This window comes from Indicator indicator, chromosome 26, assembly GCF_027791375.1.
Source record: "Indicator indicator isolate 239-I01 chromosome 26, UM_Iind_1.1, whole genome shotgun sequence".
NCBI classification, from domain to species: Eukaryota; Metazoa; Chordata; class Aves; order Piciformes; family Indicatoridae; genus Indicator; species Indicator indicator.
The window spans coordinates 1,808,704-1,947,922 of NC_072035.1; the positions used below are offsets into that span (position 1 = coordinate 1,808,704).

The window sequence follows — 139,219 nt, forward strand, 5'->3', positions numbered from 1 at the left end:
CACAACTGTGCACTGTGCTTAGAACCCAACTGGCCAGAGCTCAGTGTTTTGTGTGACCACCACAATAGATGACTCCAGTTTTGTTCTGCTATGGCTAGGAACAACATGAGATGAAGGAATCAGCAAGTAAACTGCTAGGGAGCCTTTGGAAGATGTTGAAGACCTTGGTCACTGCAGATGTGTGTTGTCCTGCTGCACACACACTCTCTCCCTTTCCAGAGGCTTTAGCTCGAGTTGTTACAAGCCAGCAAGCAGCAGGATGGCAGGATGTGTGACACTTCATAAACACAGCTCCCTCCTCTGCCAAGAGCATGACAGCAGCAAGTGTCACTGTCCTCTGCAAGAATGGCTTTGGTAAGAGGTACACTAATGAGACACACTCCACTGAGGAGTTATTTCTGGCCCAGACAGAGCTGGAAGGAAGTCAGCATTACACACAGACACTCTTTGGCCTGGGAAGGTCTGAGAACCCTTTAAATACTTGGCTCAGAAGTGGCTCTTTTCCTTTTATCTGGGAGATTTTTGCTTTCCTGTTAAGTTAATTAAACTTCTGTTTTGTCTTCCTCATGCCCTTTTGCCAGCATCTAGCCTTTTCATGAAGACACTAGTTCAACAACCAGTATTATAGTGTCAAGCTTAGGTTACTGCTGTTTGTTTGCCAAGTGCAGCTGCAACCATCTGCCCAATTTCATGTGTTGCTGAGAGCCAGAGATACAGTCTGCACTACACAGATGTGCTGCTGAGGCTTCAGTGTCGCTTCCACGAGCTGTCCTTGAAGGATGGCACACTTTTTCATCTTCCAGCTTCTCTGGAAAGAGGGCCTGTTTACACTGGAATCTGTAGCTCAGGTGAACCATCACTTCTTGTTGTCAGCTTGTATGGATACCCTCGCTTTGGCAGAAGAGTGTGTTACTCAGAGAAATTCTAAAGCAGAGCAAATCAGTTTGAAGAAAAGTTTCCAGGCTGGGTGTCCACATAAGACCCTGGGGATAAACTCCCCAAATGCCTGAAATTTTGAGGGGCTGTGTCCTGCGTATGCACCAACTCAGTGGACAAATTCAACTGAAGGCTTGAAGTCCCCTTCCTGTTTGTGAGCACAAAGTTGTTCTCCCACATCATGTTGCAGCAGTGATCTCACAGACAGTGTGCCTTTTTTCTTCTCTGCCACCCCAGTCACACTGCAACCCTAGTTCTGGTCCATGGAAACCATGAGTTGAATAGCAATGGTGAGAAGCTAAAGGGGAAGAATTTTACCATGGAGAATGTTCTCTTTTTGGGCCAGTCCATGCCATCTACTGCAGGTCCTTTTTTGGCAGTGCCTCTGTGTAGAGACCTAACAGGCTTTCTGTAATAAGGTAGGAAGGGTCTCATCTTCTGTGAGAGACAAGCTCTGTTGCGATTTCTTGGTTCACAGCTTGAATGCCCTCCCAGCAATGCAAGATGTTGACTGTCAGTGGATGTTATTTCTTTTGTGCTGCCAAGTGTGAAACGAAAGATTAATGCAGCCCTTTATTGACTGATGTGTGCAGGCTTTGACCTGCCTGAGGAATATTCAGTGCCTATCCTCAAAGTTACCCACTGGACATTCAGTTTAGTGAGCTGGCTGTAGAAACAAACCTCTTCAACCTCCTCTTTGAGTAACACCAAACCCAACCCACACAACTGTGAGCCAGAGTGCCACACTGAATCATTTAATACTAAGTGGCCAAGCTGCTAGCCAAAGCTGTCTCATCTAGAAAATAATAGGGTCTGAGCCATCTAATAAGCTTGCTTCAAACAATTACAGCTTTTTAAACTCATTTTTTCAGTGTCTTTTTTTTCTTTTTCCTCCTTGTAGACAATGTAAGGCTTCTGTACCCTGCATTTGGTTTTAACTTGGATGGCTCTGACTTAGCTATTGGAGGTTACTTTACAGTCACATCCTTGATAGAGGGCTAAATGACTGAAAATTGCTCTTTTCACACTTTCAAATAAATTCTCATTCCTTTCCATATGTCCTCCCTATGAACTCTATAAACACTCTTCCTAAGGGCATAGAATTCACATAGAGCTTTCTTTCAGAGAGGAACAACTCAAGGTTTTAGGATACCATGTGATAAATTCAATACTATCTTTCTTGAACACAGATTATTCAATCCCAAATTAGACATCTGCTGATTCCGTTCTTTAACAATATTCTGTCAGAAAGCTGGCACTACAGAAACATCATGTCCCAGACCTTGCCTCATCTCCAGCTATTGCACTTTGAAATAGCTAATTTCTGCAAGGATGGAAACGAAAGATCTCTCTCCTACTACAAGAGGAAGGGCATCTTCCTCTTCTCATCTTATACCTAAAAATCATTCATTTTGGTGTAGACTACTACTGGCTTTGATGAAGAATGAGAACATTCTATTTATGGTAGGTGCTTCAAGACTGGGCTTCCTGAGCCTGTGGAAAACAAAGGTGCCAGATTTTATTCTTTTGTTCTTTTAATAAACTGTCCGTGAGATTCTTCCCCTCCCCTCCTTTCCTGCTGCTTTACTTGCATTCTCGTATGTTCAGTGTTTTTTTCTCTTCTGTCTTTGTTCCAGTTTATCAGCAATTTACACACAGTTGTTTCCCAGACTCCCTGATTTCAACAGCAAAAATAACAGTGACCTTTTGAGGCCAGGAGCAATCGCGGCAGCGGTAATTTAGCAGAAAGTTACAGTAATGAGCAAGAACGTTGCTCTTAAATGTGACATCACTCAATGTGTTTGATTAGTCTTTAGTACTTTAATGCACTTCCTGTGCACCATCAGATAGCCATATTCCAGGGAAGAATGAAGTTTTTAATTGGCAAAAGTGGTCAATTTGTGAAGCTCTTCTGGTTTTGAGATACATTTTCAGGTGTGATTTAGTCAAAGCTAGCCAAGAGAATATTGCCAGCTAGAAAGGTAACAGCATGAATAACAGAAGGGCTCTTCCAAATGTACCTGAACTCTTTGAAAACTGAAAGCTGGGCTTTTCCTATGGGAGGAAGGGGAAGGTGTCTGAAAACCTACATTTCGCTCCCCACACTTGGGACTGAGGAGGGACTGCTTTGGTCCCAGGCATGGCTGAGAACAGACAAAATGCATTGTCAACAATAAACTTCCTCAGTTTTCAGCCACTGCCCCTCACCCAATCTTCAGAACAGCAGGAAGCCAAGAGTAGGTGACACAAAGCCAGCCACACAAGGTTTATAGTTTGGATCTCCTGCTCTATAGGTGATTGTACCTGTTGCTTTCACAGAGTCCATGGAAAAGGCAGGGAATCTAAATACAGATCAGAATTTCCCATCCATATCAAAATCCTCAACCTCACTTTGGCTTAACTTTATGTACAGATCCATTTCTGAAACTTGTAAGAATACCTAGAAAGATTTCAGCAGAATTAGGAACAAAGATCTTTGTCTGTAGCGGGTAAAAACAACTCCAAAATTTCAAACCCCAAGAACCCCACCAAAGTTAACGTTATATCAAGAGGTCATGGTAGAAAGGAGTGACTTCAAACCAGAGAAAGTTTGGTTTCCTGCATCACAGCTCCCTTAAAGGTTGTTTGTCTCTATGTATAAAGCAAAGCAGGGCAGAAAGGAAGTTTACCAGCTGTCTTCCTTCTTTTAGCTGTGTGTTAAGTAGCATGAAGCTAGTGTTGTATCTTCTCCTTATGCTTTAGACCTGATTCTTCCCTTCCAACCTTTATTATGCTAATTACCCTTCACTGCCTGTCTCTTACACTTGAAATGTTTTGAGTCAGGTGTGCTCCAAGAGAATTGTTTTTTAAGTCCCTGCGAAGCAAAGGAATCTGTATTTGGAGAGAAACAATGACAGAATCACACAATGTTAGGGGTTGGAAGGGACCTCCAGAGATCATCCAGTCCAACCCGCTGCCAGAGGAGGATCACCCAGGGCAGGTCACATAGGAACACATCCAGATGGGTTTAGAAAGTCTCCAGAAAAGGGGACTCTATAATCTCTTTGGGTAGCCTGCTCCAGTCCTCTGCTACCCTTACAGCAAGGAAGTGCCTCCCCATGTTGAGCTGCAACCTCCTTTGTTCTAGCTTGTACCCGTTGCCCCTTGCCCTATCACTGGACAGCACCAAAAGAGCCTGTCACCTTCATCTTGAGACTCCCCCTGCAGATACTTATAGAGGTTGATAGGATCTATTCTTCAGTACAATTCAGTATTCTTATTTTGTGGCCACTGGAAAAGGACAGTGTAGAAGGTCATTTTAAAGAGTGTTGCAGAATCTAGAAAGCAAGTTGAGTCAGAGCATAAACATATTATGTGGCCTTGCAGGACACACGTGTGTCCACGTCCACCTAAATCCCTTGATGGGTGTTAGTAAGAAGAGTGTGACCCTGCAGGTCATGTGAGACAGTTATTGCATTAAGAACACTAAGTTATTAACTTAGCTGCTCTGCAGAACTCTGTGTGACCTGTTTAAGGGGTAGCAGAAGAAGAAAGCATCTGGAAACACGATTTTCATGATAGCAGCAGAGTTTGTGAGCAGCTAGGTGTTTCAGAGAGCGTAGGTACACGCTACTAACTCAGAGAGGAAAGACAGAAATGCTGCCTGCAGCCCTGCCAGCCAGCTCTGATACGTGATGCTGTTTAGCCTCTGCTCCTATCTTGGGTTACAGTGGAAAGACTTTGTTTGTTTGTTTAAATCTTTTCTTGGGTTTTTCCCAATGTAAGCCTGAACTCTAAATACTTGGCTCTTAAATCCATTCTCCAGGCTGCTTCTGACTAATGCTAGGGTGCTATTGTGGGGTTTTACAGGAACTCTTGGGACCACTCTTACAGCAACGTGTGGGGACTGGTATTATCAAACCCTGTGTTTAGCTCTGAGATAGCAGCTGTGGAGCACAGGGCTTCAGCACAGAAGCACACAAGACCTGATTTCTGTGCAGATTACTGTGTGGTCCTGACTTCTATATCTGACTTTTTGGACCACCATGACTGAGAGCAGTAGAGATGAAAAACATGCACACTTCAGAACTGTTTTGCAGGAATTTTCCCTTCTTTTCAAGAACCGTTGTTCCTTAAAATACTGACTTTCCTCTATGCCAATTACTACAGTCTGGGTTCATATTGAAAGGTTCAGCTCTTGCCAAAAATTTAGTCCAGGTGATGCAAAACTTGGAAGAACTTTAAATACAGAGGTCTGGCAAAGTCAAAACCAGAACCAGGATCTGAATTCAAGCATCGTACTTAACAGATAATTGCAATGACTACGATGGAACATTCAGACTTAAAGCCAAGCTCTCTAATATGCTTTGTCTGGGATATGGAAGGCATCTTCCTTTATTAGGTTACTTTCCTGCTCAGCATTAACATTTCGTGCTTTGAAGGCTTATTGTGCTGGCTGGAGTTATACCTTTAGGTACGTGCAGTCCCTATGGAATAGCCCCATCTCCTTTCATCATTATTAGTAATTCTGGGCTTGTCATTTCCTATTCAAGCAGCCTGGCCCTCCCTGCCTTGTTGCAGGATGGTTGATATGGTGCACAGGAAAGGTACTGTTTTTTTCCAGGTCTTGACTCCTTGTGAGTATTCTTTTCAGGGGCTTTGTTTTTATTGCCGTGAAGTCCATTTCCTACATGTAGTATAATTTACTAAATTACAAATAAACAAGGCACCAACAGAGAAGTCAGTGAAAGTTCACACTAAGAATAGAAGCTTGAAGAGAAAAGTTCAGTTATGTGACCTTCTTCAGGAGCTGGATGTGAAATAGACCTGCTGGTTTTCCCTTTAAGTTGCAGTCCAGGCAGAAAAGAACTTGAGCAGTTCCCAGAGAAACCCAGGCCCTTCTGTTTGTGTCCAGGAATCCTCCAGAAGTGCTTTATCTGTTGACACCCTGGGCACGCTGATAGGGAAATGAGCTTACTTGGTCTCTTGATTTCCCTCCTCTATTGTCAGCTGATTTTTTGCATTGATCTCCTGTTCTGCAGTGTTCAAAAATCTGCCAGCTGTGAATGCAACAAAATGTTACAGAGGGACCTTGACAGGCTGGAGAGGTGGGCACAAGCCAACCTCAGGAGGTTCAACAAGACCAAGGGCAGGGTCCTGCATCTGGGTCGAGGCAATCCCAAGCACAAATAGAGGCTGGGCAGTGAGTGGCTGGAGAGCAGCCCTGAGGAGAGGGACATGGGGGTGCTGGTGGACAAGAAGCTCAACATGAGCTGTCAATGTGCACTTGCAACCCAGAAAGCCAACCAGAGCCTGGGCTGCATCAAGAGAAGTGTGGCCAGCGGGTTGAGGGAGGTGATTCTCCCCCTCTACTCAGCTCTGGTGAGACCCCACCTGGAGTACTGTGTCCAGTTCTGGAGCCCCTATTACAGGAGGGATCTGGACGTGCTGGAACGTGTCCGGAGAGGGGCCACCAGGATGATCAGAGGGCTGGAGCACCTCTCCTGTGAGGAGAGACTGAAAGAGTTGGGGCTGTTCAGTCTGGAGAAGAGAAGGCTCCAAGGTGACCTTATTGTGGCCTTCCAGTATCTGCAGGGGGCCTACAAGAAAGCTGGGGAGGGACTTTTTAGGCTATCAGGTAGTGATAGGACTGGGGGGAACGGAATGAAGCTGGAAGTGGGGAGATTGAGGCTGGATGTGAGGAAGAAGTTCTTCATCATGAGAGTGTTGAGAGCTTGGTATGGGTTGTCCAGGGAGGTGGTTGAGGCCCCATCCCTGGAGGTGTTTAAGGCCAGGCTGGATGAGGCTCTGGCCAGCCTGATGTAGTGTGAGGTGTCCCTGCCCATGGCAGGGGGGTTGGAACGGGATGATCCTTGTGGTCCCTTCCAACCCTGACTGATTCTATGATTCTATGATGCCTACCTTCAGAATTGGCCACTAAAGCAAATTAGGTTCATCAGATGAAAAATACCTGTCACTGCTTTTACAGAAGAAGGGAGGGGAGGCGGAGGGGAAGGGAGGGAACGGGAGGGGAGAGGAAGGGAGGGGAGGGACTGCTAAGAACAGGCTTTCAGGCTCTTGGTCATGAACAGGGAGCTGTTTCACTGCTAAGTACAGAGTAAATACTTACACAGTGTACCAGCAATTCAGACTTCTTACAAGTTCCTTCCTTTAAATGGAGGGGTTTTCTTCTTCTCCTTCGTATTCACCTTTATTTTGCTTTATAAATAATCTTATCATCTCTACTTTTTAGTTTATCTTGAAAATTCTCCCAAAGATTTGAGGGCTTTCCTCATTGCTGTCTAAAGGAGCTAGTTTGCTCTTTAGGAGCTACTCTGAAGAGTTCCTGCCCCTAACAGAGCATGGTGCATGTCGTGTACAGAGCACTGCCGCAGCCCTTTGGGTAAAAAAGCATGGATTAGAGCAAAAGAGTCACATATCTCAAAATGCCTTGATGAAACCAAACCATCTCTGGACACTTTCCATTTGAAGTTAAATATTAGACACTCTGACATCCATTTTTTATTTTAAAATTTAGCCTAAAAGGCTTAATATTTAACTCAAAATACCTAACAACTGTGAACACTGAGCGCTGAATGTTGTTATATCGTCCAGGAGATAGATAAATCAATGCTTAAAGTCAAGTGTGATATATTTAGAGATGTGTGGCCCTTCCTGGACTTGGTGCTTCCTTTAGATGAGAAAAAGTGACTGGGTTGTGAATTCCAGTTGCACTTTGAAGCAGAGTGGGAATAACAGTGGCAAATAACTGATTTCAGCAGGTGTCCTTTGGTACCTGCAGATATAGAAATAGCACTTTTTTTTTTTTTGGTCCCAGATCAAGGTCTTGATTTGTGTGATCCTTTGTCTGACATTAACTTTGGCTGTGGGATTGCTTTCCAGTTATTTCGGGTCTCAAATCCATGTTGAAGACAAAATAATTGTTTATTGTTTGCTCCTGTTCAGAGACTTACTGCAAGGAAAAGGAACACACACGTTGCTGTGAAACTTATTGCCATTTTGTGACCTGTTTGTAAGCCCTTTGTTGAATGTTATCATTATAAAGAGCTCCTAAAGATGCTGCGCTTTGAATGAGTGGTTTCTGAGGCTGAAGAGTCGGTGCAGAACCGTAAGTAGCCTGGAATGACCACATCCACGCCTCTCTACCTCTTTGGGCCATCTCCGGGTTAGACACCACTGTTCGGGGTGCACAACCCAAGCAGCGCCGCGGCAACCGAAAGGAACCTGCCGCGCCCCGCGGCACTGAGTCTCCGTGGGCGTGGCCCAGATCGTTCGCGGCCCCTCGCCGAGACCTGGACTGCGGCTGATCCGCGCCCGCCGAAACCGCTCTCAGGCGAAAGGGGCGGGACGCGCGCGAGGTAAAGGTGGCGGGGGCGCGCGCCGGGCCGCCTGCGCGCCGCTGCTGGGCTCGTGCTGCGGCGGCTGCGTCATGGCGGCAGCCCTGGAGTCGCTGGAGTCGTGCCTGGAGCGGCACATCCCGCCCGAGGAGCTCGCCGAGGTCAAGCGGATCCTCTACGGGGGTGACGCAAGGTGCGCTGCCAGGGCAGCCTCGTTCCCTTCTTTTCCCCGTGGGACGGATGGAGGGGTACTGTGACCTGCCCCATTCCATCTCCCTTCTCGGCTTCGTGCCCGGGAGCGAGGTCGAAGGAGTCCGTTTGAGGACGGGTGCACGGGACTCGGGGCTGGGCTGAAAGGAAATTAAGGGTAGGTCCTGTGGTGCTTGTGGTACTGTGGTGAGGTTGAGCTGTGGTGAGATAACTGGGTTAGTTTGTAGTGAATCTAGGTCTGGGGAGCAGGATGCTAGAGAGGTCCAGTAGGAAGGTGTCTGACTGGAATGAAAGACTTGAGTTGGGATAGTTTTGAGGGAGGAAGTGGGAGTTCATGGCTTTGGGATGAGTGAGCTAGAAAAGTGAGGATCCAACATGACGAAAAATACAGTAGAGGGAAAGTGTTTATAATGTGGGGTAGCAGATGGAAGTTTGCATGTCTGTGCACCTTGGTTTCCTTAAGAAGTTGACAGTGTCTGGAAATCACACTTGGAGAGGAGGACACTGGGAGTCTGCAGCCATGGAGAGGAGCAGTGAGGTTTGCCCATGACCTGCCTGCTGTCTGGCTGCACCCTTGTCTCATGGTTGTGTATGGGGATGTGGGCACTTGGGTGGCAGGCAGTATTTGTGATCCCTTTGGTCCACTGCATTCACAGCAGAGAAGAACAACATCTCATCTTGACATTTGTGTTTTCCTGTTCAATCCAGAAAACTTAATTTGCCACCTGCAGCTCAATCAGCAGCTCAGGAAAGAGGTTTTGAGCTACAGGGCTACGGATTTGATGCTGCTCCTGAGCAACTGAGAAGGCCACGTGTTGTTCGAGTGGGACTGATACAAAACAGAATTCCGCTTCCCACAGACACAGCTGTGGCAGTCCAGGTACACAAACTGGGATCTGGGCAGTTGGTGTGCAATTCCACTTCTGTTGGATTGAGAAATAACATACTCCAGCTGTGGATGTTAGACTCCATCATGAAATGTCTGCTGATTGTCAGGCAGTGTAGGATCTGTCAGTATCTGAAGACACTGTAAGGAATTCAGATAGCACATCCAATTTTACTGGTTCTCAGACCTCATGTGTTGTGTTTACCTATGAGCTGCCCAACATCTCTGTACTTTTTCCAAAGCTAAATGTTTAGTCGCTGATTTTGTGCATAGAAATCCTTTGCCTCTGAACTGAAACAGAAAAGAATGTACTCAAAATGAAGAGAGATGGCAACTCATGGAAATCTCAGGTGCAGTTCCTGTTTTAAATGAGAAATATTCCATTAAAGGAAAATCCATTAGACTAAACGCAGAGGAATAAAGCTGTGTTTATTATTCTTTGTACAGCAGTAAACCGAATCTTAGTACAAGGTGTACTTGCACACCAAGGTGTCTTGGAAACCAGAGCACTAAGGTGACATGTATAGAAGCAGCATCTTAAAAATAGCTTTAAAATAAAGAGAAATTAAAAAAAAATCACATTTATAAAATCTCCTGGAGTGGTAGTTTTGTACAGTGACAGGACAGAACATTTATGAGGTAGGTGGTTTTGAAAAGATTCCATGGCACAGATGAAAGTAGTTCAGTCGGTGGATCAAGTTGGTGGATTCATTGCAGCATGTGCTCAAAAGAGTACAAGTTATATGACTGATTTTACCTTTATAAGTAACTATTTCTATTCATCAGTATGCAGTTGAATTTGTAGGTCACTGATAACTCGTGGCCTTTATTTTTTACTGACATCTGAAAGCGTCAATGCACAGCGCTACACCTATGCTTAAGTAGAATACTTAAGGAAAAAAACTACTTTGAATCAGTGTTTTTTACTAGTTAATAAATGCTTTGGTTTTTTTTTTCCCTTGGTAATAATCTACTGAGCTCTTTGGTCAGAGGGATTTGGGAAAGAGTTCTTAGTTAATGACTTCTAGAGAGTGTCCAAGTTCCACGTGTGTGAGCAGCCCTGGGAGATAACCACGAACACAGTTCTTTTAAGATTCTGAGTACTTTGAAGTCATGCTTACTTCACATCGTTCTGTAGGTTCTTTACCATGAGAGCAAAATGATAAATTTTGCTGATTGTTAGGATTTTTAGCTATTTGCAAGTCAGTCAGCATGTATTTAAATGCTGTAACCCTGGGGTCGAGATTCATTAGATTGCCTTCTCTATTTTCAGCATCTAAATGCTTTTGAAAGTCCCTGTCTAACTCTTTCTGTTATCAATGCTCAGGAATGATAACTTGTTGAGTTGTTCCCCAGAACTAAGGGTAGGACAAGATAAATTTGATGTCAGCAGTGCTTGTAAATGCAGGCTATTAATATACAAGAACAAGCAAGTAGCTTTTCTTATAGCCTGATCCTTCTTGCAACCAGGTGGCTGCACTGCACAAACGCATTGAAGAGATTGTGGAAGTAGCTGCACTATGTGGGGTCAACATAGTTTGTTTCCAGGAGGCTTGGAGTGAGTATTTTTCCGTGGTTCCTTCTGTGTTGTCAGGGTCAAGTTCCTTCCATTTTAACAAGTGTCCTGCACTAGAAGTACCTGAAGGGGTCCTAGAAAAAAGCTGGGGAGGGACTATTGACAAAGGCATGTAGCACTAGGACAAGGGGCAGTGGCTTCAAAGTAGAGAAGATTTAGACTGGACATTAGCAAGAAGTTCTATGAGGGTGGTGGAACACTGGAACAGGTTGCCCAGGGAGGTAGGGTAGAGTAGTAGGCCCCATCAGTCAAGGTCAGGTTTGATGGGGGTCTGAGCAACCTGATCTAGTTGGGGATATCCCTTCTAACTGTGGGAGGCTGCCCTAGATGATCTCTAAAGGTCCCTTGCAACCCAGTATGGGTTTTTTTCCTCCTAAAACTTTGGGTTTTTTTTCTGGACAGACTTAAAATGTCTAATTTGACTTAAAGTTGAGTCCTTGAGGCTTAATAGAGCCAAGAACCAAAGTGAAGGCCTGTGAACTGTTTGTGAAAACAGGTTATTCACAGAAACTGTGCACCAGTGGCTGGGGTATGTTTTGTGTGACTTCACTAAGTGTATTCTTGCTGTTCTGCTTTGCTCTGGGTGGACCCCCGGGGTTTAGGGTTAGGGTCCACCTGGAGTGTTTCAAAACCCACCTGGATGCGTTCCCCTGTGGACTATCCTAGGTGATCCTGCTTTGGCAGGGAGGTTAGACCTGATGATCTCTTGAGGTCCCTTCCAACCTCTGATATACTGTGACACTGTGACCCAAAACTCCTCACCCTTGCTAAAAATGTTTTAAAATAACCTTTGCCTTTTAACAAGGAAAACGACTGAATCGTTCTGAAGTGTTTCATCTTATGTCTGTGTCCATGCAAACAGTGTGTGTTTCTTGAGTGACGTGAATATTCTTGCACATTTTGTCTTGCTCTGGTGTTTTCCAGCCATGCCCTTTGCATTTTGTACAAGAGAGAAGCTTCCTTGGACCGAATTTGCTGAGTCAGCAGAGGATGGGCCAACAACAAGATTCTGTCAAGAGGTAAAAACCCAACCAAGTGGAAAAACCCCTGATTCAGCCCTCAAGTCCAGCCCATACCAGTCACTGATTAGCATGGATCATCTTTCTGTACTGGTCTTTTACCACTGAGAAAATGGAAATAATGACTAACAGATTTTCAACTTGGTTGATAAATAATACAGTAGTGAGCAAAGTAGAAACAAGACAACAACAACCGTGCTCAATCTTTTATGTTTCTTAACTCCTTTGTGTTTGTAGACTGCCTTTTGCCATGGGAGGCGCAGGAAACTGCCCATCTAACTAGTCTTCAATTTTGCACATGAGGAACACTTCTTCATACAATTATTTTTATTTCCAATTCCAAAGGTGTTTCTTGCCTGGAACAGTTGAGCACTATACAATGCTTGCATGAAGGTGTGAGAAGAACAGCTAGTGTGTCTGAACAAGGAACACTGCACAAATCTCTTGCATCTGCCTCTGAAATGATATAAAATGTAGGGGGTCTTTATGGGCCTAGTGAGATTTGTTACTGTCTGGCTTTTGTTTTTTTCACAGACTTGATTTCGAGGGTGGCAGAGTTTAATTTTACTTTTTGAAAACTTTTTTTTTTTAATAAGGAATTTAAATTCCTTTTTTTTTTTTTTTGCAGGTCTTTGAAACAACAAAAGCCTGGTTTGTGGTCAATTTTGCCCAGATATGCATTGATTTATTATTTTGTAGGCAGAAAAATGTCTTTAGTCTGATCTTGTGCAAAGTATGTGGAGCTTTCACTAACTGGCCTGTGCATTGAGACACCTATGGTCGAGTTGGAGAGGCGCAATCCCGTAGCATTGCCGGCCAGGCCATGTGGTAGTACCCCGTCGCGTTAAACAGCAGGGTAAGATAGCTGCATCTTTCCTACTCCAGAGCATGTTATTTATTTGCTTAACACATTATTCTCCATACATAATTCCCAATCTCACACCACTAACTCTCCATCTCCTCTTCTATTAGTCTTCGTATTTAGTCTACGTATCCTAACTGCTACTTTATCAATTTTACTTCCCCCCCCCCTTTTTACGTACTTCACGTAACCTTTTTCCTTGCTACTCTGGCCCGTGTCCTTCCACTCTGAGCGTCACCCCTTGTATGGTAGACCAGGCTGGGATGACTGGGGTTGGGATCTATTCACTCTTTACACTGTGCCATACCTTGAGGTCTGCTTTGCAGCTCTTACCATAGCTGTCCGAGGATGCCCAATGTCTCTGTCAGGTCACATATGTAATCTACCAGCTGAAGGATTCAGGGCGATGAATCTCCTGTCATGTATTCCTCTACATGTCATGACAGAAATCATCCTCCAATGAATAGGTCATGCCCTGTAGGGCTGAGCCTCTAGCTCCTATCACTGCTACTCTCGACCACACCTCATACCAGATGAAAAACCTTCCTAAAGACATAAACCCCCCTTACCCCCCCCCCCCCCACCACAGACTTCAATATACTCCCTCTCAATATACCATAATCCACTGTTCCCTCCCTCCCGATGTAATGATTTCAGAAGAATTCGTGCATCCTAATTCCCCCCCCCCCCCCCCCCCCTTGGTTCTGGCTATGTTTTCCCCCCCCCCCCCCCCCCATTGTGTGTGTTTTTTTGTGTTCCATCCCCCCCCCCCCCCCCCCTTCACCACTAAACACTCCACTCCCCCGACCCCCCCCGCCGCTCACTCGCACACTCCCCACCCCACCCCCCCCCCAACCCCCCCCCCCCCCACCTGTGTGGGGGGGGCCTCTCTGGAATACTGCTGTGGTCATTTCTAATTCTGGAGCTGTCCTTGGCAAAAGCAGGAAAAATCACATTCCAAGGGTCGGAGATTTCAATGAGGTAAGACACAGTGTTTGGCCTCGCAGCTCTGCATGTGTTGTATCAGAGTCATATTGGCAGGAAATGTGATGTTTTTCTAGAAAATGTGGCTCACTGAGTGTCAAATCAGATTTTTTTCTCAGGTGAAACAGAGAGTGATGACTCTTACTGAACAAATAACACCCAATCTTTGTCGTGTACCCTTCCTTGGCCTGATGGAAGCTACAGAAGTCTTGAGGATCTTTAAAACAAAGCTCTTCCAGTCACATCTTTGTTCTGTTAGTTGTGCATGATTGGCTTTGATAGTTCCTGCATGTGTGGATGCTGAGCTGATGTGAATTTGGAGGGCAAACATTTCATGGTTCAGGTGTGCACATTATTTATGGTCTTGGTCTCTGTTTCTCTTTGAGGTTGTCTTGGGAATGACAGTTCTTTTGCTTATGTTTCTTTGAGCAGAATCCCTTAATTCATTATGCTTCTTACTGGTTTGTGGCATCTTGTGTTTACTGATCACATAAACTCCACTGAAGCCCCCAGCAGTTTTTAGGCCGTCTTCCAGAATCAGCTTCAGAAACTGCACTGGCAGTAAAGGCAACATCAGAAGAAAGCTGGTAGATCTGAAATGTGTTTATCCATCCATAGAGTTATCACAAGCAGAAAGATCAGGCTTAAAAATTAACCAAAGTCTAAAAATACATTGTCTTACCTAACCCAATCTCTCCTTGTCAGCTAAAGCGAGTCATTAACAGAGGCATTTCTTTTAAGCAGTGGTCTGCAGTTGCTTTTGTTCTTGTCCAAATGCTTCGAAGAGTCACTAACCTGAGACTTCAGAATGCAAACTGCTTTTTTGTTAATTGTAAAAAGTTAGGGGTTTTTTTCTGTTTTGAAACTTTATGTTGAGAGACCTCTGAAAGTTTTGGCCTGGGCTGCCAGACCTGATCAGACTGGTTTGTTTTTTCAGAGGAGGCTGTTAAAAGGTTTCTTCTACACAATGGATTTCTGGCACAGGCCTATCAGTCATTGTTGACTTTCATCTTTACCAATTATTTTGATATGTAGTATTAATTACTCAGAACTGTATTTTAGGTAGCAAAACAGTAATTTAACAAACCCTTATAAAACACAAGCACTAAAAAATGAATTTTGGTTGTTTTCCACACTCTTTATTTGTTCCTTGTGTAGTGAACCAGAAGAGAAATTCCTGTTACTTGTGCTAAAATATGATGTATTTCAGTTTTCCAGACTCTCTTGTGGAACATCAACAAATACTTCTTGTTTGCAGCTATGAAACTGTAAAGAGAGACATCAAAAAAAAAAAAAAAAAAGGAAAACAAAACACTTTTGCTTTTTCACATAAAGTACCAAGAATTTCATTAAGAGTTTTAAATCATTCCCAAAAGGAGTTAGTTCTTCTAATCCTAAATGCCAGAATTAGCACAAAACAATCTATTTATATTGCCTTGCAGTTAGATTGTAGAGATTTGACTTTTCTTGTTGTACCTATCTCATTAGAGAAGCAAATAATGTTTATTCATAACACTGTCTTTTTAGCTGGTTTTGTTAGCAAAGCATTAATTCCACTCTGAGCTGAGCAGTTTTGATAGAGGAAATTTAGAAACCATCCAGACTACAGGGAAAGATTATGCTCATTTCTTTTACTTTAATGTTGTTTTCTTTATCAACAAAGATAACCCCCAAGGAAGGATTGGATTTGAAATTATTTGTTGTGGATTGTCTCTGTAGAGCAGATAGGGAAAGGAGCCTTGTTTAAAATCATCCTTGTTGAATCAGAACTAAATGGAAGAGGGAAATAGACTGGTCTGTAACCTATTCAGCCTTGTGTGGGAGGGCATATAAATAAACAAAAATCAATCCTTCTTGAGACATCACTGTTTGTTGCTGTGGAGATGATTGTGACGTCTGGTGAGGAAGAAAGAAATAGGAACTGATGAATTCCCTGAAGCAACAACATTCTTTTTTTCTTCTCTTGTAATAAAGGAAAACAGAGAACAGAAGGGGGGAAAAAAAGGAAATAAATATATTCAATCAGTGGAATTGTTTTGCAAAAGGATTGTGTGAGTGCCCACCACGTGGTGTGCTCTCTACAGACATGAAAGGAGATAAAATTAGTACCCAAGGGACTAGGCAATTTCATGAGACCTGATAATAAATAAGAAACGTGAGATGTCATTTTTCCTGGGTGTACTGAACCTCTGGTCTTCCTGCAGAAGATGATCCCCTTGTATCTTATCAATGCCATTCTCCTACACTTTGGTGAGGCCTCAGCTGTAACTGTGCCTGCTTTAGGCCTGGTGTGGTTCAGCCTCCTTTAAGACCAACATCAGTGGTTGTTAGAATGGACAGTTTCAGTAAAAAGGCAGTTTTTAAACAATATGCCTTCCTTGTGCAGCGTGCCCCATTGGGTCAGCCTGGTGGATTATGCAGCTTGCTTTTCTGTCTCAGATCATTGCAGAAGGTACTATTAGGAGTAAGTCACCTCTTTTGACAGCTGTTAACAGTGCTCTGTCCTTCTCTTCACTAGTGCCTTTTACCAGTGCTTTTCTAATTGTTCAGATAATTTGATAAGGTAAAAGTTTGCAGCATACGGTTAAAGGGATCTTTTAAGCCAGCGGTTGGCTCCAGTTTCCTATATTCTTCTGGCAGTCATAAAATTACTACGTGTCATTACATAAAAGATGAATGTAAAGGAGTTCTTTGTTCTCTAATATTCATCACCTCTCTCTTTAGTGAGAATGCAAGGATTGTCAGGGCTTAGGAAACTTTTCTTACATAGTGAGAGTACTGAGAGGTGCCTAAAGTTGGGCAGTTTGTGGCTCTCTAACTTCTGTAGAAGTTTCTAGCATTAACAGAAGCATTCATGTCAAAGTCAGACAGTGCTTAGGGTGTAGTGTTTGTGAAGAGAAACAGAAAGGGGCTTAAATGGGATCTGTGCAGCCCAAGGGAGCCATTTTTTTGCTCTGTACAGTGCAGCTGTGTACTAAATTAAGTGTCTTTACTCATGGGCTCATGACTTGAAGCTGGTAATCAGATTGGGAAGTGTCAAAGCACTGTTGGAGAGATTTCTTGTCGCCTTTTTCAGAAGTCTGCATTTGTGATGTTTGGTTGGTTTGTCTGTTTGTAGTCTACTTACTATATGGAAGGCAACACAGGACACCCAGTGTTTCAGACCCAGTTTGGAACAATTGCTGTGAACATCTGTTACGGGCGCCATCACCCTCTCAACTGGCTCATGTTTAGCATGAATGGAGCAGAGATCATCTTCAACCCCTCAGCCACCATTGGAACGCTCAGGTAATGCTTTCTGGGCCAGCTCCATCTGGAGTTTTGGGCTGCCAGTCTGCTCAGAGGCACTGATTCTCTTCCAGAACTTCAGTTGTACATCTGCAGGTCTTTTGTCTCAGAGTTAAGCAGCATCCAGCTGGTTTTCTGAAATGTGATGAGAATTTATTTAGATTATCTGTGTAATATTTTTGCTTTATGACAGGCAGTAGGAATTTACATTCAGGCTTAGCTTGTCAGCTTGCATTGTCTACCTAGGAGCCAGTAAGTGTGGTATCCAATTTCAGTTTTCAGAGCCAAGCTGAGAAGCCCTTTTCTCAGACCCATGTTGGGTTATTTTAACTTGTGTCAATTTTGTGATTATCAAGGCTCTTGAACCGGACTGAACCAGTGTAAACTATTTCCCTTGAGATTAATCTTCTGCAGATTGACATTAATTGCACCCTACTGATTTGATTTCCTAACAAAAAAAAAAAAAAAAAAGAAAGAAAACCAGCTCAGTGAGCTAAAAAAGTAGCTTTTCAGCTAGCACAGTGTGATTAATTTGTGGATCAGATCTTGAATATTCATTGCCTTTATGCTGTCAGCATCAATCCCATTTTAGTATAATAAACCTTTGAATGTGGTGTGCTTCCAGAGGCTGTGTATTGCTTGGGATACTAAAAGGTTGTGCAAAATAGCTGCATTTTGGGGGGCTTGCTTTAAGTAGAAACCTTGTAGGAATGGTTTCAGTGTTTCTTTGCACCACTCTTGTGAAAATCACCACGCTTTCCTTCCATTCTCTTTGTCTTCTGTTCTCTGCAGTATTGCTCAGTACTTTCAGATTCCAGATTCAGCTATTTGTAAATTGAGGTGCGGGGTTCCAGAATCACAGAATCCTAGAGTGGCTCAAGTTGGAAGGGCTCTCAGAGAGGTCCTCTATTACAACCTCCCTGCTGTGAGCAGGAACACCCTCAACTAGGCTTGGCTGCTCAAGGCCACATCCAGCCTGGCTTTGAACATCCACAAGGAGAAGGCATCCACAACCACCCTGGGCAGCCTGTTCCAGAGTCTCACTACCCTCACACTGAAGAACTTCTTCCTAAGCTCCAGTCTAACCCTGCTCTCCCTCAGCTTCAAATCATTGCCTCTTGTCCTATTGCTAGACACCTTGGGTATACAGGACAATGGAAGAGTTAGAAATATGAGGAAGATAATTCTTACCATTTTCCATTTATTCAGGATTCTCTTTACCTCTTTCATGTAAATTTGCAAGTTTTCTGTCTCTCAAAGAAGGTCCAAAAATACTCTGTTTTTGTGGCTGAACATCTAGAAAATTCTGAAGAGATTGAGCATTCAGGGTAGAAATAGTGAAAGGCAGATCAGAGGTGTGTGATTTTCATACCCACGGGCAGTTGAGAGGCAGAGAGCCTTGTAATTACAAACCTGGAAAGTGGAACTGGAGGTGCAGTGTTTTATCATTCAAACTGCCCTTAGTAGCTTTTGGTATAAAAGATAATTTAGGTTAGACAGTGTTGGGAAATGTCCTTTGAAAAGAGATGAGTGAGTCCATGATGATTTGCGGGCATTTTTGTCACTTCTGGAAAACATTGGTGGTTTTTGGCCATTTCCAGCCCTTGAACAGGAGAGCACAGAGAGATCACCCTCTTGTCATACAGTGCTGTGTTGGTGCTCTGGGTGCTTCATGTCCTCCTCATTACTGGCTTTCACTTAATTGTTTTTAAGCATATAATTTTTATTGCAGGAAGAGGACTTTTGAGGCCCATGTGAAAACTGTCTCTGGGGTCTCTTCTTGGCAGCAGCCTTTTTTTTCCTGCCTCTCTTCTGTGAAATTGTAATTTGCTGGAGCTTTTCAATAAAATCACTTTTTCTTAGAAGAGCTGGCTGCCAGGCTTGAAGCAAATCAGAAAAGAGACAATAAACCAGGTCTTTTCAATCAGTCCAGTAATCAGCTCTGAAGATTCTGGAGTCTGACCGGGAGATTGATGAGTCAGATGCTTGTAACCTTGTCTTGGCACTGAGAATCTGGCAGGTACATGCTGTCACAGGTGTGTAGAAGTTGTATCACCTTTGTTTTGGAGCTCTCAGTACTTGCAGACCTCTTGTTAACTAGGCTGATCCCTGGGTATCAAACTATTTAATAAAAAGACAAGTGTCAGAATTGAAATCTCCTCTGGCAAAGAGGTAGAGGCTTGTAAAAGAGAAGGAATTTTGTATTCCTCACTTCTTATTTCTTCATGTTATGTAAATTTAGTGACTGGCTTAACTGCTAATTCCTGGGAAGTTATGGGAATGCTTTTGTTAACCATGGTTTTCTTTTCCATCAACCCACCATGGCGAAGTGCTATGAAAGCTGTGATTGAAATAACAGGAGGAGGAAGTTTTGGTGGAAATGGATTTTTCTTTTCCTTTCTTTTTTTTATTGTAATTTTTTTTTCCATTAACTTCTGCAAAAGCCTCTCCTGGATCATTCTGGGGAAAAAAGAAAAGAGATAACTTGTATGAATCTCTTCTTGCTGTTTGGTATGTTGAAAAGGAATGAAATGTAAAAGCGTGTGTATAAATCCTTCGCATAATTTGGCAAGTGAAACATTTTAGATTTTAATTGTTTGAAAATCTTGATGTGTTAATTTATTCTTTTTTTATCTACCATCACAAAGCTATGTTTACCAAATTATCAGACAGAATTGTTTATACCTGTGTAGATTATTTCCAGGTGACCCTGCTCTGGCGGGGGGGGTTGGACTGGATGATCTTTTGAGGTCCTGTTTATATCTGTGTGAATTGTTTATTTCTTATGTGTCCTACTCCAGGTGATCCTGTTCTGGCATTGGGGGTTGGACTGGATGATCTTTCCAGGTCCCTCCCAACTCCTGACATTCTGTCATTCTGTGATACCTATATTTGAGCAGCAAATAATCCTAGTGTTTGGCTGTATCTATGGGGAGATACTGATTGTAGGAGCAAGATCAGTCTTAGAAGCTAACCGACTTCTTTGATAGAAAATGTACGTTGTGAGACAGTCACCACCTAACAGTAGCTGTGAAGTGGACAGTAGTGACTGTCTCCCTCCTTTTGTGTACTGCAGCGAGGCACTGTGGCCAATTGAAGCCAGAAATGCTGCCATAGCCAATCACTGCTTCACCTGCCCCATCAACAGGGTGGGAACGGTAAGTGTCTGCCCTGGGCTGGGTCACTCCATAACTGCATGCTCCACCAGGATTTAAGTCAAGGGAATAGGCTGAGCTGCACCAAAGTGCACAGATTCCTCTATGCTGTAACTATTCTGCTCTGAGGATGGGCAGTGGTACAGAGGTGAAGAGCTGCCTTGTTGGCAGCCAGTCTTTTGGTTGCAGCTGCTTCCTGCTCTGGACTTGCTCCCTGTAATAAGCTGCCATTCTGATGTTCATTCTCTTGGTTTCTCTGGTGACGTCGGTATTCTCCTAGCCAAAATGACTGAAAATGAAATACATCCTCAAGTCAGTGGTACATGGTTGGTTGCTCTTGTACAGATACTACCTTTTCCTGGACACTGAAATTCTGTAATGAAAAGTAATTTTGCACAGAGCAGATGGCCCTTGCCTTCACATTAGGTCAAACACATGACATGTGTGTGCCGTTCTAAGGTGCCCTGTAAACACCCAGACCCGTTCTGGTCACTATGAGAATGCATTTGCCTTGGTTTGTGATCTGCAAAGATGTTTGGTTAAATATCTCCTCCTTTGCCTCTTCCCTTAGCCTTGTGAAACTGATAGGAGGCATGTTATCCTACGTGTGTCAACAACTGGCAGTAATACAACAAGATCTTGTTTTCTAGCTCATCCATCACAAAAACTAGGCCCCTCTGATGACTCCCTGACAGCATGCCAGAAAAAAAAAAGCTCAGTATGTTTAGATAAACTTCCCTGCTGAATGCTGGAGACTAGCAAGGGTTTCTTGAATGAAGTAGAAGGATGCTGCCACCTACAGATTCCTTTTGTTTCACAGGAATACTTCAGAAATGCCTTTACTTCTGGAGATGGTGGAAAAGGTATGTTCAGGAATCATATTCAGTGCTTGCTTATAGTTAATAACTAGAAAGTGTGAAGAAACAACAGTTCTCCTGCAAGTGTCTCCCAGGACAGCTATGGTATCAAGGAACTGCCTTGCTTAAGCCTGCTGGTTTGTAAGCTGGAGACAAGAAGCACTTCCTATGAAAGCTGGTGGTACCACCATATATGGTCCCCAAAAGTTCATACCTGAGGTTTCTGTCATACTTGCAGAGGACTAAGAGTCTGGGAGGCAATGCAGTGAAGTAGGACTGGGAGGCAGAAACCCCACAGATTAGCCCACATTGTTAATGCATCTGTGATGTTTTATTTGTGGGTTTCAGATGGTTAACAGTAACAGCCCTGGCCTAAATCCCCAGCCAAGCCGTTTTGCCCTGTCGTACAGATTTGCTGGGAGCTAAAAAAGAATGCTCAAAGAGGAGCAGGAGATTTGCTTGTGTGGACTTCACTTGTGTGTCAAAACACTGTAATTTGTCCTGTGACAACTATGACTGCCTCTGGTTTCCTCTAGAGTGGACCTGAGCGTTTTTTTAGCTGGTTTTGGAACTAAGTTTTTGTAGCAGCTGTGTGGAAAAGGAGAGTGGTATCCATTGCTTAGTAGTACAACAGATGTGGCTGACTTTTGGCACAACTCAGAGTTGTGCAATACAAAGTAAGATTTTTTTTTTCCCCATGCCTCAAAGCCCAGTGGTTGCATCTCTGACCTTGTATTGAAAATCGAATGGGTGCATCTCTGTCAGTTCTTTGGGAAGTGTGTGATTTGACAGTTAGAATTTGTTTAATTTCTAAATTAAGGAGAAACCAACGAGAGCAAAGCCTTTACTTCAGAGACTTACTCATGGGAAAGCATAATCATGCAGTGTCTAAAAGGCAGTGCAGTGAGTTCTTTCCTGTTAGTTCAGTGTATGCGGAAGCTGCATTGTGCATGATCAAAACTGCAGCTACCCTAGGATCCTGCTGGGACTCCTAAGAACGTTAGCTGTGCTTTAGCAGAATAAGCAGAATAAGCTGAGCCAGGCTTTATAGCATGCTGCATGTTAAGTTGTTTACTTATTGGTAGATGTCCTTACATGCTTTTTAAAAATCTCTTTAAGCACACCATGATTTGGGTCATTTTTATGGCTCAAGTTACGTAGCTGCACCAGATGGCAGCAGGACCCCAGGGCTCTCTCGCACTCAGGATGGACTTCTGGTGGTAGAGATGGATCTGAATCTCTGCAGGCAAGTCAGTGACAAGTGGAATTTTAAGGTAAGCCTGCTTAAAAAGAAACAAACATGCGTACAGTACTAGAACAAACAAGCTTTCAAATGATCTTACAGTCTTACAGGAGTTAAAAGGCAATTTTGATGTTTCTTTTAATAGTTCAACCATTTAAGCTCTGGACTGATTTCACAGGATGTTCAGGGGGCCAGAGGCACAACTGGAATCTGAAAAGGAGTAGCCAAATGCAGGGAAACTAGGCCAGTAGCTTTTGATGAAAAAATTCAGCCCTTGGTCCTTAAGTGTGGATTGCCAGGAGCTCTGAGCCTTGCTATGGGGAAGTGTATGCCATTGGTGTTTGTCAGTTACCTGAGCTGGGCCTTGGATCTGATCTATTGTAGTTAATTTTTTATGTTCACATAGGCTTTACTTGTCAGTTTGGGTGAAGATTTTGTGAATTTGAAAGGCTAAGTCCACCTTCCACATTCACTTTCAGCTAGCCAGGATACCCAAAGCAGCATGAAGTAATTCGTCAGCAGGCAGGGCTGTCAGTGAAGGAGAGCTGTAGAAGGAGGAAGGTGTTGAGTTTAGAGTTGTGCTTTTTAGTGTGGCACTACCCCTCTTGTGTTTCTTGGGTAGAAGTAGTACAGCTTTAGACAGCACGCTGCCAGTTCTGGATAAAAGTTTGTGCTGAGGCACTGGAGGCCTTGCATTTTGTGTGAATTGGGATGTTGCTGTTTGGGGCAGTTCAATAATGTTATCAATAAGGGTGAATAGAAATCTTGTCTACTGGAGTACTTCCAGAGCTCGCTAAAAGAACTGAAGCTTTGATTTTTTCTTTTCCAGATGACTGGTAGGTATGAGATGTATGCAGACAAGCTCACTGAAGCAGTCCAGCCTTATTTTGTACCCAATATAATCAAAGAGTAAGAGAGAGAGAGCTCATGGCAATCAAATGCTAGGTGACAGATTAAGAGGTGCTGCTGGCTGCTGGCTTCACCTTGCATTACAGGTTGTTACTCTGATGTTGTCAGTTAAATTCCCTCTGTAATCAGCTTCTAAATAAAAGGATTGAAAACTGTGTTAAGTAAAAATAGCTTTCAAAATGGCTTCTTTGATGTGGTTTTTGTCATTTGCACCGAGTCCAAACCTTTGTTCCTTACTAGAAATCTATCCAGTAGGAATATATTGATACCAAAGGGTGATGCTGCTCAATTGTGTAGGGCAGGGCACAGCTGGAGCTGAACTTGGCAAGGGATGTTGAAGAGTGACAAGAAGGATTCTACAGGTGTGGCAATGAAAAAAGGAAGGTTAGAGAAAACATCCCCCCCTGAAGAGCAAGAATGGTGAGCTAATAACAGATGAGGAGAAGGCTGAGGTTCTCAACATTTTTTTTGCTCAGCCTTCACTGACAACCTCTCTCCCAGCACCCAGTAAAAGAACACAAGGTGGGGATAAGGGTAGTGAAGTTCCTCCCACTGTATATGAAGAGCAGGTTTGTGACCACCTGAGGAACCTGAACATACACAAGTCTAAGGGACCCAATGAGATGCATCAGAGAGAGCTCAAGGAATTGGCTGATGGAGTTGCCAAGTCATTCTCCATCATGTTTTAAAAGTCCTGGCAGCCAGATGAAGGTCCTGGAGACTGGAAGAAGGGAAACATTGCACCCATTGTTAAAAAGGGTGGAAAGGAGGACCCTGGGAACTGCCAACCTGTCAGCCTCACCTTTATGCCTGGGAAGATCATGGAGCAGATTCTCCTAGAAGCTCTGATAAGGCACATGCAGGACAGGGAGGTGATCCAAGACAGCCAACATGACTTCACTAACGGCTAATCCTCCTGTCTGATGAACCTGGTGGCCTTCTATGATGGAGTGACTACAGCAGTAGACAAGGAAGAACCTACAGACATCATCTAGCTGGATTTCTGCAAGGCCTTTCACACAGTCCCCCACATTTGCCATCAAGAGCTGTTTAGTAAATGCACTTGCTGCAGCGTGTTACAGGGTTAGCTGTGACTTTAAACCTTTATTGAGAATGGCTTCATTACAAATAAAAATATATTTATGTATAAAATCCCTGCATGTAAAATACCCCTTCCTTTGCTAGTGACATCATGAAGGAAACAGTGGCAAAACTTTTTCAGAATGAGTATTTTGATGAACAGTCCTGTAATGGGAAACAAGGTCCAGGGGATGCAGATGATCAGTGCTTGTGCAGTGAGCCTTTCAAGTTGGATTTGTGTCACACTAAGTCTCTTCATTTTGCTTCTGCTTCTTGTGTTTTCATCTCTCATAGCTGTCTTCTATTTGGTGGCTACAAGAGATCCTGCTGCAGGGGTGGAGCTCTCCTTTTGTCTGTACCAGCCTAAACACGTTTCTTTCTCTTTCAGTTTTGCTAAAGTCTTTAAACCCTGGGTACCAAACATTTAACACTCAGTATTACTACACTTAATGTGCTCTGAAGTTCATGGTTTACATATAAGCAGCTCAAGATAGGCGTTTGGATACCTGGACTGTAAGAGGCTAAATGCCAATCACAAGCCTTTTGCAAGAACTGGTTTTATTGAGTTAATCTGGGTTTATTTAGTTAATCAAGTCTGCTCTAAAGTAAACCCTGGAGCAGTTTAATGGTAATGAGCTACCTACCTGAAAAATGCAGGGGCTGAGGAAGTCATCTACCAGCCTGCAGTTGTGCACCTGCACAGAGCTAATGCAATCTCTCTAAAGCAAACAGCATCAATTTGGCCTTGGACAGAAAAAATGCCCAGATCAGTACAGGAGCCTTCCTGTTACTTACCTGGAGGAGCTGGAAGGCAGCATCTGGAATAGGGGTTGTACTTTCCTCTGGGGTTCTGCTTCTAGTAATGTACTGGTTCTTCTGCTCACCATTCACATCCTATCTTTTATCCATCTGGCAAATATAGATGCCAGAATGGCTTCTCCAGCTTCACCAGTGAAAAGCAAAATTTGGTAGGCTGAAGATTTCTCACACCTGCTGTGTCCCTAACTTCTTAAAGGCTGCTGCATTTGAAGTGCCTGGTTCCAGCCCTTCTCCAAAGGAGCACTCGATGCTACTTGCTTACATTTCCAGATGCTTTTCAGTAAGCCAACAACCAAAATGTTTTCTCTTAGAAATTTTGTTTTAGCATGCTGAAAGTAGATTACTATTTATTATTTCCACCTGTGAGTAACAATGGCCTTTGACTGTTATTCCACACACTTCTAGAACCTGAACAGCTCTTTTCCTGAAAGCAGGCCAAAGGTGTGGGAACCCTCAGAAAGATGAATGGCCTGCTAACTTTTGACTTGGCAGTGGCTCAACACAGTTAACTCCAACCTGATCAGCTGTAGCATAAGAGCTAGGAAACCTCAGTCCCTGCCTTGTGACTTGTAGCAGAGGGATGTTTCTGTTCCCTCCTCATTGGTTCCAGCTCTTAGATTACTAAACTAGTAAAATAGCAGAATTTGGCTCAAATTATGATTCAGAATTTTAGTTCTAATTCAGCGTAGAATGCCAGGTATTGACTGTTTGTGTAGCACTGGTGTGGAAAAGCATTTTCTGCATTGCTTAATAAGTTTAAAGTTTATATTCAGAATGGATCCTACAGAAACTGGCACATGCAGGTGGCATAATGTTCAGAGAATTTTGCAAAGAACAATAAAGATTTCAGCCTACTAATGAAATAGCTTCACTTAAACTTTTGGGGGGATACAGAGTTCTGAGAGGGGATCCTAGAGGATTTAGCCAAGAGATTAAGTTTGCAGTGCAAGGAAACGAGACCAATAACCACAATTGCAAATTTAAAGCAGTGGCATAAATGCTACATCTCTGTGAAGTGAGAAGTTTCCTTGAGTAAAGGTTTTATTCCTACAATGCAGACAACACTGATGAGCTAAAAAGGCAATTTTTAAATAGTGGTTTATGTTTTGGGTTTTTTTTTTTCCTTCTCTGAGACCCTGCTAAATCTCAAATCCCTAGATTCAGGATGAAGCTAAACCCTTGATGCTTTGACAGAGGAACAAGTATTTTTTTCATTCTTTGTCTTCTAGTTTTGTTTACCTAAAGCTATGCATCTATCACCAGGTGTTAAAATTAATTTGGTGCTTTCTTTCTCATGTGTTTAATCTGAAAATAAGCTAAAGTGAATAGGCACTGGGCCTGTATTTTAAAACTGCTGTCAAATGTGCAACATTGAAAACGAGGGGAAAAAACCCCCAACCACCAACTGAGACACAGGGCAAAACCAGACAAGTCATCGGGGGGAAAAAAAAAAGGTAAAGACAGGATTTGCAATATAGTCCTAGCAATGTCTGTAAAGCCTCCCTTGTTTAAGATCCCACTGCAATTCAGGAGCAAAGTCTCTGCAGGGGAAGTCCTGAGACAAGCAGCCAGCTGCCCTGCAGGCTGCACAGGAAAGGACCAGAAAGCATCAGGTGTGGATGTCAGCTGTCTGTGTAGATGAACAGAATATCTTCATCAGTGCCATAACTTGTCCTGGCTTCCTCAAAGTTACTGATGCTGGTGCAGCAAGTTCCTGTTGAGGACAATTAAAATGTTAGTAAAAATGCAGGAGGATTTGCTTGTGAAAAGATCTTGTACTGGGTCTGGCAGGTTCTATAAAGAGAACTGGTACACAAAGGAGGCTGATCAGCCTCTTACCACCTCAGAGACAGTGCTCACAGAGGCAGTGCTGTAAATGGGTGACAAAAGCCATTTTGCTATACTCTGCTAATAGGAAGAGTTCAGCATCTCTCACTAACCCATTTGAAAGCCAAACAAGTGTGCTAGAATGCATAGCTCAATTCCTCAGGTAAATCACAGCCCCAAGTACAGCACTGATTCAACTAATGTGGCAAAAGGCCTGGTGACAGGTTGGTTAGTGATGCCTGAATTCCATGCATGCCACCAGGGGCAGTCCAGCTCTGGCTCTGCATGACAGACTTGTGTCACACTGCTGAGGCCACCCAACAGGAACAGGCTACTCACGGTCAGCATAGGCAGGGTTGTTGTAGTAAATACTCCCTGAGGCTTTGTTGTAGCCACATAGCACAATGAAATGGCCCTGGTAGTCAGGACTCCTGCAGAAGCACTTCTGTCCAATGGGGAGGAAGCAGCAGTATTTGACAGGACTGGAGCAAAGATCACACAACAGCAGGACTGCATTAACTAGGACAATGGCTATGTGACCTTGGGATAGGTGGGTTTGGATGTCTTGAACAGTTACTGTGCTGCAGGAAAAAAAACCAGACATGCTTACAAACAAGTTCTGGAGAGAGACTGCTATACAATCAGTGTGATGATGGACAGTTGTTTGGGACAGGCAGCTGGCATGGCTGGGTTTATGTCACAGCTCTTTGCTTATAACCCTGCAAGCTCTGCTACAAAGTTTGTAGGGCTTTTTGATCTCATTGCTGCTACAGAAATGCTCTGGATTCTGCAATAATATAAATTCAAGCTCAGAGTGTTGCAGGTGCCCCAGAGAGAAATAATAAAGGAGTGCCCAACTCATTAACTTGAGAGGCTGTTGTTGTGGGGAAATTGTACATGAAGGTTTTCTCCTGCTCTTAGAAAAGCTTCTGAAGCACCAAATCTTTATTGCCTGAGTGGTTAATGCCTTTTTAATCACTGACCAACTTCTTCAGAAATTTGCCTCTGTCACAGAGGAGTTTGTTTCTCCCAGCTGCAATTTGGGACCACATGATGCTCTTGAGGCTTTACTTCTATTGTCCTTCCTACAGAGGGTGAGTATTAACCACCCAGCCTAACCCCCTCTGTGGAAAGCCACCCACACACATTAGTAACTCGTCCCCTGGATACATGCCAAGGGCTACATGCACTGCCTGATGGAACTCAGGTGCTTTATCTTTCCTAGTATCATTTCTCCTCTTTGATGCCCCAGCCTCAGTGCTGCACAGCCAGATATGCCTTGCTCAAGGCCGCAACCTTAAGGCTGCTAAAGCAAGGTGGCCTGACTGCCCCTTCTGTCCTGTCACAGCTCCAGTTAAACAGATGGTGCCATATGGGGTCTCTGGTAAAAGGACACTTACTGATTCTGCAAGTTACACTTAACTCTCTTCTTTTCTTATTCCTAGTCATTTACCTCACTTGGACAACAGAGACCCAAACCCAGCTTCACCATAAAGCAGGATGCAAGCCACTTAGTTATGCCCCATGTAGAACATCACTGTCAGCTCTGAAACACTTCTGCAGTTTTCCCCCTTCTTTCAGAGAGGTTCCTAGTTTCATCCTCCCTAGCTGAAAAGTGCCTCTGTCTAGGAACAGAGCTCTGGGGACAATCAGTTGTGTGCCCATGTAGCCCTCCCATGCTGAGTGCTGCAGGCACTCTCTGATGGCTAACCACATTTAAAACATAAACAATAGTCAACTCCTGTCAGCATTTTCAGATCACTTATTCTATGCCATAACTATTTTTCCACAAACTTTATTATTAACTCTCCATGTCCACTTTTTTTTGTCAAGACAGACATAGCAGACTCTCTAATTCACAGACAAGGCCCAGGGCTTGATTTCAGTCTCCCACCAATTTAGCTTTCAGGTGACTCCAACAAGAACCAGGGAACCCACAGAACCTCTAAAGAGAAAGGAAAGCAACTCAACTTACCACTTCTCCACCAGCACCTTGCAGGCTTTGGCTTGTGCAAAGAGCTGATTCACTCGATTCTCTTCTGTGTCAAAGTGCTTCCTATAAAATGACTGTGGAGATAAGTTATGAACTGCAATGATGTTTACCATCCACCACTTACAATCTCTGCAAGCAAGGGCCCGCCTAAGTTGGAGATGGGCTATGGGAAAAGAGAACTCTCCCGCAGTTCATTGGAAACAGGACAAGGATTCCTGCTCTAAATTAGAAGTTTAAATTCACTTCTGGCCAGTTATTGTTGCAGTTTCCATCCAGTGGCCATGCAGCTGCCTACATGACAGGCCTGTCTGGTTTGTACTGGGCAGCTTACTTTATAAAGGCCATTGCCACTGTAGGTCCACACTGGTGCCTTTGTTGGCAGTCTTGAAGGGGCCAAGCTCTAATGAATATGGAGGCTGAGATACTCTCTCACCTCTAGGGGCGAGGTTCTTGAGGTCAGGGCTGAGGCACAGTGGTGGGGAAGTGTGGAAGCTGCTGCTGCCCTGGCTGTACCTGCTCTGTAGATAGAGGGCTACAGTCTCCAGGGCTGTCAAAGGGGCTTGAACCATTCATCAGCACTTTTTTTTTTTCTTAATTCCTATTCCTGAATCACAGCTGTGAAATAAGTGGGACTGGGTCAAGCCTTGCCTTCAGAACAGGTTTGTGCCAGTTTGGCAACAGGCAAGCCTCGCTTACAGGCACTGTGCTTAATTGTCAGGAACACAGCAGAGCTTTTACAGCTTGACACACAGGGCTTTTAAATCTGTTTGCTGTTTCCCAGCAGCTAAGGCCACTCACCTGATTTTTGTAGCCCTTGTCCACTCCAAGTGTCTGGGTGCAAAACTTATGCCTGACACCAAAGTGCCGCATTAGGTAGGCCAGGTCAATAGTCCAGATGCTCTTTGTCAGCTGGAGCTCCTGGATGGCTTTCTGAAATTCATCATTGTCCAAAAGGTTCAGGTACCTGCAGCATTAGAGGAGGGGAAGCACAGATCTGAGAAGAAGCAAAATGTGTGCTGCAGCCCAAGCCTCCACATCACAGGGCATAAAACTGAAACACTAGGCTTGGCTAAGAACAACAACAACAACCCCCAGACCCACAGAGGAGCCACAAACTGAAGGGGAGGGAAGGGAGTGGGGAATATTTAACTGGATTTATTGCTGATGTATGAGTATCTCGACTCTTTCATACTGCTGTACAATAGGCAAGCTATACTGAGCCAAGTATAGATCTCTGTCCTGAAGGGTTCACAGGCTAAATGCACAAAGCATCAGAGCAAACACAGAAAGAAATGTTAAAGACTAAAACTTGCTTCATGGCACAACAGATGGATTTCAAAAGGAGGAGCTGGAAAGGTAGTTGGTAAATAATCAAAGGAAGCTTGTATTAGGCACTGATAGCACAAAACACAAAAAAGGGGAGATGAAGTCAGGAGGAAGCTTGGGACAGGTTGCAAAGGGTTGGGGAGAGACAGTTACAGAGAGTTCTGGAAGTCTGAAAACAAATGGAAGTAAATGAAGAAGAAAAAAAAAAGACTGCAATTGAGAATGCAGGGCAAACAAAGAGCAGCAGGGTGAGAAGATTAAACTTGGAAGCTGAGTTTTGGGCAGACTCGAGTGGCAAATAGGTAAAGGGAATAAAGAGGCAGAGGTTACAGTAGTCAAGATGGGAAATTACCAGCACACGGACTAACGTCTTGGCAGAAGGGATGGAGAGAAATGAAAATCTTCTGCTTCATATCTACTAAGTGGACATCTAAATAGGTATTTCTCCTGCACCTAAGCTCATGTTCCTCTGTGGAAGGAAAGAGGAGTTCAGCAGGACAGCTACCAGTTCAAGAAAAGAAAAAAGAAAACCCAAAACAAAACCAAAAATACCCCAAAGGGCTACACAGTTCTGGAGCTTCAACACTGCAGCAAAAACACTCGTGACATGGGCTGGGGACTCAGCAGGACAGAAGCCACCTACTCAGAAACTTCCTCCTCACTTGACATCAGGGAATCAGGTGAATTGCTGGGCCCAGTATCAGTTCTGAATGGTATCAGGGAGAGGGATAACTGTTCATCAGTTTATGCATGCCAACCTCCAGAGGTCTTAGGTACTTTGCATCTGTCAGAACAGTTATGCAAAAAGGTCTGAAGTTCACCTTTCTGTTTTTCCTTGCTGTGCCAGGTCTAAGCAACAGCAAGGGCACCTGCCAATATGTGATCTCGTGACTGAGCTGACTCGCGGCTGCTCCAACACCACTCTTCTCCCGAGATGTTGCTTCCCACTATCCCTCTCCCATGGGATGTGATTTTCCACCCGTTCCCACCAGAGAGTCACTTACTGAAGCACCATCCTGGAGCAGGCTAGCCCACAGTCCCAGTGGTACAGCTGCTGAACAACTGGCACTTTCAGCTGGATGCAGTCAGCTGTAGTGGAAACACCCCGTGGTGAGTAACACAAGAAAGAGGTCACTGCACACAGCAGTGTCTTCTCCATACCTCACAGCTTGCCCTCAGTGCTACGCTGGCAGACCCTCAGCATCATTTTTTATCCCCTTGATCAGACTGACAGGAATTTTTTCCTTTCTTAAGGGGAATTTGGTATTTCTGTTCAGTTAAGCATTTGGTTCAATCTCTTACTCCTTTACTGTTCCACACCTGGGATCACTCTGTCATGATGTGTATTTTGTTACCATTTCTCCTTGGCGCTTTTGACTGTCCCCAGTTTGTTACAGCCAGGGCCTCTGCCAAGCCCCAAGGTTTAACATAAGAGGTGTGCATTTTCTACATCAAGACTTCAAACTTTAATTTTTTTGCATGTTCAGCTTCCAGTCATCCTGTTTCCAAACACATCCAAAGTTCTTCAGCGATGACTGTCAGCTGCCCCGAGATAAGACACAAGCAGCATATGCTGTGGCTGCAAGGAACACTGACAACACTTCTCCCGTTCTCTAGATCCTCGGTGCAATGAACCTACGGACGGTGCCAGTAATTCCACATTGCTGCGCAGCTCCGGGAGGGCGGAGGAGGCCTCCTGGGCCTCCAACGGGGATGGCGAGAGCTGCCAGCTCCCCGTCGCCGACAAGCCCGTACTCAAGGCTTCCTCTCCCGGCCCAAGTCGGCGCTCAGCCCGTTCCGCCAGGGCGGACCCCACCGTGGAGATCCCGCAGCCGAGCCCTCCCCCTCCCCCCCCAGACGACGGAGCCTCCCGAGAAGGGCTCTGCCCGGCAGCCCACGCTCCTCGGCGGCGACCGCAGGACGAGGGTTGTGCGAGGCGGCCGGGGCTGGCCCTGCTGCCGGACGCACTGACCTGGTGGTGGCTCCCCAGCCTCCTGGGGGCTCTTCATGGCGGTAGGGCCTGCCGTCCGCTCACTGCCGGCCCCGCCGAGCCGGCCCGTCCGGTGGCGCGGCCCAGGAGCACGGCATGCCTCGGCACGGCGCTGGCTCCTCCTGGCCCCAGGGGCGGACGCGGAGGCGGGCGCTGTAGGGGGCCGGGCCCCGGGGCGTTTGCCCCGCGCCGTCGCTGCAGTGTGGACGGCGGCGATCAGGTACGTCGGTGGGCAGGAGCATGACACGGCGGGTCAGGGCGTGACCTGGGGAGAGCACAGAAGCGCGCTGGTAGTCAGCCCTGCCCCGGGACGGGGCACCGCCGGTGGGACGGGACTGGTCCCGGCCGGCAGGACAGGGCTGCGGCGGAAGGCGGTGCCGAACCCGCACGGCCCAGCTCGGGGCGGGGCTGTGCCTCCGCTGCCCCCTTCCTGTTCCGGCGCGCAGGGCACGGCGGGAGACTGCCGGAGGCCATTAGGAGTGAGCGCGGGCCCAGGCGCAGGTGGGCGGTGGGGAACTGGCCTTGAGTGGGGTTGTGCCTGGAAGCGGTAGGGTCCTCTTTTTCTTTCAGGCTCTGTGGGAAGCATCGGAGGTGTGCTGTATCCTTCGGGGCCTGTGGACTCTTCGGGGTGCCTGGCCCTGGGAGGGTGAAGCCGTGTTGGGGCGGCGGTCAGCCTGTGCAGGCCTCAGAGGCTCTACTGGGTCTTTTGGGGTGGGCCTCTCCGCTGGCAGGGGCCCTCCTCTGCCCCTGGGGCACGGCTGGCGGCCTTCAAGTGAAGGAAGGTTGTGGTTGCGGCGTGTGGTGCGGGCTGGTTCCTTGATGGTAATGCCTGTGGGTGTGCTACACGCGGGTTTGGCTAATCTCGTAGGTGGCCAGGCTGGCTGTACCGTCATGGGATGCACCTGGGGCTATTTCTGTTTGACATGTACCTGCCTCTATGAGTGGTCGAGTATCTGGTATTTACAGCTGTATTTCCTAGGTCAGAAGAGACCTGGGAAAAATGTGCTGATTGTTTCTTCCTGTGGGGATTTTTCTAGAGAGGTTTTGTTAATGTGTTGCCAAAGCATGTGGTGCCTTTGGGCAAGAGAGAAAATCAGTGCTTTACCCTAGGAAAAACGATGGGCTGGGTAAGTGAAACATAATCTATAACTTTCTTTGTGATGATGACCTGTGTTGTTTTTTTCTTTTCCTTGGCTCAGGTGTAGCCCCACAGCACTGCAAACATGTCTATTGGAGTGCCCATTAAAGTCCTGCATGAGGCTGAAGGCCATATTGTGACATGTGAGACCAATACAGGAGAAGTTTACCGAGGCAAACTCATTGAAGCTGAAGACAACATGAATTGTCAGGTACCTCTGCTTCAGAAGGACACAGTGAAGTCTGTCTGGTCTGTGCCTGGAAAGGCTGATAGCCAGCTTGTTGGTAGTGTGATTAAAGACCATTGCAGTTAATCTCAGGATAAAGAAAGCTGCATGCTTTTACCATAGTGAAATGGATTCAGGATTACTGAGAGCTCTGAAGAGGCCAGAGCTTTTTCTTTCCAGTTTCAGAGTTGGATTGGGCATTCCTGCCTATAGTACCATGGTTCTTAAGATTCTATTCTGTGCATGTTTTTCCTGGAGTTCTTTATTTAAAGGTATGGAACATAAAAATAATTAAGCCTTGATTTAAGAAATTGAAGCTTTCTAAAATGCTTCTTACTTTATGCATTCCAAGAAGGCCTAATTTGGATTGACACTATGCCAGTCATTGTTGAAATCAAAATGTTTCCTTAACAGTAAGGACTAGGATAGCTTTATTAAAACTGATTCAATGTGAGAAAACAAAACTAACAAATCTAAAATTAATTCACAACTAGAGGAGAGAAAGCAAAAGTCCTGGGCCTACTTGAATAGCAGCAGGCTTGGGAGTGCATTCAAATGGGTCTGGCTGCCTTGTGTCGCAACTGCAGCTGAGAAAGTAGTGTGCTTGGGAAGTCTTTGTGTTTGATCCTGGAATCCTGGCTGTGTATTCTGCAGGCCAAAGGATCAGTGACACAGAAGTGGATTAGAGGGGTCTCTGGGCACTGACTGATGGTTGCCTTCCAGATGTCCAACATAACGGTGACGTACAGAGATGGCCGAGTGGCACAGCTGGAGCAGGTGTACATCAGGGGCAGCAAGATACGGTTTCTTATTTTACCAGACATGCTGAAGAATGCTCCCATGCTAAAGAGCATGAAGAATAAAAACCAGGGCTCTGGAGCTGGCCGAGGAAAAGCAGCTATTCTCAAAGCCCAAGGTGTGTACACTGTTCATGGTTGTGTGTGTCCAATTTTGCTGTAGAAGAACAGAGGTTGGAGTTGGTCTTTTGAGGTCCCTTCCAATCTCTCATCTTCCTCACTGAGAAATTTTAAGCTGTAAGAAACTGCAAGATTGCTGGTTAATATTTTGGGTTTCTGTGTGTTTCATCTCGTGGTGGGAGTTGAACTGTCCAATTACCTGAATGAGTACTATTGATGCTACAATAATTTATGTCTAGTGAGTAGTCTTGGTATGTGGAACCTTTATGTAAAACTTCATTTTCTCTTTTGCTGTGGTTGTGGCTGGTAGCTGTTTGGAAAACCTAGGGAAGGATCCAGCTGTTATTTTTTTTTTCAGCTGAAGCTGCTGGAAAGCTGTACTTGTCAGCCCCTCTGCAGTTCACTCTCACTGGTACCTTTCTCAGGGAAGCAATCTCCTTAGAACAAGATTGAGTAATCGTGGGCTGCAGAGTCCTTGGTTAGCCTTAGCAAATGCAGCAGAGTTACTTGGGGAGTAGCATCTGCTGAAACATGCTGAGTTTTGTAGAGCCTGCACTATTTAAGTCTCATGGGCTATAGAGATTTGTGTGTCAGCTCAGGAGGAGCACAGAGTAGGAGAGCATTCGCTGCATCTCTTTGAAGAGCAAGACCCTAACCATTAGGTCTTTTCTCATAGAAAGCTTCTTGCATTCGTATAATTTTCTAAACTGAATGGCGTAGCCTCATTTCCTTGCTTCTAAGCAAGAGGGCTTTGAGTGTTGTTTGTTCTGGTTGTCAGTTGTTGAGGTCAACATGCTGCTCTGTCAAACTCATCCCTGATGTTTTCTTTCTGCAGTGGCTGCAAGGGGAAGAGGCCGTGGGATGGGCCGTGGCAACATCTTCCAGAAGCGAAGATAATTTTGGTCTTGACCAAGGTGCTTTGGTTGTTTTTTTTAATTAGGGGGTATTAGCTGGACCTGTGCATTGGTATCAGTTTTGTTAAATAAATGTTTCTGTCAAAAACTTGTCTGCTCTTATGCAGGGCTCCTTTTGGCCAAACACGTGGTAGGTAGATTTCAAACTTCAAGAGCTTTTAATATAAAATAGTGGATTTTATAGCTAAATCTGGCTGCTTTGTGTGATGCATTGACTTCTAAAGCTCAGCACAGATCATGATGTTTCCTTTTGCTTGTTTCACCCTGTAGCCATTTATTCTCTAAAAGAATTAGAAGAGAACCTTGGAGGTCTAAACGGTGTGGTTTGAAGTCCTATTAGCTGTAGCTGCTTCCTGAGAAACAAAGCTCTGTGTTCTCTTGCCTTATAGGGACCTGCAACAGACAGAGGTCCATCTTCAGAGCTGTGCATTGAGCTTGTGTTCTTGCATTTCTTACTTTTCTCTTTGGTTATGAGGAGAGGTTTTTTTGTAAGGAACACACAGCTCTGATATTTAACTATGGATTTGCAGTGAGAGATTCTGAGTTTTTCCCTCTGCCTGGGCAAAGAAGATAGGCTACAAAACCGGCATTTTCAAGGGGAATGTGAAAGGTTTTGTAAAGCTGGAAGGTGGTGCAGGTGTATGGGAAAGCCTTCTGAATGGTCACCCATGAAATGCAGCTCCATACAAATGCTAATCTTCTGGACAAAGCTTAGGATCAGCTTTAGGTCTCCCATCTGTGCACAGCTGCCCTGCAAGCAGCCAGGCATAGCTGTAACTCCAAGTACAGTGCAGTGGTTCTTACCTGACTCAACTGGTTAGGCTATTGCAGTGTAACACTTGTGTACCTAATCACACCTTGCATACCATCACTTGCTGGGCTGAGCATGTCCACAGGAGCTGGTCTTTTCTGCTCTGAGGCTGTGAAGACTCCCTTGTGCAGACATGAAAGTTGAGCTCATGTATTCATTTGTTGAATTGTCTGTAAATAAAACTGTATTTGGTCTTGCATCACTAGAAGCTCCATGTTACATGTTCTTCTGGGTAGCAGTCATCCTAAATACTTGCATTAGAAACCTCCCTGAAGTGTGCTTAAGAGATTCATAAATTCAGAGGGATCATAAAAATCATCCAGTTCCAACCCTCCTGCCATGGGCAGGGCCACCTTCCACTAGCCCAGGTTGCTCAAGGTCTCATCCAACCTGGCCTTGAATACCTCTAGGGAGAGGGCATCCACAGCCCTCCTGGGCAAACACGTAACAGAAACTTGAGACTGATTAGTGCAACAGTTGACTGCCATAAATAGAGACTAGTCTAGGATGGAGTGCGTGTTGAGGGAGGGCAAGTTGTTCAGCCTGAAGGGTGTCCTGGCTATGGCTGATGTACAGTCCCCTTGCCTTCCTCAGTGACAGGAGAGCCCAGAGGTGTGCCCACAGCTGGAGCAAAGGGAAATCACTTGGCCAGAACTTTGGATCTGGCTTCTCCTGAGTCTCTGTAACCTCTCAAGGAAACCAATGGTGAGGATTGCCATAGCTTGGTTTTTTTTTTTTTTGTTTGTTTTTTTTTTTTTTTTTTTGTTGTTTTTTTTTGTGTGTGTGTGTGTTTTGTTTTTCCAGAAGTATCTGCTACTTCCAAGCCCTCAAAGCTCTTTTTTCTTTTTCTGTAAAGCCTCCAAAAAGAAAAGAAGGCTCCTTCTCCTCTGTGGAAAAGGAAGGAAGCCACAGGTGGAGGACTGACTAGACTGACTGATAGGCTGGTTTGCTGCAGGCTGCTTTGAAGGTCCATGTGCTGTGTGCATTGGTGTGAGACGTCAGAAGGTCTTTCTGCCATCGGTGTCTCACCCACTAGATGGCTCTGTCGGTAAGAGAATGGAATGCAAGAAACCAGAATGCTCTGGAAGGAAAAAGTCAGGAATGTGACTTCTGGAGAATCCATAAACCCAGTGCCATTATAAACTGCAGCATGGCAACACTCAGCCCATATCCTTCCATCTTCAGTGTTCCCAGAGTGCTGCCTTCATGTGCACTGAGGTTCTTCCAGCTGAGGCTGGCTGCTGGGTTTCCCTGGTACTGGGCTTATTGGGCATATGTAGGTCACGCAGATTCCTTGAGTTCAGCAACTTAACCGATCTGTTTCTCTGGGAGGGAGGTTCCCATGGATAGGTAACAGCTGTCTGCTTTTAACAGCTGCCCCGATTTCTCACCTTTTATTTATCTTTTTCTCCAAATAACACAGCATTTCTTTTCATCCTTTGCCATTCTGCTAGCCACATTGCTTTTGATGCAGCCCAGGATGCCATTTGCCTTCTGGGCTGCGAGTGCACACTGTTGGCTCATGTCCAGCTTCTCCACCAGCATTGCCAAGTCCTTTTTTGAAGAATTGTCTAAGGAAGTAGTAACCAAAGAATTTGTGGAAATAAATGGGAAAACTGCATCAACAGTTAAGTACCTTTATTATAGATCATCTTACCATTCAACACTCATTGTGTTCAATCTCCTAAGCTGGTGAACTGCAGTCCACTTTAGTGTTTCAGTAAAAGAAAAAGCTCTTTCAGTTTGTCTTATATAAAAAGTGGCACAGAATTAACATACTATTTAAAAAAAGGCATAGACACAAATAATCCCTGCCTGTGATTCTGGAACTCAAGCCCCATGTATTTCCAAGTCAAAATGAACACATCTCTTTGATATGATATTATGCTTGTAAAAATGCCTACCAAAAAATCAGTTTGTTCAGAAGGCAGAGTGGTTGGGAAGTATTTCCTCTTTCACCATTTAACAAACGACATCACTGCACAAAACCTACCAGGTAGCAAAATACTGCAGATGAATTTCACACATGAAAGCCAACCTGGACACCATCCAGTGTCCCAAGTGAGAGTTCAGCACAGCAACAAAATCTTCATAGTGCATCATAAAATTCAGCTACATGACATTCAGTACAATATTTAATTCAGTGCTCAGGAGATGTAAAAATCAAATACACCTAGGAATCTGCTAGTCAGACACTGGTCCTTCCCATTTGTTTGGGGTTTTTTTCCTTGCTGTTTTCAGAGTATGTTTTATATCTGTTCTAAGGGATCTGCTACTTCCCAACTTCAAAAGTTATTAGCAAATTTTTTGAGATGCGAGAAAAATCTTTTCTAAAGAAGACTTTGAAGTCTCTTATCAAGAAGACTTAAAAATTTTAATTTTTTTTTTGTTACTATCTTCTTCTGACCCTAACATTAAACTTTTACTCAAGCCAGTAAGAATAAACTTAAGCAGTGCTATTTTCCTGCAAGGACACTGATTTCTATGCCAACATGTGTATTTAGGCAGAAACTTTTAACTTCAAGCTAGCATTTGAATGCAATTTCAGTTTCTTCTGAAATTCCTATACCTTACACAGGTTTTTTTCAGTGTTATCCAAGAAATAAAACTCTGATCTGAGGAAGCAGTAAGAAAAGCTACTGAAGTAAGTCCGTCATAAGACATGCAAAATGATGTAGGGTTTTCTTCCTTTAAATTTCGCCTTTGCAGGAAGCACAAAAATGCATCACTGTTACAAAAGAGCTTTGTCTCATGTTACTTAGACTCAGGTTCTTTATCAGCATAAAGCATCTGTATGAAAGCTGAAAGGGAATTCAGTTGGTAGCAGAAACTCAATTATGCACAAACTTTTATTCCCCACAAAAGAAATCCAGGGTGGGAAATAATCCTTTAAAACAAGGCCATTAAAAAAAACCTCAATAAACTCAAACCAAAAATCACAGCATCACAGGATGTTAGGAGTTGGAAGGGACTGCCAAAGATCATCAAGTCCAACCTGCCCCTGCCAGAACAGGACCATAGAATCCAGCACAGGAATGCATCCAGATGAGTCTTGAAAGTCTCCAGAGGAGGAGACTCCACAACGTCTCTGGGGAACCTGTTCCAGTGCTCTGTCACCCTCACAGTGAAGAAGTTTATCTTCATGTTGAGGTGGAACCTCCTGTGCTGTAGTTTATATCCATTGCCCCTTGTCATGTCCCAGGGTGCAACTGAGCAGAGCCTGGACCCTCCCTCCTGACACCCAGCCCTCAGATATATTAGAACAGGAAGGCACAAGGACAGACATACATCACTGAGACAGTGACTGGGACTCTCAGGAGAGAGGGGAAGTTAGACCTCTGTCTGATTTCCACTGATTTCACTGGCTGAGATCCTGCTTTTCTGGGCTGCTTGGATCACAAGATTCTCAAAGCAGAAATAGAGCTTTTTAGTTTTTTTTTAAATTCCCCTTCCCTGCTTGTGTTTTTAAAGGCATCAGAGATATTCAGGATGCAGTACACATTTCATAAGGCTGATAAAACCAAACAATTGACCAAAATGTTGAGTTTGTCTTGTGAAAACATGGAGGTTGAAGCAATGGAATAGCTTCCATCAGAGAGGCAGCACACTACACAACTCATTTTTTGCTTGGATTCAAGTTCCACACTTATTACACATAACACAGCTAGATCCTCCAGCTGCATTTTCCCTCTGCTGGCCTAACTTCATGGAGAAAGCCTCAGCATTCATCCAAAGTTTTAACTTGGAAAAAATGTAGTTGTGAAATAGTTGCATACAGGTGAAGACAGATTTCACACTGAAGAAGTGTAGTTAATTACTTTGCAGTTTTTTGATGTTCTCTGTTGTGGAGAGAATTTCTGTATCCTTTCTAAGGTGCAAGCCTTTACCAGCACTGGCCTTAAGGAAAACACAAAACTTTTTCATAAAAGCAGAAAGACAACTAAGAAACTAAACCAAGCATATCAAAATTCCAGTTTTCCTTCACTAAGGTAGTTAACATTTTGAACGCTGATGATTTTATCATTTACTAAAGAAATATCAATCATCTGGTGACATCAAATCCTGTAATTCATAAAAATTCTATGAGATAAAGAGAGAATTAATCATGGGCTACACTCAAAAAGTTAGATGATACATGGATAAGGGTTTTTTATGGCTCCAAATGAGTGGGAAATGACACAAAGTGAAAATTAAAAAGCAAATAAAGGCTCTTAATAAAATCTAATTCACATTTCTACCTTGCTAGAAATTCCAGGAATATTTTTTTCCTGTAACTCTATGTCCAAGCAGTGATTTCTTCCTCTCCATGTGAATTTTCAGCAGACACAGTAAAACAGAAAAGGCTCAACTTTTATCTCCTCAACAAGTGGGTGTGCTTTGTAGCAAGTGAGCTGGAGGTAACAAATCCCTTGAAAAAAAAGAGAAAAAGCAGAGGGTGTGAATGAAGGATACAAGCTTGACAGCCCTAAACACTAAGGTATTCATTTAACTCATAAGATAATGTGGCACCAGCTTAAAAAACCAAGGATCTCCTCCCAGCCACTCATTGCCATTTGGGATAGGGAGTGTTGCAGTACTGACACAGCTCCCTCAGCCTCTCCAAACCAAAAGAACTTCAAGGCAGACCCCAAGTTCTCATTGTTCTCTTGTTAGGCTGGAGCAGAGTTGTAATGATTTTGTTCTGCAGAGATACTTACAGAAGAATAAAACTAATCAGAAGGCTCAGTTTCTATCTGGGAACCTCCAAACCCATTTGGAGCTTTTCTTTATTTGCAGGAATTTTTCCATACCCCTTGAGCTAAAGCAAAAGTGTGTGAACCACACACAGTTGAGTGGCTTAAAAGCAGCCACCTAGGCCAACACAGCATCTGCTTAACCCTCAGTCACTTTGGAAGTAAATGTTAAAATAAACCCCAATCTACTATGGTCTGTTTGGCCACTTAAGTGAACAAGCCAAGAAGGGGTAGAAAATAAAAAAGATGGTGACAATTTCCACAAAAGAATCTTTAAGAGCAGAGACATTTAAGTCCTGGGTTTGTTACCCCAATTTTTTGGGTCACTGTCAGTCAATATTTTCTTGCAGACATTGAGCTCTTTAGTGAGTACTGTAAAGGCAATAGCACTTAGTGACCCACACATAAAACCCACAATTTGTGGCTCAACCATTTGGCTTAAAATCATCTGAGGAAAAGGAACATGCACAGGGTATTATCATTATTGCATGACACCCTTGGTGTTTTATAGCTCCAGAGACACCAGAGAATGCTCACTCCATATGATGTTTACAGCTGGAAATCAGCATTTCTTCAGCATTTAAAATATCTGCAGGTAAACACAATTAGCAGTACATTCCGTTCCCCCTGCCCCCTCCTCAAAACAGAGGTAAAAATGTGGTTGCTTTTCTAATCAAGGACATTGAAGCTCTGTAGATCACAAATTCCTCCCTGCATGTGCCCCACAGTTACACAGCTGAGCACAGGGCTTCCAGCACCACAGCAGTTGCCAGGTGCTGGCAGCTTTTACTCACTGTACGTTAGAAGAAGTTGAAGGTGTTATGCTGTGCCTAGGGTTATGCATTTTAATGACAATAAAGTCAATAACATTTCAGAGGAAAAAAAAAAAAAGCAGTAATACTGTCCATGACTTTTTAAACGGACTTGGTTGAGAGAAGACCTCTGAGAACTGAGGCTGGACAAGAGGATGTCTGCAAATCCTCTAAAGCTGTCGGACTTTTTTATCAGTGCTTTTAATGTTGACATCCAGTGTCTCTACTTTCCTGGTCAGCCGATCCAGCACATCATCCTGCTCGTCTAGTTCTGTCTGCAGACCAAGAGCCAGGTTTTTCAGACGACTCAGTCCAGAAGACATCTCCTCTGTCAGTGAAGAGAGGGGTCATAAGGAATCAAAGCAGTATTGTTACATGGACACCATTAGGGTTCTCTCTCTTCTCCAAAACCCCAGGTTAGAAAATGATAGTTGTGATCTGCACTAGATTCTATAGTCCTGCTCTGGCAGGGAGGTTGGACTTGATGATCTCCAGGTCCCTTCCATCCCCTAACATCCTGTGATCCTGTGATTGCTCCAGCCTGAGTGTTCTTCTTCACAAATGGAAGCACTGATATTTAAACGTTTCTACTGTATTATCACAGAATGGCTCAGGTTGGAAGGGACCTCAGTGATCATCCACTGCAACCTCCCTCCCAAGGTCTCATCCAACCTGGCCTTGAACACCCCCAGGGAGGAGGCATCCACAACCTCCCTGGGCAGCCTATTCCAGAGTCTCACCACCCTCATACTGAAGAGCTTCCTAAGCAGTCTAACCCTGCCCTCCCTCAGCTTCAAACCATTACCCTTTGTCCTTCTGCTAGACACCCTCATGAAAAGTCCCTTTCCAGCCTTCCTGTCGGTATTGGAAGGCAGCTCTAAGGTCCCCCTGCAGTTTTCTCTAGGCTGTGCAACACTACTTCACTTGTTTTCCTTTAAACTTCTTTCAGGCATATTGTCAACACACTGAAGATTTAAGCAGTTAAGATACTTAACCTAGATGAAAAAAAAAATCCCATTTCCAGATTTTCTAATTTGCCTGCAAGGAAACTATTTTATTGCATGATCAACACAAAATCTATCTGTTTTTAAGGGCACAAGCATGTTGCAGAAGAGTTGAAGCATTGTTGCCAACAGTTTCTCAGGAGATTTATACTATTTCAGGTATCTCAACCACTTTATTTCTAGCTAGTTTCACCTGAAATGCATTTCTAAGATATGTTACTAATATTTGCAAATAGTTGCCCCACAGACATCCCACAGCTTGAAATGATGCATGTTTGAATCAGAAGTTTGGATTCTGCCACGTAGATAGCTTTGAAATGCAGAATCCAAGCAGTTTGGGGTTTAACGAAAGATATAATTTCAAAATTTTATTTAATTTTAAAAATACATATCAAATTTCACATATTAACTAAAAAAAAGGGTGTTTGTTGGCAATATATTACTTAGTAATTTTCTCTGCCTTATGAACCAAAAACTGAAAATGGTTTCCCATCAGACAGCTTCAGTCTTCTCACTCACCTAAGTTGTTATCAATTTTCTGGTGGTAAGCTCGCAGATGTTGGTTCTTCAGGTAGGAATCCCTCTGCACTGAGGAACCTAAATCTGCTTTGCCAAAATCATTGTCTGTTGAGAGTTTGAAATACAGAATATTATATAATAAAAGAGCTAGCAAGAAGAGGCTTTAAACTTTTAGAAGGCCTATTAAAAAATTCATCTAACCACTGCTGTCCTGTAATCACATAACCTTTTAGCAGAATTATCAAAAGCATCCCAACATCACTATCTGTAGAACACCTCTCAAGGTGAACAGCTATTAAGCTACAATTTTTCCATTTTTTGGGCTGCCTTTTGTAGTTCCACGAGGTAGCTGTGAGAAAAAAAAAAAAAAAACAGCCATGCAAGCAACAAAGCAGGCAGGTGGGTAACTTCTACCAGCAGTTGGTGTCTTCAGGTCAAGCCACCAGAAAGTTCTTTCTCTTGGACAGACTGTTTGTGTTATGTGGAGTGGAATGGAGACCAGTGCTACCAAAAAGCATTTCTTTACTTACAGAACTACAACTCTAAAGATACCCAGCTCTTACTTCACAGAAAACCAAACCCAGTCTGCTTCCTTGCAAGTAGTGAGTTCAGTAAGGCTGCCTTCACACTGCATGGATTCTTGGCTATACTCTGTGCAAACAGAAGCACTGGATGCTTTAAAGGTCTTTATGAGTATTGCATGACCCCCCACCCCCAAAACAGCTAAAATAAAGTCTGTATCTGAGCTAAAAAAAAAAAAAAAAAGTCTTCAATATGGGTATAAGAGTCTCAGGGGCAACAATCCCCTAGAATTGAAAGCCACAAAGGCACGTTTGCCCCAAGCTGATGGCAGACATTCAGTGTAAAATAAAGTTAGCAAACCTGAATTATCCAGCTTCCTTAAATTGGGATGGCTTTCCTGGTATTTTGACTCTTGTTCTTTACTAGACAGCATTGCTTCTTTTAATCTGGTAATAAAGAGAATGGAAAGAAATCATTCCTATGGACAGCAGGCCTCATTCTGAATCTGTTAAACAAGAACAGCTATCAAGTTTATACAAAAAATCCCCACAAATTTGTTAGTTCTGACCCATAACATTGGTATCTGCCTTCAGTGAAAGCAGAAGTGGTTGCTTTAGTGCTGAAAATAGCTCATGGAAACTTTGACATCAAAACCAAAACTCTATCTTCTTGGAGGCAACCTACTCCTTTCCTCTAGTGATAGATGGAGCAGGATGGGAAGGAGGAAATCAGCCCATGAAGCATTACCAGGCTTGACATGAATTTCTCAGCTGAAGAGACACAAGTACTGCAAGACACAGCAAGTTCACAGCAGTTGGTTTTATTTTACGTCTTTTAATGGAAGCTAGAGAAATACAGATAATATTTAACTGAAAGCTTGGCAATGCTACAAATAAGAATTTCCTGGTAAGACTGAAGGGAGTCTAGTAATTCAGAAGACTCTGAAGAATTACTTGTGTCATTCTGTGGAATTGTTGGAATTAATGTCCCACAAATAAAAAGTTATTGCCACACACAAAAACAAAAGTAGCATTGTTTTTCTCAGTAAAAGGGAGCCAGACATCCTGTCAGGAGTTTGCTGGACAGAATGAAGTTCTGGGGTTTTTTGGTGGCATTTCAGAGATGCTGTCAGGCAAGAAGTCCCATGGAAAATGTTTCCTTTACTTACCTGCTGTTAGCAGAATATTCAGGGCTTCCATTCTGTTCTAACTTGGTCTCTGGAGGTTTGGCTTTGAAGTAGTTTACTAAGCCCCCCCAAACACTCTTAATGCTATTTATGTGCCTCTGACTAGTCTTCAAGTCCTGCTCCATTTTATCTACCATCTGTTCTGTGCGCTTCAGTGCCTCTCCTTGACGAACCAGCTCCTAACAGATAACGACAGAAAAAGAGAGGCCAGTCAAGCCAAGATGAGCATTAACAGTGCAAGATGCAAAAACATTAATACATACAAATTATTTATTTTTCCCCTTCAGCAGCATAACCACTATTCCACAGCAATGGAAAGATGGATTCTGCCTGCAGCTAACACTGGTGCAAATCAAAGAATTTGTGCTCATATTCTCTCCAAACTCTTGGGAATTCTAGGTGAATGTTCTTCCCCTGCCCCCCTGCCTCAATAAAACAGCAAACACAGACAATTCAAGCCCTGTGTTAAGCCTAAATTCCTGGTTCCTCATTTGTGCTGTTCTGGATAAACAAATCACAAGTTCACAAGTTTGCAGAAGTGCCACCAAGAGCCATCTTCAGCATAAGCACCTGCTGCATGCAGCCTGTGGATGCCCTTGGGTTAATTTAGGTAACCACATTACTGACATTCAAGGAAACATCCTATTAGCAGGTGACACAGAGGACAAGACCTTTGTGCGCGATGCCTCTGAGTAAAGTCTGTTCTGAAAGGAGGCCAGAAGAATGAAGGAAATGATTAATGGGGATTAAGAGAGCAGATCACAAACAATCCAAAGTTGGCTCTTTATTGTTGTTGTCTAACCAAGGGAACTGCTGAAAAGCAGGCATTAACGCCATTAATAAGGCTAAGATTCGCCAAACGCAGCTGAAAAAGCAACCGATTTCTAGACTCGGTATTACACCGGTAGAGAGGATCTAACTGCGATTTTCTTCCATCGAAAGCCAAACCGTCTGCACATAGAAAATCAGGCTGCAGTATCACAGAGGGATGTTGTCCCCGACACACTGAGTAACTCTAAATCCCCGAGTTTCGGGCCACTTTCGGGGAAACAAACCAGGCAACCAACCACCCCCAAAATGCCTCCCTTCATGTTTAAGCCGGCCACTCCCCGCCTGGAGGCGGGGGCCCAGGGCAGCCCCTCGGCGCTACACGGTTCCGGTCTCTGTTCACTCCATCTCCCCCGCACCCCAGATCTGCGCTGCCCCGCGGGGCCGCCACCCACCTCCGAGGCGGCCACGCCGATCTGCTCGGACTCGTAGAGGAGCGAGAGGGAGCGGGTGGTGCTGTCGACGGTAGCGGCGGAGCGACGCAGCACCTCCTGTTGCAGGTACCGCTGCCGATCGCCGACACCCGCCTCACCGCTGCCCCTCGCCGACCACGACGACACCTCCTCCTCCTCGTCATCCTCGGCGAAGGGGTTGTAGCTCCTCGCTTGGGCCGACATCGTGCCGCCGACAGCGGGCAGTGACGGAAGCGTCCGCGGTAAGCGCCTCAGGAAAGCGGCGCCTTCAACCCCAGCTCTTCACAGAGGCCACGCAAGACCGAGTCTGGCCTCCCCCGCCGCTTGTCCCCGAATCCCTGCCAGATCCGCTCCGTTGCTTCCGCCCACAGACCGATACCGGGCGGAAGCACCGGCGCCTCCCCCGTCGCCGGGCGGGGCGAACGCGGAGCGCCCTACAGGATCGGGTGGGAGGGACCGGGGCGGTGGCTGGGCTGGGCTAGGCTAAGCAAGATCGCTCGTAGAGCATTGCGGCAGGGAGAGGGGACGGGAACCAGTAAGAGGAAGGGCGGAGATCCCGCCGGCGGCTAAGCCGCCGCGCGCGCCGCCATCTTTGCAGCGCGATTGGCGTCCCGCGATCCCGCGGGAAGTGGTGATTTCGCGAGGCGCGGAGGGGCGGGCGGGCTAGCGGCAGCCGGACGGTCTTCTCTGTTCCCGTACAACATGGCGGCTGCGGCTGTCGCGGCGGCAGCGGCTGCCGCTGCGACGGCTGCAACGGCGGCCGCGGCGGCGACCACTACCGCGGCGACTGCAGCCGCGGTTCCCTCCGCGAGCGCGGGGCGAGGGAGCGGCGCCGGCACCACCCGCGGCTTTTACTTTAACACGGTGCTGTCGTTGGCGCGGTCGCTGGCGGTGCAGAGCCCGGCCCCACTAGAGAAGGTGAGGGGCGTCCGGCACGGCTCCGAGGAGAGTGAGCGGGGTCTTCTCTCGTGGGGACTGCGTCTGGGGGGGGAGACTGTGGTAGTGTCACGCGTGGAGGGTTGTGGCTGTAAGGGCTGTTTCTGTCGGGTCTCCGAGGCCGTCACGCGTGGGAGACGCGTGTGTGGGGCACAGAGGCGTCATGCGGGGGGAGGGGAGCGGGGGACTGGTTGTGTGTACGTCACAAGAGTGGAGCCTTCGTGGAAGGGTCGGCATCATGGGTGCCGTGGCGGGGGCTGTGGGACCCTTCCTCTAGAGAGTGCTTGTAACGCTTGGATGAGGCGGGTGGTGGGTCATGGCCGTGCGTGAGGTGGAGGTGTCTGGGCCACCTCACTTAGCCCTGTTGTGCGTGGGGACCTCTGAGAAGCAAGTCAGAGCCAGTGTGAGTGCCCGCAGGTGGGTTCGTGCTTGGCCCCGCGGGGCTGTGCCCGTGGGAGGCCAGGCCTGACACACCTGCCTGTGTCCAGAGGATGCTGAACCCCTCAGCGGGGAGCCGTCCTGGGGCACTGGGAGCGGGCTCTCGCCCCAGCCGAGTGCATGGGAGCTTCTGGGCTAGCATGGCCCATCCTGACCCAAAAATGCCATCGTAACAGGGCACGTTGGCACAGTGGCCGTGGCCGGTGCCCTCGGAGCAGCCCTCCCACCGTGGGACCTCACAGCGGCTGCGCAGCCCTGAAGTTTGTGGAACGTAATCTTGTAGGCATGATTAGACTGAGCCTAATTAGAGCTAGTTGCTTTATTTCACATGTCTGGTTAAATCCAAGAGATGCGGTCAGCTCAAGGTAGAATGTGCCTAGTTGAAATGAACCTCTAAGGATGTAAAACCAGACAGGGGAGCTTCGACTGGGCAGCCCCTCTCGGGTGTCTCCTGTCTCCACTGCTGGCAGGGACCAAATGTGCTGCTGTGGGGCAGAGAGCTGGGCAGCTGGGCTGCATTGGGTTCTCGGAGCACAGAGTGATTAAACATCTCGGTTGCCTCATGAGGTAATGAAAGATGACTCAATTGTTCAAAAGCACAGCTCTGTGCTGATCAAAACTAGTGCTGCTTCTTGGCCAGCTGTTGCAGGCTTCTTTTCTTGGTTCTTGTTCTGGAAATCTACCATTGGTCTGATATCCAGTTGTGAATTATGTCTTTAAGCCTTAGTGCCTCACTAATATCCAAGGAGTTTTACTTATTTATTTGTTTGTTTGTTTTCCATTTGAGAGACTACAGTAGAGTTAAATGATATTAACAATTTGATCTAGCTACAGTTACTCACTCACATTGCTCTAAACGTGAACTTGATGTGGAGCCACATGCGCTAGAATTTATTTTCCGAAGTTCCAATTCCTCTGCTCTTTGAGTTAAGAGGATTCTTTGTGTTGTGTTTCAGTTAAGGACCAGAATCTTAAATTCCACTGAGCAATCCAGTAAAGTCTTCTAATCCTCTAGGGAAATAGTTTCATGGTTTAGAAATTTCAAGGCAGGGTGTTTATGGAGTTATCTAAATAGGAAGTAACTTGACACTGGAACATGGGTCAGTCAGACGTGGCGATGTATTATGACCCATGTTTTTAGGTAATATTTATTAACATCAAGGTGATTTATGAAAAGACAATGTGCTTGATGCATTTTCCCTTTCTTAACAGTTCCATAGGAAAACAAAGTGGGAGTTTTGAGACATTCTTTAGATGTGTTTGTTGGGTATGGACTGAAGCAGTAGTTAAGTAGTGAGGAAATAATAGTTTTGTCAACTGAATCTATGGTGTTAAAAGGATTTGAGCAAAAGTTACTCAGCTAGGTAACTGTTTATTGTTCAGTGATGTATGTGAAGAGGGCATTGGTGCAGCTGTAACTAAAGCTCTGTCCACCATAGAAAAGCTCAGGAGATGTGGCATAGATGGCTGGTCAGTGAGGTGGATTGAAAATTGGCTTCACAACAGAGTTCAGAGGGTCGTCATCAATTGCACAGGATCAACTTGGAGGCCTGTGGCAAGTGGTGTCCCTGAGGGATCAGTACGGGGTCCAGTTTTGTTCAATATCTTTATCAGCAACCTGGATGAGGGGATTGAGAGTACCCTCAGCAAGTTCTGATGATACAAAACTGGGGGGGTTGGCTGACACCCCGCCAGGCTGTGCAGCCATCCAACGTGACCTGGAGAGCTGGGCGCAGGCAAACCTCATGAAGTTTAGTAAGAACAAGCACAGGGTCCTACATCTGGGCAGGAATAACAGCATGCACCAGTACAGGTTAGGGGCTGCCCTGCTGGAAAGCAGCTCCACAGAGAAAGACCTTGGAATACGGGTGGAAGAACAATGTACTCTTGTGGCCAGGAGAGCCAATGGGATCCTGGGATGCATCAAGAAAGGTGTGTCCAGCAGGTCTAGGGAAGTTCTTCAACCTCTCTACTCTGCCCTGGAATACTGCGTCCAGTTTTGGGCTCCCCAGTTCAAGAGAGACAGAGACCTGCTGGAGAGAATCCAACGGAAAACCATGAGGATGATTAGGGGACTTGAGCATCTCCCCTATGAGCAGAGACTGAGATCCCTGGGGCTGTTTAGTCTTGAGAAGAGGAGACTGAGAGGGAATCTCATCAATACCTATAAATATGTGAGGGGTGGGTGTCAAGTGGAGGGGGCCAGGCTCTTTTTGGTGGTTCACAGTGATAAGACAAAGAACACTGGGTTCAAACTAGAACATAGAAGATTTCACCTCAACATGAGGAGAAACTTCTTTACAGTGAGGGTGACAGCACTGGAACAGGCTGCCCAGGGGGGTTGTGGAGTCTCCTCCTCTGGAGACTTTCAAAACCTATCTGGATGCGTTCCTGTGCGGACTCCCCTAAGTGATCCTGCTTTGGCAGGGGGTTGGACTCAATGATCTCTTGAGGTCCTTTCCAGCCTCTGATATACTGTGATCCATCTGTTTATTTTTGTTGCCAGGAATAGAGTAAATATGGTGTGCCTGCACACCCAAAATGCCCAATGAATTAGTTGAAGGAAGGCTTTGTGGTACCAGGGATGCAAGAATGAGCTCTGTAAATGTGGTGCACTGAAGGGTTTCAGAAATTCTCCTGAGCTGTGACAGTCACAGAATATTAGGGGGTTTGAAGGGACCTCCAGAGATCATCCAGTCCAACCCCCCTGCCAGAGCAGGATCACCTAGAGTAGGTCACACAGAAACACATCCAGGCATGTTTTCAAAGTCTCTAGAGAAGGAAACTCCACAACCTCTCTGGGCAGCCTGTTCTGGGGCTCCCAGCTGGCAGCTGTGCACCACACAGCTCCTCTTTTCCCCTGGTGTGACCGGGATGAGAATAGAAAACAAGTAAAACTCATGGGTTGTGATCAGAACAATTTAATAATTGAAATAACAGTATAATACCAGCAGTGAAAAAAAGAAGGTAGCAAAAAGAGAGTGAAATAAACCCAAAGAGAGAGAAGTGATGCACAGTGCAGTTGCTCAGCACCCGCTGACTAATGCTCAGCAAGTCCTGAGCAGCGATCTGCCCCTCCCGGCCAGCTCCCCACAGTTTGTGTGCTGGGCATGACATCACATCATGTAGAATATTCCTTTGGCCTATTGGAGTCAGCTGCCTTGGCTGTGTTCCCTCCCAACTTCTTGGGCATCCCCAACCTCCTCGCTGGCAGGGCATGAGAAGCTGAATAAAATCCTTGACTTAGTATAGACACTGCTTAGCAACAACATCAGCATGTTATCAGCCTTGTTCTCATGCTGAATCCAAACCAGAGCACTGAAACAGCTGCTAGGAAGAATATTAGCTCTATCCCAGCCAAAATCGGGACAAAACAAACAATTTGAGTGTTGAAAAAGAAATTTTTGATCGTCTTGAGATTTTTCTTTCTAGTTTGTCATTCATTACTTTTGTAGCTCTCAGATGCTCTCATTAGGGTTGATGACTGAAGGAGGGTAATGTGGTCATCTGTCTTCTAGAAGATGGAAGGACTACTGTCCACATCAAACACAGGAGCATCAGAGTGAGCCTTGAAAACCACAGCCTGTCAGCTCGTTGTTCTGCTGTGAAAATATTTGCAATGATTTTAGTGCTCCCCAGGGCTGTTGCTGGGTGTGCTGTAGGGCATGGATGTATCTGCTGGCTCTGCTCCATGAAGGGGAGCTGGGGGCTATTGGCATTGCTTGCTTCAGGTCTGCTGGTGGATTTTTTGAAGGACTTTTAACTTTGCACTGTTGTTCATAGATTCGTAGAACGGTTTGGGTTGGAAGGGCCCTTAACAATTATCTAGTTACAGCCCTTCCACTAGCCCAAGTTGCTCAAGGCCTCATCCAGCCTGGCCTTGAGCACCTCCAGGGGGAGGGGTCATCCACGCCCTTCCTGGGCAACCTGTTCCAGTGTCTCGCCACCCTCACTGGAAAGAATTTCTTTCTAATCTCCAGTCTAAATCTCCCCTCTTCCAGCTTCATTCTCTCTTGTCCTGTAACTCCAAGCCCTTGTCAGAAATGTCTCCCTAGCTCTCCTGTAGGCCCCTTTGGGTACTGGAAGGCTGCTCTAAGGTCTACCTGGAGCCTTCTCTCGGCTGACCAGCCCAAATTCCCTCAGCCTATCCCCATAGCAGAGTTTCTCCAGCCCTCTGATCATCTTTGTGGCCTCTTCTGGACCCTCTCCAGCAGTTCCACGTCTTTCTTATGCTGGAGGCACCAGAACTGGAGGCAATGCTGCTGCTGCTCACGGGAGGAGAGCAGAACAGAGGGGCAGAATCACCTCCTTGTCCTGCTGGTCACAGTTTGGATGCTGCTCAGGGGGTGGTTGGCCTTTTGTTGTTTGCTTGGATTGTTTTGACACTTCAGTCTTGCTCCATTGTTCTTTCCCTGTGCTGATTTTCAGGTACAGAAACTGCTCTGCATGTGTCCAGTGGATTTCCATGGGATCTTCCAGTTAGATGAACGTCGCAGAGATGCTGTTATTGCTTTGGGAATCTTTCTAATTGAATCTGACCTGCAGGTATTTTTCCCACTTAGACTAACTCTATTCAGTTTGGAAGATTTTGGATGAATTCAAGTTTAGTTGTTCAATGAATGGAAAATTGGTATTTACCCTTCATAGAAATACATCTAAAGATCATGGGTAGCAGATGGCTGCAGGCAGGAGAGCACAAGGAAACAAGGACAGCACTGGTGAGTGTCAGACAGTAGTCATGGAACTGCCACAGCCAAACTGCTATCCTGGTTTATGGTTGTCATAGCTTAAAGAGACAAAGGAAAGGCTGTTCAGGAGGATTTGGTCAAACTAGATGGGTTGTTGGGTGTTCTTCCCCAAATGCTTCTGAATGACAGATAGGTTCCAACCTACTCCTGAACATCAGATTTGTGCTAGGCCTTTTCATGCCTGACAGCAGTCAGGATAAAGAGACAAGCAGTGCACACAGGCTATGTTGTACAGGGATATGCCTTCTGTGTCTGCCAGCCTGTTTATGACAAGCTGGTTTTCTTCCCTTCCAGCTCTGGGTGTGGTGCTGTTGGGTGCAGAGGAAGGGAAGTCCTAGGTCCAAAGCCATTAGACCTCACTGAGACTTTCAGTGTTGCTAGATTTTGCATCAGGCCTGAATTTCATCCTGTTCAGTATCGGTTTGCTCTGACAGAGCTTCTCTGCATGTTATTAACATTGTGGGGGTTTTGCAGGATTTTATAGTAAGAAGTTTAAGGCAGCTGTGTTTGTGGGTTTCAGCATTTTCATGGTGTTTTCAAAGCCAGCAGTTAGTATTAATTAATCCAACTCTGGGTGGAAGGAAAGTGCCATCCTTTGATCTGCAGATTAGCCAGCTGAAGCCTTACACTTAAGTGGCTTGAATAAGGCCATGGGATGAATCACATGTGCTGAATTGGGACAGGCACTGATTTTTCTAGCTGCCTTTAAATTATTTTGTGATCTTGCAGTAGACTAATAAATTGTTTGGGGGTTAATTACTGTTCTGGAACATTTTTCCTGTCTAACTTTTAGAGAATGAGCTATTGCCTAGAATGCAAGAACTGGATTTTATAGCACTGTGCTGCTTTACTTTTGTTTGCTTGTGTTGAAATCAATTTTGCAATATTCATGAATCCTGTGGAATAATCATTAGAAGCAAGTTCTGTGTGTAATGTTGTCTTTCCATGTCTCTGATACGGTTCAGCTTTTCTTCTCCATGGTAAATAGTGTCTTTTCTTCTTTAGCACAAAGATAATGTGGTTCCTTACCTCCTCCGACTTCTGAAGGGCCTTCCCAAAGTCCAGTGGATAGAAGAAAGCAATGCACGGAAAAGCAGAGGTGATGTTTGGGGTTTTTTGATAATCCTCGTGCAATGCCAACCTGGAAATAGGCATCACAAAGGTTACTCAGGACATGGTACAAGGAGAGGTGATAGGTCCTGCTGGGTGCTTAATTCCTGACTCAGCAGACTGCAATATTGTATTTCTTTAGAAGTGCAGAGGAAGTTGAATAGCTCCCAGCTTTCTTGCTTGACTACTCTGTGATAAATTGCACTTTTCAAATAATTCTACACTCAATGCATTTAATTACTAAATTGGAGAAGATTGTGTAGTAGTTAAAGCAGGATTGTGTAGTAGTTGGAGCAGGAGAGTGGAACCTGAAAGCTATATGCTCTGATTTGAGCTTTGATGCTTGGTTGCTATTTAGACCACTTAATTTTTTTGCTCTCTTAATATCTCTTTAGATTAATCTAAGGATATTTTTTCACAAAGGCTGTTATAAAATACAATTTATTTTCCAATTACTTGAAAGCCTGGAATGGTTTGTTTTTTTTTTTAAGTTTTAATGATTAAAATGATTATTTGAACATTTCATGCTGAAACAAAGATGGTCAGAGTGTACTTAAGTGTTGTATGTAGTATGATATTTTCCTGTAGTCTGTTTGAGCACTGTGATGCAAGAATCATTCCTGTCTTAGGCATTATTATTACTTGCTCTTTCTAAGTTGATTCTCCCTGGCAATGCTCAGGGTTTGGTTTCTCTCTATTACTTTGCAGGCTTGCTTCCAGTTGCAGAAAACTTCAGCTTCTGCTTGGTGACGTTGTTGTCAGACGTTGCTTACAGGGATGCATCTCTCAGAGAGCAGGTAGAGTTGATCTTGTTTGTGCTCTTGTAGGCCGTAATTCTGCAATGCTGCAGTACTGACAAATGTTTAGAGAACAGGACACCACACCTGCTTCCTTCCTTGCAAAGGAATTGAGTGCTTCAGTGTGTGCTGTTGTGTTACTTTGCATGTGTTAATTATTAATCACGTATCTAGAATATATTCGTTTGTCTGCTGTTCCTTCTAGGTGTCGGAGAATGCCAGCTGCTGAGTCCCGAGTTTCAGAATTTGTGTTTTGATACTGAGATAAGGACTGCTGCAGTTTTATTCTACTAGCATGTACATCAGACTGTAGCCTTGCCAGAGGAAGCTCTGAGTCAGGACAATCCAGACTTAGTCTTGTTTACAGAGGTGTTTATGTTAGTCTTAGCAAGTTTCATCAGCTGTAGTGATCTAGGATAAGATAATGATATCTCTTTACCAAAAGATATTTTTATATGTCTCTCTTGATTACTTTAGATTTTGGATGCCATTCTACAAGTAATGCAGTTCCTGTTGGGAATGTGCCAGACCCCACAAATGCATGATAAAGGTACCATTAAAATTGTTGTTCTATTTGTAATTCCTGTCCTGTGAACTTCTGAGTTTTCTAATGATCAGGCAGACTGAGCAGCTTTTTCTTTCCACTTCCCCCAGCACACATTTGTTCTGTTTGTTGCTGACTGATAAATTTGGAAGCAGAAAGTGTATCAATTTGCAATGCCTTCATAGCTTTTCCTCTGCTTGCACAGAGAAACCTTTGTAAAGCAAGCTGGGCTGAAACAGTTCAGCAAAGTGGCAGCCAAACTGTGAAGAGGAAGTTCTGAGTTGCTGTGACACGTGTTTGTCTTTTGCAGAATATCTATGCAAGTATGCAGTGCCCTGCCTGCTGGGCATTTCTCGGGCCTTTGGTCGCTACAGCAATTCGGAGGAGGCTCTCCTCTCAAAGCTTTTCCCAAAAATCCCTCCACATTCCTTGAGAGTGCCAGAAGAGCTGGAAGGAATTCGCCGACGATCCTTTAATGATTTCAGATCAATCCTTCCCAGTTCTCTACTCACTGTTTGCCAAGAGGGAACACTAAAGAGAAAGACTAGCAGTGTATCTAGCATCTCTCAGGTTAGTGTGACTTGCTCTGGGTTCTAGCGAGTGCTTAGATCATTTCATAGTCTTGGTGGACTAGTTAAGGCAGCATTAGCCTGAATGTCCAGACAGTCTCTTAGCATGTTGTTTGACCAAATACAGAGATCCAGCTCTGAAGCCCTCAACATAGGAAGGACATGGACCTAACGGAACAGGTCCAGAGGAGGGCCATGAAAATTGTCAGGGGCTTGGAACGCCTGTGCTATGAGGACAGGCTGAGGGAGCTAGGGTTGTTCAGCCTGAAGGAAAACAGGCTCCAGGGAGACCTAACAACAACTTTCTAGAAAAGCATTGATTCCCTGTTTTGTTAGTCCATAGCCCCTCTTAGTATTGCCTAAAGTAGTTTCATTTAGAAAGTGTATGAACCATCCTTTGGAAGATGACTTTTTTTCCCAAATGTTTTATAGATAGTTTTTAAGTTATGGCTTTTATGTGATGTTTTAGGTTAGTCCTGAACGTGGAATTCCCCCTCCCAGCTCTCCTGGAGGATCAGCAATTCATTACTTCGAAGGTAAGTTATTTTGCAAAGGAACAATGTGGAATTTGAGAATTTTGTTGCTATTTATAGAAAAGTGAAAACCAAAAATCCTTTTGACCCTTTTATTTTTCTGCCCCCTTACAGTAATTCTCTGGTGTATACCTGCTAGAATTCTGAATAATTTGGGGCAGCAGAAGTTATTAACATCAGTGGTTTCCAGGCTCAGTTGTATTTGGCAAGCTTCTGAGAGATGTGATTTCTTGGCTGCTAGGCTGTGCCTAGTACTGAAGAGCTTAATTCAACTAGGCTAAAAATATTTCAGGAGATGAAGCTGAGTATTTTTGAGGAGCAAGTGTTAATATTCTGCTTCACTGGGCAGCTAAATCGCTCAGCTGGACTCTGGAGCTTTGAGACCTTTGTGGCACATTGTATCAAACTAAAACACTTGAAGTAAATGTGGTGTTAGTCCCTGGGTAAAAACTAGTAGTTTGGGGAGGGGAGGAATAAGGAAGGAGACACTGGAGTGCTCACTCCTCCCTATAGCTAAAAAGGCAGAAATACAAAACAATGCCCTGACTTAATATACAGACACTCAACCACTGGGCTTTGGTAGAGCTCTACCTGTGAGTTCTGTGTCAAAGCAGACCTGAAATTTAACCTTTCATGAACCATGTAAAGAACTAGCTCTGCATCTGTGGTGTTTTGGTGTCTTTGGTTTAGTCTGGCCCATTGAGGTTTTTAAGAGTTTGGGCATTTTCTGTTTCTGGGTCATTCTCCTCTCCAGAGCCCTGGTTTAAATTAATTTCTTCCATGTTTCCTTTACTCTGGTGTTGTGAGACCCCCTCACCTTGAATACTGTGTCCAGTTCTGGTGTCCCCAGCATAAGAAGGACACATTGCTGTTGGAGTGAGTCCAGAGGAAGCCACAAAGAATATCCAAGGGCTGGACCAGCTCTGCTATGAGGACAGGTGGAGGGAGCTGGAGGTGTGCAGCCTGGGGAGGAGAAGACTCCAGGGGGACCTTAGAGCTGCCTTCCAGTACCTGATTCATAAGGGTGTCTAGAGATAGGACAGGGGGGAATGGTTTGAAGCTGAGGGAAGAGTGTGTTTAGACTGGATCTTAGGAAGAAGTTCTTCAGTATGAGGGTGGTGAGACTCTGGAATAGGCTGCCTAGGGAGGTTTTTGATCCTTTGAAATGAATTCTTCCATCGTGATTGTAAACTTCTAATGAACGAATGTGTATTTTTGTCATAGTTCTTTGTCTTGAATTGTGCTTCTTGATACCTCGCAAGTTAACGACTACCTGTGTTGGAACAAACTCTTGAGCAGTAACTAAACATGCCCATTGCACAAAGTGTGTGTATCCTCTGTCTCCCTAAACTTTTATTTTTCTTTTGCCTTTTTTTTTTTTCTGGTCAGGTTCATATCTTCCTGATGGGAGTGCACCGGATCCCGATTATTACTTCTCTACAATCAGCTCCAGCTTTTCAGTTTCTCCTCTCTTCAATGGTATTAACAATAAAGAGTTCAACATCCCCCTGGAAATGCTCCGCCAGCTGCTGACCATGGTATGTGATGGGATCTTACACAGGCTTCAGTGAGACTGCATCCTAGAGACTCATGCTAGAAAGAGATGCGTTTTCGCTTCAAGCTTTTTGAATTGCAAATAAAAAGACTTTGTTTTGTCTCTCAAGCTTTAGGTAATATTATTTTTATGGCATTTCATGTCACACTTCAATAGTATTCCTAAAAAGTTCTCATGTAAATCATAAATAATTTGGAAAAATCAAAGTTGTTGATGTCAGCTTCTTCCAGCTTGATCCCTGCAAGCCAGTTGAGCTGAGATAACTTACATACTGCTACCTGCTGAAATACACAATTGTTTTTTGCTGTGAGAATGAGGCCCTTTTCTAGAAGGGTTTAGTTGCTGGGAACTCACACAAGTGACCCAAATTACTGTCCCTGTCTGCTTCCTGCACCAGCTACTGTAGAGCACCACATAGAGGCTCAAATATATTTATCCTTGTTGCAAGAGGAAATTCTGGTAGCCTTGATTTGATTGATCTGGCACTGTGCAGTCAAGTGCCTTGAGTTTTCTGTGCTCAGGCAGGTTGCATTGAGTTACTACCTAAAGTCAGCCACAGCAAACACCAGGATTTTATTTTTACTTCTTTTTTTTTTCCCCTCTGTAGGTCAAACAGATTGTTGGGGATTCTCTGCTGAAGACCTTAGATGCAGTTTTGGCTGAAATCACAGAGGTGTGTTTTCAAACTCCTTTTCTAATGACTTTGGATACTTTATTTTTTTGCCTTGATTAATACTGGAAAAATCAGTCTTTCACCTGTGTAAGGTGGTATGCTTGCTCTTTGGAAAACAATACTCATTCCCTCTTTTAAATGCTTGTTTACCTGTGGAGGAAAACAATTACGTAGCTGGAATAAAAAGATTTATTAATCTGTGTGATGGAAAATGCCTAATTTTGAGCAGATTTTCTTCTCTCTTTCAGATGGGTGCTAGTACAGATCTCTATTATAAAGCATTCAGTGACCCTCTTTATCTTGCTCAGTTTAAAATGCTGAGAGACACGTTATACTATATGAAAGGTATAGTATTGGGATTTATTTTCGTTATTCATTATGTTTAGGATCCAAAGTATTGCCTGCATTGTATTGAGTGCTGGAACACTGAGGTTTGCCTTTCCCAGGAACTTGGTGTATGCTCCAAAATTTGGATTTTGAAATGTTTTCCATATAGAAAGGTGCTATTGGGATAGGAAAAAAAAAACAAACTCAAAAGTTGAGCACCACTAAAAGGATTAATAGATGGCTTTTTCAGTTGTCGGCTTACTGGACTTTGCTATGAAATTTATCTTTTAGGTAGGGGATAAATTTCAGGAAATTTCTTTTATAGCAATGAATTTTATATATGTTGTCGTTCTGATACACTGACTCCCATCCTTATAGTATAATGCTATTTCCTTTGACTTCTTCAGATCTTCCCAACTCATTTGTGAAGGAAATCCACGATTTTGTGCTCGAGCAATTCAACAGCAGTCAGTCAGAACTTCAGAAAATCCTTCATGATGTGGATCGGCTGCACAACGAACTGAGTCCTCTCAAGCTGCGCTGTCAGGCTAATGCTGCCTGTGTGGATCTCATGGTGTGGGCTGTGAAAGATGAGCAAAGTAAAAAATGCTCTTTGGTGTCTGGAGTATGTTGGGGCGGGTGTAGAAATACTTAGACGTTCTCTGAGGGCAGGTGATGCTCAGAGAACTGTAAAATAAACTTCAGTGGCGTAGTCTTTGCTATTAGAATGCAAAAGTAAAACTGCTGTGAAAAAGCTGTGGGGGAGTTGGCTGGGTGATCAGAGATATCTTCACAGACATGGAAACACAAACCTTCTAGTATGAGGAGAATTAAGCTGATCTATTTTCTCTATTGTTGTAGAAATTCCTTTAAACGTTGGGTTGTGTGTAGCTTAATGAATCTGCTGAAAGTAAGTGTTTCTGTTTGGTTCTTTGTGTCAGGTGCAGAAAACTTGTGCATCAAGTTATCAGAGAAGCTGCAGTCAAAAACCTCAAGCAAAGTCATCATTGCTCACTTGCCACTGCTGATTTGCTGTTTGCAGGTCTGTCTTTACAACATTTGACGTTAATGGTCAGTGAGTGAGAGTTTGGGGAGTTGTACAGGTTGCTAGAAGAACACTTTGGTTTTTGTATTACTCTCCATCATGCGTTCTACATTGGGATTTTAGAGGTCTGATATGCAAACTAGAACTGCAGTAGAGGAGTACTTCCAAATTTGTCTTAGCTCAACTACTTCTTGAAGAGTAATCTTCAAAAGGGTTTTTTCAACTACTGTTTAGTTTCTGGAACGTTCAGTTTCTTAGTCCATTATGTAAGTAGTTCAAATACTGGGACTGGCAGATCACTGAGTTTGAGGTTTGGTTATGCTAATTTTCATCTCTTCTTATTAGGCACTTATAGCCTTAATAGATAGGGTGTTTTCTACAATGTTGGAACTTGCCCAGTACCTCTGATTTTAGAGAATGCAGCTCATTTCATGTAACTCCTGTGAAATCACCCAGGAGGAAAGTGGCAAGACTCAAATGGCATGCAGCACTCCAGGATAACATCAGAGAATAGGAGGCTTGAAATGTGTAAATCTCTTGTTAAAAACTGGATCTCTGAGTTCTGTGTGGTTTAGTTTGGGTGGGTCTGTATTGAGCTGAAATTGCAAGCCTAAGGTGTTGTTAGATTCTAAAGCTGTTCCTTTTCCTTTGTTTATCTGTGTAGGGTCTGGGTCGTTTGTGTGAGAGGTTCCCTGTTGTGGTTCATTCTGTCAATCCATCCTTGAGAGACTTCCTTGTGATACCTTCCCCAGTGCTTGTGAAACTTTACAAGTACCACAGTCAGTATCACACAGGTAAAGGAACAAAAGGCCATGTTCTAGAGGATATTCTGCTGAGCGTTTTACAACTCATGTGGCTTTACAGTGCTTTTGGGTATTTTGTGGGGATACAGCTGTAGGGGGAAGTAGAGATGCATTTGTGATTGTTTCTGGGGGAAGATGGAGAAGAGGAATGCAAATACACTTTTGGTAGAACCACAGAGTGTTAGAGGTTGAAAGGGACCTCAAAAGCTCATCCAGTCCAACCCCCCTGCCAGAGCAGTGTCACCTAGTGCAGGAACACATCCAGGCAGGTTTTGAATGTCTTTAGAGATGGAGACTCCACAACCTCTGTGGGCAACCTGCTCTAGGGCTTCAGCATGTTCACACTGAAAAAAGCTTTTTCTTCTGTTTCTGTGGCATTTCCTCTGCTCCAGCTTGCACCCATTGCCCCGTGTCCTGTCATTGGACATCCCTGAGAAGAGCCTGGATAAGAAGCGCATTTAAGGGCAAACAGTGTTTGTAGAACTGCTTTTTATCTTAGCAGCAATCCTGCTGTGGTTCTTCTGATAAAACCAAAGTAAGATCACCAGCAGCTGCAGTGTGGTACTACAGTACTGAAGGTTGTATTAGGTGCCAACATCCTGTGCTCAGTTCAGAACAGTTTTCTTAGGGCTTTGTCCACATAGGCCTTGGAAACCTCCAAGGACATGTAGTCTACAACCTGACCAATGCATCATCATTCTTAAAGTGAGGGAAGAAAAAAAGAAATCACATATACTGCTGGAACCTCCTTTGGTTCAAATCAGGGCTGTTATGTCTCATTCTTCCGCAAAGCCTTCTCCTGTGCTTTTGGTACCCTACTTTACACTTTGGAAGGCAGCCAGGTCTGTCCAAAGCTACCAGGCTGAAGGAGACTATGCTCCTCACACTTTCCATACAGGTCCTGTGCTGCAGCCCCATGACCACCTTGGTGGCATTTGGCAAGTTTTCTGTTGTTCTTAAATTGTGAAGCCAAGTTATGATTTCCAAAAGGAAAATGTTCTATTTAAATCACTTGCTAATGGAAAATCAGTATTATAATGCTAAAGCAGAGTAGGTAAAATGAGACCTGAAGGTGACACAGTTTAGCAATAATTACTTAGGAACAATTAAATGCAAGAGTATCTTGCATAGCTGTTGACAACACCTGCACTTCCAGAGCTCTTCAGTGCAACTCTCTGAGCTGTGCCCTCATCAAATACTGCTCTGCCTGTGTGCTCTCATTTTGAGGAGACAAACAGCTATTTCAAGTGGTATTGATTTCTGTACTCTTGTGTTCTTAGGTGGTAATGACATCAAGATCAGTGTAACCAACGAGCATTCAGAGTCCACCCTAAGTGTAATGCCTGGCAAGAAAAGTCAACCATCCATGTATGAGCAGCTGCGAGACATCGCTATAGACAACATCTGCAGGTGAGAGAGAGATTTGCTCCACTTCTTCTGCTTCCCTAACAGAAGTGTTGTAACCCTGTAGAAGGTGCTGCTCTGGGCCTCTGAAAAGGCTTTTTGCCTTTTTTGCTTGTGACTTCATTTTTTCTTCAGGCACCTCTTGATTTTGTTTATGTCCTAACTGTAAAAGGATAGTTCAGTGTCATTGTTTTGCTTCCCAGGTATCTAATTCATGCAGTCTCCCTTTCAGTACTCAGCAGGGGGTTGTTTTGTGCTTACATTATCATGTTGAGAGAGGATTGTGGGCAGGGTCATTGAATCAGAGAATTGTTTTGGTTGGAAAAGACCTCTAAGATCATCGACTGAACTCTACCATGGCCACTAAACCATGTCCCCAAGCACTGTGTCCAGGTGTTTCTTGAACACCTCCAGGGCTGCTGACTCTACTACTTCCCTGGACAACCTGTTCTGGTGTCCTGATGTTTCTTCCCTTCTAGAGAGCTACAGAGAGCTGGAGGAAAGACACATAGCTGATGACTAGAGACAAAGAATTGATGTTTCGAAAACAACAGGTTCTGAGTTTACCTTTGTTATTTATGGAGAAAACAGTAGAACCTCTGCTCATTTCTCAAAACACATCTGCAGCCTTCCTAGGCAGTCAATTCTTATACCTCAGTATAAACTTTTTTCCCCTCATACCTGTTGTGTATTTTTTTGCCCTCTGGCTGTTATAGCAAGTTTTCTATTTGTTGTTTTTCCAGGTGCTTGAAAGCTGGCTTGACTATAGATTCTGTGATCGTGGAGGCTTTTCTTGCCAGTTTGTCTAACCGGCTGTACATCTCTCAGGAGAGTGATAAGTAAGTTGTTAGCCATCAAACCAAGTTTTTCTTCACTCAGTGAACCCAAAGCTTGTATCTTGCAATAAGTACAGGCAGCATTGTTTTAGAATTAAGCATCTATCCATGAGCTTCTGTGTGGGGTCAAGATCTTCCCGCGCAGATCACAGCTGCTGACCCTTGGTTTTGTACTGAGAGGTAGAGATTGATTTTTATCTGATTAAATCTTTGCTGTGTATTACCCAGTTTGGAGGCATAGATTGAGAGATGCTCTATCTTTCAAGCTTCAGCTATCTTTTGTGGCTGGATACAGCTTGTCACTTCTAGCAGTTGACTTGCCAAGTTTTTAAGAGACTCACCAGTAAATAAATCTCCACCAGGAAGTCCTATCATAGCTGGTCTGACTGTCATGTTGTAAAGTTTTGCAGATCATTTAAGCTCTCTTCACTGTTGTTTCTGTTGAGTTTATTCATGGGTTGGTGTGGGTTTTGTGGACAGTGAGTTTGTGGGAGATTTTTTTTGGTTTTCACCTTGAAAACCAACTTGTGCAAGTATATCTCCAATGTTAATGTTGGGGGTAGATGGGTGTATAGAGTGGCAATATTAAAGCTGTTAATGATGTTTCAATTAAAATTCTTTCTTAGATGAAATACTTGGAGGTCTTGATAACTGTTAAACAGTTACATGCATGGATTTGGGTATTTTGTTTGTTTTTTTCCAATAGGGAAGCTCATTTGATTCCTGACCACACAATTCGTGCTTTAGGGCACATTGCAGTGGCACTGAGGGACACCCCAAAAATGATGGAACCCATCCTACAGATCTTACAGCAGAAGTTTTGCCAGCCACCTTCTCATCTGGATGTTCTCATCATTGACCAGCTGGGCTGCCTGGTCATCACTGGAAATGTAAGGAAAGAAGGAGCAAAGAGAATGCCAGTTCATGATTCCTTTAGTTCAAAGGAAACATGTTTTACAACTACAATTGCAGAAGCTTCTTAAGGTGTTCCCTTGCTGTTCCTATGGAACCTCCTCTGCTCCAGCTTGCACTTGTTGCCCCTTGTCCTGTCACTGGACATCCCTGAGCAGAGCCTGGCTTCATCCTCCCAACAGTGCCCTGCACATCTTTATCAACAGCAATGAGGGCACCGCTCGGACTCTTCTGCTTCAAGCTAAAGAACCCCAAATCCCTCAGCTTCTCCTCATAGGGAGATATTCCACTGCCTTCAGTAGCTTTGTGGCTCTGTGCTGGACTCTTTCAAGCAGTTCCTTGAAGTCCTTCTTGAACTGAGGGACCCAGAACTGGACACAATATTTCAGATACAGCCTCAGCAGGGCAGAGTAGAGGGAGAGGAGAATCTCTCTCGACCTGCTAACCGCAGCTCTTCTAATGCACCCCAGGATGCCATTGGCCTTCTTGGCCACAAGGCCACATTGCTGGCTCATGGGCATCCTTCTGTCCACCAGAATTTCCTTTTCTGAATTTACCATTCAGAATTTACCTTTTCTGAATGTAATTCTGAGAACTCGGAAGGCTGAAGAAAAAGTGTCTGTCAGGAAGGTAGAGTTAAAGAACTTTGAGCAGTTAAAAACAGTTCCACTGGGTTCTTTATGGAAACTGAAACTCTTGCTAAGTCTGTGACTAGATACCTATCACAAGAACTTGATAATACTTAGTGTATTTTACAGGCTTGTTGAGAGTTTGTATTCAGTTAGTTCTACATAGTGATTTGAGGTTTGGTTTGGTTTGTTTTCACAGCAATATATTTACCAGGAGGTGTGGAACCTGTTTCAGCAAATCAGTGTCAAAGCAAGCTCAGTCGTTTACTCTGCCACAAAAGATTACAAGGATCATGGATACAGGTGACTCTTAGCTGGCTGAATACTCTACCCAGTGTCCTTTATGCTACACTTTTTCCCAGTCTAAGTTTTATAGTCAAGCTATGAATAGTACTCTTTAATTTGATGCTAAAACGTAAAATATTAGTTGGAAAATATAGCGCTTTGTAATCTAGAGATTCCTAAAAATGGTTTTCACTGCAGGTGGTACTGATTGGCTTTTTTTCCCCTCAATAAGGAGTTCATGTTTGTAAATGATAATTGACATTGATGAGCTCTGTCATCTCCAACTGGAGTAGTGAATCTCTTAGCCTAGAAAAGCTGCTCAAGTTCCATTGGAGTTTTTTGGGGTGGGGGGAGTATTTTGGGTGTTGTTAAATATGGTCCCAGTACTGGTTAGGGATTAAACGTGAGCTATGGACAAAGTAATTCTTAGTATGTAAGTGTCTCTTTTAGTTCCTCTTCTGATTAAAGATTATCTCTGACTTCATTGGTTGGGGTAGGTATCTCTTAATGTAGTGTGTGAGTAATCAAGAGGTCAGTTCCTGTGAATGTTTCAACATCCTCTCTGACCCAATGCACTTTTTGCAGTGACTGATACTAGCTCTGGTTCTGCTCAAGAACTTTCCCAATCCAGAAGCTCAGCACTTTGCTGCTTTTTGTCTGTAGCTATACCTGCTACAGGAAATTAATGTACTTTTGGCTGTGACAGCATCAAAAGTGAAGTGTCCTCCAGAGGCAAAGGTTACAAAGAATTTTTCACTTAAATGCTGATTGTGTTTCAGTTAACAGTAAAGTGATGTGCCACTATTCATAGGGAAACCCCAAACCAGCTGTCTTGAGTGAAGGACTGTCAGTGCAAGAGTTACTGTCACATTCTGAAGAGAGCACTGAAAATGCAGAGCTTTGGGGAATTGCTTGTTCATAACTGTTCTCTCTTCTCAGGCACTGTTCCTTAGCAGTCATTAATGCCCTAGCTAACATTGCTGCTAACATTCAAGGAGAACACCTTGTGGATGAACTTCTGATGAACTTGCTGGAGCTATTTGTTCAGCTTGGGCTGGAAGGAAAGAGAGCCAGTGAGAGAGCAAGTGAAAAAGGACCAGCACTGAAGGTCAGATATTCACTGGATTTTAGTTGTATGCAGCTCTGCATTTGTACAATCAGCACAAGTAAACAGAGTCTTTTGTGTGTCTGAATCAAACCCACGCTCAGAAGAAAACCACACTGCCTTCAACCTAAGAATGTTCTGATCATGAACTGAGTACCCTTCAAACGCCTAACAGATCTGTGTATAGTTTCTGAGCTAAAGCAGTGGTATCCGTCTTGTCCAGCTGAGCCTGATTTGTGTGAGGCTGAGAAGACCATCTAGAGTGTTCAGCTTTTGGAGGCAGAGCTGCAAAGGGAAATACAGAATGCTGAGTCCTGAACTCATAATTTTTGGAGTGTCTTTAGAGGGGACAGAATTCTAATTCCAGTGGTGTCATAGGATCATAGGAAAATGCAGCTTGGAAAGGACTTCAGGAAGTCTGTCCAGGCTTATAATGGAAACAGTGCAGTGAAGTGAAAAACACTTATTTAAATTCTCTGCTGGTTTTTAGGAGTGCTTTATTTATAGAGCAAGTTTACCCAGAAAGCTTGCCAGAGAGGAGACTTGTCCCTTTGATTGGTAGGGGAGGAATATTTTGAAGAAGAATAAATTTGTGTGTCTTTAAAATAGACATCTTTTTGAATGCAGTGACCTAAGGATGCCTGCAGACAGGAGAATCTGTGCTTGGTTTGACATGGAGTTGAGCTAGGAGGCAGTGTTTCTTTATTCCGAAGATACTGATAGCTGTTTTATTGGGGCACTCTTTATTCAGCATTCTAGCTGACTCAACTTGCATCTCTACTCAGACTGCAGCAGTTTGCTATGTGCATTGGCTGTCCTGATGCTAGCAAGAGTTACAGTGACTTTTTTTCCAGTCATTTCTACCCCTGAGAGTGATTTGGGTGATGTTATTACCTTCAAAAATATTTAAGGGTACATCTTTTGTTTTGCTTTATCTCAGACACTACAGGAAAGATAACTGGAATGTGTTTTAGTTGGGTTGTATCCTTGTTGTCTCATCTCAAGAGTATTTGGTGTGCAGTTCGCTCCCTTCCCCTTGTGCTCCTTTCTCCCTTCCCCTTGTGCTCCTTTCTCCCTTCCCCTTGTGCTCCTTTCTCCCTTCCCCTTGTGCTCCTTTCTCCCTTCCCCTTGTGCTCCTTTCTCCCTTCCCCTTGTGCTCCTTTCTCCCTTCCCCTTGTGCTCCTTTCTCCCTTCCCCTTGTGCTCCTTTCTCCCTTCCCCTTGTGCTCCTTTCTCCCTTCCCCTTGTGCTCCTTTCTCCCTTCCCCTTGTGCTCCTTTCTCCCTTCCCCTTGTGCTCCTTTCTCCCTTCCCCTTGTGCTCCTTTCTCCCTTCCCCTTGTGCTCCTTTCTCCCTTCCCCTTGTGCTCCTTTCTCCCCTGAGCAAATGCACTCATTGCATAGAGTGAAATTAAAAGAATCCTCTTGAGTGAAAGGAGATTTGTTTTTCCTCATGCTTCTTAGATTTCAGTGGAAGAGGCAGCTTACCCTGCTGAAATAAGCCTTGAGTATGGTGTCTTTTTGCAGACTTGTTACTTTTGGCTCCATTTTGGCAGTGAAATTCAACTTTTGGTAAGCATTTAACACTTGTCTGTGGCCACCCATTTGAGCATTTTTTTTTGCAGTTGTTGGATGCCAGAGTAGATGTGGTATCAATGAATATTTTGCCACTTCCTTTAGCTCAAGGCATAATATCTGACTTCTAAATATAGCAGACCTTGTGCTGAAAGAGGAAAACATCCTTTCAATCAGGGACATTTCAGTCTGTGAGGAACCACCTCAAAAGCTGTTTTCACAGAATCACAGAATGTCAAGGGTTAGAAAGGGACCTCTAAAGATCATCCAGTCCAACTCCCCTGCCCAAGCAGGATCACCTTGGGCAGGTCACACAGGAACATATCCAGGCAGGTTTTGAATGTCTCCAGAGAAGGAAACTCCACAGTCTCTGTGCACATTCATTGGGAAGATACAGAGCTGTAGCTGGCAATGTCTGTTTTTATTGGCATAGGCAGTAGGAATGTTTGATGCTTGAACTAAGTCTTGCAGCAAGTATTTTAGAAATGTTTTTGGAGGTGGTTTGAGAAGTTCCTTTTTCTTTTCCAGGCTTCCAGTAGCGCAGGGAATCTGGGTGTGCTCATTCCTGTTATTGCTGTGGTGAGTATCCAGTGATTGGTTTGTTGCAAACAATTTTTCTTCTACACATCAACTGTCAATGCTATTTCATGGTCAAACAGTTTGATTAACAACTGGTGCAGAGGTTTACCAAAGTGTAACTATTAATTCAGTCAGAACTTGGTGTACAACCATTCTAGGTCTCCAACAGAACAGTGTCCAAGCTGGGTTTCCAAGTCAGTAAGACTTCTTGCCTAACTGCTGTAGCTTCTCCAAAAAGGAGTCTAAAAGGCCTGTAAACAAACTTAAACTTACAGGAGAACACATCACTTTCTACCCTCCTGAAGCTGAATTCCTGCACAGCTAGTGGGAAATCTGTTCCATACTTGCAGCAAGCATGCCTGCTTGGAGCTTGTTCATACTACACAGCCATTAACAAGTAGAACCAGATAATTCATTTCATACTCTGCTTTCCCAGAACTCTTTACTGAAGCTTTTCAAAGAGAGGAGCCTTAAACTAGCACCAGTTAAAGATCAAAGAACTGCTTCTTTCCTTCTGTCTCTTCCACCAGTTTCCAGCATCAGGTCTTCCTGAATTTACCAGGGCCAGACCCTAGCTTTACAGAAGTGTGTTTGTAAATGTCTTGGATTGCTGTTGTTCAAGAGGTGCTCAGTTTTTGCACAAAGTGGCTAGTCCTATGATGGGAGATACGTTCTAGGGACTCTTACTGTGCAGCTGTCAGTAATGCCAGCACTGATCTGAATAAAAGCAGATTGAGAATGGGTTAGTGCTTGTTAGAGACTTAATGTCAAGGCCATGAGGGTATTCTTCTGTTCCAGATTTATATTGATGGTAGATTTGTTCTGAATAGCTGGGGATAACTGCATTTTTCTTAATCAATGTGACCTTTAAATGCAGTCAGATAGTGCCAGGATCTGAAGCAAGAGTTAATGGTTACATTATGGTTGTTGAAGCAAATATTTGACTTTCTTGCACAATGTATGAAGATCATGAGTTTTGAGCAGTAGCTGATTTTCTTTTCTGCTGGAGCTCTTTCTCTTGAATAATTCCCCTTACTTAAGTCTCACAACCCCTGTATTCCAGATATTTCAGCTCCTTTAATCATTGATAAACAAATTAAATCTGGGACATGAATATTTACTCTTGAATATGCTTTTCTTTTAGGATATAGATAAACCAACAAAATGTTTGTAGGAATGTTAGTGATTTCTGTTGGGAACCTTTAGTACTGAAAATTGTCCTGCTCATAGTGGGCTTATAAAGCACAGTGTGAGACAGGAACAGAGAAAACATCTCAGCTTCCTTGTCAATATCAGCTTTTCATCATCCTTCGTCATGTACTACTGAATTTCACGAACTGTCATGTTAAAAAGCTCTGTGTATGGGGTAAATCATTGCAGTAGCTACCAGTCTATAAAAGCAAAATGAAATAAAGAAGTTCAACTTAAGAATTCTCTTAAAAATGAGTTTTCCAGTGTTAGTAATCTTTAAAATAACTTAGGGTTAGCAAAATTTGCACCTTTTTGCTGGCAAAAGACAAATTTATGATATGAATCTATGTAGATGGATACAATATTTGATAAAGCAGGTGATAATAAAACGTGAAACAGGCTTTTGTAGAGCATTCGTGTTGTTTCCAGAAAGATACAGAAGGTTTACAGTCTTAAGTTTGCCTTGGAAGGCTTTTTTTTTTCCCATTAAATATGGAGGGAGTGTATTGGAATTCTTAACACATGCTGGGATTGCTATGAATCACACTTCTGTAGGAGATACATAACACAGGAAGGACATGAACCTGATGGCGCAGGTCCAGAGGAGGGCCACAAAAATGGCCAGGGGGCTGGAACACCTCTGAGGAAAGTCTGAGGGAGCTGGAGTTGTTCAGCCTGGAGAAGAGAAAGCTCCAGGGAGACCTAGTAGCAGCCTTTCAGGACCTGAAGGCTGCAGAGGGACTGTTTGCAAAGGCCTGCAGTGACAGGACAGGGGGCAATAGCTTGAAATTAGAGACAAGCAGATTTAGATTGGATGTTAGGAACAAGTTCTGCACCATGAGGGTGGTGGAACACTGGCACAGGTTGCCCAAGGAGGTAGTTGAGGCCCCATCCCTGGAGAATCTTCAAAGTGAGGCTCAACAAGGCTCTGAGCAACCCAATCTAGTGGAGGATGTCCCTTTGGAGGTCCCTTCTAACCCAACCCTTTCTATGATTCTATGTTGAGCTGGTAAAAAGAATGTTTCTGAGTTGCTTTCACTAGAAATGATGCTTTAAAGATTTTTTTAGTATGATTTGCTTGGCTGGCCTAATGCTGATACAGCCTGTACTGAGGAAGGGTGAAAAAAAGTGTTGAAACCATACAAGTTAGGCTGGGGAAGAGTAGAGGATCCATTTGCATTTCATTCTTCCAAGCCATTTTTATAGCTTATTTGATACACCAGTCCATAAGATTCATGGTATGTAAGGCTGCTGACTGTTCAATGATGCAAGCAAAAGAGAGTGTAGAGGGCTGCTCTTTTGCACGGTAGATTGTGTAAAATACCCAGGAGAGACTGAGGCTTCTTGAGACTGCTCAGGTGTTCTGAATCTCCTTATTCCTATGCATTATAAATAGGCATTCTAGAGGGAATTTAGAACTAAACTTCAAGAATCCAGATAGTCTAAGTATTTTATTGATTACATTGTATACACTGAAGTAGAACACAAAGTAGAAGTTACTTTGTGGTTTGCTTTTTTTTTTTTTTAATACACTTGTATCAATTCCTGGCACTAACCATTTAAAATTGCAGTCAAATTATCTACTGCTATGAGTCCACCTGCGGAGAATCTATTTTCTTTTGCTTCCAGTGGCTTGTGTGTTGGATAATATGTCGACAATATTTTCTTTAAGATACTGGGATATTAATGTGTTTAACAGGCTGTTGGAGGTTTTCTCTGCCCTTAAGGCTTGGCTGGGTTGACAACTCTGCCCATGAAGAGAAGACAGCTGGTCCGGTGCTCGTAGATGAGGAACAAAAAGGGGCGGTCGACAATAAAACGAATCTGAGTGGAGAGAGGCATGAACCCCACGGTGGTTACTGCTGCAGCCTCTGTGCCTTCCTCATTCACAGTTATTGTGCCTTGGTGATTGAACTGGTTAAACAAAAAAAAGTGAAAGAAAGAATTTGAGGATCTCATAAACAGACTGGTGTGTTCACAGCCTTTCCCCACTCCATATCCCACATGTAGCTCCCTTGGGACACTCTTTTCTGATCACTCCTACCCAGCAGCCATCCTTTGGGCTTGGGTTGGGAATGAGCCTCTTCCTGACTGACCACAACTTTTAGTGCCTTTGACATCAGATTAGACATGTTGCTGGTTACATGAATAGAGAAGGACATGCAGAGAAACCCACATCTCTTTTGTGTTCTCGAAGAAAGAAGGGGAAGAGTTTAATGTGGATGTTAAGAAGAAAATCTTTCCTGTGAGGGTGCTGAGACACTGGAACAGGTTGCTCACAAGGTTGTTGATTGCCCCCACCCTGAAGGTGTTCAAGGCCAGGTTAGATGAGGCTTTGAGCAACCTGGGCTAGTGGGAGGTGGGGGAGTTGGAATGAGATGATCTTTAAGGTCACTTCCAACTGAAACCTTTTCTGTGATTCTCTGGTTCTTGCTGTGCTGCCATGTTTTCAGGTGATGTAGTATCATCAGAAAGGAAATGAAAAGAGGAGTAAATACCCTGTCGATGGTGACTTTCTCAGCTGATATCCCCGAGTAGTCGCCATTTTCATTGAACAGTTCTTCTATTCCCATGGATTTCAGATAACCAATCAAGTTATAACTTTTTTCCAGCTTAAATTTAGGCAGAACCACTTCTCTTGTTCTAGAAAAAAATAGAAATGAAAAGTCATTGAGGAGGCCCATGTTTGCCTGACTCCATTGCTTTACATATTTGTTGTGCTTTGGTTTTTTGCTGTGTTCAGCCAGCAGGACACAGAAATGCATAGGGCTGTTTACTGTACTTTTACATGCAAAACTGGGGCATTGCTACTTTCCAGCTAACTAATTCTTCTCCCTGATCTTGTCTAGTTTGTCAGTTTAATATTTCCCTATGATGATTTACATTATTTAGCTGTATAGGATCCATAACTCTGAGCAGCTCAGTACATGGCTGAATGCTGTAGATGTTGAACAGTCAGGTTCCTGGAAAACTAAATTGGAGATTTGTAACTTATTCTGTAGAATAGAAATAAGTTGGCTTCCTGAAGAGCACATCACATCAGCCCCTTTTATCTTTTTATCAAGTCTGCAGACATATCCTGCCTATTCTGTCATCTGCATAAGGCAGGCAGGACAATTTTTTCTCTCCCGTGATTGTGGTGTCCGTTGTTGCTTATCAAACGTCTGCCTTTGCACAGCTGAGAGGCTGAAATGAATCCAGGCTGCTTTCTGCACAATTACCCTGTAGTGATCACTCCTGTGTTTTTCCTATTTATTGTGAATTTTGTCAATAACTTTCCCTTTAAATCTATAACATTAAATACTTAATGAAACAAATCTTGGGACTTCCATTAGAATTTGCCACCTTAACCTAGATTTCTTGACAGCATTTAAGAGATCACTGGTCCTGATTTTTTGATCAATAAATCCATTTTTTGGGAGGGATTTTAACGTTCTTGAACAAAATGTCATATGTTATTTTCTCTACTCTTTACTTACCCTTCCCAGTCTCATCAAGACAATACATTAAGGCTTTAACCAGATGTACTTTTCACCAGATACCTGTTTGTCATGCTCTTCTGCCATTTTTCCACCACTTGAGGTGTTATCTGCTTTTCTAGGGCTTTCATGCCAGAGAGTTTGTGTGGGAGCACAATCAGCATGCTGATGTTCCCCACGAAGGGCAGCTGGATGACGCCGCAGTCTAGCTCGGGATCTGCAGCAGCTAGAAAGGTTCCTTTAGTCTGCATCATTGGAACCTTTATGGTTTGCTTCTCGTTGAGTCGGAAGCTTCTCTTGGTTGTCATTTCCACTGGAAACTTATTCTCCCAAGTTCCTGTTAATACAGTGCAGAAGACAGAGAAACAAAAGAACCCCAAAGTACTCTTGTAGTAAAATATTCCCAGAATAAGAGTTTACATTAAGTTTTAGTGGGAATTGAGAATTACCACAGGAGTTTGATTTCAGTTAAGCCTGAATAAGACAAGTTTTAAATTCACTTTAGAAATTCTTGGATTGCTTTCTAACTTTACCTTTGTCTTACTTGAGTGTGGTGAATTGGGAAAGCAGGTAGACACAAACTGGGGATTTCAGAGCTGAGTGTGTCCTACAAAGTTCAAACAGATTCAAACTGTTTGACAGGGTTTGCAGCTAGCAAAACAATTGACACAGCTGAGAGAAGTGAGAGAGATTTCCTGAGACATCTGATTCTGGAAACCAGACCATTTCCATCCTCAGAAATATCAAAGCCAAGTAATGGCTGGTTTCACTGGGCATAATAGATGCTATGCTGAAGGCATCACCTTGACTTAATCCATTCAACCCAGTGAACTTCCTGTGTTCAGACATCCTGGAGAGCTTTGGGTGTTGACTGCTTCCTTATGTGACCCAGTTTGATGTGATTTCAGCAGCCTGAAGGCTGTCATCTGAGAGGTTTATGCCCAAACAATACAAACCAACCTGTTTTGCAGCCCAGAAAGCTTTGCCATCAGGTTTTGAACCTTCTTGTGTGAAGATTCTTTGGGTCCCTAAGTATATATTGACTGTGTAAAAGAAAGTGCTTTTTTAAAAGCAGTGTTCCTGTTAATCTGTTCTCAGAACTCAGGCTCTGGTAAAAGCATTCCCTTTTTTTTCCCTACTGCACAGACAAAGCTGGAATTTTATAGTGGAAATAGTTACTGGTATTTCCTGTTAAAACTCAGGATTTTGGGTCACCGTTGGCAAGCAGGTACCTGAGGCGTGTGGCTGTAGCTGTGTGGAGAGTACAAATTTAACATTAATTGGTAACTTTAAAAGCTTGTAAGCGATTCTGGGATCCTTCATCTTTGGGGAGACACTGGAACAGGTTGCCTGGGGAGGCTGTGGATGTCCTTTCCCTGGAGGTGTTCAAAGCCAGGCTGGATGAGGTCTTGAGCAACCTGGGCTAGTGGGTAGTGTTCCTGCCCATGGTAGGGGGTTGGAACTGGATGATCATCAAGGTCCCGTCCAACCCAAACTGTTCCGTGAATCTGGCTTTGCCAAATGGTGAAATAACAAAGGAATATCTGAAGTCCAACTTTCATTCTCATAGTTTTTTCTGATGTCAGGCTGATAGGAGCAGCTTGAGAAGTGATTCATATTCTGGTTAATTTTCTGAAGAGAATGAGATCAAACTCAATGATGCTATTCCCAAACTAATTGGCTCAATTATCTGGGAAAAAGAACATCTGATTCCTTCAGGAAGCAGAGTTCACAGGCATAGGACTCTACCTAGCTAATGACACAAAGCTGTGGGAACTTCATCAGCACTTTGTCACCTGAGTAATGGGAAGCACTCATCAGTTCTTCATAGTGAAAGAGAGAAGCTGGAGAATTTTTTTCTTGAATTCACTTTTGCAGATGCATTTGTCGTGGGGTAGATGACTGTTCTGAGCAGGAGACACCTGTGCTTCTGGTATCACTGAAACCACTTGGTACTTCTGTGACATCCTGTTTGGAATCTTCCCACCAAGATATCTTTCAGATCCATCTGTGGTGGTAGAAGTTGTCTCCTGATTGAATTTTCTTGCCTTTGTGACTAGAATCTCATAGAGGCAATTATGTACCTGTCAAAATTTGTCATCTGTCAAAAGCTGCTGCCATCTACCACTGCTAAAATAACCAGCTCCTCCTTGATAGGAATCGTGGAATGGCTTAGGTTGGAAGTGACCTCAGAGATCATCTACTCTAACCCTCCCCATTATGGGCACCTCTGAAGTAGACTCAACTGCTCAAGGCCTCATCCAGTCTGGCCTTGAACACCCCCAGAGAGGAGGCATCCACAGCCTCCCTGGGCAGCCTATTTCAGAGTCTCACAACCTTTCTACTGAAGAAGTTCTTCCTGAGCTCCAATCTAACCCTGCTCTCCTTCAGCTTCAAACCATTCTCCCTTGTCCTGTCTCTAGGTACCCTCATGAAAAGTCCGTCTGCAGCCTTCCTGTAGGCTCTCTTCAGGTATTGGAATCTCATAAAAAGCTTCTTCAGACCTCTGCAGAAGGGAAGGTGCATTTCACTTGGAGGTAGACTGGACACCTATACAAGCTCAAACTGCTTGTCACCAAGCCAAATCATTTTGTGATTCTGTGAATATTTTTCAATAGCTTCTTGTTGATGCTCTATAAAAGGAGCTTGAGACTTGATTACACCATGAAGTGTCGTATTTGGCAAGAATCCGCTTCCTCAGTATCACCTGTAGTGAGCATCTCTGTATCCCTGAGAAGGCTTGTAGGCTTCTTAGCTCTGAGGGTGTAACAGAGCTTGTCTGCAGTGTTCCAGACAGTGCAAATATTGTAAATAGAGAGATGTGGACAAAAATCAACATGTCTGGAAGGACAGCTAGGAAAGCAAGAGCAGAGCTTGCTTTTGAAAAATTCAGTTCCACTCACGATGGAGTTACCAGGAGACTGTCACTGTAAGATGAAAGCCTTGGGAAAGGGCAATATCAAACTGATCTTTGGGGGTTTTGAGGTTTAGAAGTTGCAGCCTTCAGCAGACACCATCAGGGCAGTTGGGACTGACAGGATTTCATGGGGAAAAGAAAGAACCAAAAGTCTTTTTGGTCTTGTTGACTCAATTGTTGGGTGTTTTTTCTTTTTTTTTTTTTTTTTTTTTTTGGTGATGTTTTTGTTGTTTTGAGACAGCACAAATGTTTAAGAATTAGAGTTAAGACAACATTGCAATTTGACCAAATTGTGAAAAAAATTATCTACCTGTTTCACTTTTCATAATCCTTCTCTTAAGGGGACCTTGTATTTCATGGGGTAGGATCATCAGAGATGTACTTAAGGACACAAATGAGTCCCTTTTGGATGGTACTTCAGAACAGGGGATCATTTGGATCTTATGGTAATGACTGCTTCAGGTCTTTTCAAGAGACGAAGTGGTAAGGAAGTAACACCTTGCAGAGTACATTACCTAAGCTTATAGGGATAGTATTCCCATAAATTCCTCCAAGCAAAGGGCTGAGAAGGGAGATGTAAGGAAGCCCTGGGGCATTTGTTTCCTGGAAGCAGGGACAGAACTGGGAAAAAGCTAGGAAAGAAAAGAAGTGAGTTATACTTCTGTTACCCTTCATACACTGGAGTGGGTGCAGGGAAGAGCAACTAAGCTGGTGAAAGGTCTAGAGAACGAGTCTGATGGAAGAGCAGCTGAAGGAGCTGGAACTGTTTAGTTTGAGGAAGAAGAGGCTGAGGGGAGACCTCACTGCTCTCTACAGCTACCTCAAAGGACAATATAGAGGTGGGTGCTGGTCTCTTTTCATAGGCAATTAATGGTGGAACAAGAGGGAACAGCCTCAAGCTGCACCAGGGGAGGTTTAGGCTAGACATTAGGAAAAATTTTTCACTGCAAGAGTGGTCAAGCATCCTAACAGGCTGCCTGGGGAGGTGGTAGAGGTGACTCTACCTCCCTGGAGGTGTTCAAAGGTTGTTTAGATGTGGTGCTTACAATATGATTTAGTGGTGAACTTTGCTAGAGTAGGGTTGGACCTGATGATCTCAAGGGTCTTTCCCAACCTGAATGGTTCAATGATCTGTCTTTCCTTACCAGTGTTTTAAGTCACCTTTGTCTGATTTTCTTCTTAAAGAGCAGAAATTCCTCAGTCCCTCCTACCTCTTGCTCATTCAATGCCATTAAAAATGTATTGAGAAGTTCACTGACTTTCAACTCGAGGCAGATTACTGACATTGAACATCTTGCCACAGACTCTGTGTTTAAATTTACAGAAAGTGAAAATAAGCATTTATGGTAAGAATTTTCTTGTGCAGTCTTTACTTCAGGCCTCTTTAATTGTTCAGCCTTTACCTGCAGCAGCCCATCTCATCAGGCAACTCATGCTGAATGCTGGGAGAATTCCAAGCAGTGAGTGCATTTGATTTGAACTCTAGAAGAACACTTTTCTGCTTATTACCTGTAGCTTGTTGACAAGGGTCAGGCTCTGATCATACTAAAAACACATACCTTAAGCTGAAATTCTTTACAGTCATTTCTATCCCGATTGCCACAGAAATGTGGAGTGTGATGTGAAATCAACCTGTACCCTTTCAGTGAAGGAAAACTGTTCAGTGAATAGAACTTGAAGTAGGACTGAGGGTAACTAATAAACGTGATTCAACACTTCACCATCTGAGACCCCTACAGAGCTTGTGCTTTCTGAAGCTATTCTGCATTCATGTGTTGTTTTTTAGTCTCACTTTCAGACTGTAAGGTTTTGGATGTAACAAGCATTTGCTGTGTTTGTACAATAGCCACTGACTTCAGGCTATTGCTGGAATGTCAGGGTGCTAGAGAAATATGCAGTAGTGGGTTAATAATAGAAGCTCTTCTTAATGAGGCAGCTGACAGGCCTTTAGATTTAAGTTCAATCTGGGATGTCTAATGAAGCATGCAGTGAGTTGCATGCTGAGAAAATCTGTTGCTAAGCCTGAAAAAACAGATCCTTACCTTTAAAGTAAAGACAGTTGAGAATCATCATCAGCGTCGTAGGGCTCACGTTCACCAGAGCTTCCTTTATTAATCCCTTGGTCAGCTTCAAGATGCGTTCGTTGGTTTTGGTGATGAAGTTGGGATCTGAAAAATCAGCTGGTTGGGCATCAGCAAAGTAGAATGTTTTCATGTTGCTTCTGAAATCATTCAGAATAGAAAAGTCCTTCTGAATGTAAAGATCATTGACAGACCTCAGGGTGTAGCCAAAATTGCGCCTGAAGAGGCGGTGAGTGAGTTTGCGGAAGAGGTTGTGAACGGTCATCAGCTCATACTTGCTGCTGGCATTAATGAAGTCCTGAAAGCCAAGAACAGATAACACTTCCTGCTGGGTTTGACCCTTCAGACCCAGGGACATCATTGCCATTGCAGTGGAAATGCCCACAGGAGCCATGAGAATGTTATCCGAAGAGTTGGCTTTGTCTGCCATGCTGCGGTAGAGGTTGAAGCCGAAGTTGGCGTTGAGGATATTGAGGCGCTGGATTCTGGTTTTGCCTTGGAACAGTTCAAGAATGTTTCCTTGCTGAATTTCAGAAACCATGTATGGGCCAGCATCGATGATGTCACCATAGTCATCTTCCCCCAGTATCTTGTCAAGGTCTAGATAATCCTCTTCCTCCTCCTCTTCAGGAATCAAGTCATTAGTGATGGTGTTTTCCCTGTGGAACTCTGGTGGTAAGTCTGGCATATCATAGGTCCCATTTTCACCTGGCTGTGCATTTTTAAGACTTTGAAAATGCTCAGTGAAGTCCTTGACTCCACAAAACGTGGAGGTGATGATGAGAGCAAAGGCAAGCAAATGAAATAGGAGCTTCATTTTGACAGGTTGTAAGCTGGAAGACAACAAAGCACAGTTGAGACATAGTAGGATAATTAAATTTTAGTTTTCTGTTTCTTAATTTTAGGTGCATGCTGAATTCTGTCACAGCAGAAGGTCCATAATTACCTTCTTTGATAGCATTTCTTTTGGTGGAACAGTGCTGAATTGTTTTGCTGGTAATCAGGTTGGCTTACATAAAGCCTCCAGCCTGCCAAAGAATTGGTTGACCTTCTCCTGTGGAAGTTGTCATTATTGGCATATTTCAGGAATGACAAACCTCCTTACCTAAAAACATGTGGACTCTTTTATTTATAAACCTGCAAGGTTTCAGGTCTGCTGCTAACTGTGTTACTAGGGCGTGCTAAAAATATGATGTGAAGAGAAGTTTGAAGATTTGAGCTAGGGAGGAGGAGGAGGAGGAGGGACTAGGCAGCCACTGAAGGAGCATACCAGAAGGCTGACATGTACTGAAGGATTTGGAAACCAGACATTTTGTAGCTACAACAAAAATTGGGAGTTTGATTTTTGAAACAAAGCTGAAATTGGATGGAATAAAGACCTAGGGATTTAGCAGCAAACATGGACAGAGATGTGCATTTGTGCTAAACACCATCAGCAGGGGACTGCACTGTTAAAACAAAAAATCTTCCTGTGGTGTTGATTAGAATGGTTTTCAAATTAGCAAATAGTCCAAAGAGCTGTTCCTTAGAAGTGAACTACAGAGATACATACCTGTGAATAAAAGCAGTGCTCAAAGGAAAACATTTTCAGATTGTAGCAGGACTGAAGTACTTGAACAATTTAATATTCAAAACTCTTCCCCCTGAACTAATTAGACTGGAATCCTGAAAGCATTTAAGGTGATTATCCCATACAACAAAAAATCGTTTTTAGTAACAAGGTAGGATCCCCAGAAGGTGCTTTTTAAATGCTTTTTGTCCTGTGGCTGAATGACTCAAATCATTCTTTTTCTTCTCGTTTCTTTGTAAAATCATGGTTCTTTAACTTTTTTCCCCTGCCCCCAGAAGTCAGGCCCTCTGGGCTGAGATCCTCTGCCTATTGATGGATCTTTTCAGCTTTTGCCACAGAGGAATTTGTTATCTGCGGGTCCCAGCTTTACATTATCACCTTCCCCAACCTTCAGTTACTGCTTAGCAGCACTAACACAGGCAAAACATTCCCCACCCCACCTCCGCAATATAATAAGCATCTGTGTCAGATCTACCTAAAAGAGCAGATAGAAATCAAGCTTACCTTTAAGCCACTGTACAGAAAGGATGTGTGGAGTAGCTGAAGATCGGAGAATGGCTGAGTTTAAATCTGAACTTTGACGCTAGGTTTTTGTGTGTCTCCCAAAGTAAACATTTCTCTAAACCAAACACTGCTAAACTTACTTCGTCAGCCAAAATCCCTCCCTTGCCTGGTGATCCCTGCTGAACTGTGTGCTGTTTGTTGTACTGCTTTTATAGCTTTGCAGGTACTTGCTCCCTTTTGAGGAAGATCTTTGAGCAGAAATGGGTGTGTATGGAAAGTTTCAAAGTCAAGCACAAGCATAAACTTGACTGTTAATGCCTGGTAAAACCCACATCACTGCTAGTTTGTGCTGAGACAGGGCAGTATCTTACTGCAGATGTGGTGATCAGGCTCCAGCAGTCAGTGTTATGTTAGTGCACAAGTGCATTGCACAAGCAACTTTTTCTCATCATGCCATTCAGCAGCTTAACCACAGATTAATTTTACTATAACAGAGGGATTTTGTTTTGCCTTTTTTATAAAATGGACAATCTGCCTCGTAATCTACAAATACATCCAAAGTTGGCTCTATAGATTTCACTGAAATATTGCTGGCTTTCATACCTCAACAGAATTATTGTACAGTTAGAGAGAACTAAGAGTTAAAAACCAGATTAATATCTAGCATTTGCTTAACAAACATTTTCTCCATACCTCAAGAGAATTATCATACAGTGCATGAAAACTTAAGATTTAAAAACCAGATGAATGTCTAATATTTTCTTAATAAATGTAACAGTAATAAGCCACAGTCCTATGGAATACATCTTGGCAGTTTAATGGGCCATTTATTTCACTTTTTGAGCACTGCCCCTGCTTCAGACACTTTTTAGGATAACAAATGATGAGCTTTGTGTTACGAATTTATCTAGAACTGCATATCCTCTTGACTTGGGATTATAAACTCTGCTCCTCCAGTGGCAGCAGCTGTTTGTGCAAAAAAGTATCAGAGAATGTTAATAAATGGGTTGAAAATGCTTCTTTCCTTCCTTGTTTAGATAGTAAATTCTTCAGAACTGAGGTCATTTTGTGCGTGGGAGCAAACAATGAAGGAGCCCCAATTGGTGCCTCAATATATTTCCACCAAGCCAATAAACAATAGCAACCAGAAGTATGCCTGACTAATATTTATTTGGGTTTGAGTTCCTTTTGCACTGCAGCAAAGCTGCGTGGCATTGTCTTCAACACAGTTTGAAGGACCACATAGTCTCTTCCTCTCTGCAGTTGGTAGTACACTAATATTGTGGCTTCTCTTCAGAGCTTACTCTGTCAGCATGGTCTTATTCCTGTGTGAAGCAAAGGAAATTCTTACAGCAGGCATCTCGAATGCTGGCATTTCAGATACTCTACCAAGATGTCATCGTTTTCTTCCCTCTTAACAATGCACCAGGATTTTTAGTAGGTGACAAAGAACATTGCCTTTGTATATCCTAGTAAAGAAAGTGCATGAATTGATTTCTTATTATGGAATGAAATTATTGCAGCTCCTGCCATTTTCTGACGTTAATTTTTATTTCTTTGGTAGCTCACCAGACGCTTGCCACCCATCAAGGAGGCCAAGCCCAGGCTGCAAAAGCTGTTCCGTGACTTCTGGTTGTATTCAGTGCTGATGGGCTTTGCTGTGGAAGGATCAGGTAGAGTCTTTTCCAAGAGAGCCATGTTGTTGCTCATATTTACGCTCTTGATGAGTCTGAGTGTAACTGTGCTCTGTTGACAGCAGGCTGAAGAAAAGTTAGAGGCATAAGGACACTACAAAGCAAACAGCTTACAGGACAGTTCTCTGGTAGGATTTCTTTACAGTCTGGGAGATTGAGCCCAGTAGAACTTCTTCTTGCACTGAGGTTTTCTTTTTCTAAGCTAGTACAGCAGTTAGCCTCAGTTAAGTGTGAGTTTTGATAGCAAAGTCCCTGAAATGGAAGATCAGACGCATGGGGTAATCAGGTAGAAACTTCCTGCCCATTGAGAGGCTTTACTTGGAATTATGTAAAGATGTTTGATATGTTCAGAATGTGGATTGCTGGAGCTGAGTCTTTGTGCTTAAATGCATGAAAAATTGGCCCTGGAAAGAAGCACGCACCTTGGTAATGCCATTTAGCCTTGTGAGTCACAGAGTGTTCGGGGTTGGAAGGGACCTCGAAAGATCATCCAGTCCAACCTCTCTGCAAGAGCAGGACCATCTAGAGCAGGCTACACAGGAACACATCCAGGCAGGTTTAGAATGTCTCCAGAGAAAGACTTCACAACCTCTCTGGGCAGCCTGCTCCAGGGCTCTGGCATCCTCACAGCGAAAAAATTTTTCCTTATGTTCACATGGAACTTCCTCTGCTCCAGTTTGCACCCCTCACCCCTTATCTTACCACTGGAAGCTGAATATTGTTTTTTCTCTCTGACCCCACCTTCCTCTTTATACTGTGCTACAGGTCTCTGGCCAGAAGAATGGTATGAAGGTGTGTGTGAAATTGCCACCAAGTCTCCATTGCTCACATTTCCCAGCAAAGAACCACTTCGGTCTGTTCTTCAGTACAATTCTGCAATGAAGAATGATACTGTGACTCCTGTAAGAATTCATTTCTCCTCTCCTTCCATAATGTCCATCAGTCTTAAATGATACAGTAACAGGATTTATCAGCACAATCATGATTCAGCCTGCCTCCTATTAGTAAAAATCAGGTTTTTTTACACTACACTTACGACAGCAGCGTACATAAATGACTTGGGTTTGGTTTTGTTGTTTAATACAAGTGGCCAGGGTGACAGCCACACTGTTTTTATTAGGTGTAGAAACCACCTCTTAGTGGAGATGGAGGTTCTTCCAATTTGAAACACATTTAAAAAAAAAAACCAGCAAATTTTGAAAGGAAGCAACACACAGCCTTTGAAAGAAATGGTAACTGAGGTGGTTTTTAGGCTTTTTACCTTTTTATCCTTTGGTTTTGTACTGATATATTTCTCTCTTCTAGTGTTTGCAGGACAGATTTTACCTGAGGACTATTTGTGGTAGCAGGGTAAAGTAGATAGGTGATCCTGCTTTGGCAGTGGGGTTGGACTGGATAATCTGTAGGGATCCCTTCCAACCCCTGCTGATCTATGAGTCTGGAGTGTCTTTGGATCCCAAACAGTACAGAAATCTGCATTGTGTCTAGAGATTTACTTCTGTGACACCAAAGAATGGCACAACAAATCCATGATGTTTAAGAAGCTGGTCAAGGTTGACGTTGATCAAAATAACATGGATTTAGTGCAGGCTGTTTATAAATGTTTATAATCATCTGAGGGCTGGATGTCAAGAGGGAGGGGACAGCCTCTGCTCAGTTGCACCCTGTGATAGGACAAGGGGTAATGGATATAAACTACAGCACTAGGAGGTTCCACCTCAACATGAGAAGGAACTTTTTCACTGTGATGGTCCCAGAGCACTGGAGCAGGCTCCCTAGAGAGGTTGTGGCGTCTCCTCCTCTGGAGACTTTCAAGACCCATTTGGATGTGGTGTTGTGTGTCCTGTGATAGATTCTATGGTCCTGCTCTGGCAGGGTAGTTGGACTCAATCTCCAGAGGTCCCTTCCAACCCTAACATCCTGTGATCCAGGAACTGTATTTCTTCATTGGTATAGCTGCATGGAAACTAGCAGCTGTTTCAGCAAGCTTGACTCGAGTATTTATTTCTGTTTCATTCTGCATTTGAAGACCCCATGGCTTGCTGAGTCAGTCTGCAGATAGAAGGATCCTGGCATATTGTTTGCAAAGGTTCAAAAGTGAAAAGAGTAACAGCTAAATGTTTTCAGAACACAAATGGCTGAAGCACTCTCACTCAGATAACTTTGTGTATTCATCTCTAGGCTGAATTAAATGAGCTGCGGAGTACCATAATAAACCTCTTGGATCCTCCTCCAGAAGTGTCAGCCCTGATCAATAAGTTGGACTTTGCCATGTCTACCTATCTGCTGTCTGTTTACCGCCTGGAGTATATGAGGTACATACTTATAGGGGCTGCTTTTTTCACTGAGTCAGTTACAAAAGAAATAAAACCTCTGTGCTCAAGTCAAAATATTCAAACACCGAGGCAAATGAAATCAGTATTTTTAGTCACATCAGTTCTGTTGATGACTGAGAAACTAGGAAGTCACCTGTGCACATCTCTGCGTTTAGGGCAGATAAGAAGGATGGAATAATACAGAAGAATGGAAAAAAATAGAAAATGGATAAAAAGGTTCTTTAAGTGAATGTCCTTCAAGCATAATATATCCTCTGCACAGTATCATGCTTGCACTTCTGCAGGCCACTGTAGACCTGTACTGTAGGAGCTGAGTACAATGTTCTGTAGAGTACTTTTTCCCCGTCAGCATTAGGTTGCACTAATCAAACATACTGAATTCATCTTTTTTATTTTTTCCTTTTAAAAGTGTATTTATTATTGCTCTTCAAAGGAGTGTGTAACTGAAGACAGGCTGGGAGAGTTGTGGCTGTTTAGCCTGGAGAAGAGAAGGCTCCAGGGAGACCTTAGAGATGCATTTCAATATCTGAAGGGGACCTACAGGAAGGCTGGGGAGGGACTGTTTAGAAGGGCTTGAAGTGACAGGATATGGGTTTGAAGGTTTGAAACTGTTCAAAGGTTTGAAACTGGAGCAGGATGGATTTAGGCTGGACATCCGGAGGAAGTTCTGCACAGAGTGGTGAAATACTGAAACAGGCTGCCCAGGGATATGGTTGAGGCCCTGTCCCTGGAGACGTTCAAGATCAGACTCACTGTGGCCCTGGGCAGCCTGATCTAGTTGGAGGTGTCCCTGCTGAGTGCAGGAGGGTTGGACAAAATGACCTTTGAGGTCATCTTTCAGCCCAGTGCAAGGTGTGACTGTGAAAGCTGAGGTGGAGGTCTAGCAGTGAGCAAAATAGGAAGAAACTTCTCTAGCACACTCTTACTTTGCCAAGAACTGCCAACAGGGACAACCCTTTCCAGAAAGGCTGTACTGTAGAAACAATTGTAAATAAATTGTTTCCCTCATATGCAAATTAACCAGGTGCTAAGCCTTTAGAAATGCCAAAGATTGTACCATGTTTATCTCTTTGTGGTGATTGATTGTGCATCATCATCAGGCTTCCCATCCTGAGGTGTGAAAGTTACTGTCTCAGCTGACAAGCGTTTTTTGATCCCAGCTCTGTTTATTGAATGTAGAAACAAACAGCAATATCCCACTTCCTAGAGACTTGAAATAAACAAGGACCGTGTGTGTGGTGTGTACTGTAATGCCAAAGTACATAGATTAGTGCTGAAGATCTTTCAAAGAAAGAAAAAGAAAATGAAACGAGGAAAACGAAATCCAACCCACAAAACTCTCTTCTTTTCCTAGAGTGTTGCGTTCCACTGACCAAGATCGCTTCCAGGTCATGTTTTGCTATTTTGAGGACAAAGCAATCCAAAAAGACAAATCTGGTAAGATCACCTGGCTGGTTCATACTGCAGCAAGGTGTTACAAAGCTATGCCAGCCATGTAAAATTCAAATGAGACAGATAACTGCCTGACAAAATGACTCCCACTGAGACAGATACCTGTATGACAAAATGAACCCCACTCAGAAGGCTGCTGCTGCTTTCTTGTTGACAAGAATGCTGCTTTTGTTTTGAAACAACTCAGCTCAATATTGGCTGAGTAAACTGAACACTTTGGAAGTGTGAAACGTGGCTCAGAAAGCAAAGAGCATTTTGATAATCCAACCTGTTGCTTCTCTCCGTTCCTCAGGCATGATGCAGTGTGTGATAGCTGTTGCTGATAAGGTGTTTGAAGCTTTCCTGACGATGATGGCTGATAAAGTAAGGTTGCATGGAAAAGAACATTTTAAACGTGCAGACATGTTCCTTGATGAAAATTTGCTTGTGCTTTTCCTGATGAGTTTCATAGTTCTTTTTGACCTGCTTTGTAGCCTAAAACCAAGGAGAATGAAGAGGAGCTGGAGAGACATGCTCAGTTCTTGCTGGTGAACTTTAACCACATTCACAAGAGGATCAGGAGAGTTGCAGACAAATACTTATCTGGTCTGGTAGACAAGTGAGTACAGGGTTCATTTTTCTGTTCTCTCTTCGCCTTGACTGCTCAGTGATCACTTGTGCAGTTGATGACAGCAGTCAAGTGAATTTCTTGGCCAGTAGCTCTGAAACACCTCCTTGAAAAATAACATTAAATAGTATTTTTAACCTGGGCTCTGAAACTCCTGTTTAACATTTCTGTGTTAGTATTCCCACGGGTGGAGCAAAGCAAAGTGCCTGTGAAATAAATGCAATCTCACCTTAGCTCATTTCATCTTGCTCTTAGACAGCTTTTAACAGCATTGAGTTAGGCTCTTCTAAGCCATGGAACACTTTGTGACTTCCACTGAGTCCAATGTATACATCAAGCTCTTTGAGCAGCTCCATTTCTTGATAAAATAATTTCCTTCTTCAGTTCTCTGTGTTTATTGTGTTCCTGACTCCTGTCTTGCTCTAGATTTCCTCACTTGCTGTGGAGTGGGACCGTGCTGAAGACTATGCTGGATATTCTGCAGACGCTGTCACTGTCTCTCAGTGCAGTAAGTTCCCTTTTCAGTAATGCTCTTGGGGAAATCAAGTTTATGTTTCTGGCTTTGTTTCACACACTTGATATTTGGGTGATTTTTTGCTTTGCTTTGCATTTATTTAGTAATTATGGTGGAACTTGTTCCTAATATCCAACCTAAATCTTCCCTAATTGCAAACCATTGTCCCTCATCCTGTCACTGCAGGCCTTTGCAAACAGTCCCTCTGCAGCCCTTTCGTACCTCCTTTCAGGTATTGGCAAGCTGCTGTTAGGTCTCCCTGGAGCCTTTTCTTCTCCAGGCTGAACACCCCCAGCTTCCTCAGCCTGTATCCATAGCAGATGTGCTCCAGCCTCCTGATCATCTTTGTGGCCTTCTCTGGACCCTCTCCATCACATCTATGTCCTTCCTGTGTTGAGGGCTCTATAGCTGGACACAGCGCTCCAGATAGGGTCTCAGCAGAGCAGAGGGGCAGAAATCACCTCTCTCCCTCTGCTGCCCACACTGATTTTGAAGCAGGCTCCCGGGAACTGTATCATTTGAAAGAAAAATTTGCTGGTTTTTTTGGTTTGTATACTTTTTATGCATTCTGGTTGTCATTTTTTTCCCAAATCTATGAATGCCTATCCTTTTTTTTAAAATTTATTTATTCCATATTTGTATTTTTTTAAGATGGAAATGCTTGGTAAAGTTTTATTTTTGTACTAAATGTCAAGGTTGTGGGCTTCTCACATTATTTAAACTGAAAACTAAACTGGAATAAAAAAAATTCTTGGAGCTGTTCAGGTTGACTTTGAGAGCAAGTATTAGCAAAAAAGTTTAGTAAATCAGATTTCAGTTTGAGGAGAGTGCTGCTTGTACGGTCCATGTTAAGTGACCTTTAGTTTTACCTTATTGACAATTCATAATTGTTTCTGTTTAGGACATTCACAAGGACCAACCATACTATGATATCCCTGATGCACCTTATAGAATAACTGTCCCTGACACACATGAGGCCAGAGAGGTAAGCAACCCTCCTTGATTTATCAAACAACAAAATAATGCCTGATTATTTTTTGTTTGTTTTAAGCCAAGGAGACAATTTAATGAGCTCCTCCGAATGGTCCTTTTTGAAAGGTGACTTTCCTGGGGAAGGTTTTTCTAGTACCAAATGACACTTGCTATTTACATTTTTTTCCTCATTCTTCTTATTATTTGACTTGGAGCCTAAGAGTTATTTGTTTCTAAGGGTACATTTAATTGTTACAGAAAATTTTAATGGTATCAAGTTGCTGCAACTTGTCTTACACTCCATGTTATTTAATAACACCAGTGAAACTAGTGCCTCTTATTTAATATCCTGTGTTGTATTGATTGTTCTGATGCTTTCTAATTCTAGAGCATAGTCAAGGATTTTGCTGCACGCTGTGGGATGATTCTGCAAGAAGCAATGAAGTGGGCTCCCTCAGTTACAAAATCTCATCTTCAGGTAATGAGCCTGCTTCCATGAAATAATTTGCTCTTTGCAGATCATAGAGTGTCTCAGGTTGGAAGAGACCTCTGAGATCATCTCCTCCAACCTCCCCACCATGGGCAGGGGTAGGGGTGCCTCTCAACTAGACTCAGCTGCTCAAGTCTTCATCCAACCTGGCGCTGAACACCCCTAGGAAGGAGGCATCCACAACCTCCTTTAACAAAATGGAACCAGTCTTGCTCTCTATGTATTAGGAGAACATTCAGAGTTTCTTGTAGCCAGAGGAGCAGTGCCTAATGTGAAGACAGTCTGTTTATCAGGAGGTCTGTTTGTAATTCAGGTTTCTGGTAGTTTGCAATGATACAACATTTATGAACTGCCTTGTTTTGAAACACACAGTCCTTTTTCACCCAGCTCATGATTGATTGATTGATTGATTTGATTGCTGTATTTTTTGCAGGAGTACCTAAACAAACATCAGAACTGGGTCTCAGGTCTGTCCCAGCACACAGGACTGGCTATGGCTACAGAAAGCGTTTTGCACTTCGCAGGCTACAACAGGCAGAACACCACTCTGGGCGTGAGTTTGGGGCACAATCCTTGCTTGGTTGTCTGTCAGCTGTGTAGCTGTCATGTTGATTTTGTAACATTCAGTATAACCATATAACGCAGATTCCCAACCCACTGTTGTCATAGCAGTTGAATGTCACTCAGGTGCCTTATTTCTTCCCATCTCAAATCAGGGTTTCTGCCAGTCATCTTGTTTTCAAAAACACTGAAAAGTAAAATGGTCCAAAGAAAGAAACAAATCTGTATCTGGTCCTGTTTAAGAGGTTTCTATATATAATTCTTAATGCTTTGAAACAAGTAGGACTGAAATGAGCTGCTTTCTAGGATAGTGGCATAGCTTAACAGTGTTCTGATCAGGGCCCTCCTGCATGTCAACCAAGTGCCAAAAGCTCTTTCAGAAAGCTTTTAGATGGCTAGCAGTTTGGATTTTATGTCCAAGATGTGTAATAAGAGACTCAAAAGTTTCTCTATTGCTGAGCTGAGCTAGGCATTAGCAGAACTGAAACAGAGCATTGCAGGAGTGCTGAATTTTTGACCTTTTCCTGGCCTCATATTAAATATAAGAAATTCATTGCACAATATAATGAATCATCAATCTTGTTGTTTGTTTATTTGTTTTTGAGGAAAAACCTCTGAGGCCCGAACCCCTGAGTGCTCCTGCAAAGGGAGAGATGGATTATTAGTGTACTTCTTCAAGATGAGAAAAAAATATTTCAGCGAGGTGCTGCATGGAGAGGGCAGAACCAATCACATCTACTCATCTGTCATCTTCCTTACCTCTTCATGAGAAGGGAGGAGCCGTCCCAGAGATTCTGTCGTTTTTATGCCTTTCCAAAAGTCTACAGAAATCAGTGTACCCAGTTTGAAATCTGGATATGATCAGTGCTCAGTTTCTTAGATAATTTGTATCAGTTCAGGTGCTGTTACACCTAAGAGTCATGATACTGTTTATTAGCATAAAGAATAAAACATTTGTGAATGTCTGACAAGCAGTTGGGTGTGAGCTCAAACACTTCTGTGGTCTGCTCGTAGGCAACCCAGCTAACTGAAAGACCAACTTGCGTGAAGAAGGACTACTCCAACTTCATGGCTTCTCTGAACCTGCGCAACCGCTATGCAGGGGAGGTAAGTGCAGGCTTTCTCTTGAGTGTGGAGTGTCCAGGAGCTCTGACATGGCTTTTCAGGGTCCCTTCCTACCGAATTTATTGCATGGCCCAATGTTATTTTGAGCACAAACATCAAAGTTGAATCCCTTCAAGATAAAGGGCTTCATTTTCCTGGTTATTAAACAGATGATTTACTGTTGGTCTTGCAGAAAGTTCATAGCAATGACCAGGGGGCTGGAGCACCTCTGCTATGAGGACAGGCTGCAGGAGCTGGGAGTGTTCAGCCTGGAGAAGAGAAGGCTATGGAGAGACCTGATATTTGCCTTCCAGTACCTAAGTGGGCCTACAAGAGGCTGCAGAGGGACTATTTACAAAGGCCTGCAGTGATAGGATGAGGGGCAATGGTTTGAAATTGGAGAAGCACAGATTTAGATTGGATGTTAGGAACAAGTTCTGCACTATGAGGGTGGTGGAACACTGCAACAGGTTGCCCAGGGAGGTAGTTGACGCCCCATCCCTGAAGACATTCTAGGTCAGGCTTGAGAAGGCTTTGAGCCACCTGATCTAGTGGAGGATGTCTCTGCTGACAGCAGGGGGGTTGGACTGGATGACCTCTGGAGGTCCCTTCAACCCAACCCATTCTATGATTTAGTTTGGCACTAGCAAAAGACATCTTTTTGGAGTTCCTTATTCAGCATATGACCCAATTCCAAACTAGATTCTCCAAAGTGCTGTTCTCTGTTGAAAAACCCATTATATTTTACAGGTTTCTGGAATGATTCAGTTCTCAAATGCTACAGGACGAACATCTGACCTGAATAAACTGATGGTCAAAGAGCTGAATGATGCTCTTGAATCAGGCCACACTCAATTCTACACCCAGGCCATGTTTAAATTGACTGCACTGCTAATAAGCAGCAAAGGTAATGAAAAACAAATGGGAGCTCTGCTCTCTGGCTGTGAATGCCAAGGGTAATAAACCACAATAGCTATTTGTATACAAACCCAGGGTGCACCCACTTGGAGAAAAAACCATGGCTGAGTTTTTTCAATTAGCTCATAGTGGGGAACAGCCTTCTTAAACTAGAAGCTATTTATTAGGGATTGATTATTACATACTGTGCACAGCAATTTCATGCTGATGTGAAAGGCATTTATTTATCTTGGAGAAATCTGAGTGGAGGTTTGTTTTCAGACTGTGATCCCCAGCTCCTTCATCATCTGTGTTGGGGCCCCCTGCGAATGTTCAATGAACATGGCATGGAAACAGCAATTGCTTGCTGGGAGTGGCTGCTTGCTGCCAAGAATGGGATAGAAGTGCCGGTAAGAAGCTCTTTAACAACTCTTTCCCTGCCCCTGCAAGTTGGGAAGAGAGAAGAATTTGAAAAGTTCACAGCTCTTGTGAATCTGTGTCTAGGAAGGATGGTAAATCACTTTTGCCTGTCAGGAAATCTCAGTTTGTGTATTCTTGGAAGCATGAGACCCCTTGCAAAGTGGACTGTGGGAATTGGATCTTTCTCAGCAGCAGGAATGATTTGGCAAAGGAAATCTGTTAGGATCTCCACTGCACCATTTACTTTGCTGCTGAGATGCTTGAGCTGCTCATGAATCAGGTTATGGACTGCCACAATTTATAGAATGGTGTTTTAAAACAAATAGAAATCAATGTCCCTGCTTATTAGTCAGAGCCTCTGGTACCTGACTTTGCAACCTTGCATTAAAAATAGGCTTTTAAGTGTCCTTATATTGTAAGAGGCTAAAGCAGCTGTATTTTGTGAGGTAGGGATGAGTCTGAAGGTAATAAAGCAACTCTGTGTAGTGTGGTGACAGCCCACACACAGCTGCCTCTGGTAACTGCTGCAGTTGGTGGGCACTGTGTGGATAATCATCCGTCTCAGCTTCCTCGGGTCAGTTTACATCCACATTTCAGTGGGTAACTTCTTAAGCATTAGTTTCCATTTTTTCTCTTAGGTTTCTGGGGGATTTCTTTGTCTCTTATCAAAGAGATCAGATAAGGACCTTTTGTTGCTGGGCCTCCTGTCTACCAGAGAATCCTGCTCCCTAGAGCAAGTTCAGCAAGAGTGAATGATGTGCCATTTATATTGTGTGTGTGCTCAGGGGCTAGAGTGTGGCCTGCAGCACATGGGAACATGCAGTGCACTTCGTCTCTGCTGTCCTGCTGTTGGAGGCAGTAACCCTCAGCAGAGAAGGGAGAATGACCAGCACCAGATGATTGAACACTTTGGTCTCCTCCACAAAATACAACCCTTTGTCTGCTGTTGCCTTTAGTCTTTTGGTTGCTAGCTGGACTTCTGGAGGAGTTTTTTCTTCCCTTTGGAATTTAGGATATGAAAGAAATGTTTTCTTTCGGATAGGATGCACCACCTGTCTCTGCCTCTCCATAAACACTGCAGTGAATTTGGATTAACATCCCAGATTCTTGTGTATGCTGTGGAGGAAGACAATGCTTTCTGTATGAGAGGTGCTCCTCAAACAAGAAACACTTGAAACTAGCACTGCTGTTGTCTTCCTGTTTGCAGTTCATGCGGGAAATGGCAGGAGCCTGGCAGATGACAGTGGAGCAGAAAGTTGGCCTCTTTTCTGCTGAACAGAAAGAAGCAGATCCATTAGCAGCCTCAGAAGAGAGCCAGCCGAGGCCTTGCCCACCAGAGGTGACCCCACATTACATCTGGATAGAGGTGTGTAGTTGTGAGCATCCCAAGTATGGTAGCACTGCAGTGAGGCTGTGATTGGTCTGCACTGTTCCTTGCCATGACTCAGGCAGGGAGTGGAGTCACTGTGGTGGGTGACCTGATCTAGATGAGGATGTCCCTGCTCACTGCAGGGGGCTTGGACTTAGATGACCTTTAGAGGTTTCTTTCAACCCAAGCAATTCTGTGGTTGTCCTTCTGCCTCAAAGCTCAGGAGACACTCTTTTAGATGAACATGATAACTGAGGGGGAGGAAGGTGTTTGAAACAGAGGAGATGGAGATTTGTTGAGATAAAAAGGGTCAGAGGAAGCATGGCCTGTCTGTCTCTCTTTCTCAGTTTTTGGTGCAGAGGTTCGAAATAGCCAAATACTGCAGTTCTGACCAAATAGAGATCTTCTCCAGCCTGCTCCAGCGCTCTCTGTCCCTGAACATTGGAGGGGCAAAAGGCAGTTTGAATCGGCACGTGGCGGCCATTGGACCCCGATTTAAGTGAGTAGCATTTGTTTTGCCGTTGGTGGAAGAAATGAGGTAATAGAGGGGTGGGAGAAAGAGAGAAAGAAAAAAAAAAAAAAAAGACCCTAAACACTAAATGTCTTTGGCTTCAAGTGGTGAAAATTCCTTTAAAAGCCTGGATGATGCCTTCAAAGCTAGCTTTAGCCTGAAAGTTGGTTTTGGTGCTTCAGAAAACTTGATGTGGTGATTTCTTAGAGTGAATTGCCCATGTCATGGATCCAGTCAGTGTAGCTGTTGGGAATAACTTTGCTGCATCAGTTTTCACCTTCTGTGACTTGAAGGCTTCAACTTTCTGTGGCTCAGTAGTCACAGCTTTAGGAACAGACTGATGAAAATGAAAATGGTTTGCCAAGAGCTCTGAATCAGATACTTTGCAAAGAGTTGAACGGAGCTGCAGCTGGAGCTGTGCTTTGTGTGGTGTTGTATTGGTCACCATTTTGGGAATGACAAACTTCATTCTCTGTTTTGTTTATTAGGTTACTGACTCTGGGGTTGTCTTTGCTGCATGCTGATGTGGTTCCAAATGCGACTATTCGAAATGTTCTGAGAGAGAAGATTTATTCCACTGCCTTTGATTATTTCAGGTACTTCGCAGCTACTCACTGAAAGGGGGAGGGGGTGATTTTCTGAACATTCTATGAAACTTCAGAGCAGCAGCTGTCTTGCTCTTTGAAGGTGTCCCTACCCATGGCAGGGGGGGTTGGAACTAGATGATCATTAAGGTCCCTTCCAGCCCACATCATTCAGTCATTTTAGTGATGTATCTTCCTTCTTTACTTTTTCACCCATTTTAACAAACCCTTTCCTTTCTTTGTGCTGTTCTGTGATTCATAAACCATTTCAAAGAGGCTCAGATCTAAGTTCCATTTTTTTATGTGCAGTTTATAAAGGAGTACCTTTCACGAATCTTTCGGTTCTTTCCTTATCTGCAAGTTTATTCAGTGCTCCAAACTGTACCTTGGAGTTGTAAGATGTAAAGAATTGTTGCTACAGAGCATGTGGCTGAAACGCAGCTGTTTGGGAAATACATCCACCTCGAATCTGCTGATTTCAGTGCTGGACATGGGCACACAGAAGAGGTGTAATGGGTAGGAGGGTCTGAATGTGAAGCAGGCAGTCAGAAAACTAAATTTTAGATGAATCAAAGATGCTGACAGACTGCTGCTTAATTTTATAAAAGGCAGTTTGTACTCTTCAGCCAGACAGAATAAAGCAGATTTGGGTCAGAATAATAAAGAACAGGTTCTTTACTATGAGAGTGGTGGAACACTGGAACAGGTTGCCCAGGGAGGTGGTTGGGCCCCCATCCCTGGAGATATTCAAGGTGAGGCTTGACAGGACTCTGGGCAACCTGATCTAGTGGAGAATGTTCCTGCTTACTGCAGAGGGGGTTGGACTGGCTGACCTTTGGAGGTCGCTTCCAACCCAGAGCATTCTATGATACTATGATTAGATTTGTGTGGGATTTGTTTCTCTTTCCTAATACATTCAACTTTACATTATCTGTGTGATTTCTTGAAGTTGTCCCTCCAAGTTCCCTACACAAGGGGAGAAGAGGCTTCGTGAGGATATCAGCATATTGATCAAGTTTTGGACAGCCATGTTCTCAGACAAGAAGTACCTGACAGCCAGCCAACTTGTGCCACCTGGTGAGTTCCTTTAAGTGCTGGTTCCAAAGCCTCTTGTTTCGTTGATTGGATTCCACATCAGATCTGTGCTCTGTTGTTAGATAATCAAGACACCAGGAGCAACTTGGATATCAATGTCGGATCTCGGCAACAAGCTACCCAAGGATGGATAAACACTTACCCTTTGTCCAGTGGCATGTCAACTATATCCAAAAAATCAGGTAGCTTTTCAATTGTAATCAGCTGGGTGCATATTTTATGCAGATACTGCTTAAAGTCAATATAGACCTTTAGCATTGGCCTCCTGTTCTTCTGGCAGGGTATTTAGTTTCCAGTGCCAGATGGTGGACATGAGGCTGGAAAAGTCACACTGGTAGGAAACAGCAAAGTTCTGAAATAACCTGGTGTTTTGGTAGAGTATTGGCTCTGGAGTGCAGGAGGAGTAGGAGTGGAGGGCAAGATGTATTGGAATCCTATAAGGAGATAGTTTGTGAAGCCATGCCCCCAGTGATTTTTCAGGGCAACAGAGTGACATTAGATTGCAGGCTATGGTTTTGTACAGCTTTTCTTTTTGAGTAGGCTGTCATGTTTCTGAAGGAAATGCAATCCTGGCTATAAATTGATATCCCTGTTGTAGGCTGCTGTAGTCCATGTGGTCAGAGAACAGCTGTACATTGAGGAGCTGCAGTGGTGACTTTCTGCAGTGACTCTGATCTAAAGTTACAAATGTCCTGTGGTTATTCAGTTCTTCAGGGTTACTGATGTCAGGTCTGGGCAGTTTGAAAGTACCATTGGAACATACAGAACAAAAGCCACTGAAAATGGATTTTTTATCTCTTTTTCCAGGAATGTCTAAGAAGACAAACAGAGGCACACAGCTGCACAAGTACTACATGAAGCGAAGAACACTACTGCTCTCATTGCTGGTGGGCCACCAGAAGAATGGGGAAACCTGGGGGTCCTGGTGGACAGAAGGATGCCCATGAGCCAGCAATGTGCCCAAGAAGGCCAATGGCATCCTGGGCTGGATTAGAAGGGCTGTGGTTAGTAGGTCAGAGAGGTTCTCCTCCCCTTCTACTCTGCCCTGCTGAAGCTGCATCTGGAACTTGGGGTCCAGTTGTGGGCCCCTCAGTTCAAGAAGGAGCTCAGGGAACTGCCTGAGAGAGTCCAACGCAGAGCCACAACGCTGCTGAAGGCAGTGGAACATCTCCCTCTGAGAACAGGCTGAGGGAGCTGGGGTTCTTTAGCTTGGAGCAGAGGAGTCTGAGGGGTGCCCTCATTCCTGTTGATAAAGATGTGCAGGGCAGTGTCAAGAAGATGGAGCCAGGCTCTGCTCAGGGATATCCAATGGTAGGACAAAGGGGCAGTGAGTGCAAGCTGGAGCAGAGGAGGTGCCACAGGAACAGAAGGGAAAAGTTTTTCACTGTGAAGGTGCTGCAGCCCTGGAGCAGGCTGCCCAGAGAGGCTGTGAAGTCTCCTTCTCTGGAGACATTCAAAACCTGTCTGGTTGTGTTCCTGTGTGACCTACCCTAGGGGGTCTTGCTCTGGCAGGGGGGTTGGACTGGATGATCTCTGGAGGTCCCTTCCAATCACTGCCATTCTGTGAATTTGGGAGTGTTTGTCTTCTTCCAGAAGCACATTTTTGTTAATGTTCCTCCTTTCCTCAGGCCACTGAGATTGAGCGCTTGATTACCTGGTACAACCCTCTGTCTGCCCCGGAACTAGAACTGGATCAGACTGGAGAGAGCAGCGTAGCAAACTGGAGGTCTAAGTATATCAGTCTTAGTGAGAAGCAGTGGAAGGATAATGTCAATCTGGCTTGGAGCATCTCTCCTCATCTCGCTGTACAGCTGCCTACAAGGTGAGATATTCCCCAAGAAAGAACTTCTGTAATTCCTGCTGCCTTACAAGTTGTGTGAGTACTGATGCCACTTGCTCCTGTTTACAGCCCCCTTGAATACTTCTGCAGCTGATTGAGACCTTTGAAATTAAAAGAACTAAATTACTTCGTATACTTAGTTGGCTCAGGCTCTGGTAGAGCCCAGCCACCTGTTCTTCAGTAATGCTTAGATGGTGTTTTGTTAGCAACCATCACATGTGAGTTTTAATTTCCTTGAACCCATTAGCAGGGATAGCATTAAACAGTGCTGCTGCGAGTGCCATGGAATGAGCTGTTCTGGCTAGACATCAGCATGTACTTTAATAAGTAGTATAGGAAAATCAGCATAGTTGGCTCTGGAAGGGGAAGGAAATTCTTTCCCCCTTACAGCAGTGATAGTTTTTGCCAAGTAGAGTTCTGCAGGCTGCTTTCTGTAGAAGCCCAGAGAGTATATTTCAGCCAAGGATCCAGCAGTGGGCTAAAATACTATCCTAGTGCTCTATACAAAAGCACTGGATGAGGACCAGTTGTTCCTGGATCCTCTTTTGACATCATGTTGGTCTCTCAGCGTGCATCATTTCAGAGCTGGACTGTTTGTTTATTAAGCGTATACTTCTTTTGTCCTCATCTTCGCAGAGAGAGATGAGGCTGTCAGAATTGTGATGAAAGGATGAGGGGGAGCAGCTTTAAGCTTGAGGAGGGGAGATGTAGACTGGAAATTACAAAGAATTTTTTTCCAGTGGGGATGGTGAGACACTGGGACAGGTTGCTCAGGGAGGTCATGGATGCCCCCTCCATGGAGGTGTTCAAGGCCAGGGTGGATGAGGCCTTGAGCAACCTGGGCTGGTGGGAGGTGTCCCTGTCTATGGTGAGGGTATTGGAACTAGATGATCTTCAAGGTCTCTTCCAACCTAGACCAATTTATGAATCTATGAATTTTCTATTCCTGTTTCTACTTAGATTTAAGAACACTGAAGCTATTGGAACAGAAGTGACTCGTCTGGTTCGGCTGGACCCAGGAGCTGTTAGTGATGTTCCTGAAGCAATAAAGGTACTTCAGAGCATTTCTACCCTTACAAGTCCCATTATGCCCATTTCATCCAGGTCTACTGGAAAACAGAGTCTTTACTTAACACAAGGTATATTCTAGTGCTGGGCCTAGCTGTGTAGGAAAGACAGAACAGCTAATGGAAACAGGGTGCTGAGGCAAGAATCACAGTCACAGGAGTAGGTGGCTAGTTAGCTACACATACGTCTTGTTCCTGGGTATGTTCTCAGCACACACAAACATCTCCAAACTCCCTGTTTGCAGTGCAGCCACCATTTCTTTTTCTTTGGCATAATGTGTAATAAGACCACTGGTGAGTGCTGCTGCTGCTGAAATGATTTCTGTATGTCAGGAGCCAAAGCTGTTCAGATGGAGGAGACTCTTGAAGCTGATCTGCAGTGAAGCACTCTAATCATGTGAGGGACAGCTTTGTCAGAGCTTCATATTCCACACATCAGCTGTAAAATAGGAAAACTGAACCTTCTTTGAGTCTTACAAAAGGGCTTGTCCTTTCTTCTTTCTCCCTATGCTAGAATTCCTGTCTTGTGCTTTTAGTAACTTGACTTCAGTAACTTCATCTGGTGATCTGGGAGGTGAGGCAATTCCAAATTGTTAGATTTCTATAGAGAAAATAAATGCTTTAGATAAAACAGATGTGGTAAAATGTAGCATGTCTTGCTTCCCCTGCTGTAGGAAGCTTGATAATTGCACTGCTGTCTGATGTCTATTACCTGGATGTTATGGGGTGCTCTGAACTCCTCACCTATCTTGACCTGCTTTTCAGTACCTGGTTACCTGGCATACCATCGATGCTGATGCACCTGAGCTCAGCCATGTGCTGTGCTGGGCACCAACAGATCCACCAACCGGCCTTTCTTATTTTTCAAGCATGTATCCACCTCATCCTCTAACAGCTCAGTACGGGGTTAAAGTTCTGCGTTCTTTTCCTCCGGTAAGTTGAGTTCCAAGACAGCATTAACACCCCAAGTGAAGTTATGGCCTTAGTCACTGTGGCCACAGGCATCATGTTAGGGGAAGAAAAGTTAGAGTTGGCTGTCCCACCTAATGGAGCAGGTCCAGAGGAGGGCTATGAAATGATCAGGGGGCTGGAGCACATCTGCTGTGAGGACAGGCTGAGGGAGCTGGGGGTGTTCAGCCTGGAGAAGAGAAGGCTCTGGGGAGACCTTAGAGCAGTCTTCCAGTACCTGAAGGGAGCTATGAGAAGGCTGCACAGGGACTGTTTGCAACGGCCTGCAGTGAGAGGACAAGGGGCAATGGTTTGAAATGAGAGAAGAGTAGATTTAGGCTGGATGTTAGCAACAATTTCTGCCCCATGAGGGTGGTGGAACACTGCAACAGGTTGTCCAGGGAGGTAGCTGGGGCCCCATCCCTGGAGATCTTCAAGGTGAGGCTCAACAAAGTTCTGAGCAATCTGATCTAGTGGAGGGTGTCCCTGCTGACAGCAGGGGAGTTGGACTGAATGACCTTTGGAGGTCCCTTCCAACCCAAACCCATTCTATGACTGGCTCATGTGCTTGCAACTTTTTTGTTGTAACTCACACTAAGATGAATTCTTCAGGATGCTCTGCTATAGTTGTCCCTTTCAAACCTTGTCTCAGTGGAAAGGTGTTCCTTCTAAAGCAGCAGAAGGCTGGGGTTTAACTCTTGTCAAAGGTGTAAAATTCATCATTAAGAATATTTTTGAGGGGAGTAACTGGGCAGAAAATTAGCTTTATTTGAGTAAGTGCCATATATACAGTTTAAAATAAAGAGGCAGTGGTACTTTGTTCATCACCTAACTAAAGGATGCTTCTCTCCATGTGACCTACCTTCACTTTTCAGCTGCTAAAACAATCCTAATAAACCCCCTGCACTCTCCTCTCTTTCAGGATGCCATTTTATTCTACATTCCACAGATCGTGCAGGCACTTCGGTACGACAAGGTGAGGATGGCAAAACAAAGCAGGTCTTAAAGCAGCTTTGAGACTTAAAGAATACAAATCAGATAAAAATTTAAACTTAATGCTGCCTAATTGTTATAAACTTATGTCTCTAACACACAGAAGAAAAAAAATGTCTGTAGAGGCTGGCTTGCTTTGGTTACACCTCTTTTATGTGCAGGTAAACTGGAGGCTAGGTTACGCAACCGTGAGGAAAAATATTTTGATGGGAAGCCTCAGATGAGAACTCTGTCTGAATAAAGGTTTTAAAAACCTGCAGGAGACAGGCAATCATGAAATTAAATCACTGTCCCTAATCATTTTGCTGTGGAGTTAACAGAGAAGATATCTAGAAGAGAAGGCTCCAGGGAGACCTAATAGCAGCCTTGCAGTACCTGAAGGGAACTACAAGAAGGCTGCATGGGAACTGTTTGCAAAGGCCTGCAGTGGCAGGATGAGGGGCAGTGGTTTGAAATGAGAGAAGAGCAGATTTAGACTGGATGTTAGCAACAGGTTCTGCACCATGAGGGTGCTGCAACACTACAACAGGTTTCCCAGGGAAGGTAGTTGAGGCCCCATCCCTGTAGTATTGAGTCTGCTAGAGTGGTGATGATCTTTGACTTGAACTGGACTCGGTCTGGTTGCAGATGGGTTATGTTAGAGAATACATCCTGTGGGCAGCTGCCAAATCCCAACTCTTGGCTCACCAGTTCATCTGGAACATGAAAACTAATATCTACCTGGATGAAGAAGGACACCAAAAAGATCGTGAGTGCTTTCAAATGAAATCAACCTTGACTCCTTTCCTTGTTTCAGTTCAGTCTAAATCTCCTTCCTGCTTCCCTCTTGGCAGGAAGAATCCTTTTAGCTAGGAACTTCTCTTTCATTTGTGGAAGTGGAGCCCATTCTGTAGAAGGGTAGAAGTTACCTGCTGTAGTAGCAGCTGAGAGAATGCCTCCAGAGAGACGCAGAAGTGTTTGCATCAGTTCCTTCTTTCGAGCGCTGCCCGAAGGGGGCTGTTTGCATCACATATATCATTTAGTTTTCTGAAATAAGCTTCCCTTTCACATGCAGCTGACATTGGAGAACTTCTGGAGCAGCTAGTGGAGGAGATAACTGGTTCATTATCTGGGCCTGCCAAGGAGTTCTACCAGCGGGAATTTGACTTCTTTAATAAAATCACCAACGTTTCAGCCATTATCAAGTGAGTGCTGGACTTCAGAACTGTGCTGTTTGGGGGCCTGCTGGTCTGTTAATTACCACTGTCCTGATTAAAAGGCTAAGTCACTTGCAGGGGTATTGGGATAGTGGTTTCAGGAAAAAAAGAGTTAATGATTTATGTGATAAGAAATGAAATTTTATTTATTTATCTTTCTTAAATGTAACTTAAAAGTTGCAAAGTCTCCTCTTACTTTGACTTTTAGGGATAATACCTCTTTGTTAGGATATGTGGAATTTAACTTCTGTAAAGCTTGCCAGTGGATGGCAGCAGCTCAGCACACAAACTCTTAAGTGTGATTTGGTTGCATATTTTTAAAGAATTCTCTGCTATATGGAAATATTTGAAAGCCATATAAAATGTATATCCTGGAACATACCTCATTTGAAACAAAGCTTTGCCAAGCCACCAGTGTCAGGGCATCAGGCTAAAGGCCACTGACATCACAGAAGCACGAGGATGAGAAGAGTGCTGGAGGACCTCTCCTGTGAAGACTGAGAGAGTTGGGGCTGTTCAGTCTGGAGAAGAAAAGGCTCCAAGGAGACCTTACTGTGGCTTTCCACTATTGGAAGGGGGCTACAGGAAAGCTGGTGAGGGACTTTTTAGGGTGTCAGGTAGGGATAGGACTGGGGGAAATGGAGCAAAACTAGAAATGGGTAGATTCAGATTCGATGTTAGGAAGAAATTCTTCCTCTATGAGGGTGGTGAGACACTGGAACAGGTTGCCTGCGGAGGCAGTAGAAGCCTCATCCCTGGAGGTTTTTAAGGTCAGGCTGGATGTGACTCTGAGCAACCTGCTCAGAGGTGTCCCTGCCCTTGGCAGAGGGGTTGGATCTACATGATCCTTGAGGTCCCTTCCAACCCTAACAATTCTATGATTCTGTTGTTCTAAATATTTGGTGCCTTCTCTGTGTTTTAATCAGTAGGATGAGTTCAAAGAGGTTAGGATCTGATTATCTTGGTGTTTAGAATGAAATCTATCCACTGTTAGTATGAAGTCATAATTAAGCACCAGGTAGTAACTGTGCTTTGCAAGCACTGCATTTTACACCCCAGCTTGAAAATGAATGTTTGTGCATCTCCAGTGTCCTGCAGCCATACCAAGCATGTGAACAAATCAGGCACGTAGGCGTTTTGTGACTTTGGCCTTTTCCACTTAGCAATATTCTTAATTCTAAGAGAATTTCTACAAGAGAAAATGACGCTCCTGTAACTATAGCAGTGCTTACAGAGGGGTTTGAGATGCTCAGATGTCTGTACAAGGAAGAGTTTCATATCTTTCTCTCACATCTCTTATGCTGTTTGAGTTTGTCAACAACCTGTATGTCAAATCAGTGTTAAATCTATGAAGGAAAGGCTTTAACCTTTGTTAAGACAGCAAATGTACTAGTCAGGTACTGAGTCTGAAAGTTCTCTAGAAGGGCTGTGCTAAGAGATCTTTGTCATTACAGGAGGAAACGTTTTTAGTAAAGGTAGCATAAATTTGAAACAAATTTGAGTCTAGGATATAGAAGAATATATGGAATGCAGGTAAAAAATAAATACATTCCTCTTTCTAGGCCATTCCCTAAAGGAGATGAAAGGAAAAAAGCTTGTTTGAGTGCTCTGTCTGAGGTGAAAGTGCAGCCTGGTAAGAAGTGATTTGATGGTATCATGCAGTGGGCTGTTTGCATTCCACATCAGGACTGTATTTTCTGCAAGCAAACCTAAACATTTCTGCAAATGGCAGCTTTCTGCTTCTGATGTTGGTAGTGATCTGTTTTTCTAGTGTAGCTGGATTGGTTTTCTCTTCAAACAATTCCAATATTTTTACCCATCAAACAATATCTATAGGGAGTAGCAAAACTTGCCCAAGAGCAAGCATGGATAAAAGCAGAAGCTCTTTTTCCTTGGCCACCTTCTCTTTTTTTCAAGATGAGGCACTCTTGAGAAGATATCTCAAGAGTGAAGCCATGTCCAGATCCTTTCATTCTCTTTTTTCTCCCATCAGGCATTCCCCTGACACATGGTTGTCTGAAAGTCCTTACACCCCTTGAATGTATATTTTTCCCAGTCTGAATCTCCTTTTTCCAGTGGAATTTGATGAAAGCTTTCCCTGATCCCTGTCTTAACAGGTCTCAATTCTCCTACCACATGTGCTGGTTGCTTAGGCACCTCCCTAGTGCACTGTGACATGCTGCCACATCTTATTAGGGACTACTGCAGGACAAGTCCTGTCTGTCCATTTCTGTGGTACAGATTCTGCAGTATTAGCTCAAAACTCTGTTCTGTTCCTTCCTGGCCATCACGCACTAACGCAAAGGAGGCTGCAGCCTTTGTACCTTACAGGCTGTCATCTCCAGTTGGTCTGTGACATTTTGTTGAAGTCAGAACTATGCACAGAAGTTACAGGCATGTCACTGACTCTCACAGCAGCCAAAGGATTCTTTCTCACCTCTCTGCTCCACTTTGCAGGCTGCTACCTGCCCAGCAATCCTGAGGCTATTGTTCTGGACATAGATTACAAATCTGGAACTCCTATGCAGAGGTACCCTGCTCTTGTTCTCTTCTCCCATTAAGTTAATTAATGATATTTAGATATTTGTGTAGAAATTCTTGTCTGGCTAACTTTCACTCATCATCATCTTTTGGTTTTACTACCATTTAGTGCAGCAAAAGCACCCTACCTGGCCAAATTTAAAGTGAAACGATGTGGAGTTAGTGAGCTTGAAAAAGAAGGTAAGTAACTGCATCTTAATCATTGACACTACTAATTAAGAGTCAGCAATTCTCCTAACACTGCCTGCCTTTAGTGACCTGTATTGCTCCAGTACAACTGTCTCCATGTTGAACTTCATCTGCAGTGATTCAGCTTGGAAATAAAGAATCAAAGGAAGTGAGAAGGAAAGCCTGAAAATTTAAATCCCTTCCTCCCTCCCCCCTCACTTTCAATGTCCCAGGAAGCAAGCCACAGAGGTATCTTGAAGACATTTTACCCAGTTACTTTAGACTAACATAAATTGCTTACCTTTGCCTGGTTGTCAGACTGTACCACGCTCTGAGGTTTGGCAGTTAGTTCTCAGAAATGCTGTGGGATGCTCTAGCTGAATGCAATTCAGGCCTTCCTCTGGTAAATCAGGAACACACTTTGGAGGTGGTTTGCTGCTGACCTGGCAGTGCTGGGATAAGGGTTGGACTTGATGACCTTAAAGGTTTCCTCCAACCTAAATGATTCTGTGAGTCAGTGATGTGTCTTACAGCATCCAGCTTGCAAGGCAGAAAGATCCATAGTACACCTGCAGGGAAATGTTGTGGGTTTGAGTGCAGAGGCCTTGTCACAATAAAAGTTACTGATCAAAGTCCATGTCTGGATTCTGTTTGTACTCTTCTTGCAGGTCTGCGCTGTCGTTCTGATTCCATAGATGAAAGTGCAGAGGAAGGGGTGGACAGCAAGAAAATCTGCTGGCAGGCAGCCATCTTCAAAGTGGGCGACGACTGCAGACAGGTACTAAGCTATCAGGCTTTGCACTTAGAGAGGACAGATTTGCAGGTGGCAGTAATGAGGAAGAGAACAATTTTAGCCTAGAAATGTTTTTCCTTGGAATTTTGAGCCTCTCCAGTAGTTATGGACTGAGGGAGGGAAGTGGGAAATTCTGATTTGGAAACTAAAGGCGTCTTTTCAACACAGTTCCCATTATTTAACATTCTTTTTCAGAGTTTCAGTAGCTTCCGTATGTTGAGGTCTGATTGGTTTTGGTTTAAGAGGGAATGCTGCCTGTTATCCATGGAGTTACTAGCAGCCCTCTTACCAGAGTGATGGGAAAACATGTTCTTCATAGGTCAGCAGTTGAATCTTCAGTATTGCTTGCTCCCCACTTAAACAGCATTTATCTTCTCCCCTTGTGATGGCCCCCAGAGCCACAGTGCATGCACAAGCACACATCTGCAGACCTGCTGGGGTAACTTAATGCTCACTTCAGAGTTCTTCAGAGCATTTTTGTAACCTTACCTTGTGATCCATCACCCCTGCAATGCTTGTGTAATTTGTTTCTTGTCTGCCAGGACATGTTAGCTTTACAAATCATCGACCTCTTCAAGAACATCTTTCAGCTGGTAGGCCTGGATCTTTTCGTGTTTCCATACAGAGTGGTGGCTACAGCTCCTGGGGTAAGTGAGCAATTAACTGTACTGCTGCACAAAATAGTTCCTCATTAAAAGAGATTTCCTCTTGCAGCACATAAAAATTCCACACTCCAAGGAAATGCTGCCCACATCATTCATGCCAAATATTTGGAGTCCCAACGACAAAAGAGTCTTTCCTCTCCTGCTTCCTGCTTTTCTGAAGCTTTTGGCTCTCAAATTTTGCTGCCTGTGGTTCTTTGTTTGCTGCTTGATTTTTGGGACCACGTTGTGCAAGTCAGCAGGAAGTCACAGAGCTTGTCTTGCCCTGTGTGGAAAGCCTGCAAAACTGGATGGATGTGTTCTGTGAATGAACTAGAAATCCTGCATTCAGTCCTCTATAGACTTCCCCACATTTCATAAGGGAGCTGTCTGACTGCCAAAAGCCATGACCAGGGTATTTGTTGGGAGCATGCTTTGCAGACACGTTTCTCCTCTTGCCCTCAGTGTGGTGTTATTGAGTGCATCCCTGACTGCACGTCCCGGGACCAGCTGGGCCGGCAGACGGACTCGGGGATGTATGACTACTTCACCAGGCAGTATGGAGATGAGTCTACCCTTGCATTCCAGAAGGTAAAACAGCACTTGGCAAGCACAGCAATACCTCAACTGGGAAACATTCTAGCTAGGAGAAATAATGACAAATAATTACTACCCTAGTGCTGTATCTGGTTTCTGATGCTGATAATCACTTTGTAGCCATGAGTAATGTAGCTAAAGAAGTTACTGCAGCTGTAGATGTATGGAGAATGTCATTGGACATTGCTTCAAGCTAACCATGAATGGAAGAGATGAAAAAGCCTCCTTGAGATGTATCTGCTCCTGGGATAGAGGGTTATTAAATTCTCCATGTTTTTCTGATCCATTTTACCTTCCTGTTTGTACAGGCTCGCTATAATTTCATCCGCAGTATGGCTGCCTATAGCCTGCTCCTGTTTCTGCTCCAAATCAAAGACAGACACAATGGCAACATCATGCTGGACAAAAAGGGACACATCATTCATATTGGTCAGTCACATCCATGTTCGGATTTCAGCAGTTACCTTTTCCTTCTGCTGTAGAGTGTTGCTCGTAGAAGACAGTGAGCTCAATCTCCATGCTGATTGCGGAGCTTGCAAACACACAGGGGATGTTTTCATGCCTCTTTAGTTGTGGCTGCATGGTTGTAGTGGATGCTCTCTGGAAATGTAGTTTTGCAAAGTTTTACCAGGTTCAGGAAAAAATATGCACACATATGTACGTGGCTCTGGAGCCCTCAGCATGGGAAGGACGGGGGCCTGATGGAGAGCAGGTTGAGAGGAGGGCCACCAAGATGACAGGGGGCTGGAGCACCTCTGCTACGAGGACAGGCTGAGGGACCTGGGGTTGTTCAACCTGGAGAAGAGAAGGCTCTGGGGAGACCTCAGAGCAGCCTTCCAGTACCTGAAGGGAGCTACAAGAAGGCTGCACAGGAACTGTTTACAAAGGCCTGCAGTGAGAGGACAAGGCAATGGTTTGAAATGAAGAGAAGAGCAAATTTAGGCTGGATGTTAGCAACAATTTCTGCCCCATGAGGGTGGTGGAACACTGCAACAGGTTGCTCAGGAAGGTGGTTGGGGCCCCATCCGTGGAGATCTTCAAGGTGAGGCTCAACAAGGTTCTGAGCAACCTGATCTAGTGGAGGATGTCCCTGTTGACAGCAGGGGAGTTGGACTGAATGACCTTTGGATGTCCCTTCCAACCCAAAGCATTCTATGGTGCTAAGTATGGGTCATGCATGTTATACATCTGCATTCATCATGTGTGTGTATAAATGTACAAGGATATAAATACGTCTTTAGGTTCCTTTCATCACTGTGTGAGTTTGAATTAAATTTGACAAGTAAATTAATGTGAGGCTGTAACCTCTGCTTTAGGTTTGCTTTTCTGGAACTGCACAGATGTTTCAGCAAGGATTTTTGTATTTGATGTAATCATTCTTAAGTCTAGTCTAATGTCATGGTGATGATTCTTTTGTTGGGGTTCTTACACTACATCAAAGCTTTTTTCCAGTTAGAATTGAAACGTTGGTAGAAAAAGTGGGTGTTAATACATGACATCCACCTCTGCTTTCTTCTGTGAGCTTTGACAGCACACAATTAACCAACCAAGTTTATGAGGCAGCTTATCTTTTGTGCACAGATTTTGGATTCATGTTTGAAAGCTCACCTGGTGGAAATCTGGGCTGGGAGCCTGACATTAAGCTGACTGATGAGATGGTGATGATAATGGGAGGCAAAATGGAAGCAACTCCGTTCAAATGGTTCATGGAGATGTGTGTCAGAGGCTATTTGGCAGTCAGGTGAGGTGTTCTTAACTGCTCGAAAGAGAAAGTGCTTGCGTGCCACAACCGGATGAGGAGATAAATAAAAATAAACATTTGTCTGTAGGGGGTCTGAGCCTGTCAGACTGTTCTGATACATCTTGGATCTTGGAAATAACTTCATCCTGCAGTTTGACAGCCTGTCTCTGTGAGGTTTTCCTGTTCCTATGTTAGATTTGAAAATTTCATGTCTTGTAACCAATGTATAAATGTGATATTGACCACATTTCCTGAAACCATTTAGCATGCTGCTGAAGCTTTGCAGTAAGAAACTGCAGGAGAGCAAACCAGTTCCTTCTTTTCCCAGACAGGACAATCACGTTCATCACTGTTTCAGTTAGAGTTAATTAGGTAGGGATGTGCAAAAACTGCTGCAGTTTTCTGTTGTGAAGTGTGCAGGGGTTTTGTAGCTCAGCTCTTCAGCTGTGATTGACAGCCAGGCACTGCAAAGATGGCAGGTTCACCTTCTGGCATGCCAAGCATGGGTTTGCTTTTACGCTAATAAAGCCCTAATAAATACACTACACTACACTACACTAATAGGAGCACTAATAAATCAGTATGGAGAGAGTGCTGCGTGTGCCTAGGTGGAGGATACTACAGTAGATAAAAGCTCCTACTACCAGGAGTAGAAAGTATTGTTGATGTTATCTTACAGAGTCAAAGTTTCTTCAGCCCCACAAGGGGCTGTCTTGGAGCCAAGATCAGTTTGGTTCCTTGATGGGGAGCAGACCAGAGAAAGTTCCATGTCAAGGCAAAAATGTAACCCAAGTAGCAGAGTAATAGTTTGGTAGGAAATTAATGCCCTAAGTGGGAGGAGAGAGGCTAAGATGGTGTAGCAAAGAATTACATGAGGTAATTAGGAATGAGAAGTAATCTGTTAGTGTGGTATTGCTGGTTTCAGCCTTCTGTACTGTTTGGATGCACTGATTCACCTGTCTGGTGCCAAAGAAACATTGTTTGCTGAAGCATTGCTCTGTGTAATCCTCCTCGAGCCCCTTCATCTTGCAGCATTCCCAGGAGGTTCAACACCAAGCAGTGAGGTGTAATGAAAATGACAGATTGCAGGCAATGGTGGAGCTCCACCAGCAAACATAAAAGGATGAGATGTGCTGATTTAATTACAGCAAAAGGTGTGAGCCAGCTCCTTGAGCTTCTCAGCCTGCCTGCTTTACCTGCCAAGGCTGCAGGAGTTTGAGGGCTGTAACCTTGTTGTCCTCTCTTTCTTCAGGCCTTACATGGATGCTGTGGTCTCGCTGGTTACCTTGATGTTGGATACAGGGCTGCCCTGCTTCCGAGGGCAGACAATCAAGCTGTTGAAGTAAGTTAGCATATGCATGAGCTAGAGAACCTTCCTGTGTTCTTCACAGGCTGTGCCCTGCAGCTCAAGGGCACTACAAAGGTATTTTAAAAGCAGCAGCTGCCTAGAAAGAGGAATCTGCTGTTCCTAGAGCTGCTGCTGAACTGAGGAACTCCACAGCCTCCCTCTCCACTGACAGCAAGGGCTAATTAAAACATGAGATAATTTGTATGAGGAAGTCTCACAAGCAGGAGATACTTGCAGCAAGTGCAATCAACAGCTGGCTAAGCTTGTGCAAAGACACCTTCTTGCCATGCTCAGGGGAACCTCACTGACCTTGCTCTTCTTTTTTGCAATTTTCTGCATATAGGCACAGGTTCAGCCCCAACATGACCGAAAGGGAGGCTGCAACTTTCATCATCAAGATCATCCAGAATTGTTTCCTCAGCAACAGGTTTGGCACCCATGCATGTCTTCTCTCTGTGGCCAAAGGAAAGTCAGCAAGCTGCGAGCAGAGTTTTATCAGTCAGATACTGAGCGTTTTTGAGTTGTTGGTACTGAGATAACGCAGGATAGCAGCAGCTTTGCTTCTGAACATGCTGCATCTCCACACTTTGATGCTGGCAGGAAGGCTAATGCCCAGGCTGCTCAAATAGCAGGGGTGCCTAGCCAAAAGATTAGAAGATTTTCTGTCAGAGTGAATCGTTGGCTCAAAAATTGGGCAGGGCAAGAAAGGGGATTCTGCCCCTTGACTTTGCTCTGCTGAGACCCTCACCTCAAATCCTGCCTTCAGTTCTGGTGTCCCCAGCACAGGAAGGACACAGAGTTGTTGGAGTGAGTCCAGAGGAGTCCACGAAGATGATCCAAGGCTGGAGCACCTCTACTGTGAGGACAGGCAGAGGGAGCTGGGGGTGTTCAGCCTGGAGAAGAGGGGGGTCCAGGGGGACCTTAGAGCTGCCTTCCAGTACCTGAAGGCATCCTACAGGAAGGCTGCAGAGGGACTTTTCATAAGGGTGTCTAGAGACAGGACAAAGGGGAATGGTTTGAAGCTGGAGGAGAGCAGGGTTAGACTGGAGTTCAGGAAGAAGTTCTTCAGTGTGAGGTTTGGTGAGACTCTGGAATAGGCTGCCCAGGGAGGTGGTGGATGCCTCCTCCCTAGGGGTGTTCGAGGCCAGGTTGGATGAGGCCTTGAGCAGATGAATCTAGTTGAAAGGTGTCCCTGCCCCATGGCAGGGAGGTTGGAGTAGGTGATCTCTGAGGTCCCTTCCAACCTGAGCCATTCTGTGATCTTGATGTTTGTTCTGTGACAGTGCGTGCAGTCTATGTTTAAAACTTTTACTTACCTCTGACTTTTTTTTTTCTTCTCTAGGAGCAGGACATATGACATGATCCAGTACTACCAGAATGACATCCCATACTGAGAGGCACTGTAGAGTCACTGCTGAAGCGAAACATGCAGCCCTGTGCTTGTCACGAGTAGGAGCTGCTCAGTCACACCTCACTATCCCCATCATTCGTGTTTGTGTGTGTGGGCACCTGATTCCTGGCCATTGCAACAGCTGGTCCAGTTCATTCCTTTCTCTGTACTGGGTTCTAGATACTTCTGTTTCCCTCTGGAGTTCGTGAGTTTGGGCTGCAATCACAAGAAAAATTGTACTACGATGATGAATGTGTGAAAGAGGCAGACCTGGTGGGGTTTGATAATTTTTTTCATGCAATGCAAGGATTTTGTAATACCTTTAAAAAGTCAACAAATTCCTTTTCCTGCACAATCCCCCTCAAATGCTATAGAAGGGCAGGGTGTGGATTGCTCTTTGAAAGCAGAAATGTTATCTTGGTCTGATTTTACTGTAGAAAAATCCTGATAATCATCCAGGATGGTGATGTCTGTGTAGCTGTGTTCATACTTTGCACTGTACCTGGTCCCTGTTACGTGGTCAGTATTTCCTCTGTACATGAAGAATGTATTTTTTCCTTTTGTGTGTTTTAAAGAAGAGAATCTACTGAAGATATATTTAATCTATAAAATGTAATAAAAGACCTTAGACTTTGGGTCTGGTTCAACTCTTCTGCTGTGCGCCAATTTTCATTTCCAGCCTGCAGCATTCTGCACATTTGTGTAGAGTTCATTGCAGTGTGACCTTTCCTTCTTGTGCAGAAAGATGATTTTTTTTTTCTTTTTGCCCATCCTCAATGACATTTTTCATTCATAAATCAGAGAATGGTTTGGGTTGGAAAGGGACCTCTAAAGGTCATCTAGTCCAACCCTCCTGCAGCGAGCGGGGGATGGGGCCTCAATGACCTCCCTCTGCAGCCTGTTGCAGTGTTGCACCACCCTCATGGTGCAGAACTTATTCCTAACATCCTATCTAAACCTGCTTGAACACCTCCAGGGATGGTGACTCCAGCACTGCCCTGGGCAGACCATTCCACTGTTTGAGAACCTTATCCCAGAATATGTCTTGATGAGTTATCAGCCCTGGGAGAAAAGAGATACCCAAAAAAATGGGGTAAATGCTCTTTAAAAAAAGTTTCTGTGGTTTGTCTGCTCCTATGGTTCCTCTGCTCTCAGAAATTCCAGGTCATAGTGAGAGGCAGACTTCCCTCACTAAACCCACTGCAGTTCTTTCTGTGTTGGCCATGCATTTTAAGAGCCCTTAAGAAAGGAGCAAAATTGATAGTGATTCATTTGCATCAGATGGAGCCCGGGTTCAGTGCCACCGATAACTTGATCAGCGCTATTGAAATGCTAATCTCATCCTGTGTGTTGGAGGCTGAATAGCAGCGATCCACCTCCACCAGCGATGTGCCTTCGTGATAGTCCTGTCTGGGAGGAAGGGTCGGGGGACCGCCTGCGGGCACCCAGAACATGTGGCACACTGTCAGGGTGGATATGGGCAGAGAGCCAGTGCAATGAGCAAGCCTGTGGAGAGGAGTGGGAGTCCTCTGGAAAATGCTGGAGATGGGAGGGGGGGAGGGGTTGTGGCCAACAGAACAGTTTAGGTTGCTGGGTTTTTTTGTTTTCACCATAAATATTTCCACACTGTCCCCTTGCCTCCTCGTGAATGCTGTCAGTGAAGAGCAATAAACAAAAGAATTTGTCCTGAGCAGAGATACAGCTTAAAAGCTAATAATTGTTTAATCTCAGGAAAAATGTCTGGTGTTGAGAGGTGGCTTTGCTGCATGCCCTGTGTAACAAGGACTGAGGTCTGCTGGGCAACACATGGCACCCTCAGTGAGAGCCATGCACAGGGTTATTACTAGGTAAAGGCTCTCTGACAGAACATCCTTACTGAAAGCATCTTGCAGCCATCCTTGGAAGCATTGCCACTATTTTCCAGCCTGAAGTGCAGGGTGCCTAGCCCAGGCCGTTACCTGCAGCATAGCAGTGATGGGGTGGCTGGTTTGAGGCTTTTGAGCCTCATCTGTATTTGTTAAGGACTCTGCATTTAGGAGGTCACAAAAATTACAATCCTGAAGAAGCAAGATCTGTAAGGTGACACAGTGTTTATTAGATAAGCTTCTTAGCTGGCACAAGCAGATGAGCTCTGATAAGGTGCAGTCCTGGCATCAGCTGGCTTATTAAATAGCCTCCCCAGAAGGCCCCTGTCACTGATGGGCTGCTCTTACTTGGGCTTTGTAGCCATGCCTTTGTGTTTATTTCTGCTACAGGATCGGTTGCCTAGTGGTAGTGTTCCTGTTACACTCTCCAGTCCCTCTCCAGGGTCAGCAGGTGTGGTCAGTCTCGGTGCTTACCGTAGCAATAAAAAACCATGCCCCTGTGAAGGTTTCTGAACCTGCTGCCTGCGTGGGGAGAGCAGAACAGGGAGGCTGACACAGTGACACAAATAAGCCATCACACAGGCAGATGGACAATGGCTGGCCGTTCACTGGAGGGAGAAGTTTTCTCCCTGCCTGCATTCAGGTGTCTTCCCAAGGGAAGCCTTGCAGCCCAAAGGGAACAGAATTGGGAGCAATTGTTGCAAGTGTGGGTGTAAGTGCTCACACAAAGACCATGTTAGAGACTCTGACACCCCACACATGTCTTTGGGAATTAAAACCTGCTCAGTGACAACACATACGGAGCTAGGAATGTGCCTTGGTCTGCTCTGCAGCAAACTGTCTCAGCTTTGCAGGGACAAGTCGGCAAAGCAAATTCTGCTTTGCTGCAGGAGAGGGAAAAAATGGATGAACTGGAGCAAACCTAGGAGCCAGTCCCAGCTGCATGGATTGATTTGGAGTCAAGATGTGGGGTGGTAACTGATCCTGATGTAAGAAGGGGTGAGTCATGGAATTCCATGCTTGTAGAGATAAAGGAGTGGTAACTCAGGAATAACAAAATACTTCACATAGAGGGGTAACAAAAAGATGAGTTTAAATCATACATTGCTATCATGCAGTTCTCTTCTCCCATGCAAGATGTGGTATTTTGAGTGCCACATCCAAGCTTTTTGAAGCCGCTTGCTGGTGGTATACAGATGCAGGCTGTATGTGTGCATCTTCACGTGCGAACCATTTCCTTGTGGAGAACCTCACGTTATTCTGGAGCACAGAACTTTGCTGCAGCCAGCCTTGTCACACAGAGAGTCCCGGACATGCTGCAAAGCTGTTTGTTGTGCAGGACAGTGCTGTGCGGGTGTGATAGATTGCATATGAATGAGTGAACTGATAAAGCTACTCGTGGGTCTTATATTTAAAAGAGCTTTATTAACCTAGGTAAGGAGCAGCTTGCCAGCTTGTGTTCTGGCATTGAGAGTCAGAAACTTGCATCATAGTCTCAGGCCTCGCTCACTGTACCAGCTTGAACAGAAAGAGGGTAAGGGTAGAGAAAGATTCTTGGACCTGTGGGGACAACCAACTGACTAAACAATTTTGCCAAGTAGTGGAGGTTGTGAGTTGCTAGAAACTTCTAGAATGTCTTATCTCTTACTACGGGGATAGAAACTGGTTTTGTGCAGTTTTCTGGGGGCCCCTGATGCCTAAAGGGATTCCTGGCTCCATATCTTGGGCTAGGACAGGATGAAAGCCAGCTTTTCTATTTGCCTTTGGAGACGAGTTACTCATCGCTCAGATGACATGGTCCAGGCAGAAGTGAGGGGCAGAGCTGCCAGGAAAGGATCCCAGCAGTGACAGTGCTACCTTTTCTGCCTCAGATCCCAGATGAGAAGAGCTCTGCAAGAGCTTTGTCAGGTGTGGGAGGGGAGCACAGGGAACAGAGCTGAAAACGGCTGGTTCTGGGCAGCCCTGGCAGGTGCTCGCGCTTTCCAAACCCGCCGCCTGTACAGCACTGGGAGTTGGCGCCAAAAGCTGAGCTCAGGTCTCAGCTCCCGCGCTGGGCACCTGCGACGCCCGCTCGGTGCCGCCCGCTCGGTGCCGCCCGCTCGCCCGTCCCCAGCCGGGATCCCGCTCATTTTCTCGGCTTTATTAACAGCAGCCTGGCAGCTCTCCGGGCTGGACGGCAGAGGGCGCTCGGAAACAGGCGGTGGTGCCGGGGAGCACACGGAGCGAGCCGGCGAGGAGAGAAGATCGACGCTTCAGGAAAGGCAAGCGGGGCTGGCGGGGAGGACCTTGCCGCGACCTTTGTCTGTGACAGCTCTGTCATAGCAGGCGCTGAGCGGTGGAGCCAGCGAGCTCACCTGAAAGTCAGATATGAGAAGGCTCAGGAGCCTGGCAGTTTGTATGCCGGCCCGCTCTGCTAGGCAGGTTTTTGACCTTCCAAGGGGCAGCGAGGAAATGTGTTTTGCTGACTCTGTGTTGTCTGAGGCGAAGCCTTTAAATATCTGGGTTTCCTCTGGCACAGCAAGTGTGCGGAAATCCATAGTGCCTTTACCCCAAAGCCAGAGGCTTGTCATGGGTGCTGCCATGGCTCTTTGGTACCATCTCCCTGTGCTGGATGAGCAGCAGCAGCTATGCTCAGCTCCAGAGGTTGGCTGCATTTCTGTGATTCTGTGCCTGTGTGTTCTGGAAGGTTGCTTTGGGGTGGAAGGCTCTCAGCAGAGAGGCTCTGATGTAAGTTGTCCATATTTCAATGTACTTACTGAAATGACTCCCTCCCCAACACCAGCAGTGTAACCTTCCCTGCTAAAGCCATTCTCCTTGGGCTTCCCCTTCCCAGTAGATGGAGTGGGCAGATGGCAGCGTGAGGCCTTCAAGCCTCACAGAATGGTCAGGATGCAGGTGTTAGGGTGGGAAAGAAAACAGGTGTGCGAGAAGAAAATCCTTTGGTGCAGCTGTAAGGAGTTAACTTTGATTACAACTAATTGCTGTGGTCATTTTGTTGAGTGCAGGGCAAGCAGGAGTTAAGAGGCTTCCCTGTGCAGTCTGTGGAGAAGGTGGAATCAGGTGTCCTCTGCTCTGAAGATAGCCCTGGTCTGTGCTGTTACCAGGTTTAAAAAGCACTGTCAAGGGAGGGGTCCCAAAAGAAACCCGGACTCTGAGAAGTGCTTTATCCCACATGTAAACTGGGCTTTGAGTTTCAGGGGTTTTTAGCAACAACCCTGGCCTTTAGGGTGCAACCCAGACAAGAAAGAAAAATATCCAGCTACAGCTGTGATTGTATCACAGCTCAGAGGGGCACACAAATACACTGTAATTTCAAGCTCATTATCTTGCAGATGGGATGACTAGATCAGAGGGAGGGGTTAAGCTCTAGGTAAGAAGACAAACCTGCCAAGGAAACACCAGAGCTGGATCCTTGTTGAAATCTCAGAAGGACCTCAGGAACCTGAAAACCCAGTTGGTTTTCAGAACAATGCTGAAATAAGTTTTTTCCCTGCCTCTCTGCTGACATTGTGATCCTTCTTCGAATTTGAAGAGAGGTTTCTTTCCTTTGAGCTTTTATCAGCTTGTGGGACAAGTGACTCAGTACAGTGCCTGAGGCTGTGGGAACAGGGCTGATGGCAACTGAGTTCCTACCCAGCAGCTGGGCCTGAGAAACCAATCATGTTTCTTTTCCTGCTTCAGCTCAGCTGAAAGGTAAAACTCCTAAGCTTACATCTCACTACAGACTCCTTAAAACTGGAGCACGCTTAAGAGCAGGTACCTCAGTTCCCAGCTTCACTGAGAAGCAGGAACAGGGTTGTGTTGCCATAACCCCGTCATGTGGGATATGGGGTGGGCCAGATCCCTTTAGTAATGCTTGAAGTGAGGCATAGGGAGCTTGGTTTCTAGCCAAATAAGTGCTCTGAATTTGGGAGCTGCTTTGGCTTCTCAGTTCTTAGTGCACTTGAACCTCGTAGGGTGTAAATTGGGAAGCCAAAAATCAGCCACCATTTCTTGAGACCTGAGCGCGTTTTTCTGCCTAGGCAAGGGACAAGTTGAAATTTGAGTTATTTCCCTCTTAATACCTGTTAGTAGGATTCTTGAGCATCACTGGGAACAGTATATGCAAAAATGACATTTCAGCAGATGCAACTTTTGCCCGCAGAATGACTCTGGAATTTAAAACTTGTTTACCAACGAGCCTGCTGATGATTGCTATCCCTCAAAGTTCTTGTGGTGTGCCCTCTTTCCTAGGAGGCTGTGTCTGTCTACTGATGGTGTAGAAATAGCAGGGAAACCAGGTGCTTGCCCTTCACTTTATGAGGAAGCCTCTGCCAAAAGCTGGACTCGAGGTGTGAAAGGGTTTTGCTGAAATGATGGGGCCCATTCTGCCTCTCAAAGAGCTGATGTACTTTGGGAGGAGGTTGTTGGCTGGCCCCGCAGCTGCACCGCACTCGGGGGGGGGAGGGAAGCGGCGCTGGGCGCTGCGTGTGCGCCCATGCGAGCTGTCACCACTAGATGACACCGTGACTCTGGCGACACAGGGTCTGCAGGGGCCCTAAACCCGAGGGCATCTTGCCTGTTCTGCAGGGCTTGGTACAAACCCAGAACACGGCCTGGATCTGCAAACCTTGCAGTGAACCGGGGTCGAGTTTCCCCAAACGCAGGCTGAGGTCTGAGCTGAATGGGCTCAGTTCCAGGTGACGGGGTGGGATTTACGATTTGGGGTGGAAACCATCTGAATATTTGACTTGCAACCAGGCTGATCTTGGCTGTGGTTACACTTGGAGGGTTTGTGTGTATTTGAAAGAAGATCTCAGGCTGAGGTTCAGGGAATGTGAGCCTGCCAGAGCCAAAACCAGAAGGGGTTTGCAGGACCCTGCTGAGAACTGCTGTACTGGTTTCACGTGACTTCATTGCTTGCTCTAGGTCTGTCCAGGCACAACCCCAAAAGCAGTATCCAGACTGGGTCAGTGGTAGCCCTGCTTCTTTTTAACTCGTTGATACCACGGGTGGTGGGTAACTAAACCCTTGACAGGGAGTCACTGTGGGCTCGGAGTCACCACGCTGAGCTGGACAGCTCACCACGGTGGCTCAGCCCTGTCTCTGGGAGCACTTTGCTTTCTGATCAACTGACCAACTCATTACCTGCCACCAGAATGTATCTGTTTCTCCTGGAATGTCTTTCTGGACTCTCTCTGTCTTCAAGGTGCACAGGATCAACTCTACAACTTTGTCAAGTAATGGCTGTCGCTTGCTACCTCTTTCCCTTACTTTGGAAGAGGAAATCCTTAGTTATTCCCTAGTGTGAAAAAGCTTCTCTCTGCTGTGTGTTCACCTACGCTCAAGTCACCTTTCCATTGTTTTTCACTCCTTGCGATGAGGCTTGGAGGACGTTCATATGAAGCACAATAATAAACCAACCTGCATGGCTCCTACTCTTGCAAAAGGCATTTCTGTATCCCACACTGTCAACTGTCATGTGATCGTATGGCTCTGAGGACAGATTCAGGGATTTGATAGTCTGAGAGATTTGTACAATGCCCTGTTGTCTCCTTTGAAGTTCACGTCTTTCCACTGCCACCTCGGTGACAACCCTCGCATGCAAACTGCTTAAATATCTGGTAGCAAGGAGTCAGCACAGAGCGAGGGCATTCACCTAATGAGCACATTGTGTGTAAGCTACCCCCAAACATCTGCTGTCCTTGTGTACTACACCAGTTGTGGCCTAGAGCAATCCCAGCACTCTGAGAGACAAGCCTTTCTGGTAACGCTGACTCCCCACAGTGCCTGGCGATTTGGGGGTTATTTTGGCAAACCTGTAGTGCATGGGAGTTTCCTGAGCTATTTCTATCCTGGCATTTCCATAGGATGCTGGCTAAAACAATCCATCTGCATTAATAGGCTTAGTTTCTGCTTAGCTGCTGGGGTGTGTGTAGAAAACTCCTTCAAAATAACATCCACAAAAGTTTTGTTTCTACTGTGAGGTTAAGGATCACAGAAAACCCCATGATGAATATTTTGGTTTATTGGTTGGTTTTGTAGACAGAATAGTGGAGTGTTTACCTCAAATCGTCATAGAATCCTAGAATGGTTTGGGTTGGAAGGGGCCTCCAAAGCTCATCCAGTCCAACCCTCCTGCAGTCAGCAGGGACATCCTCCACTAGATCAGGTTGCCCAGAGCCCTGTCAAGTCTGACCTTGAATATCTCCAGAGATGGGACCTCAACTACCTCCCTGGGCAACCTGTGTCAGTGCTCCAACACCCTCATGGGGCAGAACTTCTTCCTAACATCCAGCCTAAATCTGCTCTCCTCTCATTTCAAACCATTGTCCCTCATCCTGTCCCTGCAGGCTTTTGCAAACAGTCACTCTGCAGCCTCCCTGTAGCTTTCCCTTCAGGTACTGGCAGACTGCTGTTAGGGCTCCCTGGAGCCTTCTCTTCTCCAGGCTGAACACCCCCAGCTCCCTCAGCCTGTCCTCACAGCAGATGTTCTCCAGCCTCCTGATCATTTTTGTGACCCTCCTCTCGACCTGCTCCATCAGGTCCATGTCCTTTCTGTGCCAAGGGCTCCAGAGCTGGAGGCAGAGCTTTGCTGTGGTTGGAGTTCGTGCTGCAGGTGCTCAGCTCTGTTGTATTTGCTGCACTCACCAATGCAGTCAGAGAATTCTAAAGGATTCATTTTACAAAACCTCTGTTCATAGCCCAGCACAGATCTGCAGTATCACCATTTTAATTAACATCTAAATTAATTCAGCAGCTTGCAGCATTTGAGTCTGTAGCTCTCCACAAAAACCTCAGGGCCTTTTTGCAATACAGGTATGCTTGTTACTTTGCAGAGCTGCAGGGTATTGCATATTTTTATTCACAGTTTACACACTTCATCCCTACGACCCTTCACATGGTTAAGCATTGTTTGGTGGGAGGTGCAGGACTCTAGACTGCAGAACTAAGAGCCTACCTCTTTCCTTTTTACACTGTGATAGTTCTCTGCCACAAGGATTGTGTCAAACTAACAGCAGGACAGATCAGGGGAAGCAACAGATCTGGGTAGATAATAGAAGTAGAGCAAATGGTTACTCATGGCCTAGAATTCCAACTGTAGTATGGATGTGCTGTCTGGACCAGGTTGTACCTATCCAAGCCTGGCTCAGCAGAAGTGGTATTCATAGAATCATAGAATGGCTCAGGTTGGAAGTGACCTCAGAGATCATCTAATCCAACCTCCCTGCCAGGGTCAGGGACACCTCTCAACTAGATTCAGCTGCTCAATGCCTTATCCAACCTGGCCTTGAACATCCCCAGGCAGGAGGCATCTGCAACTTCCCTGGGCAGCCTATTCCAGAGTCTCACCACCCTCATACTGAAGAACTTCTCCCCAAGTTCCAGTCTAACCCTGCTGTCCCTCAGCTTCAGACTGTTCCCCCTTGTCCTATTGGTAGACACCCTCATGAAAATTCTCTCTGCAGCCTTCCTCTAGGCTTCCTTCAGGTACTGGAAGACAGCTCTAAGGTCCCCCTGGAGTCTTCTCTCTTCTCTAGGCTGAACAAGCCCAGCTCCCTCAGCCTGTCCTCATAGCAGAGGTGCTCCAGCCCTTGGATCATCTTTGTGGCCCTATCACAGGGGAAGAAAGTAGGAGCTCAGTGTCCTTCTCATGTTATGCTTCTTCTGGCAGTGCCAGGTAGCTTGCATCTCTGATAAACCTTCCAAAATTCATTGCAACCTTTTTTTTTTTTTTTTCCTATTGAAAGCCTTTATTGCTTGAAGTTGCTCCTTTCTGAGCAGTGTTGTGCTGCAGAGTTTTCTGGCTTTGTCCAAAGCTGTAAGATACAGCTATAGCCAGCATTCAGCACTCTGGTGTCTAAACTTATGCTACTCAGTGTTTTCCTGAAGTCCTGTGTGAGCTTCTATAGCCCCAAAGCACTGATACACTGCAGGAACAGCTTCTTCCTTTCACCTGCTAAGTACCTCTGGAGCAGATGTGTGAAGGAGTTGAGTGGAGCTGCTACAAGCACCCTGCAGGGCTCTGTGCAGCTCTGACTGCTCAAATTTATTGGGTTGTGGTATCTGTGGATATTGACACCATTCTCTAGGTGTTTCTTCTTAACCTTTCTTCCTCCATTGCCACGTGCAGAGTATGGTTCAGAGACTATGGGGAAAAGACTCATTCCTGTATCTCTTAGGCCCCCTCCCACACCTGATCTGACAACCTCCAGCAGAGTCACTGGAGTGAGTAAAGCCCAAACCTCTGTGCTGGGAGCAGTCCAGTTGCAGGAAACAGCAACATCACTGTGGCCTCAGCAGTGCTCTGGGATGTGGGTCTCTGATTTCCCCTCTGACTGGCTTTTACTTATGGGCCTGGACACCCAAAAAGCCAACTCAGGCAGATGCCTGGGAGGTGCAATGGGACTGTAGAGCAGGTGATGAGAGGACGCTGCAGGGAACCTCTCCAGTGTGGATCCCTGCAATGCTTGGAGCTTTGTTTGGCTGGGCATAGAGAATGTCTTGCCTGAGAACCGATACTCTGCGAGTTAATGCTTGCTGCCTGCTTGCTTTCTGCATGCTGATGTGGTGGAGAAGCATCCTGCATGGATACAAAAGTCCCCCAGGTTGCTCATGCAGATAACCAAAATGGTGAGTGGTGCAGAGAGCTGTGAGAATGAGGAGCTCTTCCCAACTGTGTCACTTGATGGGCTCCCTTATGTTGGCAGGTCAACAAAACAGCCCTGGTCCATTTGCCTGTCTGTAACACAAGGTGATGTGACAAGGCTCGTGTTGAGATTGCTCTGTGACCCTTGGGCTGGAAGTGGCAAGGTTTGGCATTTCACCAGAACTGTTGGTCTCCTGGCAATGCTCCTGTTTGCTGGACCTGCTTGAGACCCCAGTGGGGAAAGATTTCATCTTCTCCTTTACAGCTGGGAAAACAGGCCTAAATGGACTGGAGTCAGTGATGCAGACTCCTCTGTGCCCAGCTCTTGCCCATGAGCTGCTGGTGCCCATCACTGAGAGATTTCAGAGCTGAAGGGCTTAAGCAAGCCATGGAAGCTCTCCCTAAAAGTGAGGAGCCATTCAGTGGGCCCTCAACCAGTGAGCTGTCAGGAGGTCATGGCAGTGTCCGACAGACTCCCTCCTTCTTTAGGGGATAAGAGTGTAACTGCAGGGGATGAAGATGCAGGAATGACTTCTTGCTTGCAGTCCTGCCAGTAGAAAAGGAGCTCCATAAAAGCTGTCACTCTCCTGTTTGCTTTTTCTTTCTGTCTCTCATTCTTCCGTCTCCCTGTCTGGCCATTTGTGCTGCCTGCCTGTTTGTTTGTTGGCTGAGTGCCTGCTGAATTATTTACCAGCCTGACTGAATTAAGCAGCAGCAAAAGCAGGCGAGTGAATCCCACCTGAGACTCTTTCAGGGAGAGAGGGGGGTGGAAAAGTGGGGTTGCATATGGGGGTACTGATACAGTGTTTAATTAAATGTACCAGCCCATTCCAGGCAAAACCTTGTGGGAGGAGAAGCTGCTGTCTTGCCCCGGAGGAAGCGGAGCATGTGGCTGCCACACCAGCTCAGGTGGCAGCGTGCCCACCTCCAGGCTGAGTGGGGGTCCTGCTGCTGGGATTTGCCTTCAGCCCTTGCCCAGTGTCATGTCAGCATGCTGGGATGGCGCAGGGCTGGCGCTGTCAAGCAGCCATTGCCCTCCACCGCATCAGTGGTGTTGTTTGTGATGCTTGTTGTGCTGCGTGGGGTTAATTGGGTTAATGAGCACATTGTACATTATTAGAGGCTGAATTGGCAATTATGCTAATTGTTGTGTTTCCCTGAAGTGCCGTAGTTGCTGAGGAGGTTTAAAAGGACTGGGGCTCTTGTACACACGCTAAATCAGCGCTGAGTATCTGGGCACCAAAGGACCTCCCTTTACTAAATGGTGGTACACTGGTTGTTTGATGTAAGGAAATGACTCCTGGCTGGCACGGCCTTCCAGCAAGAATGTCCCAGCTTAGCACATGGTCCTCAGCTCATGCAGCTCCTTGCCTGTCTGTGTGTCTCTGAGTTAGGAAGTCTTAGATGAGGAAAATGAGAAAGAGGTCATTCTGTATCTGGTTGGGTTACCCACTTATTAGAGCATGCGTGCTCCAGTTGCTTTCTCCAGACTAGTGCTCCCTACCCTGTAGTGAACACAGCCTTGTGACTCTGGGACATACCCTTCATGGCAATTATTCAGGCCATGGCAGTTGGTTCAGATGCCAGAGATCTTCCCAAGACTCTGTTCTCTGTTGTAGCATGCTCTGCATGTGCTGGAAAGCAGCAATCTTCCCACAGGCCACTCTTTTCCAAGGTGCAGAAGCAGATTCCAATTACAGCCAGTTTGGGCTGCTCTCTAGGTTGCATCACTTTGGCATGCGATTGTTGCTGTCATGCCACTGTAGTAATACCTGTGATGGTTTGAAACTGTCTTTTTAATTTTTCCTTGCAAAGTTCAGAACACCTACTATGTGGGTGTCCCAGGAAAGATAACCCAGGGATGCTTTTGTGCCCTGAAACTAGCTTGTGAGCATTGGTTCTGGGTACTGAGCAGCTGCAAACTATAAGATAATATGAGGTTTGAGAAGGGCTGTCTTCCCTGCTTCCGTGGGCTCACAGGCAGTGCTCACCAAGATTCCTATTGGCTGCAGTGCCCTACCTTGGGGGTAGCCATGCTCATATGCAGGATAACTATAAATTGAGGGTAAGTCCAGACCGCAGAATTTATGACATCAGAGGCCTAAACAAGGAACCAATGCACCTTTTACATCTATAGGCTCTATCTCCCATACTGGTTTGGTTTGGGTTGGGCTTTTTTGTTTGGTTTGGTTTGCCTCTTGTTTTTGTTTTGCCTTTTTTTTTTTTCCCCTCCCCCCAAAGAGTTTTCATCTCACCCATCTTAGCAGGGAAAGTCATAAGGGTGTCTAGCAATAGGACAAGGGGGAACAGTTTGAAGCTGAGGGAGAATAGGGTTAGACTGGATAGGAACTTGGGAAGACTCATGAAGAAGTTATTCAGTACGAGGGTGGTGAGACTCTGGAATAAGTTGCCCGGGTAGACTGTGGATGCCCCCTCCCTGGGGCTGTTCAAGGCCAAGTTGGGTGAGACCTTGAGCAGCTGAGTCTAGTTGAGAGGTGTCCCTGCCTGTGGCAGGGAGGTTGGATTGGATGATCTCTGAGGTCCCTTCCAACCTAAGCCATTCTAGGACTCCGTGGTGGTGACTTGTGAACTTGCCAGTGGTTTAGTTGTGCATGTGCAGTAGAGAGCATCTTTGCTTAGGTCAGCTGACTGAGAGCTGCTTCTTCTCAGCCCTTTCTTCCACACAGGGATATAGATGCTTGAGTTTATTAGGAGAGGCTTAACCCTTCTGACCACCTGCTTGCCCTGCTATTTCCCAGACTACTGATTGTCTTAGGGCACTGCTTCCCTTCCAGAATGTGACATGTCAGGAGAGGCATCTGGCACAGCCTGGTCCTTATTGTCTTTAGCTTCAGTGTGCCACAGGAGGCAGAATGCTGTTCCCAGAAGGTGGATACAGAGGGAGCTGGAAATGGCAAGACATAAGAGCACCGTGTGATCAAAAGCACATTGCCTCATGAATTTATCATGAACTAACTCTGTGGGACTCTTGCTACATAAATCAACTGATAGTTTGCCATGTAAAAGATCATATACAACAATTCAGCATTTCCTTCCCATTTCTGCTGTATCCCTCTTTCTGAGATTCACTGTGCACTCAGTGTGATCATGCTCACACTGCTGTGCTGCAGAGATATGGATGTGGCACATCAAAGGAATGGATTTTTCTTGAATAACCTATGCAACTACTGTCATGTTTTGCATCAACAGTGATTTCATGTTGCATAAGGCAAGGAGTTTAGAGGAGCTGATAACCTTTTCTGGCTTTATTCCACATGAGGGTCATGTGTCTGGGTTACTGCCCAACCTTTTCCAATAAGTTAATTCCCACTATTAGAACTGCATTGAGCTGTGCTTCCCTCCATAATAATTACTTACAGAAAAGAAAAAGTTGTGGTTTTTTTTTCCACTTGGCTTCAGCATTCCTCCTTGTGCCTTGCCAGCATTTTGTGCAAGTCCTTACACTTTGCACTTGCTGTGAGAACTGAGGCATCAGGTCGGAAACAGCTGCTGTTGTGAGCAAATGTGTCACATCCTAAGACTCTGCAGCAACATTTGAGTCAATTGTATGCTATCCTTGTGTCTACAACTAATTTAATGTATTTCTTTAATAAGGAAACTTAACTGTCTTGGATTATCATCAGACATCTATCTAGATTCCAGCCAAGCACTTTAGAAGGTGTCTGATGGGAATATTTTATTCTCAGAGAAGATGGAAATTAGCACATGGCTTGTTCAGTAGGAGAGGGGCTAAGGATGGGAGACTGCACAGGAAGGGAAGTCATAAAGGTGGAATTCTGCCAGCACAAGGCTGAGGCATTCATGAGTGTTAATTGTACCACTTCTGTATGGCTGCACTGGGCAATGTGAGGATTCTGCAGAAGCATCTGTATGCACAAATGTGTGGCAGGAGCTGACGGCCCCTCTGCCTTTCCCTTTGTACCCATCCAGTGGCACTTCTGCAAGAGGAAATGACTCTTTCTGCTGCTGCCCTCCCCTGCCATTGCACAGATTTACTGCTCTCTGCTCACTGGCTGTGCTCAGGAGCTGGTGTAAAAGCAAATACCTACAGGATGCCTACGTCAGCAAAACTTCTTCTTGATTACTCCAGTTAGGCCAGGGATGGCTTTTCTGTCAAAGGCAGGACTGTAAGTCTGCATCTGTTTTCCTCTGGTGAGGTCAGAATTTCTCCTTTAGTCTGCTCCTGTCCATATGTCTGAGCTTGGAAGGAGAAGGAGATAGTCCTACCTAGAATGTCAAAGGAGAGACAACAATTCTGGCCAATTCCAGTGTCGAAGGGAGATCTTTCTGTGGCACTTATAACCAAGCAGCTGGCTGTATGTGGTCATCAGGGTCATCCTGCCTCAGATTTGTAATACTCAGTGCAGCTGGCACTGCTGGCAAAGTGAAGTAATTTCCCTGCTTGGCATATTCGGCAGAAACACGATGGAAGAGATGCACCTCAGAAAGCAGCTACTTGGGTGGAATATCTGAGGGACTATCCAGATAGTGCAAGAGGCAGAGATTCAGAGATGAGAATGGAGAGGAAAGCATATGGGACTGGAAGAGAGGAAAGAAGGTATTCAGAATAAAATGAAAACAAGGGGTGGAGTATCGTGAGAGAGTACAGACAAGGACTTACTTTAGCAGCAGTCTGGAGAGGATGATTTTCTTCACTTTTTCTTTCCCAGCCTTTCCCCTTTCTCATCTTTCCCACACAAGCCCCATAACCAGCTTCCTCCATGAGCAGTCAGTCCAACATGTGTTCTGCACTGCTCAGCTCTCAGCACCAGGGTGATCTCTGCTGCTGCTTTTCATTGAGATGCTCTTCTCCCTTTATTCATTTTTTCTCTGTGGGAATTTGATACCAAGAACAATCCTTTGGATCTGTCCCACCAACAGGAGGTGACATGTTGACAGGGAGAAGGGAAGGGAGCCATCCCTACCTAGCACTTTGGAGTTTCTTCTCCCACTCATGGATGTTTGCTAAAGAGGTGTTTTACTTCAACTGTACCTTATTGGATTATGTGATTATGGCATTTGAATTCTTTATTAGATCTTTTCTACCTTGGTCCCTGGGGTTGAGAGGGACTTGTTTTCTGGTCTTTGATGTGCCTGAAAAGTCAGGCTATTTGTATCCGTGCTCCTTTGCTTTGATTCTTTGACTCCTCTGGGGAGCATTCTGACGTGCAGAGTTCAGCTTTGTGTGTGTCTGCTGTATGGGATGTCTTTGTGGTTTGTTTTTGTACCGGGCACAAATCAGCCCTCCTGCTCCCTTCTTTGCAAGCTGTCATCATGAAAGCAGGTTATTGCTGACCAGTTTTTCTGGAAAACTTGTGTTTGCTGAAAGCTGTTCAGAAAATTCTGTTTTATGAGAGGCATGGTACCTTTGCTTGGAGGGGATGGGTGGCATTGCAGCAGTGCTCCCATTTCTTCTCAGCTCCTTTCTCCTGTGCCTAGAAAAAAAAATCTTCTTGCTTAGTTCACTTACTGAAAGAATATTCCTCATGTTCTGCTTGTATCTGCTCTTTCCTGACCATTTTGGCTGAGGTGCAGGACAGCAGGACTCCTCCTAACCCCATAGTGGGAAGTGAGAAGCTTCTACTCTGGTCCTTCACCACAAAGCAGCATCCTGTGAGCAGAATACCAGAGAAGGGAAATTTGCTTAGCCTGCAAGAAAAGGTCAGGCTCAGCCCTGTAAACCCTGCCAAGAAGGGTCAGTGTGGTGAACCAGCTTACGCTTCATTTGTCACCTGTCAGCGCCCAGTGCGATGCACTTAATAGCACAGCAGTGGAAAGGACAAAGGGGATTTCTGCTGGGCACTTGTGAGGTAAGCCATAATTAACTGCAATGCTGAAGGGAAAGCTCCATCTTGGAGCTGCTGAGTCTCTCTTGTGAGCTCAGATGTTTTCACCCAGGCTCCTAACACACAGCAGAGCCCCTCCTTTATGCCCTGACACCCATCCAGGGTTACATTCTCCACAGGGTATCGTGTCAGGAAGTGGGACCAAACAAAAGGCTGACCCAATCTTTGTGGACACAGGCAGTGAATGCAGGATGAAGATCCCTGGGGCTGAGCATTCCTGCCAGTGCAGAGCATCACCGCAGTCTGAGGTGCTGACCGAGGGAGCAAAGAGGAGTTTCTCATGCTTGTGTTAATTCTGGAATTAATCTCTCCACCAAGCATGGGTGAGAAAGGGACTCACTGGCCCTGAGAAGAATGTCCCCCCAAGCAACAAGAAACAAGGAGGTTCCATCCCCACCCTGCCCTTCCTTTGCCTGTAGGATGAGTTAATGTCTGTATCTGTAGTGGCTGGTTGTGTATAACCTCTCCTGCATGAACAGTTACTGCCACATCCCTGCTTTTCCCAGCACTGAGAACATGCCTGAAAACATGTTCCTTTTGTCCCTGAGTAGTGTCCAGCCAGTGCCACGTCCCTGTGTAATGTACCCCATGGCACAAGCTGCTCCAGTGTTGAAGCACATGCTAGCTGCGAACAAGCTATCTGGTGACCTCTTTTTGTCTCCCAAGGCATAGTTTGGAAATAGCTTTGAAAGGGTGGCCAGTGCCCAAGCAGTGGTTTGGTTCCCACATCCTGCTCTTCCATGTGAGAGCTGCTCTCATTTTGCATGGCAACAACTGGCAGAGCAGGCTGTGAAGGCTGAGCATGCATTCTGTCTCACCCCCCAGACTTGTAGATTAAGTGGGCCTGAACGATTTTTAAGGGAAACCTTCCAAGTGTCATTAACAACAAAGTCATAATGGCAGCCTCAACAGCTGGAAAACATTGCAAACACTTGGAACAGGTAACAGTTTGATGAGGGCACAGTTGTACTAGGCTGCACATGGCTCTTGAGGATTACAATCCTTAGCTGGTGGGGTTAGCACCACCTCTGCTTTGGCTTGGAAGCATGTTGTGTTCAGGAAACATTGGTAAATCATGGCAGCTTCTTGCTCCTGTGGAGTGTCAGGGTGTAGGACACCAGCTGAAAAGCTCATTTACCTGACAATGGCATGCTTTTTGTGAATTTGCTCGTTATTCTAAAGCTGTTGGGTTTCTGTGCCATGGGAAGGGTGGGGAATTGGCTTTTCTGGTTGTCATAGTCGTTTAAACAGCTGCCTGCACTTGGTAACTGTGGTCACTGTCTGTGGTTAAATGACTAATGTTTTACATTCCCTAACCTTGAAAATAGTTATGGTGCAGATTTTCCTGGGATTAGTTTTGTTCTGTTTCTGTGAAGACTTAGGCAAGTGGCTTTCTGCTGATGCAGACAATCATGGAGAGTATCTTTGGAGCTTTTTATTCACAGAAATTATAGCAAGTGCACAGCAGTGACAAAAAGAGTCAAATAAATGTTTCTTTTGCTACACTTGCTCTGAGGAGTTGGTTGTATGGTCAGGATGTTATGATTTTTATGTGCCTACTCATTTGGCTGGATATCTGTGTGGTGACAGGGAGACCATAAGATAGGAGAACCACACCATGTTGTAAATATAGCAAAAAGAAAGACAGTGTTGTGATCTGTGTCCTCTCCAACTACCACCTCAGGATTACAATTGTCTCAACTTTTTTTTTTTTTTTTAATTGAAATGCCAAGTGAATTGGATTTAGAAATCTGGGTATTTTCTAGTGGTTATGGAGCCATTAAACACTGCAGTTGCCCCATGGGTGATGCCGTTACTTCTGATGTCAGGAAAGCCACAGGGTGTCTCTTTTGTTTTCACTCTCTTAATACAATGCACTTCTCACTTGAAGCAGGCACACTCAGAGCATGGAGCACCTCTCAAGTGCAGGAAAAGAAAGCAGAGTTTCAGTGTTCCAGCCATCACTCATGACCTCTGGACCTGTGTGGTGCTGTTTGGCAGAGCAGTCCAAACTGCTACTAGATAAGATGTCCTCTAGAAGACTCTGGTTTTATAGGCCTCTCATTTTATCAGGTACACTTTATACAGAGTAAATAATGTCAAAAGACCTTATTGGAAAGACCATGTCAGAAGTTCTGTATCTGCAGAGTAACCTGTGTGTTACTGTTACACTGAGTCAGGGTTTACCAAGAAGACTTTTCAGGGTTTGCCAAGAGGAGAGGGCTTGGATTTTTAAGCTTAGTTAGGGGTCAGAGTTCACTTTAAATATTTTCTTCCAGTTTCAAATCTGATTTAAGACTATCTCAGACAACAGCAAATATTCTTCCTCTTCTTTTTTAAAATTCACTGTAAGTACCTGGTAATACTTTAAGCAACTGCTTTGTGTCTCACTGTAGTGATCATCCAGGACTAACCCAGGAGAGGGATTGTCTGTGGGATGGCCTCAATTTAAGCATTCTTGGAGTGGAGCAAGGAGACAAGTACCTAGTAGCAAAACATGGAAGCTAGGTCTGTACCCCGCTTCCACATCTGCATAAAGTGTACTGGTAAGGAGCAAGGCTCCTTGTGAAAAAGCACTGTGACAGCCTTAGGCTATATAAAATGCTGCAGATATGAGGGCATATTAACAACTGCAGATGTTAAGTAATTAACATTATTCCCCTTACCTAATGAAAACACTTGCATCACCCACAGAGGAGAGGCAAACCTTGTCTCCCAGATTCTGCTGAGCTACTAAAAGATGTTACCCCCCCCCCCAGCTGATGTGACTCTGATCATCAGAAGAGCCCCAGGCAAAGCTGAGTGTGTCTTAAGCAGTTTCAGTTGTTGGCTGCAGCAAACGTGTTGGTTCTGCCTGAAGAAAATTAGGGAGTGTCCACAGAAAGCCTTCCTTTGGCCAACTGGAAATAAAACCAGAAAAGATGGGAGGAAGGGAGCAGCTGGGGTAGGTAAGCACTGTTTTGGGGTGATAAGGATTGGCCCTGTCCTAAAACACCTTCATACCACTGCAGCGACAGCAGAAAACCGTCTACATGTAGACACAGCTTTTGTTGCTGCTTTTACAAAGGGAAGTTTCAACAAATCTTAAATTACTTTTTCGGGGTTGTTTAGTCTGGAGAAGAGATCTTATTGGTCTCTACAGCTCCCTGAAAGGAGGTTGGAGTGAGGCTCGTGTTGGTCTTTTCTCCCAAAGAACCAGCAACAGGATGAGAGGAAAGGGTTGGATTCGATCTTAGTATTTTTTTTTTCCAGCCTTAGTGATTCTATGATTTGCCTGTCACAAAGAAGCAAAACAGAGTAGGTACCACTTTTATATATCTTCTAAGGTGCCTGCGAAGGTTATGTGAAGTTGGTGGCAGAGACAGACGTAGAAACATACTATAGGAGTCCTGGCTTTTTGGCTATCTTCACTAACTATTAGGTGATGTTTCAGTAAGGGGGGCTATAAAAAGGTCTTGACGTTGCTGTTGCAATTCCTCATTTCCTAAGGGTTGTCTGCCTTGATGTTTTTAATATCACTGCTTTGAAGCACCACAGCTAGAAGTGACAGCACCAGAAGTAATAATAACAATAATAATCTGCATAGCACAACTGGCATTTTACCAGCATGTAGGAAGACAAAGGTCTCAGTGTGTTTCGTATTAGCACATTGGAAAAGTCTTATTGAGGCTATCTGGAATGCATAGGTGGGAACCTTAACCCCTCATATGCTGAGAAGAAAATTGTATGCAGACCTGAGAGCTGAATGAAATGAGCTTCATTCCTTTGGTAGTGGGAGGTCCTTCTGGACCATATGCCTTGGACAGCCTTGTTCAAGCCTATGTATTTAATATCCATATGACACCAGAGTAGTTAATTTAGAAGTATTTTTCCAGTTTCTTCAGTCATATTTAGTTACTCTTTACCAAGGACTAGAAAAAGCAGAGGAAATGCAAAAGCTAACCCAAATCTTTAAATTCTTTTTACCTCTGCAAATTCCATCCTTCTTTCTGCCATGGCCCACGTTCAAAACCCAAACAATAAAATATACAACTGTGACATAGGGGAATTGTCCAAAAAGGACAATGTCTGAAGGTTTATGATTAGGTTTTATATTCCCTCTGTCTACAGAGCAGCACTTCCTGAATGTTTCTGTGGTGGGAAAAGCATCCCAGCCATTTCCCCTTGTGGATGATGGTGTAATTAGAGCTGTAAAGAAAGAACCCATGACACTAAAAGGCTGTAAGTGCTGCAGATTTAGGACAACAGGTTTCTATGGAAACTGAAGTGAAAATAGGACCTTAAATGGGTGAATAACAATAATATAGAGTTCTCAGTTTGGATCAGCCTGTAAGTTGCACTAAAATACAGCCTGTCTTTCTGGTAGTCATTTGCATAACCTTTTCCGTGGTGCTCTCAATGCAACCTTGTGCCCCCCAGCTCTTAATATCTATACAGAAACTTTTTTTTTTCTCTTAAACAAGAAAGGTGAGGAATTCCCAATGGATGGCATGCACCTATTTATACAAGTTAGCAAAATAATTTGACCTTACTATAAGGCAATCTGCAAGACAGTAAGTTACAGCATCCATTGTCACCACCAGGTGCTGCTGCATTGGACTCGCTGGTAGTAGCTGAAAATTTTCCTGCATCAGCTGGAATATGAAATCTGCTTTTATTCTGCTTCAGTGCTGGTGTACTAGGAAGGTGGGATGGTGCCAGGGATACCTTTTGTGATACCTCTGTGTAATTCTGTGTGTGCTGTACTTCCTGGTTACCGATGGTGAATTGTCTCCTGAAATCCTGCTGGCATGGTTTGCAGTCTGAGACTGGTTCTTATGTCTGCAGTGCAAGATTGCTGTGGTTCTCCAGTTTCTGAGGCAATTGGGAGCAGTCTCATACTGATAGGAAACTGTCCAGGATTTCCAGTAGAATACGGTGTCTTGCATTGGCTGTGCCATGCTTCAAGCAACACCTGAAAAAGCCACTGCTAGAAATGCACCAGGAAACAACAAAAGGGGACTTGGCATTCTTTGCACTGTCATGTTATGTTATTTGTTTTCTTGATAAGCATTTTAACAACAGTGGAAGAAATGAAACAAATACCCACATGGTTCTATTTGTTTCTGCAGAAACTGCCCTGCAAACTTCCTAGTAATAAATATACTAACTCAGGGATATTTAGGAGAAAACTGTTGTAGATTTCAGACTCCTGCACAACTAACCTGTGTAGGCTGACTATGTAGAAATATAAAGGTGGAATTGTTACTAATATGAGTGGCAACCAAACCAGGACACATCTGTGCAGTAATTGACCCTAAGAGCTTATCATCCCCCTGGCACTCTGAATGGTTCACCTTCTCTGCAGCCTGAAACATGAATTAATTTTGCAAGCAGTGGGGTAAAAGTCACATAAGCTACAATTTAACTCTTTGCAAACCATCCCAGAAGAAGAGTCAGCCTCACGGCATGCTTGGGTCTCTTCCTGTATTGGTGCAAGATCTCTATACCAAATAGGAACCACTTAAGGACTGGCAACAGACCAGTTTGAGTCTGAGTCAAGATCCTGGTTTGTGGGAGCAGGGTCTACAGCAACACTGTGTGTCCACAATGTTGGTTTGAAGCTTGTGCCCTACCAGTGAGTTGTAGTGAAATAATACAGGCTTCCCTGACTGCCCAGCTTTATGTTGCCATATGTGAGAGACAAGCTGTGTCTGTGCCTGTGTTCAGAATCTCTCATGGTGTGGTGAGCCAGGCAGATTCATGATTCTGGCTGCTCTGCTTGTGCAGGCTCAGGGCATCATCCAGATGCTGACATGCTGGCTCCAGACGGCCTCCCCACAGAATAAATGCTGTTAAATTCTTGATCTGATTGGCAGCTCTGGGAATTCAATTCAAGTCCCTGGGGAGAAGCAGGAGAGCATTTCTTTTCTCTGTGGCTATTGTCATGAAAATGAATAAATCCTTCTCCTTCCCCCCCCCCCCCCCCCCCCGCCCCCCCCGCCCCAGGTTGTCACTGGCCTGGATTAATTTTGTGTATGTTTTTCATAGTCTTTCCCTAGCTGCTGCTTTAGGAAGGGTTTGTCTGAATCTCTGTTCGAGTTCAAAACCAAAGCCAAGCAAGGTGGCAGGTGTGAATCCAGCAAGGGGAGAGAAGCCTGATGGCTCTGTGAATGCCTGGTGAAAGCAGGGCTGGTCGCACTGTCTGTCTCGTTTCCCTTAGCATGTCTCGTTGGCGTTCTTAGGTACAACTTGATTTGCCAGTGGATTTACCCATTCTTTTAGGTAAATATAAGTTATTCAGGGCTGGGCTGAGGCCTAGCAGGCTACCCTTCTCTGCCTCCTATTCATTTGTGTGACACGTAACATGGGATATTAGCTCACGGCAGAGAGCGAGGAGGAGAGCCAGCCCCCGCGCTGCAGCCTGGGGTAGGTCAGGCACAAATGAATTGGAGGTGAACAGCAGCTGGGACCTAGTGCAGGGGCTGGGCGGCAGCACTCAGCCAGCACCAAGTGCCTTGAGGATGCTGCACTGCAGGCGGGCAGCCAGCCTGCAGTGGCAGAGCAGAGACCGCAGGGACCAGCCCTAACATGCCTGCCGGAGCCTTTGTTTCAACAGAGCATTTAAGAATAGTTAAACTTCAGCCTAATGGAAGAGTTTGCAAGGGGGGAAACGGATAAACAGATTTCTGATTTCTTTTTTTTTTTTTTTTTTCCCTCACAGAAACTTTCTGCTCTATTCCCCTTTGAAGGAAAAGAAAAAAATAAAATATGAATTTAACTTCTTGGGAAGAAACTTTACAGTTTCAAAAACGCCTTTTTTTTAATATCTGGTTTATGATTAGTGAGATAAAATATTATAATGGAAATTAAACCCCTCACCAGAATTTCCTTTAGAAAAGCAACCAATGTTTCTCAGCCAGTTATATTTACATGTTTAAAACCACTTCGATTCTGAAGTGTCTGGCTGAATCAGAACTTGAAAGACAAACCTTTTCTTATCCTAGCTTCAATACCCATTTTAACATATGTAGGACGTTAACTATAATAGTGATATGCTCTCTCTTTTATTTCATAATTATAGGCCTTTAAACCCCCTTTTTCAAGAAATGTATGTCGTTATTATATAGATTGGAGTTTTTACCTTTAAATGTAAGGCATTAGCATTATGATTTACATACATTAATGCTAATCAGGGCCACAGAAAGAGAAGCATCTCTTCACTAACCTCCTTACTCGGAATTAGGGATGCAGTGTCAGAGGTTGAGCTGAAAAATAGATGTTGACACCAGCTGTGTTCCCCAGATCCTTGCAGGACTGTAGAGTTGTCCAATATTTCTGTCGGTCCTCATCCTCTCAGGCTGGTCAGGAGTGCTGACACACAGGCTGCTGGTGCTGCACTCTGCTGTTAACACCTTGTTGAGCTGAATGAGAAACTCGCACCTCTTTTTTAAGGCAATTGATTTAGTGATTTATAATCCACGGGCTAGGGGCTCTCGGAGGCTTTTCCGAGAGTGCCGAAGGAAAGTGAGCCTGTTGTCGGTGTGCTTGGATTTGCCATATAGAGCCTAGGACAGTCACTGGGAAATTTTTAGGATCTGCAACCTGGAAGTGGTTGGTGTCTTTCTATTCAGACTGTCAGCAGTCTCAGCAGTCAGAACCGCTCCCTGCTAAGATCGGACATTTCCTCTCCGGCCTTCACCCCGGGTTCTGGGTCCGTTCTCAGTCATTCTGCGTTCACAAAAGCATTATACAAGCAGAAAGTATAAAGGGAGAAGTGATTATTCTAAGAAACATCGGACAACTTCCAGACAAAAAGAGAGATGATTTAGGTGAGAGTGGGGTGGGTCAATAATGGAGAGTTATTTCAGAAGCATGTGAAATGAAAAGTAGTACCATGATGGCAAGGAACTCCCCTTCCTGCATTTTAGAGTAGAAGAGGAAGGAAATGTTGGATAACTTTGAAAGGCAACATTTTAAAAACACCTAAGGAAAATGTTCTGCACATGCTGCAGAACGTCATGCCCAAAGGTACCACTGGGCCAGGATTTCAGCAGGATCCAAAGAACTAAAAAGGAGGATTTCCCAAGGCAGAAAGAAACCAAGCTGGGCATCAAACTCCCTGCAGAAATTAATTGAATGCTGAACCTGCATTCATGATCTTGAGACTTCCTTGTTGTCCCTAAATGCTGAGATCCTCAGTAGTTGAATTAGGATAAAGTGAAATAAAATGGTAGAGCTTTAAGAACCCTGTTTATCAAGGCATAAACCTCTGATTTGTGTCTGCTAGGAAGGAGCTTTCCATCTGGGCAGATCATTCTCTAATTTGCCTGCTGTGAAGCTCCCACCATTTACATCTTTGCAAGGGATCACATAACAAAAAGGAAAACAAGCAGAAACATTCCAGTTTACAAAGCACTGAAATCCCAGAGTGCATGAAATTCTGAGCCTCTGATCAGAGCTTCAGTGCCTCTGAAGCACGGTGAAGGTGCCTCTGCAGGGCAAGGGGAGCTGTGCTCCTCTGGCTGCCTGCCTGTGGCCATCCCACCTGGTGCTCACTTGGCTTGAATTTGGAGTGGGGAGGAAAGCTGAATGTGCTTGAAGGGGAAACTATTTTTCTGAACTTGTTTGATTGTTTATGTTACTTTATCACGTTTCTGATAAATACTTGAGTGTCTGGAAGCTTTTCTTCTCCAAGAGTCAGTGCAACAAATCTCTGCTGGCCCAGAGCACCAGCACCTGCATCTCTCTCCCCTTCAAAGGACAGGCTACTCATATACCAGCTTAACGAACATATTCTCATTCAGGAAGTAATTAATTTATGATGAGGAAGAGCTGAAAAGTAGTCAGTTACAATAGGGAGGCATTGCAGCCTTTAGGTATAGCATTTGTATCTGCAGATAAACCACAATACTATAATGATATCCTTCTGTCCCTCTATGTAGCAGGAGAAGGGCACACACCCAGGTGAGTACCTGGAAGGGAACCTTGCTATTGTCTCTGAGATCTGCCTTTGTGCTATTTTAAGATGGCATCAAGTTTGAATAGTGATAGCAAGCTTGCAGTGGTCTGGGATGGAAAAAGAGCCCACCTTCCTGTACAGAAGTCATCTCCCTGCATCCTGCTTGCAGTCTGCATGCTAGAAAAGCAGGGCTTGTTCAGCCAGATTAATATGTAAAATGTCAGCTGCATCCAATTGTGAGACATCTCAGGCAGTTTCAGTGTCAGTCCTTGGGATTATTATTTATACCATGCATGCCTTTTGGGGGTGACATAGGATAGCTTTAAAGTGTGTTCTGATTGAAGATGTGCTGCTGCCATCTCTGCACTGACATGGACACAGCCAGAATCCACAGGCGTCTAAAGTAGAGCTTAATGTCTTTATTAGCATGTACCTTTTTTCCTTTCCCCTCCCCTTTTTTTTTTAAATAGCTTTGCTTTACGTTTTTTCCTTCTTAGTCACAGTGGGGGAAAAAAAGTTTGGGTTTGTTTTTTTTTTTTTTGTTTTTGTTTTTGTTTTTTTTTTTTGGTGGAAACCCATGATCTTTCATAATCTAGTTACTGTCAACAAAAATGAGGGGGGGAAAAAAAGGTTTTATACAGATGAGACCTATGTATATTCAAGAAACCCTTTTAGAAAGCTCAACACATTACTGGAAAGTGCCACAAAAGTTAGAATACTGCCTTCCACAACTTCCATTCATATCAGCAGATCCAGTTCTGCAGTTGTGGGTAGCAGTTTAACCCAGAATGACCCTGCCTGTCCAGCTAGGGAGAAGTGAACATACTATGATCCTCGTACCTTAGATGAGAAGGGCAGAACCAGGCCCAGTGAGTGATGAGAATCAGGCAGAGTAAAGCTAGTGGTGTATTGCAGGGAGAGTGTCTTGTGTCTCAGGCTTCTGTTGACAGCTAATCTGTGCAATACACTGCAGAAGTTCAGTGCATGCCTTGGCTAGCAGCATTGTTTGTACTGCTCAGTGTTTGATCATTGCACTAATTTGCTAGATGCAGAGCAGTTGATGCAGATTACACCAGTGGCATCTGAACACATTTCTAGGATCTGCAGTTTGCTGCTGGGCAATAACCCATGTGACAGAGATTAGGGGTCAAATTCTTCTCTCTTGTATACCATTGTAAATATCAATAATCCAACAGATTTTATCAAAGTAACTCTGGGTTTAAAGTGGTGTGATTAAGGGCATCTGACCTCGTGTTTTGTTATGTTTAATACACACAGTACTGTACAGCAGCAGTCTGTGTAATGGGTAGAAGAGGAATCGATAGAAGAGATTCCAATAGATGGCTGAGAGTTTTGAAGGACTCTAAACTGTAATGGGACTTTTTACAAGGCTTGTAGTGATAGGACAAAGGGCAATGGATTTAAGATGGAAGAGAGGAGATTTAAACTGGCTATTAGGAAGAAATTCTTGACAGTGAGGGTGGTGAGGCACTGAAACAGGTTGCTCAGGGAGGTTGTAGATGCCCTCTCACTGGAGGTGTTCAAGGACAGGTTGGACAGGGCTTTGAGCAACCTGGGCTGGTGGCAGGTGTCCCTACCCATGGCATGGAGTTTGGAACTGGCTGATCTTTAAGGTCCCTTCCAACCCAAATCATTCTATGAATCTGTGTGATGTGAGCCTTAAGTTAACTTTGGTGGTCTCATGTTTAGTGTCTGTGTCAGATGGACATGATACAGTGTCAGATGGAAATGATGTCATAATGCAGTTTTATGCAAAGAGAATGTCCTCACTGGAGACTGAGCTGTGAGGGGGAACAGTGTGCTGCAGGGACAGCATCATGCACACGATCCCTGATGCTGATGATAGAAGATGAACAGGCAAGCGAATGCAAGTAATGTTCGTGGTTACTCGTGGATTTAGTGCTTGATTTTACTGCCACCAAAGCCTGTAACAAAACTTCCCCCAGCGCTAGGGTAAGGGGAGTCAAACCCTGCTGTTACACCAGTAGAGCACAGCTGTCTTGTGTGTGCTGCAGAGACAATAGTGCATGGTAATGCAGATTAGAGTGCTTTGCTGCAGGGTCAGGGAATCTCCCGGTGGTGTGTGCTCTGTAATAGAAGTGTCCCTTAGCCTGCCTGCTTTTATAAACAAGTGTACTGCTCTTGATAAATTCACAGCTGCTAAAACAGCTCTGAGTAGCAGGGGTAAGCCAGCCTCACTGGCAGCCAACCTGTCAGGCTGCAGGATTTTGATGCTCGTTCTTTCGAGGTAGTTTTGTTCTCACACCTCCCATCTGACCTTGCAGTTCCCTTGCACAGCAAATTTTGCAGGGAGGTTCACGGTAGTGGTGTGGGACAGACAGATTTCTCCTTCCATGGGGATGCAACATTTGCCCACTGTTTTTAGGCCAGGTAGCAAATATGAGTGATGTTTGGTGCCCTCTTTGTGTTGTTTTAAATCCACCATATTCCATCCAGGATGAGCCTAAATCTCTTGTGGTGCCAGGCATTGCAGCAGGTGTGGCTGTAATGTTGTCATACCAACAGTGAACAGGTCTCACAGATGAACACAGGAGAAAGGGTCCCTTCTCTCTTGGCATGTAGAGAAATGTGGTAACTGCTTGGAAGGCAAAATGTTCTAATTTTATTTGTTGCCTTGTTGCCTCCTTCTGTATCACCCAACTGTTGTGCCTGTCACTCAGTGAGAGTATAATCAATTCAGAGCAGTTGTTGCTTAAATAAAAGTTGACATAAGCATTCATAGAATTTGTAGCATAACAGACAACACATTTCTACTTTCATTGCCAATATTTGCTAATATTAAAAATACCAAACCAAAACAAACCAAACAACAACCAAAATCAACTGAAAACAAACAAAACCCCCACAAACAATAAGCTTTTACTCTTTAATCTCTGCATTATCTGTGAACCTGGACTGTGCTCTGCTTTAAAATCACCAATAGATAGATTGCAGGGTCTGTGCTTTCTGGCCTGTGTCCCACAGAAAGTGATGGGGTCACAGTCCTGTGGTAGCTTAGACTAAAGGGTCCTTTATTAATGGAGTTGTTGCACCAGTAGGTGGTAAGAGTTGGAGTTGAACATGTGGCTGAATTTGCCTCACTGACTGTTCATCTTCTTGGTCTAAAAACTCTGTTTACACTCAGTTGTCTGGAAGATAGCTACCTAGAGCCCTGTGCTGTTGATTTTAATTAACTGTCTGAGCAGAAGCAGCCTCCAAAGGAAGTGCTGAGGTTTTAACTTCATTGAGGGGGAAGCTGCTGTGTTGTACAATGGCAGTGATGAGTATGTCAAGGCTGACTTAGTTAGTGGGGCTGAGAAGTTTCTGTTACCAGTTTTTTCATTCATGAAAAGAAAATCCCGTTCTCCTTTCTTGTACTCAATTCTACCCTGGGTGGGTTAGAGGGATTTAACCTGCAGCATTCAGAGGAGGAATTTTGAGGCAGTTGGACTCATTTACTTCCTTGCCTGTCCCATCATACCACCCCCACCAGCAGCTGCATGCTGACCTGATAGGTCTGCTGGCCCTCAGTGCATTAGTTTAACTCTCCATTTTCTGCCCTCAAGAGCTAGGCTGTATAACAGGCCAGGGAGGTTAGAAGATTTGTGTGTTAAATGGATTTATGCAGCTTTGACATAGCCAGAATCGCTGCTTCTCACCTCTGTTGTTATTACTGTAACAACTTAATTATTTGATCTCCAGTTGCTGCTGTATTGTTGTGGGCACTGTACAAATGCAGAAAACCTGATGCTTTCTGCCCTGAGCTCTCCAGGACAGCAGACTGATGCAATGAGTGCATATTACCAGACAATTAAAAGCATAAAGCAACTGTTTGGTTTTAGCCTCAGGTCCTCATGGCCATCAAGTGGGTCTTGTGTTTATGTTCAGGTTATGCCATCTCCTGGGTGCATCCTGGGTGCAGTGGGGCAGGCTTGCTTGTGTGTCATTTAAGTGTATATAATTTGGTTTGTATTTAACAATGTAAAACATTTTTCTAGCAAGGAGCCTGAGATAACTGGTGGGGGCACTGTCATGTGCCAGGTAGAGCTACTGACAAAAGCGACTGATGGATAATTAATGGTTTCTATTGCCCTGTCCCAGTTTTATTGCAGAATCTGGTATGAATTATTAAAATAGCATCCTCATGATATCTCTGACTTTTCTGTTGGCTTTCCCTGGTTACTATGACCAACATAGTTGAGTTCTTAGAAAAAGGAGACTCTTGTAGCTACTTACATTAACTATGGACATATGCAGGTACTCACCTTGGAATAGTCAGTAGCTACTCTGAAGGCTGGGAGGCATTTAGTCAAGCAGCAAATCCAGAAACATGAGCTAGACAATTAGTCACACTGGACAGATAATGAACTCCAACAAAGAACACTCAAAGTCAACAGTTGGGGCAAGCTGTGAGCAAATATTCCAGATAAGTAAGGTATTCCTGGGAGTATTGCAAGTCTTATGGTGTGTAGTCTGTTTGCATAAACCATGAGATAAGGCTGTGCTAGGCTGTTAAAACAACCATTGGAAGTATCTATTTGTGTTTGGGGTTGTTTAAATACTTTG

The 139,219-nt window shown here is 44.5% G+C and overlaps 6 protein-coding genes across 8 annotated transcripts; 3 read left to right on the forward strand and 3 right to left on the reverse strand.

Moving 5' to 3' along the window:
* The first annotated feature begins 8,365 nt into the window (after positions 1–8,365).
* On the forward strand, positions 8,366–23,266 carry UPB1 (beta-ureidopropionase 1). The gene is made up of 10 exons (XM_054392938.1): positions 8,366–8,466; positions 9,192–9,363; positions 10,840–10,927; positions 11,870–12,043; positions 13,698–13,807; positions 16,929–17,098; positions 20,175–20,256; positions 21,074–21,116; positions 22,230–22,384; positions 23,183–23,266. Exons 1-10 carry the CDS (start codon positions 8,366–8,368, stop codon positions 23,264–23,266), a joined length of 1,179 nt encoding a protein of 392 aa, XP_054248913.1.
* A 3,039-nt stretch (positions 23,267–26,305) lies between these two features.
* GUCD1 (guanylyl cyclase domain containing 1) lies at positions 26,306–31,858 on the reverse strand. Its single transcript, XM_054392939.1, has 6 exons — positions 31,811–31,858; positions 31,312–31,400; positions 29,780–29,945; positions 28,964–29,055; positions 27,328–27,569; positions 26,306–26,875 (listed from the first exon to the last, which is right to left on the reverse strand). The coding sequence occupies exons 1-6, from the start codon at positions 31,820–31,822 to the stop codon at positions 26,784–26,786; spliced, it is 693 nt and encodes a 230-aa protein (XP_054248914.1). The 5' UTR covers positions 31,823–31,858; the 3' UTR covers positions 26,306–26,783.
* A 902-nt stretch (positions 31,859–32,760) lies between these two features.
* On the forward strand, positions 32,761–36,930 carry SNRPD3 (small nuclear ribonucleoprotein D3 polypeptide). 2 transcript variants are annotated; one of them, XM_054392727.1, is made up of 5 exons: positions 32,761–32,798; positions 33,497–33,646; positions 34,385–34,577; positions 35,414–35,492; positions 36,898–36,930. In XM_054392727.1, exons 2-4 carry the CDS (start codon positions 33,521–33,523, stop codon positions 35,473–35,475), a joined length of 381 nt encoding a protein of 126 aa, XP_054248702.1. In that variant the 5' UTR covers positions 32,761–32,798; positions 33,497–33,520; the 3' UTR covers positions 35,476–35,492; positions 36,898–36,930. The 2 variants fall into 2 exon arrangements, with proteins under 2 accessions (XP_054248702.1, XP_054248701.1); XM_054392726.1 differs by lacking the exon at positions 36,898–36,930 and having other exon boundaries at positions 35,414–36,480.
* Positions 36,931–37,945: 1,015 nt separating this feature from the next.
* On the reverse strand, positions 37,946–46,560 carry SNAP29 (synaptosome associated protein 29). 2 transcript variants are annotated; one of them, XM_054392486.1, is made up of 5 exons: positions 46,303–46,560; positions 45,062–45,258; positions 44,254–44,339; positions 43,372–43,476; positions 37,946–42,176 (listed from the first exon to the last, which is right to left on the reverse strand). In XM_054392486.1, exons 1-5 carry the CDS (start codon positions 46,522–46,524, stop codon positions 42,019–42,021), a joined length of 768 nt encoding a protein of 255 aa, XP_054248461.1. In that variant the 5' UTR covers positions 46,525–46,560; the 3' UTR covers positions 37,946–42,018. The 2 variants fall into 2 exon arrangements, with proteins under 2 accessions (XP_054248461.1, XP_054248459.1); XM_054392484.1 differs by having other exon boundaries at positions 43,372–43,455; positions 46,303–46,524.
* A 462-nt stretch (positions 46,561–47,022) lies between these two features.
* On the forward strand, positions 47,023–109,946 carry PI4KA (phosphatidylinositol 4-kinase alpha). The gene is made up of 56 exons (XM_054392729.1): positions 47,023–47,238; positions 52,123–52,239; positions 53,448–53,541; positions 54,261–54,349; positions 54,827–54,899; positions 55,204–55,463; positions 55,932–55,998; positions 57,385–57,533; positions 58,158–58,223; positions 58,472–58,568; positions 58,958–59,149; positions 59,492–59,592; positions 60,260–60,389; positions 61,450–61,452; positions 61,679–61,808; positions 62,546–62,641; positions 63,345–63,528; positions 64,379–64,482; positions 65,404–65,572; positions 67,669–67,719; positions 81,026–81,134; positions 81,921–82,057; positions 83,337–83,470; positions 84,846–84,928; positions 85,236–85,306; positions 85,417–85,541; positions 85,977–86,058; positions 86,966–87,049; positions 87,425–87,514; positions 87,960–88,079; positions 89,102–89,194; positions 89,942–90,098; positions 90,371–90,498; positions 91,716–91,874; positions 92,225–92,376; positions 92,877–92,984; positions 93,922–94,049; positions 94,130–94,249; positions 94,875–94,954; positions 95,696–95,889; positions 96,868–96,958; positions 97,740–97,907; positions 98,845–98,898; positions 99,543–99,663; positions 99,970–100,099; positions 101,674–101,744; positions 102,569–102,641; positions 102,762–102,832; positions 103,489–103,598; positions 104,156–104,260; positions 104,720–104,845; positions 105,160–105,280; positions 106,433–106,592; positions 107,845–107,934; positions 108,284–108,367; positions 109,283–109,946. The coding sequence occupies exons 1-56, from the start codon at positions 47,023–47,025 to the stop codon at positions 109,332–109,334; spliced, it is 6,369 nt and encodes a 2,122-aa protein (XP_054248704.1). The 3' UTR covers positions 109,335–109,946.
* Positions 70,503–78,204, reverse strand: SERPIND1 (serpin family D member 1). The gene is made up of 4 exons (XM_054392731.1): positions 77,349–78,204; positions 72,453–72,726; positions 71,409–71,553; positions 70,503–70,824 (listed from the first exon to the last, which is right to left on the reverse strand). The coding sequence occupies exons 1-4, from the start codon at positions 78,202–78,204 to the stop codon at positions 70,633–70,635; spliced, it is 1,467 nt and encodes a 488-aa protein (XP_054248706.1). The 3' UTR covers positions 70,503–70,632.
* Positions 109,947–139,219: the final 29,273 nt, after the last annotated feature.

What these genes read in the sequence shown, in the direction of transcription:
- UPB1 (XM_054392938.1), top strand. Translation starts at nt 8,366, where the DNA reads ATGGCGGCAGCCCTGGAGTCGCTGGAGTCGTGCCTGGAGCGGCACATC. An exon ending in CTCTACGGGGGTGACGCAAG is followed by an intron (nt 8,467 to 9,191) that starts GTGCGCTGCCAG and finishes TGTTCAATCCAG; the next exon opens with AAAACTTAATTTGCCACCTG. An exon ending in TTCTGGAGATGGTGGAAAAG is followed by an intron (nt 21,117 to 22,229) that starts GTATGTTCAGGA and finishes AATCTCTTTAAG; the next exon opens with CACACCATGATTTGGGTCAT.
- GUCD1 (XM_054392939.1), bottom strand. An exon ending in AAGGTGCTGGTGGAGAAGTG is followed by an intron (nt 27,570 to 28,963) that starts GTAAGTTGAGTT and finishes TTTTTCCTGCAG; the next exon opens with CACAGTAACTGTTCAAGACA. An exon ending in CAACCCTGCCTATGCTGACC is followed by an intron (nt 26,876 to 27,327) that starts GTGAGTAGCCTG and finishes TGTCCTCAACAG; the next exon opens with GAACTTGCTGCACCAGCATC.
- SNRPD3 (XM_054392727.1), top strand. Translation starts at nt 33,521, where the DNA reads ATGTCTATTGGAGTGCCCATTAAAGTCCTGCATGAGGCTGAAGGCCAT. An exon ending in AAGACAACATGAATTGTCAG is followed by an intron (nt 33,647 to 34,384) that starts GTACCTCTGCTT and finishes GTTGCCTTCCAG; the next exon opens with ATGTCCAACATAACGGTGAC. An exon ending in AGCTATTCTCAAAGCCCAAG is followed by an intron (nt 34,578 to 35,413) that starts GTGTGTACACTG and finishes TTCTTTCTGCAG; the next exon opens with TGGCTGCAAGGGGAAGAGGC.
- SNAP29 (XM_054392486.1), bottom strand. Translation starts at nt 46,524, where the DNA reads ATGTCGGCCCAAGCGAGGAGCTACAACCCCTTCGCCGAGGATGACGAG. An exon ending in GAATATTCTGCTAACAGCAG is followed by an intron (nt 44,340 to 45,061) that starts GTAAGTAAAGGA and finishes CTTTATTACCAG; the next exon opens with ATTAAAAGAAGCAATGCTGT. An exon ending in GAAAATTGATAACAACTTAG is followed by an intron (nt 42,177 to 43,371) that starts GTGAGTGAGAAG and finishes CTTCACTGACAG; the next exon opens with AGGAGATGTCTTCTGGACTG.
- PI4KA (XM_054392729.1), top strand. Translation starts at nt 47,023, where the DNA reads ATGGCGGCTGCGGCTGTCGCGGCGGCAGCGGCTGCCGCTGCGACGGCT. An exon ending in CACATTACATCTGGATAGAG is followed by an intron (nt 91,875 to 92,224) that starts GTGTGTAGTTGT and finishes TCTCTTTCTCAG; the next exon opens with TTTTTGGTGCAGAGGTTCGA. An exon ending in TGGTGGCTACAGCTCCTGGG is followed by an intron (nt 104,261 to 104,719) that starts GTAAGTGAGCAA and finishes TCTTGCCCTCAG; the next exon opens with TGTGGTGTTATTGAGTGCAT.
- SERPIND1 (XM_054392731.1), bottom strand. Translation starts at nt 78,204, where the DNA reads ATGAAGCTCCTATTTCATTTGCTTGCCTTTGCTCTCATCATCACCTCC. An exon ending in CAACTGTCTTTACTTTAAAG is followed by an intron (nt 72,727 to 77,348) that starts GTAAGGATCTGT and finishes CTGTATTAACAG; the next exon opens with GAACTTGGGAGAATAAGTTT. An exon ending in AGAAAGTCACCATCGACAGG is followed by an intron (nt 70,825 to 71,408) that starts GTATTTACTCCT and finishes TTGTTTAACCAG; the next exon opens with TTCAATCACCAAGGCACAAT.